This window comes from Pecten maximus, chromosome 11, assembly GCF_902652985.1.
Source record: "Pecten maximus chromosome 11, xPecMax1.1, whole genome shotgun sequence".
NCBI classification, from domain to species: Eukaryota; Metazoa; Mollusca; class Bivalvia; order Pectinida; family Pectinidae; genus Pecten; species Pecten maximus.
Genome location: NC_047025.1, coordinates 24363567 through 24507745, shown reverse-complemented (window position 1 = coordinate 24507745; position 144179 = coordinate 24363567). Strand labels below are relative to the sequence as shown.

The 144179-nt window shown below is 35.7% G+C and overlaps 7 protein-coding genes across 14 annotated transcripts; 2 read left to right on the top strand and 5 right to left on the bottom strand.

Annotated features, from left to right (window-relative positions):
• Nucleotides 1-23636: 23636 nt before the first annotated feature.
• Nucleotides 23637-34920, top strand: LOC117337200. 6 transcript variants are annotated; one of them, XM_033898051.1, is made up of 3 exons: nt 23637-23712; nt 27575-27984; nt 29176-34920. In XM_033898051.1, exons 2-3 carry the CDS (start codon nt 27616-27618, stop codon nt 30796-30798), a joined length of 1992 nt encoding a protein of 663 aa, XP_033753942.1. In that variant the 5' UTR covers nt 23637-23712; nt 27575-27615; the 3' UTR covers nt 30799-34920. The 6 variants fall into 6 exon arrangements, with proteins under 6 accessions (XP_033753942.1, XP_033753944.1, XP_033753946.1 ...); XM_033898053.1 differs by having other exon boundaries at nt 23640-23712; nt 27578-27984; XM_033898055.1 differs by lacking the exon at nt 23637-23712 and adding an exon at nt 24350-24499 and having other exon boundaries at nt 27578-27984.
• Nucleotides 34921-38543: 3623 nt separating this feature from the next.
• On the bottom strand, nt 38544-49261 carry LOC117337477 (alpha-L-fucosidase-like). Its single transcript, XM_033898475.1, has 8 exons — nt 48882-49261; nt 48163-48269; nt 43477-43607; nt 42075-42208; nt 41684-41781; nt 41220-41352; nt 40876-41046; nt 38544-40306 (listed from the first exon to the last, which is right to left on the bottom strand). The coding sequence occupies exons 1-8, from the start codon at nt 49220-49222 to the stop codon at nt 40045-40047; spliced, it is 1377 nt and encodes a 458-aa protein (XP_033754366.1). The 5' UTR covers nt 49223-49261; the 3' UTR covers nt 38544-40044.
• A 4882-nt stretch (nt 49262-54143) lies between these two features.
• On the bottom strand, nt 54144-92923 carry LOC117337824 (ankyrin-3-like). Of its 2 annotated transcripts, none has more exons than XM_033898947.1 (16): nt 92801-92923; nt 69962-70017; nt 68673-68750; nt 68328-68426; nt 67021-67110; nt 65816-65914; nt 64733-64831; nt 64234-64317; nt 62367-62471; nt 61703-61831; nt 60852-60891; nt 60392-60471; nt 58074-58143; nt 55709-55956; nt 54980-55013; nt 54144-54726 (listed from the first exon to the last, which is right to left on the bottom strand). In XM_033898947.1, exons 2-16 carry the CDS (start codon nt 69980-69982, stop codon nt 54404-54406), a joined length of 1599 nt encoding a protein of 532 aa, XP_033754838.1. In that variant the 5' UTR covers nt 69983-70017; nt 92801-92923; the 3' UTR covers nt 54144-54403. The 2 variants fall into 2 exon arrangements, with proteins under 2 accessions (XP_033754838.1, XP_033754837.1); XM_033898946.1 differs by having other exon boundaries at nt 58074-58167; nt 92801-92921.
• Nucleotides 92924-96444: 3521 nt separating this feature from the next.
• On the top strand, nt 96445-104294 carry LOC117337989 (ATM interactor-like). 2 transcript variants are annotated; one of them, XM_033899149.1, is made up of 4 exons: nt 96445-96814; nt 97812-97940; nt 100807-101039; nt 101649-104294. In XM_033899149.1, exons 1-4 carry the CDS (start codon nt 96590-96592, stop codon nt 103630-103632), a joined length of 2571 nt encoding a protein of 856 aa, XP_033755040.1. In that variant the 5' UTR covers nt 96445-96589; the 3' UTR covers nt 103633-104294. The 2 variants fall into 2 exon arrangements, with proteins under 2 accessions (XP_033755040.1, XP_033755039.1); XM_033899148.1 differs by lacking the exon at nt 100807-101039 and adding an exon at nt 98256-98488.
• A 2230-nt stretch (nt 104295-106524) lies between these two features.
• On the bottom strand, nt 106525-120953 carry LOC117337479 ((Lyso)-N-acylphosphatidylethanolamine lipase-like). The gene is made up of 6 exons (XM_033898477.1): nt 120814-120953; nt 118988-119076; nt 113189-113731; nt 111040-111151; nt 110349-110535; nt 106525-108702 (listed from the first exon to the last, which is right to left on the bottom strand). Exons 1-6 carry the CDS (start codon nt 120888-120890, stop codon nt 108499-108501), a joined length of 1212 nt encoding a protein of 403 aa, XP_033754368.1. The 5' UTR covers nt 120891-120953; the 3' UTR covers nt 106525-108498.
• LOC117337478 lies at nt 113959-117773 on the bottom strand. Its single transcript, XM_033898476.1, has 4 exons — nt 116301-117773; nt 115164-115990; nt 114712-114860; nt 113959-114362 (listed from the first exon to the last, which is right to left on the bottom strand). Exons 1-4 carry the CDS (start codon nt 117526-117528, stop codon nt 114011-114013), a joined length of 2556 nt encoding a protein of 851 aa, XP_033754367.1. The 5' UTR covers nt 117529-117773; the 3' UTR covers nt 113959-114010.
• A 5231-nt stretch (nt 120954-126184) lies between the features above and the next one.
• LOC117337900 lies at nt 126185-136779 on the bottom strand. The gene is made up of 5 exons (XM_033899043.1): nt 136596-136779; nt 131283-131474; nt 130548-130692; nt 128773-128950; nt 126185-126963 (listed from the first exon to the last, which is right to left on the bottom strand). Exons 2-5 carry the CDS (start codon nt 131366-131368, stop codon nt 126317-126319), a joined length of 1056 nt encoding a protein of 351 aa, XP_033754934.1. The 5' UTR covers nt 131369-131474; nt 136596-136779; the 3' UTR covers nt 126185-126316.
• Between the last annotated feature and the right edge of the window lie 7400 nt (nt 136780-144179).

The following is a 144179-nucleotide window of genomic DNA, read 5'->3' as shown; positions in this document are numbered from 1 at the left end:
TGCATGACGCTGCAGAAGGGTCAATATATGGGACAAATTGGTTCTCGTGATTGTAATGTAAAACATTAATGTTCTAAGGAAGACTAATCTCCTCGGATTCAATAATAGAACCTAGAGTGACTGATGGAACTCAAAGGGTATAAGAAAACCTATCACTGGAGAAGAAGAATCCTATTGATGAAGAGTGCAACTCTGTAAAGGGATATGTGACGACATGGCAGACACTAGTGAGCAACTAATGGCCGTTTTGTGTAGTATGACTTTCAATAGCTATACGTATCTACGTGTATCCAGACATATGTATACTTAGACGACCGTACCCATACATCTTATTCTCAAGCAGCTGATATAAACCATAAATTGATATCAGGCATTTTTCAATGAAGAAAAAAAGAAAATATGAAACTTTTTGACCCACCAGACCTTAAATGTGGCACATGAAGATATATGAGGCATATTGTTGTCGGAGAACGTATATTGAAGTTTGTTATCGTAAACAGGATCAAAATAGGAAACTCCTAATAAGCGTTATAAAAGGAAGATGTGGAGCGATAAATAGCCAACAGAAGTTCTAAATGTTCACAGGGAAACATCGAATTATTAGTTTAATTCAATGGAAAATATAAACTTATAAAGGTAACGGTTATATTATGTACATATTGGTATTAAATCTCATTTCATCATAACCAATCCAAGAACTGTTATATGCTGAACCATGTCAGATATCTGTAAGATAGTCGGCTGGCAATTATATTGAGATAGACAAATATCATAGACATTTAAGATACCAAAGGAAGAACACATTTTTATATAAAAAATAATAATAAAAAAAAAACAGCGAAGAAGGAATTTTGCTGATACTGCAATATTAAGCTGAAACCATTTGCGTTTATATATGCGATACAAGTCTGAAACTCAGAACATTAGATTTCAAAGTCCTTGTACCACTGTTTCTCAAAAATTGACATAATTCAGGAAATACAACGCAGTGACCTGTACGTGATGTCTTAAATTGAAATATCTAAAATATTAAAAACAAAAAACAAAAAAAGCAAAAACAAATATCAGACCCTCTGCATAGTTTGCAATTCCTTATCCTAACAAGCGTTCACCTGTTAAATGATATAGTCTTCAGTGATACATTACTCTAGCGACACATGCAAAAACATTACACGGGTAAAGTAACAGTACATGTATAACAGGTCGATTATGTCTGGTGTTATTCCTGAATTAAAAGGTTTATCATACTTTTAAAATACCGACAAGAGAATATTAATTACTTTAGGATTTATTACTATTTCTTCTAATATTTTCATGCGCAAAATGTCTTCTTTGTAAAATCATAGGTCAAATAAAAGTCGAATACCCATTGAATACAAGTCATAGGTCTCTCGTGAGTTGAAGTCAACTGGTTGAAAACTTTTAACCTTATGTTGATATAATAATCTGATTGAGGATCCTTTGGATACCTTATTTTCTATTGCTGTATTTTATTTAGGAACACACTGAAGAAAATCAATTGGGAGGTTCTCCTCACAATAATGGCAGCTCTGTTTCTGTATGGAGATTTGATTGTATTCGGGTGTGGAGTCTGCCGTCCGACAGATGGTAACCAATTATTACACAATGTTTCACACTTGTGCAAACATGAAAGCTAACCTTATTGATTAAATAGACGCCCCCCAAAAAGAAATTTCTTTTCAGAATAGTATCTTTGTGGACATAAAAACTTTTGCTAATTTAAACGATATTCACAATAAAGTTTGCCTTTAAAAATCCGATTCATAATAGCATTACTTATTCATTCAAATTCATTTAATGATAAACTTTCAATACAAATATATAGTTTTGCTTTCATATTTGAAGCAAAACAATTGCGTTAGAATGCTTGTTAATACATATCAAAGTATCAAATAAGAGATAAAAAGCTTACGATATAAAACAAAATTGTCAATAACCTTTAATTTGAATTGTTAGTTTATTTAGATTGGGAAAATAATATCATTTTCTAGATAAGGTTAGAAAATAAAATTCTCATTACAAGTTTGGGAAAATTAACATGCATCATGGTCTTTCCTTTGTTGCATTTATGGCAAAGAATCATTCTGCCAGATGGCAAAGTGCACGAGGCAGGACTGCCTGTCTTCCATTTTGAGAATTTATCGTGATCTCAAATCTCTTGACTTTCCCGAAGCAGCTGTCGCCCGTAGAACCTTCATTCACTCGGTGACACCCAAGGACTGGCTGAGACAGACTATTTATCTCAACAGGCCTAACGCTTGAGAGCAGGGTCGCCCATAGCGCCTGGGAATCCCGTTAAAACTCTTGGATGGTACAGAGGCGTTAGAGCCACAAAAATGTAACAATGACAACATTACAAATGACCACTATTCATGTAGTGTTAGGAGTCTGTGGAATAATACAGGGACTCTTACGATAGGAAATGAGGGTAAACATAACTGTTAGAAAAGGCCCACATTTCAACATTAAATCACCAAAACGACCATTCAGATATCGCCATGATGTAAACATAGCATTACAACTAAAACTATACGCCAATGTATCCTGGACAGATTCAGGTTACCATATGATGGATATAAATGTCAGAAATCAATCAGTCTATTACAGTAATCATAATTGCAATATAATCCATACATACGCAGACACATACATTTCTCTTGTGAACAATTTGTAACTTAACATATTATTGTTTCAAATATAAACATTTAAGCTCTTTTTCATATTTCAAACATTGACTTTGACCATTAATAATGCTGTACTGACTTTGAAGGCACAAGTCAAACTAAAAATAAGTATGTTGATATTTATGCATGCTTTTGAAATGGAGATTCCATTTTAATCGCCTCACATTATCATGCAATGAGATATGACAGGTTAATTTGTTCTTCGAAGAGTGATATTTGCTATGTTACTAGTATTTCAAGGTCAAAATGAATAATATATTACGGGTGAATTAAGGTTGAATTACGATAATAACCTAATAAGTTTGCCATTAAATTGAATTATATTTTGTTGTTGTTTCTGCGGGGTTGTTTTGTTTAAAAAACATGGCACAGCGATTTAACAGTTGTCTCGTAAACGAGGTTACTGGGAAATGTAGACATCGCAAACATGCTAGACTTAGGTAGCAGGCCGGTCTAACATTCCATAAATTGAATAGGTGTTCGTCATGTCTGTTTGTGCTTGTCAAAAACACATAGAACAAACCATGGATAGGCTTCTGTGGCTATAAATCGCAATATACTTTGAAATTATCTTTGTTGTTTTCCTGTGGATTACACAAAATCTGGATTATTTTATAATATATTAATTGTTTCAATGTTTAACTTGAAACAATGATATCTATCTATCTATATATACGTCCGTATAAATGGCGCTTTGAAATTCTATCATTAAAAAGTGGGGACGGCAATGTTCCTATTGTACAACCTAAAAACGAATGATGCATCTGTCCTTGAAATTTATCATCCTGTATCATCCTATTTTCTCTTTTAGATCCAATATTGCTTTTATTTCATTATATCCTTCTTTTTTTTTTATTTTAACTACTTAAAAATGGGACCAATTTCTTCATCATACTATAACTGTGCCCGCTTCTTAATTCTAAATTGCAGCGCGAGTATCTTTTAGATTAAAAAGGTTCGTTTATATATGTTTTTTTTTTTATTCCATTCGTATATCTATAAACGCACCCGTATTCATTTTAATAATGAGTGCTAGACTAAAGACGACATATATATCTATGAAACGTGCATTTTTTGTCTTTTTGTGAATAATTCAGAGCGTATACAAATACATTTGTATGTATTATTTCTTTAAACAACGTATTTAGATATGGGTTTAGCTAATATAATCTTTTTAAAGAATAATTGCCATCGAAGTTGTTAATTAAGCCATGCTAATGACAGTAAAATACCACGAGAACGGCAAAGTGTTTGTTAGAATAATCCACGAATAGAAAAAGAAGAAGGATTCTTACCAACTATTAAACCATATAATGTCTACATGTCTTACACATACTTCATGTAGTTTATTCTAGTATATGCATATTCATCATCAATATATGTTAATTACTGCTACAAGATATACCATGAGGGTATACCCCATGTAATATTATTTTTCAGACAAATTGTAAGTTACAATATATTTTCCCTGCTATTTTCAAGGAATGTTCAAAATATAATCAGGGCTTATTTTGCTTCTTCAATAATTTCAAACATTTCGTATAACATTTTGAATAATCAGAAAAATCCAACTTTAAAGTGATTTTTCTCGCATTTGTATTCCGGGGATGATTGATAAATATCAAAATATTAGCGTATGAATAATGCATATTAGGAATTGTCAGTAAACCCTATATACTGTACATAATTCGCGACAAAACGTGCCTGTGAATCTTATTTACAAAAATGCTGTGAAATGTTTTGAAATTGTTTTTTTCTTGTTTCCTAAAAGAATAGCTGTGATATCTAATATAAGCGATTAGTCATGTGTTGTATTAGAAGTATACCCATGGTTTATATCTCAGCTATAGATAGGTCAATTTCCATTTTCCACATATTTTTACCATAGAATCATAGACATGAGTCTTAAAAAGACGAAACAGCCTCATTATTTAGTTTCATATTATTAGTTGCCATATATAATGTATCTATTCAAATATCTTATCTAAAGGTGCTCTCCATTCCCGGGTCTTTCGTACAGTCTTCTCCATGGTATTTGTAACTAGTAGAAAAACCGTTTCTTTTTCCTACAAAAGTTCGTTTATACTCCGCTCAGAATATCAGGGTTGTATACAACTAGTAAAGAGCCCTTCTATATATCAAGTCAGTGATTCTAACCTTAGATCTTCCTTTCTGTTATCGATTTCTCTAAAATATCCCCTGACACTGAAAGATCGTTGAATTGACTGAGACATGGGAAATACATTTGACTTCATTTAATTGCAGGTTACAGTAAACTGCGATTCTTCAGCGAGTAAATGTAATTCATTACCATGAGATGCAAAGAAAAAATGCATAGAATATCATACTGCATCATCAGCGAGTTCCATCAATATGGTTCTATTCCTAGCTTTAAGTTGACGTGACCCCCATAACAACATTTCTCTGACATACGTAACAGGTAGTTTTACGTGTTGAACCTAGTAATCTAACAGGTTGTATATTTCCCAGTACAACGTCAATCAATTTCACCGAGGAAACCTTGTCAGATTAATTGCTAGTGTGGTACCGCTGTGATCGAGTCCATTTCATCACGTGTTCCATGTCACTTACCCGTGACGTTCCTGAGATGGTGTTTTATCCCTGATCTCTGTCACGTATTGATTTTTCTTGCACGCGACCCGCACAGGTATACCAAGGTAATTCATCACAGAAGCCCTATCATTAAACAATTGCAAGTGCCCGCCACACTTTAACTCGTGCACTCAATCCGCTTTTAAGATCGTACAAATATCGAAAGCGGATGATGTGGTTTGCTTTGTTAACAAGAAATAGACATAGAGCCATGCGTGTGAAGTTTCACCTGATCAATATCATTAACAGAGAGTTACTACAAGTTGTTGTAGGACATCAACAGGTCGTAAATACCTGGGGAAAGTCGATATATACCTGTGTCACACTCTCGTACGTCGGTATGTCTGTTTACCATATCGATATGCCTACATATAATGTATTAAATGGATGGTATATCAGTATATTTACAGTATTTGTATATATTTTCATCAATACTCACCTGTGTAGTGTCAGTATATGCTTATTTCGTATTTTCTATCTGAATATTGGCATATACCTGTTGAACATTTATCAAATTATGCACCTTTGATGAGGTTAATATGGTTTATTACCAACCTTGTAGAATTGAATATTAACCTAGGGTGAATAATATTATTGGTGGATAAATTAAATGATAATATGAATACAAAACTTGTAATTCGTAGCGCCAATATGAGTTCCTATCCTGTGCTTTCATTCTTCAAATATTGATAAAGATTACTTCTCTGGGATAACGATATTCCTAAATATTAATATATAGGCCTTTACAAGTGTAATTATTCATAGTCATAGGGAACTTCGGAAGGGAAATATCATTCTTCCGTTGGAACTCATTTGAAATTTGGCAAGTGATGAATTGTGAAGTTGCAAATGATGTCTTTTCTCTTTCTGCACTGAACATATATTTAGCCTATTCTGTATATTCTATAATACCTGCATGGTCTCCACATTTTGACTTGCAGTAAACTGTAAACCAATGAGATATAGAAGGGCGAAACAGCAATTCATTATTCGGTAAATTCAGTGTATCTGTTACAATGCCCACGTATCAAATTGAATTGACATTTAGACATTTACGGTTTATGGTAACCCTTTACACTTGGTAAGACAAAGGTTTTCATATAATCGCCGAACTGGTCTTTGCACATAAGTACTGTACATCCAGCAAATACCGATTCTACAGCAAGGTAGTATGGAGTCTAGTTGTTGTAGAAAGTGGCCGAGGTGGTAGACGGTTTAGGAGGTGTGTCAACCATACTTTTCTGTATATACCAATTATCCGATACAGAAACCGGCGATACATGTTTCTATATTGAGATACCCATACTTAGTAAGTACAGCTTAGCAGGGATAACGTCTGATATGTTATGCAGCTATGATAGGATGATAAGATTGTCCTTCCACTTTTTCGGTTTGCTCTTCCTATCATTCATGGAGTTTTTGTTACGGAATTCAGAAATGGTAGTTTTTAAATGTGCAGTGGTCGGTGCTTACCAAGAGAATAAATAGATTTCACTGAAATTAATTAATTACCGTTAAAATATCAGACTGTTTGGTTGAATGGTACTTTTCATAACGTAAACTTTAAAAAGGACTTACTTTGCCCTTTAAAAGTTGAAATTAAAGTAATAATACCTGGTTAAAGTAGTCTCTCATGTTCCTTTCTGTTTCATGATCGTGTTTCTTTGTGGTAGATCCTTTTCAATGCTTCCTTTTCTCCCTAGAATTATTGATCTGGTACATGTTCTGACATTGAGCGCGTTTACCTATTTTTGATATACCGACTGATTGATACAAGTTTTAGAGATCTGTTTTTGTCCAACTGTAGCTTATTGATGGTATCATACTCGTTTATTTTTACTTTGGCGTTTGTTCCTGTGTATTGACAGTGCGGTGCAGATTTGATATGATTAAAGTTAATTTTCTTTGTTACTTTGACTTCTTTGTTTTTGTGTGTTCTGACTTTGGGATTGGTCGATTTTTAGTCAATACGGTAATTCCTTCTATTGTACCATACAAGATATTTTTATTATTGAAGCTTCTTTTTTTACAAGATATTTATACTTTAAGCACGATATGCTTCAACAAATGATATATTTCAGGAATGGAAATGACATTTGGATTTAAACTCTCTCATATCACGGATGTTATATATGATGACGTTTATTCTTTATTTATGGTTTATTAATCTTAAGAGTAAGATATACTTAATCTTATTTATCAAAAAGGATACTGCGATAATTTAATTGAATGGCTAATTGAAAATTTTAATTTTAAAGACAATGGCATCCGATAGGCCAATACATGACAAATGTTTCTTTACATATTCAGTGAGACTATAAATGACAAAACTATACAGCAGATACTTGAATGATATAACGTATGGTTATTTACAATGACTACTTTTGTACTTAAGTGCGTCAGTCAGGGTCTAAAAGCAACATACGAAATAATAATTTAACTCAACATCGCTAAAACAAGCGAAAAATAAAACAAATCAGATTTGCATGGAAAACCTTGAAACTGAAAGTACAAGAAAATAAGACCAGGCGTTCGAGATAAGTAAGCGTCTTCTTTCTTCTGCTTCATTGGCCTGCATCGATATACAAATCTAGGGCTAATTAAGGTTAAACCACTCAAATTGAGAACTACGGTTGTGATAGTATGACTTAAAGACATATCTATGAGCATCAGAAGTATAATATTTCAAAATGAGGTCATCGTTCTTGTGTTGTTAAGTTTTCCGTCAGCAGAGACTTGTGGCCAACTACACAATCTAAAAAAAACTCGCAAAATAGGGTATATCTTTTCTATTTGAGTCGATCAGGAACAAGGCCTGTCGAGAGTGGAATGGTACGTTCTCATTAGAATTGGTAGCACTACATCACTCATACTAGGCGCTGTGCTATGTTATATCCCTGTTGAAACGTGTAGGACTATTGGTCAGGATATAATCTTGTAACGAAAAAACATTTTCCTTGAATATGTTAAACGCTAGTTTGATTCCTGTTATTTAGTGATATAACAAACCCTAAGTTGATAGTGCAAAAAATAGCAATATCCTGACTAGGACGTTAAGTATAAAATATGTTCAATTACTATACAGATATAGTTTTTTTGACGTTATTGAACTGATTAAACCATGGATGAACCGTCACACTTCCATCTATATTTTCACTTCTGGTTAGACCCATGACGATTTCCCTAACCCCCTTTTAGATCTCCATGCTTTGCCCTCTGTCCTCACCAATTAATCCAAACAGAACATATCAGCTGTATAATGTGATTATATTCTTTATTCAGCATACAGTATATCACATATTAGAACCACTTAAATAAATCTTAAAATGTGTTATTTACCTCCATTTCTTTTCTACAATTCTCTACACATTGTTCATGTTTCCTTATTGTAGTGAGTAAAATCAGTATGAGTGAAGGTTCCACTTTTTAAAATGTATTCCTCACCAATCTTCACACATTGTTCTTGATTTTTATGTATTGCATTTAAATCAGTATGTGTGAAGACCCCACATTTTTCTTTGAATTAATGCGTGATGACAAAGGACTGAAAGCACGTTAGCGAATGGCTAGTCGACGGATAGGGTACGACGGCATTTATCATGGTAAGAGTACGGATGATCTAGGCTCGGGTCCTGCCCGTCACATAATTCAACTTCCAAGTCTATATACAGCATGTCACGGCGTACAGTTATGTCATGAATGTAACTCAAATTTTCAACTTGGTCTTCCATTTTCTTTAGATCTATAAATTACAGGGTCTTTTTTGTTGTTCTTGATAGTGATTAAGTTAAAGTTTTCAGTTCCAACTTATTTATATTTTTTATTGCGGCTTCTTAATGGCGGACGTTTTCTTAATTTATTTTTGTAGGTAGCCTCTGTTTGTATTTTTGTAACTATGGCTAATTGTTACAGTATCTTTGCTGTGGAATGGATACATCAATACGTTATAATTACGAGCAAAGAGGAACTTTTATGACCTGTCACGATCAACTTGTTATGTAATTTAAAACAATCAATTCTTTGTATTGCGTGTAACAAATACTTACCTCACTTTAATGTAATAATTGGCTGTTTTATGATTTTTTTATGCATCAAGTGCAATGAAAAGATAATGAAAATAGAATCAAGAAAGCAAATATGTAAAACAACTATATATATTTACATTTCCACTGTGTGTTCTCTGTATGAAGGTACTAACAAAATTAGCGTTCATTCCTAGGTGAACAATTAACCTGCCGCGTATGAATACATACAGTACATTGTTGACGGTGCCACGTAGAATGCAGAAGTGTGAATATAAAATCGCGTTTGATTACACATGAAATAATGTTTTATCAACTTTAAAACTTGTTAATAATTGTAAAATTGAAGACAACATTTCAATATTTTTCTTTCATGATGATCAAAATAATGAATTTGTGTGGAACTATATTTTGTGTACTTGTGTACTTGATTACCTTTCCCGCCAAATTGGAACTATCTGTTACGCTGTTACATCGATCATTCAGCTGTTTCGTCACTACGTATAACGAACGTAGAATACTGTTTCTTATGATTTTTTTCAAAGATTACGTTGAAAAATAGTTTTGAAATGTAAATATAAGAAATAATTGTTATTTTTTGTTGTTCACTGGTGTATGAACGGCATTTTTTGACAGATATTTCAACATGACGCGCTGACGCGCGTCATTTAAAATATCTGTCAAAAAATGCCGTTCATACACCAGTGAACAGCAAAAAATAACAATTATTTCTTAAATATACAATGAATCCGTCAGTCAACGAAATCAACAGTCGACAAGAAAAAGAAAAAGATATCCTCTAACGACAAAGATGAAGACTACTTACCAATACTGTACTTTCATTGGGTATATCTGGAAATCATAGGAAATACAACTGTGTGATGCATTGAGTAAAATAGAGAAATGCTACACAGATAAACGGATTAGCACTCTCTTTAATGAACACCTAGTGTAATTGATCAATTGTAAAGGTCGTTAGGTTCGACCACATTGAAATTTATGCCCAACAGGAGACTGAAAAACGAGCGACATGATAGATATATAGAGTGGGTTATTGACATTTACTTAAAAGTGTTTGCCACTTTTCTACACTTTGGAGACTTAGATTGAAAAACAATAGAATATATATATACCGAGGTGGTAGCATTATAACAAAACACATGTACTTAGTACATTTAATCGTAACCCCGTCATTCTTCGTCCCATTATCTAAGCCTCTGCTTAATCATGCAATGACCTACTTTATCTCTTTATCATTCATTGTTCTATATGATCATACAATGTTCTATTGTTTCATACAATGTTCTATTGTTTCATACCATGTCCTACTTTATCATCCGATATAAGACAATGTCTTACATCATCATGTAATACTTTACTTCACCAAATATTGTTCTTCTTTATTATACAATGACCAACTATATCAAACATTGTTCTACTTCATGTAGTTTTTGCACTTTATCAAAATTCTTCTCATACAATGTCCTACTTTATTAAGCAATTTCCTACTTTATCAGACAAAGATTTAGCTTATCATGTCATGAATTTTATCATACAATGACCAACTATAGTAAACATTGTTCTACTTCATGATGGATTTTGCACTTTATCAAAATTCTTCTCATACAATGTCCTACTTTATTAAGCAATTTCCTACTTTATCAGACAAAGATTTAGCTTATCATGTCATGAATTTTATAATACAATGACCAACTATAGTAAACATTGGGCTAATTCATGAGGCGAGGTCGGTATTTGCACTTGTGTACTGAAATAAGGGTTAACACATAAGGTAAAATATCTATGATATTCAAGGTCCTTAAACCATTCCTTTATTCCATCTATAGCATTTTTTGATTTTTTTTTGCAACTTGGGAATGCTGTAGATGGACTAAAAGAATGGTTTAAGGACCTTGAATATCATAGATATTTTACCTTATGTGTTATTTGTAAATGAATCCAATAATGGTACTATGCATTGTTTTTAATCAAAATGTTGCTTCTAAAGCCATTGTTAAAGAAACAGCATTATGAAGTTGCAAAATGTACATGTATACAACAAAATATCTTGTATATTGTGCGAACAATATGAATATATATATCTAGAATGCTTAACCGTCACACAAAAAAAAATCATATTAGTATCATAACATAGTAATTAAACCCCTTGGCCTGTATCACCCCTTCAGTACTTTGCATCACAGAGAAAGATATATCTTAAAATAGAGAGATGTTGGAGAAAATTATAACAATTAGGTGAAAGTTATATGAGCTATAACCGGTCTAAATATTTGACAGCTGTTTTCCCTTAAATTCAAAAGTTTCGATAAAGACAGTTGGCAAAATCCTTACTACTGACATCCGATAGAGAAGTCACCATTGTCATTTTAGAACTTTAGAACAATGTAAACAAAGAATTGATTTATGTTGTTGGTGCTGTTGACGCTTATTTCAGTACGTAAGTGCAAATAACTGTCTCCTTACATGAGGTCGCGGGATTGTGAGATCGCGATATCGCGAGGCGAGGCGCGAGATTGCGAGGAGATGAACCTCGCGACCTCGCCTCGCGACCTCGCCTCGTGATCTCGCAACCTCGCGACCTCGCCTCGCGATATCGCGATCTCGCGACCTCGACTTTTGGTCGAGTTTGCGAGGTCGCGGGATTACGAGGTGGCCCGAACCGGCCATCATAACAAACCCTAGCAAAATGGGGCCTCGCGTTGTCCTGCTGCAATAAAAGATGACGCTGATGGATAAGAGGGAAAACGTGTGGTCTAAACACCTGACCCCGCTATCTTACTGCTGTAAGATTACTATGGATAACCACGAATGGTGTTTTACGCCTTGAGATATACCTGATCATACCATAACAGACTCTCACCCGAATAGGTCGCTTTCAGTTACTCAAGCGTCAGAATATCGCTCACAACGACGTTGATAGACACGTTGTCGTCCATCTTAACTGTAAAGCGTAAAGCGAGAATCGAATCGTCAGTGAACAACACGCGTTCTCAATGGGCCAAACGAAACAGATTAGGTGATGTGCAGGCAGTCAATGTGTATGACGTTGGCATCGCCACTACTTAAGTGGCGGGCCAACAGAGGGACCTGTTCGGCTTAAATGAAACTCCATCTATCGATTTCTAACCGTTCTTGGACACATTTGCGGACATTTGACGTCCCGTCTCTGTCCCCGTCTGAAATCGGTTACGGAGGTGTGAGAGACGTCGCGACGAAATGCGCGGGCGTCGGCTCTTTCGACGGTCATCCAATCTCCCTGTGACTCTGAGAAGGCCAAATAACGTCATATTGTTGTAAATGTACACCATATTGTTGGGCTACATGACGTTGCGAACGCCCTTGCATTATCAGAGCAATGGTCCTAACCCTATTGACTTCACACAAACGCGGTAATTTGCTGTGCAATCGCTTCGAACAGAAATGTTGCGTTACCTGATCTGTACTGTTGCAATGTTCGATTTGTAATGATTTACCAGCACATATCGTGCAAGAGTATCCCGAAGCTAGTTCAGTGAAATTGAATCTAGACTACGTGTCTAATAGTTAGAAAAACCTAACTTGCGTTTCTATTTCCGCTGGTATACAATGCACTGCTTTATCATACAATGTACTGCTTTATCATACAATGTTCTGCTTTATCATACAATGTTCTGCTTTATCATACACTGTACTGCTTTATCAAACAATGTTCTGCTCTTTCGCTAAATATTCTAATTTATCACACAATGCACTTCCTTATCATTAAATATTCTACATGATCTTCTTTACCGTGTCATGTTCTATTTTATACTACCTACATTGTGCATAAAAAAACTCGCATGTTCAGTCTGTAGTACTTCTCTTAAAGGATCCGCATTAAATGCTAATAATGATCAACTTTAAGAAGATTCTTACGTTTTAAAAACAAAAGTAAAGCACTCAGAATGGTTATGAACCACCAATCTTATCAACTGAGGATGTAAAAGGAAGGGAAATGGTCGATGGAATACCAATATTATAAACTGATAAAAGGATAAACGTGATAGGGACGATGGACTACCAAGATTATACACTGAGGTAAGTGTGACGTGATAGGGACGATGGACTACCAATATTATATACTGAGGATGGGAGTGACGTGATAGGGACGATGGACTACCAATAGTATATACTGAGGATCGGGTGACGTGATAGGGACGATGGACTACCAATATTATATACTGAGGATGGGAGTGACGTGATAGGGACGATGGACTACCAATATTATATACTGAGGATGGGGGTGACGTGATAGGGACGATGGACTACCAATATTATATACTGAGGATGGGAGTGACGTGATAGGGACGATGGACTACCAATATTATATACTGAGGATGGGAGTGACGTGATAGGGACGATGGACTACCAATATTATATACTGAGGATCGGGTGACGTGATAGGGACGATGGACTACCAATATTATATACTGAGGATGGGAGTGACGTGATAGGGACGATGGACTACCAATATTATATACTGAGGATGGGATTAACGTGATAGGGACGATGGACTACCAATATTATATACTGAGGATGGGAGTGACGTGATAGGGACGATGGACTACCAATATTATATACTGAGGATGGGAGTGACGTGATAGGGACGATGGACTACCAATATTATATACTGAGGATGGGAGTGACGTGATAGGGACGATGGACTACCAATATTATATACTGAGGATGGGAGTGACGTGATAGGGACGATGGACTACCAATATTATATACTGAGGATGGGAGTGACGTGATAGGGACGATGGACTACCAATATTATATACTGAGGATGGGAGTGACGTGATAGGGACGATGGACTACCAATATTATATACTGAGGATGGGAGTGACGTGATAGGGACGATGGACTACCAATTTTATATACTGAGGATGGGAGTGACGTGATAGGGACGATGGACTACCAATATTATATACTGAGGATAGGGGTGACGTGATAGGGACGATGGACTACTAATAGTATATACTGAGGATCGGGTGACGTGATAGGGACGATGGACTACCAATATTATATACTGAGGATGGGAGTGACGTGATAGGGACGATGGACTACCAATATTATATACTGAGGATGGGGGTGACGTGATAGGGACGATGGACTACCAATATTATATACTGAGGATGGGGGTGACGTGATAGGGACGATGGACTACCAATATTATATACTGAGGATGGGGGTGACGTGATAGGGACGATGGACTACCAATATTATATACTGAGGATGGGGGTGACGTGATAGGGACGATGGACTACCAATATTATATACTGAGGATGGGGGTGACGTGATAGGGACGATGGACTACCAATATTATATACTGAGGATGGGGGTGACGTGATAGGGACGATGGACTACCAATATTATATACTGAGGATGGGGGTGACGTGATAGGGACGATGGACTACCAATATTATATACTGAGGATGGGGGTGACGTGACAGGGACGATGGACTACCAATAGTATATACTGAGGTAAGTGTGACGTTATAGTGATGTGGACTATTTATGTATAGGGGCGATGATGTGTGCACATTTAGGAAGGTTACTCTTATTATATATAATTCAAAAATATATTAATTTATATAATAAATAATTATGTAAATGTCAAAGGTATCGAAACTGAAGAAAATTTGTTTACATCAAAATAAAATTGCAGAAAACAATCAATGGTACAAATCCTCGAAACCTGGTCAGTTGTTAACCCGAGTTTCCTCTCTCCTCAGCACCAGACGTTAGACATTTTGACGTCTAGTGTAAGCACAAAAGGAAACTCGTGCTACAGCGAAGGTAGGACGCAACACCGTTGTTAGAAACCCTGTTGCACAAAAATACATATAATTGGATAGATAAATGATAAAAATAAAAAAAATTTAAATATAAAAATAATCGGTAAAAATATTCATCATTTATATATATACATTGTATATATTTATAAAACAAAACAATTGATGACGTTAAATAAAGTACAATTCCCAGAGCTGTAGTAGTGTTCCCGTTTATTGCCAGTCTAGCGCCTCAGTATTACGTGTTCTTTTTACGACCTGTCAGGACTTTTAAAGGCCACACGATGTAGGCTAGGTATAATTAGTCAGTATGGGGTTTTCACCGCATCCTTTATGTCCTCGAGGGTAGACTTAAAAACATTACACTTACCTGTCTATATTCCGGAAAACCTCCGCCTCTCGTGTATTTTATGTTTCTTTACGTAACTCCCAGTAAATGTATCAAATGAATGCATTGACATTAAAATCTGCTATACATACATCGGGACAGATTTTATTCTAAACTTTATTTATTGTTTGAAATACTCAGCAGCAGGATTGGTTACACGGGTCATAGGGAAATCTTATTGACTTTCGTCAAATGTTTACTGGGATAGTCATTGTCCTTGTGCAGTATCAATTTGGCCTGTTCAATGCTTGCTAGTAAGTCTTACTGTTTCGTTGTCATTTCCTCGATTCTCATTTTGAGAACGCGACATCAGTGGCATTTGACATTGATTTACACCTTGCTTTCGTCGATGAATTAGAAGACGCTTACTCTGCCGGAACACCTGGTCGTGATTTCTTGAAGGACTTATTCCTTTTTTGTTCATATCCTGGTTCTAATTTCATTAATTCTGATTATAATGATATTCTGTTTAAACCTCGATATTATCTGTTTTTATATAACAATAGATTACTAAAATCTTTAATCTCTTTCTGTACATGTATGTGTACCATAATCGCAGCCGCGGTCGTCTAACTATTGGTGAGATAACATATCCGAAGTGGCACTAACTTGTATGAATATTCAAAGGACTATGCTACTTGGTGGATTTGTTTTATTTAATATACCATCTGGAAACATTTATAGAGATCGTACAGAAGAGGTCCGTATTCCCAAATCAATAAGAAAAAATATAGGAGTGTGACTTACTGAAAAAGAGACATAATATTTTGAAAAAAGTATTAACCTAGTAACATTTTAAACAGATGCATACTAGGAATAATAAAGTATGGCAGTGATTGTACTGAAAAAAAAGAAGCAGACGGTTTTAGCGCAATGCTCATGCGCAAACCACAACGTCTCGGTCCATAATTGTGTTTCCAGGTCGGAATCTGATATTCTATATCGACATTGATATCATTCCTTGTGTGATGACCTAGTAATGTGTTTTTCTGATGTATTTATTACGCCAATTATTCAATACGAGATAAAATATATGGTTCGATTCTTTCACGAATAACTCGTTGTTCCTATTTTAGAACAAAAAACTGATAAAACACTTAGCTCATTAAGGGTAAACACATAAGAAATTATTGATATATTGAAAGTTTTGAAATTAGGTAAAGCCTCTGGTCACGATGGGATAAGCCACCATATGTTGAAACTTACTGCACAGTCAGTTGCAAAGCCGCTTGAATTTTTTTAACTTATCACTTTCCTCTGGTATCTATCCAAATATGTGGAAAATGGCCACTGTTATGCCATTGTTCAAAAAAGGTGATAGGCACTCTACGTCTAATTACAGACCAATATCTTTATTATCAACCGTAGGTAAAGTTTTCGAGCGTGTTATTTATAAACATATCCACAATTACTTTATTGAAAATTCTCTCTTCTACAAGTATCAATAAGGTTTTATGCCTGGTCACTCGACTGTTCATCAACTAATTGAAATAAATCACAATATCTGTTTAGCCCTTGAGGAGAAAAACACGTTTGCTGAGTATTTTGTGACATATCAAAAGCATTTGATCGTGTATGGCATAAGGGTTTGTTAATTAAATTATAGTCCTACGGTATATCAAGTTAATTCTTGACATGGTTAAGTAACTATCTTACAAACAGAAAACAAAGAGTATTCATATCCAATTCATTCTCAGATACTGGTAATATTAAGGCAGGAGTACCACAGGGCTCTATCCTTGGTCCCCTACTATTCCTGATTTATATAAATTATATTGCTGAAGTTATGCTTTCTGCTTCACGTCTTTTTGCTGATGATACCTCACTTATGAGTACATCTGCCTCTTGTAATGAAATTGAAATAAATATTAACCAGGACTTGGAATCATTAAGTTCTTGGGCAAAGAGATGGTTGGTATATTTTAACCCATGTAAAACACAAGTGATTTTTATTTCGAACTCTAACAATTTAGAAGAGGTCATTGAATTGGAATTTAAAAACGAGTTCTTAAACTTTAGTAATAGCCATAGACATTTGGGCGTCACTTTCAATTCGAAAGGTAAATGGAGTGACCATATTGAAATTACTTATACGTCTGTTCTTAAAAAGCTCAATGCTCTGAGAAAATTGAAATGCATGCTAAAACGTGATACATTAATAAGAATATATAAAACATTTATCTTACCGGTTTTGGAATATGCATGTGAATTATTGGATGGGTGTAATGTGTTAGAGTCAAATTTATAAGAAAAGGCCCAACGTGAAGCGGCACGTATTATAACTGGTTTACCTTCATATGCTAGTACCCATTCTTTATACTTTGAAACGGGTCTAGAGACACTTTCGGATAGACGTAATAGAAGAAAACTACAATTACTGTATAAGATGAAAAATAATCTAGCTCCAGATTTAAAAAAAAAATATTCTAGTGCCCCAATCTGTTTGTCAAAACACCCCTTATGCATTGAGAAATAGAAATAATTTTGTTATTCCTAACTATAGGCTTTTTAATACAAATTCATCCTTTTTACCTTCAACTCTTCCTCTATGGAACGAACTAGATCATACTATTAGATCTTCTCCTAGCTTGAGCATTTTCAAAAATGCTATTACACCAGATATAAATACATTAAAACCTCCCAGTTATTATGGTTTTGGTGATAGGAAAATTAATGTAATTCATACTAAGTTAAGGTATCAAAACAGTTCTCTCAAATATGACTTATTTCGTTTTAACCTGGTAGAAAATGCTGAATGTATTTGTGGTAACCCCTGTGGAAATGCCCTTCATTTTTTCTTTGAGTGTCCAAATTACGATATACAGAGGCAATTACTTTTTCTTAGTCTTCGAAATGTAGATATCGATGTAGCTATAAACTTACAGTCACTCCTATGTGGATATGTTCATCTGCAATTAGACACTAATTTAATCATATTCAGAAACGTGCACAAGTTTATAAAAACAAGCAATAGATTTTAAAATGCATTATATTTGTTTGTTCTGTACTTGTTGCCTTTTGAGTAGTTACAAAAATATTGAATCGGTGACCATTAGTCTTTATTTTGTCAAATATTGAAATTTTGTCTTTTTTTTGGATAGGGCGTTGATAAGTTGCAAAAACTTGTGCCCTATCCCTTTGTACGTTTTGACAATAAAATATGTTTGAATCAAACCGAAACATTTTGACGTTCATTCCACGAAACCGTCAATGCAACATATAAGTATTGAACAGTGGTTGTAATGTTGTTATAGTCGATATGGCAGCAAGATGTATGGTGGGCAAATGTAGCATGGGAACCTAACGGGTTCCCATGCCATTTGCCCACCATACATCTTGCTGCCATATCGACTATAACATCATTAAAACCACTGTTCATTGCTTAAATATTTACGTACAACGGGAGACAACTCTAATTACTTAGAAGCTCTGAGCACAACATCGGGTATTGTTTATAGGGATTGCTATATATTCTTAATGAAAGCGTGGTCATGGGATGTTGAACGTTATTTCTATTAATCATCATGTGGAATATTGTAAAAAAAATCATTTCATGTTCAATATCATTGCATTGTTCAATATTTACATTTGTCTGGCATTGTCACTATATAGTCTGTTTGAGAGCTCTGGCATCGATGTACGTTTAAATACCATCCATCATGCGCTACACTTATCAGCGTATTAATACAACACAAACCAGAACTACAATATCCAGGATGATTAAGTTTAACGACTAATTACTATTGTCTACATTATTTGTTATGAAAATATATGCCATTTGCCATATGTATCCGCCTATATCAATGTATTATGGATACCCGGTATGTATATACATATATTTACATTTTGGTGGCAAAGCCACGATATAAACTAAGTAAAAAGATTTGCAGTCTATGTGACCATATTTGACACCCAAAACGTGACATCAATCCATGCCGCGCATGAATATATTCACCCACCGGAACTTCTTAATTGTAACTAACGTAATCGTTTTTTATGTTAATAAAAAAGTATCAAAAAGACATTTTATACAATATTTATACACAAATAATAATAAAAAAAATGAACAGACTGTGTTTTTTTTCGTATTATTTCAATGCACTTTTTTGTTTGCCAATCTGCACGTGACAAATGAATTTTGAAAAAATAGGCTGTTCTATTTATACGTAATAGAAATTATTAACACATTTGTTTTGGTCGGCTTGTCCGCATATATAAAGGAAAACTATAAAAATAACGCCATCCTGAACTCATCGGGTATTGAATATTCAATACCCGATGAGTTCAGGATGGCGTTATTCTATAGTTGTCCTTTTTGTATGCGGACAAGCCGACCAAAACAAATGTGTTAATAATTTCTATTACGTATAATCTTCATACATCAATTTTAACGGACCTGTTGATGTTAATGCAGGCTTTAAAAGGCATCATCAAGATGACTCGCGCAAAACAAATATAAAACCAGTTGATACATAATGATTTTACACAGAGTAATGCCATTGTGTGACAAAGTCGTCAACTAATGTTGTTATGTCTAGGGGAGGGGGTTATATACATACGATATGTCTTTATCAACCCTGAATGTTTTCATTACTAGACCCTATGTACAATGTATATGTGTATATAAATTTACTTGGTCGATATGGCCCATGGGTAACATACGTGCCACAGGGACTGGCATGAATTCACAACCTACGGTTCATATGTACATTGTATTTTGTATTTTTTGACTACTTGTAGAATACATATATATGGACCGTGGGTTGGGAAGTCGTCTCAAGTCCTTCACACAATCAGGAGCCTTGGCACCGAAGATGCCCAGGGGCCTGATTGACCAAGTATATTTCTATATATTCATTATAATGTTATATACGGAATAACCCATATATACCAACAACCATGTATATAGGGGAATCCATAAAGTGGCGAGGAATAAGTAGAATTTCCAGACAATCATCTTTCTCAAAACACAAACGTGACTCAGCTTTCAAAACAATACTTTATGTACACAGGAGTTTTTTTTTCACCTGTATATAGCATTCGTGTTCCTGCCAACTAAAAGGCTAGTTTTCTAATCAGTTGTATCATTAGGATGTACCTGTTTGTTTTGGCTTTTTGTTTGCGTTGCGATTTGTGACGCTTTGATGGGAAATCATACATGTATTAGCATAGTAACACAGACAGCGAAGGAAGACAATTAATTTTATGACTCGTTCCCTGACCGGGCCTTGAACTTGCGATCTATTACCCGCAGCTTATGATTGTAATAAGAAGGAGAAATGAAAAACAAGAAATATCTTTAAAAACAGATAAACGGCATAGTTTTAATGCTGGTGGTTATTATTATTATTGCCTTTATTTCCTCCAAAATGAAGAGCATGACATAATAACAATGTTCAAAACACATATATGTTACAGAAAATGCATGTCAATATGATAAGGAGCAATGTACATAGATATGTATATATATATACTTGGTTAACATAAATGGTATGATTATTAGTTTAAGATTGAAAATGAGCAAAATTATAGATTATTTTGAAGAAACTAGATTTGAATATGATGATCATCGTACAGGTCAAGCATACACTTTATATGATATATTGTATCCAGCCTGAACTGTTCTAGTATATCTGTTTCCAATGGATAAGCCATAGGGCCTCCCAGTAAAATGTGAACTAATATATATTCTGACAATGAATGCAAATATGAAATAAATTCAATATCAGAAATAGATACGATTGCACACTACAGTTTGTCACGAATAGATTCTGTTAGTGAACATTTTAAAATTACATGGTTCACAATATCAGTATAAAAATATCCACAATAATGACATAAGGATTTTGAATTTAAGTTTCTAATGGAAACGATGATTTTGATAATATAACTTATATTGTCGAGACAGTTTGGGTAATGCAGTGCTAGTTTCCATAGATAGTGTGGATTTAGTGAGTCGTGCAGTAATGAAAATCTTGAAAAATCTGCATCCTCAGACATTCTTTGAGACCAAGCCACTGTTTCATAATTGGTAACAGATCTATAAACAATTTTCTTCCAATATTCTTGGTTAGGAAATGTACCATCATCTAGTAACAGTTTTAAGAACTCAAATAATTCATACTTTTTAAGTATTCTAACCATATCCGGTATATAACCATTTTGAACACATTCATTTGTTTCAAACAAAAAACATCTTAAAATGAAAATTTTACTGGTTAAATTACTTCTTTTCATTCTACACAACCTACCTAGAAACAAAAGTTTTTTGATACATGTATCTATGTATGCTTCAATAGATGTCCATCCAAGTAAGGAGGTACACATATCTGTTCTGGTTCTTTTATCAAGACCTTGAATTGATTTTACAATCAAACGTTGGGTTCTTTCTAACATTAATAGTTCAGTATAAATAAATTAACGAACTAATGGGTTTCAGCACGGATAACAAAATTATATCAGTTTGAATCATTTTTGGTGATAATAAGACTGCCTTTGAGTTAGAAATATAATTTTATTAATCTGTCATTTGAAAAGATACATCCACTTATTCAGCTTGCATTCAATCTTAACTTTGTTTCGTTTTTAACTGCATATCTGTATTTGGCATTAACCGCTACATTGACCAATCGCATACTTCATCATGACCAGTAACGCCACCTGTCACGTCATATCCGGGGTCAAAAGAATATTATACGGCTATGCCCAAATACCCTATCCGCGCCGGCTTGCGACCTCTCTTTTTAAGGCAAACTTCCTATCACGAGGCTAAATGGAAATTCCCACTAGTCTGAGCTAGTAAGGTAGGCTACTCCCCAATATTACACTACTCGATCCTAGCTCCTTCACGAAGTCTTCGCCCCGAAGACAATCTTAACCCAGGTTCTATAGCTCTAATAAAGCCTCTCAATCTCCTATAGCTTTCACTTGCAGTGGTCAACGGCACCAAATCTATTTAGGAAGGAGTGATGAAAAATGCCCTGCCCGTGCCGAGCTTTGAACTATTAAAGCGACCTCTTGCTCTCAACGCGAACATCCTACCACTATGCTGAAGGGAAATACTGCGCCACATCCTATTTCTTCATAAAAAAAATTAAATGGCTTCTTTCTGCATTTTCTTAAGTTTAGAAAATTTAAACAACACTTCAAAATATGTATTTCTTTTTAATATCCCCCCCCCCCCCCCCCCCCCCCCCCCCAAGTGTTTACATTACATAAAGATCCACACCCACATTTTCTATCACACACAAAATAATGAATATGGATGGGTACATGTATAATTGTCTTCATTGGCACATTACACCTCACTCATACACTAATCATCATTTTTTAAATAACTTATCAATTTGATAAAATACATCATCATCATCATCATCATCATAAGTATATTTCACATCATCACTTCAAAATAATTTTTTTTTTATTTCGTACAGTACTGAGAATTTTTATGTTGTTGCAAGATGTCACCACAATGAATCATGGGATACGTTTTCGTGTTTTTATAATCTGTTAGGTTTCATGGTCAAAAAAAGAATATATACCCGCATAAAAATAATGACGAGTCGAAAATGAGAGCGTCAATAATGCATAACAATTTAAATGTATTTAACAGTTGTATGTTAATTATTTTAAATTCATATTTCAGGATATTTTTTTTAAATATTCAAACATAAATTTTGGAATCCAAATTAATTCCATTTATAATCCAACTTAATGTATTGTAAATTTAAACATTTTCAATGGAAGTATTAAAGCATGATGTAAAATATTTACCATTCTTAGTGACAATAGTTGTTGATAGGACGGAAGCAAACCGAAAAAAAAATCGTGAATAATATTGAAAGCCGAGAAAGTATCATTACAGTGTAACGTAATTTTGAAGGCAACGCCGGTGTTTGGAATGCTAGATTTAATAATGTGACATTGTAATTAAGCTTTATTTTTACTTCGTACCATGTTGCCATCTAAATTTAATTACGCTTTATTACCAGGGAACTACAAGCGTTTGTCTGTAATGGGATTTTCTATTGTACTATAGTCCGGAATACGGCTTATTCTCTTATTACAATGTACTACACGCGGAAATCCCAACGGGGATTCCCCTTAGTATTTTTGGAATCCGTCTGCCATTTGCAGTGTTTCGTTCCTGGGTAGGTATTTTTTGAGTTTCTTGGTATTGTCATCATTTCATAAAATCATATCGCAATAATTCCATCCATTAACTTTATTATAATAACAACTTAAATGCTGTGTACCTACCAAACAGTGTGCTCCGTTCAGCCATGTACGATCACTTTTGTACAGGAAGTTTACAAGGACGTATAAAAAGTTCAAATATTGAACTGCGAAAATGAACCCAGAAGGGTTTTTACCACTTTAAACTTCCGTATTCATACTAAACACTTATACATTGTACAAACAGTAGCAACAATTGGAAATTAAAAGTCAAAATTTGGGGAAATAGTATCTGTACTAATGCGTAGCGTGTGTAAAGTAACATCGAAAATTAACTTGTTTTCATATCTATAGCTATAGGTGATCAACCGAACCTCGAACCTGTCATTCATGATCACGAGACTGTAGCCAAGCCCGTGTTTAGTAATCTATGTATTTCGTCTAAGACAGTAGCATATATCGATATAAAACCATATTTCTGTATGTATCGTTATATTTATAAATAATTAGTGTATATACTGTTCACCATCCCACATACTGGTGCGCAGTTTGACGCTATTAATAAACTACTTGTATACATGTGTAGAACGTAGATACCTAAATGCTGAATCATGACCCCCACTTTCTGCTAGGTGAAACTCCTAGTAGAATTTTATTTATATATATGGTGTAAGTTAGGTGTAAACTCTAACCTAATCACTATTGCTCGTTAGACTTTCAAACAGAACCGTTGGACCACCATCAGAGTTTCTTTAACTGGATGTACGTGTGTATAATATATAATATCCGTGTTCACAAATAGGATTGGCTTGTACTGAATGATATCTGTCATGATTGCCTTACATTGACTTACAGTATAGTTTAGCTATTTCTGGTTTTGTATAGTATATATCATAATTACATATATATTTTTTGTACATTAGTACCTCTGATGATAGGTAAAAATAAGTTACTAATATCGGCACTTTTTTCTACGTTTGTATACAATTATATGATTTCTATATCGCCTATTTCATTCAGCTTCAGAAAGGTGAGTAATAACGGAATCGGATCTTACCACAATCCTTGTTTGTTTGTTTGTTAGTTACTTAAATCCTAGTATATATTGAAGTTTTGTAACGATAAATATTTAACAAAATTAGAATAATAGTAGGTATAATTGATACTATCATTTGATAACCACTCGGATTTAATTGGCTGTGAAAATGTAGCGTAATTATAATAATTACCGAGGGGTTTTATGTGTAGTATCTCGATCCTGTTTGTCGGAACGAAGGAGACGGTAAGATAACTCGTTATAGAATCAAGTCCCCTTCTGAGTAACTTGAAAATGGCTTTACAGCAGGATTTACGATAGTGATGTAAACAGGATACCAAGAGCATCCATAATTGTCCTTGATTGGAGGTCTACTTATATTCATAATCTTGATAAGTGTAACAAGGTGATCTAGGATACTAAGGCGAGATGTCACACTTATATCACCTTTAAAACAAAGCTGGATTTAGAACAGTAATGAAACATGATAACGTCAGATGCTTGTTTCACTTTCGATAAAGATACAAAGATCAGATGATGTTATTACTTTCATACTTTGTTACAGAAAAGGTAGTGTCATTTTAATGATCTCATAAATTCCTACCGGCCAATCGACAGATACAGTTATCAGGACTAATAAATGGCGAGCCGAAAAGAGACAAAATAAATACAAACTTAATTTGAAATAATTAAGCTATGAAACTAAAAAACAATTGACATCAACGCTTATAATTAATTTTTGAAAATTGTTTTCTTATTTAAAACATGTTTTATGTACAATTTTTTCTGGTTTTATATGGGATTATTTTTCTCAAATCAATACGCAACGTCAATTGTCGTATTGTGACGTCACATTTTTCGCGCCATTCTCGGAATTTTGTTCATAGTGGTATGAAAGAAAAATCTCAACCAATCAGAAAGCCGCATTCTGCGTACAACCAATGGAAAATTAATTAAAACAAATGTTATAAATTGTTTCAGTATTGTATCCAACAATATTATAAAAGGGCATTTATACCAATCAGTGATTTTGTATTAAACAAAAACGAGAATGTCGTTATAGTCATAGGTTACTTGGAACTTTTTGATATTTATGTTTTCTGACGACGATTTCCTCTCTTTATAGAAGCGACGTTTTTTTTTTCATACTTCTTATTTAACTGTTTCATAATGTTTTCATCCATGATTTTACATCACTGCCATAGAAAGACGAAGTTTAGGTAGTAAGAGAGATCAGACGGTAGAGAACATTTACTGATAATTGAATTCTCCCTTAGGGCCCGTTTCCTTTCTCACAAGTGCTGTATCCTTAACTATAGGGCAAAGACATTGAAAACAATTGAAATGAAATGTTTAAGGGGATTATCGGGATAACACATTAACATGGTGATAAAGACATAGGTACATTTAATCATAAAGCAGTGCTAATTCGGTGTAGTTTTGAATGACAAATTTAATATTTTGTATAATAATGTAATTATTGTATATTTATTCCGAAGAAAGTCATCGAGATTTTCATAAAGAATGAGTTCAAATATCTAGGTAATTAAATAATCATGTAATTATTGTACATATATTCCGAAAAATTCATTAAGATTTTCATAAAAAATGAGTCAACATATCTAGATAATCATATACGGTATTCCAGTACTATGTGTTACAGTAATGTACAATTTTATTTGTTGCTGTCATTAAGTGCATTTAATTCAAAGTCCGTAAACTGTATAAACCGGTCGGATAACTGTACAAACCACCCATCCAACCGGTTTTTATACGCCCTCGCAACGGCCAGGGTTATATACCAGAACATTAAGTCTTAAGATGTGATGTATTTCTATGGCGTTACTGTGGCGGAAGACTAAACACAAATACGTGGTGCTACTTTATACATAGTTAATTTTTTTTTGTGGATTGCTAAATGTGTCTCTGAGGTCCGATGTAGACTCTGAGCAATATACTATTGTAGGTAAATATGTGGTAGAATTAATTAGATTTATATATTTTTTGAGTTTCAGAGTAACATGACAAACTTAACTTATTTAAACTTATCCTTTGTTGTACAGTCCCTGTTGAAATCCACTTAAATTGATGTCCTCTTTTTTCTTAGAAATCATTACGCCTTTTTATTCAGTCAATTAAAAGTGATATTACAAACGGCGTCGTCATTTTCCCCGCAATGGGGCCAATTGGCAATGCATGATGGTAATGTATCCTGTAGAATCAGGGGTCCTCCTCCGTGTCCATTGGTGTGGGGACGTGGGGAGACCAAATACAATGTATTCTGCTTTATTCATTGCAAGACTCTGTCCCCCTATATACTTAAAGCTTCTGTCCGCTGTATTTCCCTAGGTGTCCATCTTCATAAATTAATCTACAGCTGGTAAGACGTAAAATGTTTTTCTATATATGCAGGGGCAGATGACTGTTCCGGCAGTTTGCTGAGGTTACGAGTACATATGTGTTACTACATAACATAATTAAAGGATTCATGATGTCTCGGACAATACACGTACATCAGAAATCCCTGAAACTTTTGAATGGTAAAATACTCCAATGTATCGTTTTCCATTGATGCCATTGAACAAGACTTCAATTGCAATTAAGCCAACGGGACAAAGCTAGTACGAATCTTATTATTGTAGTTCTAACGGCACATTGGTTAAATGTTACATGTCAAAATTCTTTTTTACCCCTACCCTCAAAACGATTACTTTACTTTTTTTTTAGTAAAAGCTGTACAGATGAATAATGTAAGCTTTATTTTGACGATGGTAATACAGTGGTATGATTTTTTCTTTTAGCAGTGAGGGACTACATGATTATGGGACCCCTGCCATGAGAAATGCCCCAAGCGCACCCGCAAAGCTCATGGTACGGTTGGCCCCTAACACTCTCCTTCGTATTCGCCTGGTGCAAGATGGACATCAAGTCACAGGCCAAGGAATTGTATTCGGAACTCCGGTGTTCTGATAACGATGCGGAGAGTAACGATGAAAAACTGTGTCAGGCTAAGCAGTATATACAGCAGCATCTGTACCAGGCTAAACCTGGTGAGAGATTCCAGTTTGCAGAGTTTGCCTCCATCATCAGTGACAGTGCTGCCATGCCTTACTTCAGCCCAAATAAGGCGTCAACGGCATTCCAGAACCTGGAGATATACCTTATACTAATCCTTAACAGTCCGTGGAAGTCCGAGTACAAAACTCTCAGGGTAAGATATAGGTTCATAAGGATATATGATAACTACCTTTGGTAAGATATACGTTATAGAGGCAAGATGGTCTTCTAGAGCAAAGGGAATGTACACAAATTCCCAACCCTATCCATATAATATGGACTGGGTTGTGGATTTGTGAAAATAAAAGAAAGAAGATAAAGGTGCATGCTTCCAGTAAATTAGTCTAACTCGGAGTAAGATCGTTAGATGTTATCATTTACTAATATCAATAAAACATAGAAAATATTTTTAATGTTTATACTTGTTTGCAATACTTAACAGTTCTGTTCATTTCATAATATAAGAAAACATCATGTTTCAATAGAATGGTATTGAATAGCGTTATATTTAAGGTTAAAAGCCAGATATATATGCTTAAAGCAACAAAAGATTTTTTTCTCTCAAACATGCGTAGAATGAATAAAGAATTGGTTTAGTTTGTATCATTTGTGTCACGGTGCATGCGTGCGTATTTTCGGAGGCTGCAGTATGTTTGTATTCGTGTTCTTGTGATAGCACGGACCTGATGGATCTTTATAGTGCTACCTTATTGAAGCAGACTTTCTAAGACACCAAGCAGGAAACACCACCTGGTCACATTGTACTGACAACATGTGAACCAGTCGTCCCACCCCCAAAAGTGTTGAGCGCTTAGCAGATGTAGCATGTCTCTGTGAGGGGACATAACCAAAAGTCTTCCTCGCTTGGGTAAACGCTCAACCATAAACTAAAAGTGGGGCAATGTCAAGGGAGACGCTAGTACGAAGAACGTTTAGAAAGAAGAGAAACGATAGGATCCCAAGTTTAGTCACCCCTTAGGATTTTTTACGCTCAATTGAAGGGCAAGAAGAGAAACTTAAATTAGCACGGCTGCGAATGTAATGTTGTAAAACTTTTGATACCATTGCGAAACGTTGTAAATTCAACTTATATTAATCACTGTTGGTTTGTCCATATTAATCACTGTTGGTTTGTTCATATTAATCACTGTTGTTGGCCCAGATGTAATCACGGGAGAAGTCGCATTGTGGGAAGAAACTGAGAAAACCCACGTGGTTGGGCAGGTGACCCCATATCGATTCACTTCAGATAGGACATTTAGTAACCACTTAAATTAGTGCCATCACTGCAAATTTGAGACATTCATTATGATTTGGCTTTTATTGCTATGCTTTATACTTTCAGAAATACTCCGGGTTTTTTCAAAGCAAAATAGAAGCTCATCTGCAGAATGCAACATCTATTTTCAAACTTGTTGGATATTCGGAAACAAAAGATGGAATATTAACTTTAGTTAGACGTATAAACAAAGACATAGTTCTGGCAGTAGCATTCGAGTGCTTAGTGGCGGCAGAGGAATGCGTTATAATCAATGCCGCTCATCAGTCAGGCGATCCAGGAATCAGTTACGCTCATATTGTTCGAGTCAGATCCAGCCATTCGGGTAACGTTGAACAATTAGCCAATCTCGTGCGAAAAGATTTACCGTACAACTCCGATCATATGGTGAAGGACCGTCGAGGAGAACCCGACATGCATACTGATACACCGACACCGGGTAACGTGAAACTGCACATACCAGATAAAACTGTACATAGCAGTGGTAACATACCCTACGCCGACGAAGACACGGCAGAACGTCCCGACTTGCGGGAGGCAACATTTGAGGAACACTGTATGGCCAGCCTTCGTCTTCTCCAGGAAGATGTTGCTATCCCCAAGCTTAAACCTCACCATGTAACAAAAGGTGGATCGGATGAATGGTCGTTTGTCCGGGATGGTCTTCAGAACAAATTCGGAGAGGACTATTTTAAAGGCCCTAGAGGAGATGTACTTAAAGGTGATGAACTAATTGACCCAGAGGTGGCTGAAAAAGACTTGCGACCAGTTATGCAGCCGCCCCGGCCCCATGGGCCAAGTAACCGAGACTCTGGATACCCGGATAGCTACGCGCCTCCTATATACTATCCACCAACTGCAGATACCGGATACGAGTCTCAGTTGGCGTCCAAAGTAGCTGCCTCATCTACGTTATACGCTAAGGTGGTGCCCCCCAGTGACCTTACACATGGGCCGCCAGGACATTATACACGGTCACGTGACATGTCAAGGGGGAATGAAGCAACTTACTTGCACCCTGTGTCCGGCGAGGATGTACACAATATTGGAGTCCGAAATATGACGCCACTTCCGCACACACAAGGATCGATATATCCAGAACTACCAAGTGAAATAATACAGGGAAACCGGACACATCCACAGCTTTTGACCAGAGAGCCTAGCCACATTCCATCCAGTGGCAGGAAAACTTTCCCGACATCTCCTCCCCGAACCCCGGATAATGCAACGAATAAGAGACATTTATCTAAAAGTCTTTCTTTGAAATCTCCGACGGAAGCAACATCAAGGCAATCAAATTTTAATGCAAGACCTCTTCCAAACCACCCTTCTGTTGTAATGAAGGACTTTGTGACAGAGCAAAACTATAACACCGCACCCCCATACGGAACCAGTCGTTCAGCTCCAATTGCACGTCGAGACGCAGCGGCCGTGCTTCAGCCTCGCTTTCAAAGGCAGTTAAGTTCAGAGCGGACGATCGGCTGGGGATGTCAATTCTGCACGTTGATGAATTCAAGCGAAGTTCAGGTGTGCTCCAGTTGTGGCAAGTCCAGGTCTTCAAATACGAGTAGCGATATCGGTATCACAACAAAGAAATGTTCAGTATGTACTTACAATAATTCTCCTGGTGCATCTCGTTGCAGTATTTGTGATTCTGATCAACTATATGGCGTGCAGTCTGCAGTTTAGGTTTTCCCATTCTCAGAATTAACTCTTTATTATTTCATGCAGATATCATCGTCCCGTCCGTCTGTGACATATGTAACCGTAACCGTGTTGTGTGATTAGTACCTTATTTACTTCTTAATGTAAATCTCAAAGCGGTTTGCTTTTTCAAAACGATTGCATCTACATCACAAAGCTCACAACTGGAGTATTAAATATACAGTTTCGACGGAACAAGTTCAAAATGCTTTCAAATCCATTTACTTACTAGGTGCTTATGTTATAAGGCGACATCAGAGATGGTACAGATATAATTATTTTGCTTCTTAAACAGGAAATTATGCTGAAGATTATTTAGGGAATATGTAGGATGTATAGTGTACACAGTGATTAGTGATGTTTAAGACGTGTATTCACTATATACCTTGTACTAGAGATTGTCCAGCGTGTTTGTCTTGCTCATGTCTTTATTATGAATTCGCCAGAAACAACTTAACGCACTGACGTTTAATGTGCTTGTGATGCGATAATGGGCTGTTTGCGATGTCTTAAACAAGCTGAACGTAAACACGCGCGTACGAAGTTGGATTCATAATTGCTTAATGAAGCATTTACAATGTAGCGTGGTACATTATTAAAACTCAGCTGCAAATAAATTGTAATGTATGGAATAAAAATCAAGTCATTTACGATAACGTAAGATATGAAACAAAATTGCCAGTCCTGTGTTGATTAATCAAATAACCTCGATCTTCGATCCTTAAAATCTTAACATCCTTATGCATTCTATGTCTAAATTACTGAGAATTTGAAAAAAAAAAAATCCAAAAAGTAATACGTTTGTAATCAGACCTCCGTTCAGATTTGTGACTTATGGTTATCTATTAGTTGGTACGATAAATGATAGATTAATCGTAAGGGAATGGTAATTCCTCATTATCACATACCACAACTACATTTTATTATAAGATCGAGCATAACTTGAAGTTAATATGTCGGTATTAAACGAAATAAAAATATCGGTAAGTCGGTCTATCAGAAAGTGAGTTCCCATTCAAATATAACCAAAATCTATCAGACAGTGGGTTCCTATTGAAATATAACCAAAATCTATTGGACAGTGAGTTCCCATTCAAATATAACCAAAATCTATCAGACAGCGAGTTCCCATTGAAATATAACCAAAATCTATCGGACAGTGAGTTCCCATTCAAATATAACCAAAATCTATCGGACAGTGAGTTCCTATTCAAATATAACCAAAATCTATTAGACAGTGAGTTCCCATTCAAATATAACCAAAATATATCAGACAGCGAGTTCTCATTCAAATATAACCAAAATCTATCAGACAGCGAGTTGCCATTCAAATACCAGGTATAACCAAAATCTATTCAGTGTCTCTGTAAACTTTCTGTTCAGTCTCTTGATAAATTCAGCCACTTTGTGAGAACGAGAAAAAAAGATCAAATCTGATTTTAGCAACCTGTTATGAAGTGAAGTTATATTGTAACATTGCTATTCCTTCTCTCTCGGTGACAAGCTCATATCTGTGCAGTTTGTGATAATGGTACATAAAATGATGATATCTGTTAAGCCGCATTACACTTTAGTTAATTACGGAAGCGAAGCGTCTTGATCGGAACCCTGAAATGTGAAGCCTTAGAGACCTGATATGGAAAAATTACCGCAGACCTGCTCATATCTCTCCTATGGTTGAACAGAAAAACGTTGACATTTTCATCCTTCAAACCTGCAAGGTTTTCTAACACTCATTGCAATTTTGCCTCTAAGTCGATATGTAAAGCTTTCTTTGTCCATCCCCCACTTTTCAAAACTATTGTTTTTTTTCTTTTTCGTTTTAGATAGACATTCACATGTAGAATTATAATTACTTTCGATTTATAATCGTTATTCATGCATATATATTTTACTTAATAAAAATAAATTATTGAAAGCTAGGCTTATGCTATTTCGTCGTTATGTTGTTTAAACTAGACTACATTTGATCGGTATCTGAAAAAAGCCTTAGATCGTTAAGATCATAGACATGGATAATTAAATTGTACCTTGGGTAGTGACAATTAAAACATTCGGACAAACTAGCAGTTATGAACAGCTAGAATGGTTTAGCTGAAATGAGTATCGTATCATGAGCCGTTGTGAAAAATAAGTTATTAGAGACTCGCTCGATTTGTCTAAAAATAATGAAATACTTAAATAGCATCAACCTAATAAAAAAATAATTAGAAAATTAGAACTTTACACAAATAATTATTGAATATTATTCATGCAAAATAAAGCCGACGATATTTAATGATAGCTGATGGCATACTTTAACGAAAACGGGATAAAACACGTCTCGCTACAAATTCGTTTATTCATGATAATATATGCTGTTGTTAATGCTGATACGTCAAATCAAAATACAAGTAATGTCGCACTATCTTAATGATGAAAGGGCTATGATAAGGAAAACGCAGGAAAAGTAACAAGCATCGAGCATGATGAAATCGTATAGTACCCTGAATATTTCCAAATTATGTCATGAAGACCGTCTACATAGTTTCAAACAACCTAAACCTGAAATACTAAGTTTTGTCCATCAGGAATAGGCATCTATCTTGAATGTCTGGATATGGGGAACAAGTCATTGAACAATAGTTTGGGGAAGCTGAGATATTACTATCGAGAAATGGAAAGATTTGAAGAAATCGAAATCGTCCTTTATTCATGTCAGCGAAACTTTGGTTCCGCTAGCTTTTTATGGGTTGTTTGGTATTTTGGGGATGGGGTGATTGTCTATACCAACTAACAGGAAGTGAAAATATATAGTTTCCGGCCTCTCACTACATGCAGATCTGTTTCAACCGCAGTTACTGACCCCAATCAATGTATTTATACTGTTCTTTAGTATCTCTCTCCTTTATCTTGTAATAATATATGTATTTACCTAATTAAGCCAAAGGTTGATCTCCCCCAGGGTCCCCTGAGTTATTAAAATCAGTACGTACAAAAATATAAACATATTAAGATTGATGATACTTATATAGATAGAAAAAAAAACTTTAAGCACTTGAAAATGCAAAAGCATGACTTTAAGAACAACATAATGTATATTTATATATATTCAAATAAACCAAATTATCGCAGAAAGCACAAGATATCCTGCTTACAGATGTTAAGTTAAATGGCCAGAGCCTCATACATACATGCTAATATAGCAAAAATATAAAAATATACAGAATACATTCTGATGTGGCATACTTAAATTGGCTATGTTATATAAAAATATGAATCAGATAAGTGGGTAATAGCTTTCTTTCTAAATATAGTAAAAGACGATGACGTTCTCAGTTCATTAAGTATTTGATTCCAAATCTAACAACTAGATATAATGAAATGATTTGAATAAAACTTCGGTATATATATAAAGATTCTGATCTGACTCGCGGGTAGTTCTGGTATTGACACTTAACAAGATTTAGTCTAGAGAACAAGTAATTTGGAACCAGTCCATTCACACATTTAAAAGCATGTAATTATTTTCTGTACTTGATCTATAAATCTGCAGCCATCCATGTTAGCTGTCGAAACATGTCTTGTATGTATGTAATAATATATGCAATAGCAATATATATTCACAGTCTGCATTTTGCAATTAACTCTAACATTGCTCGAGTCTACATACATGCCATACCTCCGGAAGGGATACAAATTCTCCCTTCAACTCGAATATTTTATCCTGGCTATTCATAATAGCCCATTTTCCTTATTTCATAATTTCCTCTCTTGGATTTTCGTTTACAAATCCAAGACGATTTTTTTGCGAAATTTAGCAGATATGATATGGAACAATCATGTGATCAGACAGTCAAAATTGAGAACATTTCCCTTGAAGCCCTTGCTAGTATAGTAGTCTATGTCGCTAGAATATCAAGAAATAGCATGGTTAAATATTGTTTGTTATCGAGAGTTAATCAAATTACTCTTGGCTTGATATTTAGAAAGAAGCTTTGTTTACAATCTGTGACAGATCCACCAAAACTTCCTTATTATGAAACTTACAGAGACGACAGTATATTAGTTTAGGTTTATACGTAAGATTTTCTAAAGTAGTATGTCACAGAAACTATGGAAGCGTGTGAAAAACTTCAGGCTGGTAATGTATAATCCAAGACAACACAACATTTGATGTCAAAGAACTTGTTTGCATGCTTTAATCAACTTAAACATGTTTGCATGCTTTAATAAACATAAACATTATCCATGAATTTAATTCAATACAATGGAATTCATTCCTTTGAGATGTTTCGCTGTTTCAATGCAGTTTAAATGATAATAGGAACTACTTATTCTGTAAAATGCATGTATTTTGATAATTAAGGTGAAAATTCGATTATTGATTATAGACAATATGTCTAATAGCTCTCTGGCCATAACACCAAATTGTAAATACTTAATCTCAAACCATGACATTTCTCAGGGATTTTGGCCTTTTGAAAAATCAGTGAATGACTCTACTTTGTTTGTTGGTTTTTGTTAGCTCACCTGGTCCGAAGGACCAAGGTGAGCCTATGCCATACCATAGCGTCCGTCGTCCGTCGTCCGTCGTCCGTCCGTCGTCTGTCGTCCGTCCGTCCGTCCGTCCGTCAACAATTGACTTCTTCATAACCACATATCAGAATTTGACCAAATTTGGTCAGAAGCATCCCTATGGGGTGGGGACTCAAAATTGTACAAGTGGTGGTGCTGACCCCCCAGGGGTCTGAGGGGCGGGACCAAAAGGGGTCAATTTGACTCTATTAATATAAACGACTTCTTCTCTGAAACCGAGCGGTGGATATCGCTCATATTTGCCTGGTAGCATCACAGTTGGGTGAGGATTCAAAATTGTACAAATGATGTGACTGACCCCAGGGGGCTGAGGGGTGGGGCCAAAAGGGGTCAATTTGGCTAAATTGATATGAACAACTTCTCTGAAACAGCTCATGTTTGACTGGTAGCATCCTTTTGGGAAGGGATTCAAAATTTGATAAAGGAAAGAACTGACCCCCGGGGTGCGCCAAAAGTCAATTTCATTACATGGATTAATGCATTTTTTGGCATAAAAACCTCAAGTTCCCATATAAAATGCCTATGAAATACTGACATAGCAATACCATTGACAAATATACTTAATCGTCATTCTTGATTCATATCTCATGAAATCCAGGTGAGCGATACAGGCCCTCTGGGCCTCTTGTTTAACGTCCTATTAACAGCCAGGGTCATTTAGGTTTTGGAGGTGGAGGAAAGCCGGAGTACCCGGAGAAAAACCACCGGCCAACGGTCAGTACCTGGCAACTGCCCCACGTAGGTTTCGAACTCGCAACCCAGAGGTGGAGGGCTAGTGATAAAGTGTCGGGACACCTTAACCACTTGGCCACCGCAGCCCCAAAATGACTATACAAGATCTATGTAAGAGAATACTCTTATGAAAAGAAAAAAGTCAGTATTTAGAGGTTCACAGTTAGGTACCCATGGTAATACCAATAGGTTAATTGACTCATTAAGATACTGATCAGGAATTAAATCATACTCGATCTCAGTGCTATATATGATTCATCGTGTCTTTAACGTGTTTTTCACGCAATAAAATCTTGTAAAGTTTTGGCCCATGGCTTGGTCGCCCCAACCCCTTTTCAATATCTCATGGCAATAAGAGTATGGAATGGACTTTTTGAATGGGTAATGTAGTAAATTGAGTAGAAAAAAAGAAAAAAAAATCTATTTCTTTTTCAAAAGTTGGCATTGAAGAGTGAACAAAAGTGCGGGTTTCTTCACATTCCATTTATCTACGTACGTTCGTAGTATAATGCGTCTCCACAGCTGCAACCCTGTTTTAAAATCAGTCAAATTTGATAAAGACGTGGGTGAGCAACTAGTTGAAGCAGCATTAAAACAGGTTCTTTTCAAGTTTAGGAAACCATTACCAACATAATAAATCCGTATCTTCATATTCAACTGGCTGACTAGCACGGAAGCATGATAACCAATTACTTTACTTTGTCTTTGGAAAACAAAGGATAACGTCAATGTGCTATGCAAGCAGGAAAATGTAGGTATGTCTGCAGCAGACAAATATGTAGTCCTTGATGAAAAAACTGTAAAACTGAACGTTCGTTCTTTAAGGATGATGGATTTAACACACTTCGATAGTGAATCCAATTTTACAATGTACCATGCTTATCGTAATGATCTTGCGGTTTTGAAGACTCTCTAAACATAATGATTTTATAGTTTTGAAGATTCTCTGAACATAGTAATGATATTATGCAACGTAGTTTTGAAGATTCTCTGAACATAGTGATGATCTTATACAACGTTGTTTTGAAGATACTCTGAACATAGTAATGATCTTGTACCGTGAAACTTCGGAGATTATCTGAACAAAGTAATGATTTGATACAATGTAGTTTAGGAGATACTTTGAATATAGTAATGATCTTATTCAATGTAGTTTAGGAGATACCTTGAACATAGTAATGATCTTGTACCGTGAAACTTCGGAGATTCTCTGAACAAAGTGATGATTTTATACAATGTAGTTTAGGAGATAATTTGAACATAGTAATGATCTTATACCATGTAGTTTTGAAGATTCTCACAACATAGTAATGATCTTATACAATGTAATTTTTAAGAATCTCTGAACATAGATATTATCTTATAGTTTGGAAGGTTGGGGACGAAACAATTCAACAATCTTTTGACCTGGTTCTCCTCGTGTATACGGACCTGCAGAAGGACTCGTGGAAGAAGGGAAATGTAGTAGATATTGTTCGCCTGTTCAATATCTAATCTAATTATTGCAATTGCGGTTTTGGTACAAATATATATACCGAACTTAGGACTGGTTTATGTTTGAGCATTTAATACCTTTTAGATCGAGGTAATTATTCAGTAAAACTGTTGTATTTTTATTTCTAGTATACACCATCAGACAGTGAGCTGTTAAACCTGCCCTCATGGTCCGTGTTCCCGTTCTTGTCCATAAATAATTTCTTAAACTTGACAGTTGAAGTTTAGCTTTGCTATTTCTAACTCACAGAAAGGTCTAAGGTCTCCTATGTAGTTTTGCCTGGTTATCGAATCATTAATATCGAGAAAAGATCAGCCTTTCATAGAACAATGAAGGAGATTTATGCCGTACTTACCATATAACCTAGATATTTGTACACTTTGGACGGTTTTGGAACACAACTTCTTGGGATGTTTAAAGTCTATAAGTATTGATTTGAATATTTTTTTTTAAATACTCATTTTCCAGTTAGATTGACGTTGCAAACCCCATTCTGCACAATGTATTGTGTAAAACAATTGTCTGGAGATTTCTACACCATATAGTCTTAATTAATATACTGCCTCGATCACACCTACACATGTACCATAATTATACCCTTTGGACCTTCTAGTGCTCTTGCTGATGTTAGGATACACTGGAATTATGCTATTTTGATATCATGCCTTTTTTCTGATGTCGGGTTATACTGGAATTATGCTATTGTTATATGATCTTGAAATAAAAACCATTTCGGAGATAATCTCAACATGAGGTTGTCATGCGTCAATTAAATTCGTTTTTTTATCTCATTTTAATGAAAGTATGCATCAGTTCTGGATCATATTCTCACAGCTTGGATGTCTAGTTTGAGAATACGTATTGATAGATAAAATTAGCCTTGTTTCGTATTGGCTTAAATTGACAACTAACAACTCAATACACATTAGATGATAATCATTGGTTATTTTAATTTGTAACGTGTTAACATAATATGATAAAATGAAGTGAAAGCTGATGTCGGTTACGCTTAGGTCACTGTGGAGACATATGTCATCACTTTCAGCACACTACATTTTTTGCAATCAAAGCAAGAGATCTGATATTTTTTCTTTGAAAATAATATACCCTTGCATGCTTTGATTCAAACATATTAAATGTAATAGATATGAATGGATCTGGCAAGTTTTATTTTACATTACATGTAAAAAGGCATTCACAGTATATGCACAAATTATATAAATGCACAGATTATATATATGCACAAATTATAAAGTTGCAGAAATAATATAGTTGCAAAAATTGACAAATATATAGATGATTTTGAATGGTTTCCCGTGTAATATAACATATTTCACGAGTATGACAGAATATCGATATTTTCGCGAGTGCGAAGAATAGCGCCATTTTGAATGGACTGATCAACACAATTTAAGCGTTTTCTGCTCTTATCGGAGAAAGTATGCATGAATAGCTATCGTCAAGTTAGTATTTCGTCAAAAACTAGTCTGAATATTTCAGAAATACAGAAAAATGACCAATTTATCTATATTCGCTTCGATTGGAAAAATCGGCAAGTTTCAATGTGGTGAATACAAAGGTTCGTCTGATTGGCCAAAAACGAAAAACTTATATTTTCACTGCAAAACTTATATTTTCACTGCAAAATCCTATATCATCACTGCAAAATCTTATATTTTCACTGCTCATCGCTGCAGTGAAAATATAAGTTTTATTCGTTTTGATAAATTTCTCTATTTAACTGGCAAAAATGCAATAAAATAAAATATTGGTTTATATTATATAGAACAACTTTTTCTTCGATAGCTGTACAGCAAAGAACTTTGTCACCTTTCATCTAAGCCATTCGATAGATTAGATATTCCTCTAAACATTGCTTAAATAATTTATTTTTAACGATAGGTTTCTATTATCAAAGAATTGTAAATTAGAGTCGGTAACAATTTCCAGATTTAGATATCAACAATGAAAGACGATACCATCTAAGGGTGATGGTACAGGTTAATGAGATAGGCATTCTGTTCATTCAAACAGGTCCAATCATGTTATTTTAGAACATCAAAATTTGATTACAAGCATGATTATAATGATTCCAGCTGTAATTGTTGCGAGTATCTAAGTACTGTTAAGAATTAAAACAAAGCACTGCTGAGATACATAATGGGACTACATGATACTTTACTATTGAGAACAGTTTTTTTTTCATTCATCTCGAGCTATTCGCTGCTGCGCTTCAACAATCTGTCGGAGGTCAATATTTATTGACCGAATGATATGTATACATGTGTTTCTCTATTGTCCAATATTTTATAAGGGTGCCAAATTGTCAGTCTTAATGTCACAAGAACGTGATATATGGAGTATTGCCAGACGCTAGTAGGTGTAAGGGATTTCATTTCACTCAAGTTTCACGTATTTCATGAGAGTCAGTTTCCAAGGCCTGACAACCTGAAAACCCACGCCCACTTGCAAACCATTGTGCTTATTGAAACTGGTGGTATTGTAATCACCATCCCAGTTTTGACGTCCGGTTTTGCTTTCCAGCTTAGTTTTGCTGGGTATCCAATCAGTTCTACTTTAGTTGCCGGGGTAACGACTGGAGAACCAAGAACCAATTGGTCATTTTTTGGCCAGTTCAAAACAATCGCATATACCATTGTTTGATTGGTTGATTTCCGGGATGTGTACCTGTGGAAAGCAAAGCAGGGTATAAGTCCAACTACCGACTTTATTTTGTGGTATGATATTTTAATACATGAACAGTTTCACTTTTTGAACTGCAATAAGAAACAGAATAAACTTTTTCTCGAATATAATTACACGAAATACATAATACAACACAAGCAATTTACTAGATTTCGCTTGTCACGTGATATTTGCCTGTTGATTGTCCCGGACGTGACAGCGGTATGTGATAGGCCTTACTTATTGTGACATTAGTATTGCACATGAATTTGAACGTAACGGTCCTGTCTGCTGACAGGAGGCTTAATAGACACCGGATGTCACGGTGTTGCTGGCCAGTTTTATGACCAGATACTTGATATGTCGTAACCGTTCGCCAAATAGTTTACTTACCTGATACCGGATGTGACGTAGAAGTCTGTCTGACAGGTGACTTACTAGACACTGGATATGACGTTGAAATCTGTCTGACAGGTGACGTACTAGAAACTGGACGTAACGTTAATGTCTACCCGACATGTGACTTACTAGACACCGGAAGTGATTTTGTCATCTGCCTGCAAGTGACTTACCAGACACCGGATGTGACGGTGTCGTTCTGGTGTGCCCATGGCACACTGGAATAGATCGCCTCTCCGTTGAGGTCAAGCCAGCTTCCCAACTCTCGGAGACGTTCTTCAAAAACCGGAATGATCCGTCCGTCGTGTGTTGGTCCAACATTGATAAGCAGGTTTCCCCCACAACTGTAAGAAAAGTAAGACATTGATCGAATCGTTGAACTGTATAGACGATGTGAACCCCACCTCCCTTCATTAGTACAATGTATTTTAGATAGGACACTTTACTCTCTCACTTATTTTTAGTTTGTTCTATCACCTCGGTATCCACCACTCCTCTGGTATATATGCGTCCGTACCTGATTGTTTCCGCCAGGGTTTTTAGAAGTTCCTCTATGGACATGTAGTCAGCATAAGTAGCAGGACGCCGGAAGCCCCACGAGCCCTTATCTAGGGTCATACAGTTTTCCCACTTGTGCTTCTGAAGGACACCTTCAAGGTTTTAAAATGATATAAAACCGAATGGCTCAAACACATTGAGCGTATCAATATTGAAAATTGAATGACGAAAACTTTTGTCCATAAAACATAACAAAGCATTCCTTTGGCTAATCACTTTCTAGCTAAATACTGATCCTGAATATCAAATAATTTCTGGAAGAGGAATTGATATCAGCTCAAGCTTGTTTTCAATCACAAATCTTTTCATAAAATAATCGAAGACAATACTATTTAGACAAAACAAATTCGAAAGTAAAATAAGAAAAATATTATTATTCTGTTATGATTTTAGTAGCCATGCTTTACAGAACGTGAAACTTACGTGGGTTGTACCTGTCGTCACAATTCCAGTAGCCGCCATGTTTACAGGGCGTATTCTTTCCCCACCTGTCATTGACCACCACGGTGTCCTTAACTGGGCTGCCAATAGAAAAACTCTCCATACCACATCACGTACTGATATATATAATAAAAAGCTGTTCTCCAATTGTTACAATTTTTCTGTTATAAATATGAGAACGATTCAGTCTGTGATTTAACGAATATTTGTTATTTGTTTAGAGGAACAAATCCATTGATCATGGGTTTTCAACAAGATTCCATATTCATTAATTGACATGGCTGTCTTAAACACTCCAGTGACAATAATAGTAGCCTGAAGGCGTTGTCAAATTAGCCTTTTGGACAGATAATGCTTATAACCAACGTCCTACCTGCTATTGTAAAGCCATGCCAGAAAGCTTGTAGAGTTCCAGTATGTATCATCAACCTCCCATGCTCCATCTGACCAGATCAAATCCGGTTTGTAACTGTTGACAAGTTCGTAGAGCTCCGGCATGGTCTTCGTCTGTAAACAATGGAACAATCAACTTCCTTTTTTTAATGAACAAATATCAAGAAAATCGTGATCAAATTATAATTGAAAAACATTTATTGGATAACATAACAAATAAATACAATGCACTGTATTTTTATTAATTTTCTTTTTATTAATTTTTAAAAAAATATTAAAAGTACAGTATTGGTGAAATTTATAAACGGGATATTTAAGCCTAGAAATAACGAACTTTTGAATATCATGCCAATGAAAGAGACCGATATTATAATCGCATTTGCATACACGTGACCTTGATCTCAGTGCATTCTAGGAGATATTTACATACAGAAGAAAATAAATATGGTGGACTTCAGCGAGGGCAACAACTACGTGGTTAATTTTAAAATGTCGAAGTTTTAATGCAATAAGAAAATAAAAACAAAATGAGCATTTCAGTTGTATCCTTCTTTTTGGAGATGTTAACATTTTTGGGCATCCTCGCCTCTAACTGCGATCGTCTGTGTTTTTGTTTTCGGCGCATCCGCAATTAGTGTTTCATTCAATATGGAGGCGGAGTGAAATGGATTTTTTTCCGTGAGCAGTTAATTACTTTTATTTTTTAATTCTAAAGATAAATAAGAAGATGACAATTTCCAAGGGTGGTAATAGTGTCAAGTATGTAACTTTAATTTATTGCTGAAGAAAAGTAATACGAGTCTATTCGTGTTTTTAAGTGGTAAAAATACTATTTGTCGGAGGTGTAGCACCTATAATGAGAAGTAATGCTTACTGATGACTAACATAACTTTTTTTTTCGATTTCTATATAGGTTTTTGTAATTTTGCAAAATGTACAGTCACTTGGTCTAATAGGACCCTGTTAAACCTTTTAAACTCACCTCGACCTGTCAGTTAATCGCTTTTTAATCACATTGCTCAGCCTCTCAAAGACTTTGAAATTTTGAACCTCTCAAAGTATATTTTATACTCTAAAATGTTCGGTTTCAAATTCTTCAAGGTCATTATCATTTGCCCCAAGAATTCTCCCTATTCAATACTCAGAATTCGTCTACTAATTTTTCACTGGTTCCATTCACTCCGATACCTACCATTGATACTGTCCCTAGTGTTCAGGAACCTGTCACTTATTAAATTTTGATAAGTTTGTAGGAATAGGAATGGCAAAGGCAACTTTTTACGATCGACAGTGTAATGGATGGTTTCTATGGACTGGTTTTGGCGCGTCGGCGTTTGATTGCGAAACGGCATTGATCGCAAATCACCTTATATCGGTATTACCTTGACGAATTTCTGAGTTGAGTAATTGTTAGCCTTGTCTTGTAGGTACAGTGGGTTATAGAACTCGTACAGAGAATGATACACTCCAAACTTCATGTCCTTCTGTTTCCTTACAGCTGCAGCAAGGTCTCCTACAGTTAACAAATACATATTAGTATATCTAGACTTTCCTTGCATACTACGAGAAATTATTACAAGTATGATTTAAACATCAGTGTACTTCAGATTATATGTGGAAACAAAATCCGTTCTAGATTTCGACAGTTTTTGCTCAAAACTGATGATTCCTGTAGGATGTCCCTACCACCAGTGGCGATTTCTAGATGGACGAAACAGCTGTATGATGTCCCTATCATCAATAGGGATTTCTAGAAAGACGAAACAGCTGCAAGATGTCCCTCTCATCAGGGGCGATGTCTGGAAAGACGAAACAGCTGTGTGTTGTCCCTATCATCAATGTCGATTTCTAGAAAGACAAAACAGCTGTATGACGCCCATATCATCAATGGCTATTTCTAGAAAGACGAAACAGCTGTATGATGTCCCTATCATCAGTGGCGATTCCTAGAAGGATGAAACAGCTGTATGATGTCCCTATCATCAGTGGCGATTTCTGGAAAGACGACACAGCTGTATTATGTCCCTATCATCAGTGGCGATTTCTGGAAAGACGAAACAGCTGTATGATGTCCCTATAATCAGTGGAGATTTCAAGAAAGACGAAACAGCTGTATGATGTCCCTATCATCAGTGGCGATTCCTAGAAGGATGAAACAGCTGTACGATGTCCATATCATCAATGGCGATTTCTAGAAAGACGAAACAGCTGTATGATGTCCCTATCATCAGGGGCGATTTTTAGAAAGACGAAACAGCTGTATGATGTCCCTATCATCAATAGGGATTTCTAGAAAGACGAAACAGCTGCAAGATGTCCCTCTCATCAGGGGCGATGTCTGGAAAGACGAAACAGCTGTGTGTTGTCCCTATCATCAATGTCGATTTCTAGAAAGACAAAACAGCTGTATGACGCCCATATCATCAATGGCGATTTCTAGAAAGACGAAACAGCTGTATGATGTCCCTATCATCAGTGGCGATTCCTAGAAGGATAAAACAGCTGTATGATGTCCCTATCATCAGGGGCGATTTCTGGAAAGACGAAACAGCTGTATGATGTCCCTATCATCAGTGGCGATTTCTAGAAGGACAAAACAGCTGTATCATGTCCCTCATCAGGGGCGATTTCTGGAAAGACGAAACAGCTGTATGATGTCCCTATCATCAGTGGCGATTCCTAGAAGGATGAAACAGCTGTACGATGTCCATATCATCAATGGCGATTTCTAGAAAGACGAAACAGCTGTATGATGTCCCTATCATCAGTGGCGATTTCTAGAAGGACAAAACAGCGGTATCATGTCCCTCATCAGGGGCGATTTCTGGAAAGACGAAACAGCTGTATGATGTCCATATCATCAATGGCGATTCCTAGAAGGATGAAACAGCTGTATGATGTCCCTATCATCAGTGGCGATTTCAAGAAAGACGAAACAGCTGTATGATGTCCCTATCATCAATGGCGATTTCTAGAAAGACGAAACAGCTGTATGATGTCCCTTTCATCAGTGGCGATTTCTAGAAGGACAAAACAGCCGTATCATGTCCCTATCATCAGGGGCGATTTCTGGAAAGACGAAACAGCTGTATGATGTCCCTATCATCAGTGGCGATTTCTAGAAGGACAAAACAGCTGTATCATGTCCCTCATCAGGGGCGATTTCTGGAAAGACGAAACAGCTGTATGATGTCCCTATCATCAGTGGCGATTCCTAGAAGGATGAAACAGCTGTACGATGTCCATATCATCAATGGCGATTTCTAGAAAGACGAAACAGCTGTATGATGTCCCTATCATCAGTGGCGATTTCAAGAAAGACGAAACAGCTGTATGATGTCCCTATCATCAATGGCGATTTCTAGAAAGACGAAACAGCTGTATGATGTCCCTTTCATCAGTGGCGATTTCTAGAAGGACAAAACAGCCGTATCATGTCCCTATCATCAGGGGCGATTTCTGGAAAGACGAAACAGCTGTATGATGTCCCTATCATCAGTGGCGATTTCTAGAAGGACAAAACAGCTGTATCATGTCCCTCATCAGGGGCGATTTCTGGAAAGACGAAACAGCTGTATGATGTCCCTATCATCAGTGGCGATTCCTAGAAGGATGAAACAGCTGTACGATGTCCATATCATCAATGGCGATTTCTAGAAAGACGAAACAGCTGTATGATGTCCCTATCATCAGTGGCGATTTCAAGAAAGACGAAACAGCTGTATGATGTCCATATCATCAATGGCGATTTCTAGAAAGACGAAACAGCTGTATGATGTCCCTATCATCAGTGGCGATTTCTAGAAGGACAAAACAGCCGTATCATGTCCCTATCATCAGGGGCGATTTCTGGAAAGACGAAACAGCTGTATGATGTCCCTATCATCAGTGGCGATTTCTAGAAGGACGAAACAGCTGTATCATGTCCCTCATCAGGGGCGATTTCAAGAAAGACGAAACAGCTGTATGATGTCCATATCATCAATGGCGATTTCTAGAAAGACGAAACAGCTGTATGATGTCCCTATCATCAGTGGCGATTTCTAGAAGGACAAAACAGCCGTATCATGTCCCTCATCAGGGGCGATTTCTGGAAAGACGAAACAGCTGTATGATGTCCTATCATCAGTGGCGATTTCTAGAAGGACAAAACAGCTGTATCATGTCCCTCATCAGGGACGATTTCTGGAAAGACGAAACAGCTGTATGATGTCCCTATCATCAGAGGGCGATTTCTAGAAAGACAAAACAGCTGTATGATGTCCCTATCATCAATAGAGATTTCTAGAAAGACGAAACAGCTGCAAGATGTCCCTCTCATCAGGGGCGATTTCTGGAAAGACGAAGCAGCTGTATGTTGTCCTTATCATCAATGGCGATTTCTAGAAAGAGGAAACAGCTGTATGATGTCCCTATCATCAGTTGCGATTCCTAGAAGGATGAAACAGCTCTATGATGTTCCTAACACCACTGACGAGTCCTAGATGGACGAAAGAGCTGTATGCCTTATTTTTATGTTCATTATCCGAAAAGCACTGTTGTTTAATTACTATTTCAAGTGACTATAATGTTTCAAATTACTAGAGGGAAAATATATGAAACGTGATATTTTCCAAGATTTTATTACTAAAATTAAAAGTTACTGCAACAATTCTTGGTTGATATCTAAAAAATAAAAAAAAATGTAAACAGAGCGTTGATGTATAAAGTGGACGGTATAGGCTCGTGTATCTTTATCATGGGTAAATTTAATTATTTATAATTCGAACACTCCGTTTACTGAAAGAGAATCTAAGCTAAAATTCGCTTTAAAAGGATCAATCACGTGTTGTGTTTGTACTATACAATGGGTTACTTAGAATTATCACGGTAGATACATGTTTGCTAACGAAGTTCAAACGGGGATATCGAAGTATTACCGCTAATCTGCAAGATAATATTGGTGGCCAGGTGACTTTGATAACATCAATATTAAAACCGAAGCAGCTCAAATGGATTTTAATTTTGAGGATTGAGGGAACAGTAATGGACGAAAGCTATACACCAATACGTCTCTATCACATTAACATCCCAATCAAAATGCAGTATATATACACAATAACATGTTTTTTGTAGATGATAAACACACACATTGTACATCGACTTGGGTATCAAGCATCACACAAATTACCTTTAATATTCTCTAGTCGTGTTTGGATTTACAATTTGTTCTAAAATATAAAGTGGGTGGTTTTCTCTTACTTCGCATGGCCTTTCATTGTTTTCAAACGGTTGTACATTTGTATACACGACGTGACTTTTTATTACTTTAAACTGTTGGTACATGTGAGTTCCCTTTAATCCTGGTGTATTCTAATGCCGGAAGTTGTTTTTTCGAGGGGCTTTCTATATGCCAAAGAACGGATGTCCTGTATATTTTAAAAATTCCCCGTCAATGACGTTTATAGTCCTCCACAAAGTCCAGATATACCAGAAATGAACTGCAATCTCGTTTACGGGAGTTAAAGTGTCTATAGGTGTCCCCATTGCCTCTTTCCTTTCAATGACGTCACCTAGCCAGTTCTGCTAAGGCCGTTAACAGATTGGTAATCGTACTGTTTACGTTTATTGAATCAAGGTATCAAATATCTCTATATAAGCTATTAAATATGAAAAACTAAACCTACATACCATTTACTTGTGTTCTATTATAATAAGCTAAGAATGTTAAAGTTAAAACGTATGATATAAGAATACGTGACGGTGTTACATTAAAGAAGTCAATGTACAAACCATCACGTTCCGTCGGTCTGTTTTATTCGTAAAGGAATTGAATGGGAATTGTACGGATCAGCCAATTATTATTCATACTTACAAATACGTCTGCCATGATAACCTTGACGACCTTTCAGTTCATAAAAGAACCAATTGTGGAGATATAAAAGGACGAGTACAGCATCATACAGTGTTATCCGCCAACCTTGGCTAGGTGAGTAGTCTTACTGGGGCGTTTACTAAAATTGTTATTATGTCATGTGACCTTGTCGTAATGTAAGGTATCACTTCGGTTACCTGTGAGGGAATCTTACCTGTAAGATCACGGTTAGGACCTACGTCCATGGAATTCCAGTTCCAGGAATATTTGGAAGGCCAGTTAGTAAAACCATCGTGGTGCTTCGTCACCAGAACAACGTACCTACAAGGGACATGTATGTGATATATTAGTACACGATACACCTATCTTTTGTTTTCTTTCGATACTATCCTAGTAACAAACCGTCTTGTAAAAAATATTTGTTGTACAAAAATGATATTGAGTAATGATATCTACGGCCGCAGGAGCAAACTCTTAGTGTTATATGTATTTTTATTACATTATGATTCGATCGTACATATCAAGGCTTTTATACAGTGTCACACAACAGGGCTACGATTGAATTTAGTTACTTTGTAGTACAGATTACAAATATATATGCATTTTTTCACGTAAGTTATTATCCGTGTCTTTACTTGTATATCAACAAAATGTTTTTAAACAGTATTTCGTCCTTGGAATATAAAACTGACAGATATTACATTAAAACTCCGAGTCGCATGAATAATTATACGTAAAATTCTATTCAACAAGCTGTACTAGGCATCGTATTGTAAATAATGTAAGGAGGTCGAGGAGGGGAATTGGATGCTAGGATATTTTAAAATGTAAATTTGTAAAATCAAATATTTTCCACAACTGTAATCCAAACTTCCTGATATATCATGCAAATATAAAAACATATAATATGCATAGATCTAAAAATAGACTTACTTGGCCCCGGAAGCTTTAAAGATTTCCGCCCATTTATCCGGATTATAGAACTCCGCTGTAAACTGTGCTGCGAAATCGGGATAAGTGAAGTTCGGGGGATAGTTTTCAGACATAAACTTCACAATAGCTGGATCCTTAAAGCTTTTCCATGCGTACCATATAAAAGCTCCGGAAAAGCTAGGTACAGAAAACACTCCCCAATGGATAAAAATCCCTATCTTGGACTGGTCAAACCATTCAGGCAATGGTCGGGAATCTAGTGAGTCCCAATTAGGCGAATAGCCGGAACACAAGTTAACAAAACAAATGGTGACGAGCAGAAGAGGCGACAAAGCAGCCATGTTTGTTTACCTTCTCCCATACACCAGCGTTTAACTATGACGCATGGTCACATTACCACCAACTGTATACCTGGCCGCGGTCGATCGAACACGGGGAGTTGTTGTAAATATTTAATGTCAGGTGCTCGTATTTCTATAAATATATCACACTTTCGATCAATTCAGGCGCGTAGCTGTCATGTTAGCAAATAAGCGCCTGCTTGCACATCATTTTTTCAAAAAAGATGCATCTTAATTAAGAAATGTTATCAATTTTTACATGTATGATAAAACATTTACTTATCCGGATACTTTTGTCGTATCTTGTATTGAGATAGTCCAAATAAATGTACAACCAAATGGCACCAAGTGAAGCTAATATGTATTGTTTTGGGATGCCGCCTGAGCCCCCTAGAACGCTTGCATGGTCTGGTTGCCAGTACTTACACATCAAATACTGTCCAGTAACGCCCCTGCCATGTTCAGCCGGTAAATTAAAAGCAAGACCCAGCCCAGGTATCTTTAATTTGGAAATCCACAAACTGAAAAGATGTTAATTGAGATATGATCCAGTAGAGTCAGGTACACCGAGAACAGGGATTTACAACCGAGTATTGAAATGTTACACAAACCGAACAAAGGACATGATGTATAATCGTATACATCGTGGACATAAACACCAGGCAAGTTAAACAGAAATAGTTAAAAGTGATATCGTTATCTTATTTAACAATTGATGCCTCAGTTTATTTCATGTTTTTAGATGTTTCTATAAGATGGGTGGTATGTTTTGTATTTTAAGGGCCAGCAGTGTATACTTTGTCGGCACTGTAGTATCTCTAACATATCCTTATTCGTTGCTACCGGAAAACAAGCCATTAAATTTCGGCATATGTATTTATTTAAACGTCTTGGATTATATTATAAAATCATTGTGGACTTGCAATGTATTATGGTGTAAAATATTATTGAGGGAAAACAGCATAATCAGCATGTTCAGTGACAAGCTTTACAAACTTCTACAATCTATCGGATATGTGGATCAGTGTCTGAAGATTGATAATTGGTGTCATAACCAAAGATAATGAAATTATATTTGCTTGATCAAATATACAAACAACACGGGCCCACGAGGGCCTTATCAGGTATCTGGGGTTTGATATATATTCTAATTGTTTTCATTTCAAACTGAGACTTAACACATCTCAGTCTCGTGACTAGAGCCAGGTGTGTTCGTTTGAACAAACTTGGTATAGTAGTCCTTCATCCAAGCATGCTACAGGTCTCAAATATCAGATCGCAGAGTTTACTGAAAAGTCGTTTAAGATTTCGGCTACACCCTGTTATTTTGAAAGTAGGTCAAGGTCATTCATTTGAACAAATTTTGAAGTTCTTCATCCTAGCATGCCATTATGACACTGGGCATCTGTATGATCTTAAAATGAATGCCAAGGTCATCCATTTGAACAAAGTTGGTGGCCCTTCATCCAACCAAGCTATTGGTCCAATATCAGGACACCAGGGCCTCTTAGTTATTGAGAAGTCGAAAATGTAAATTGTCTACGACGGACGACTCGGCCCACGACGCACGAGGACGGACAAATGCCAATTCCAATAAGGCCACTTGAAATTTCATATTACATGAATAGAATTAAAAATCTCTGCCTACTCAGCATGTAACAGCATGTGCATTAAACTGATCAATCATCAAAAATCTACCCTTACATGTACATGTATTTGGAAAACAACACAACAGAAATAAATACAAAACGTTTTAGATTAAAAAATATTTTATTTGCTAAAAGTTAATATTTTAGTCTAGTGAATCAACAAGGATTTCCGATACACAGTAAGGTTCTAAACCTATATATCAAATACATATTTCTTCAGTTATCTGAATAATGAAATGTTAAAAAATGCCATCGTTTAATTATCATTTTATCATTGTATATGGAACATATTGATACAAGAATAATCAACATAACAATTGTGATTTCCTGTGTTATCAAATATTCAACACGTAAAAGAAAGGGGTGCCTATTTGGATCATTCTGCAGCCCCTCAGTGATAAGGGAGATACAGCTGAATATGTTATACTATGCAAAATATAAGGTTTTTCGTGGGCTCATAGACGTTTAAAGGGTTGAAAGTTGGGGTAGGGATGAGGGTATTGTAACATGAAAATGTTATTGCTAAATATAAATTACGTTCTTTATGTGGTTCACAAGCATTGAATCTGTTTTGGGGATTGTTAATTGATCTTTTTCATAATTTCATTTGACATTGGAATGTACAAAACGTAAAAAGAAGGTCACCATGGCATACAGCTGTCAAAGTGATGAATGAAAAACCATGCTAACGAAATAAGATTAATTAAGCATTCTGAGATGGGATTCTGGTAATGTTGACTTAATTTAATTTTGGAAATTATGCATTTGACCTTAAAGTATCTTAGCGCAAAAAATACCATTATCACTGAGGAGCGGGACCGAGAAATAAGAAACTTGTCATAAACAGAAAAAAATAATGATAAAAAAGAAAAGAAAACGTTAACGAATAATGAGGTAGTAACAATGATATGTATACTTAACTAATGTCAACATTTACGAGGGCTGATTGATATGTTGTGAGCGTCATATTGAAGGATTTGAATTTTGCCAGACACTCTTATAGAACTCCTTTTCTTGGCTGTTCAGAAAGTCATCCGCTGCATGTATTACGTCATCATAGGACTAAAAGTAGATGCCTGAAATAGCTGTGTTCAGTTTTGGAAATAGATGAAAGTCTGATGGAGCGAGATCAGGTGAATAAGGCGGATGTTCAATCGATTTAAAGCAACAATCGTGAATGACAGCCATGGCAATGACACAATCGTGAATTGCAAAAGTCGCTTGTCTTGTTTATTTAAGAGTGCGACCTCGTCGATGTAAACTAAGCAAATGTACCTTGGGTACACGGCTCTATATAGTCAGAGAATAGTAGGTCTTAAAAAGAACATCTTTCAGTACATACATCAATACCAGGCTCACAGCATATCAGTCACCCCTCGTTCATGTATCTGATGTACACATTCCGTTGAATATGATATACATTTCACATGTTTTGTAGTATAGCGGCATTTCAGCCTGATTATATTGACATCTTTGTTCTCATTTTAGTTGTGTAGTCATGGTTTACGCAAGTCTTTATTCTGTAGTGATAACATTTGAAAAAAAAAACTAAAAAAGAAAAAACAATCAATACAAAAGGATGTAATAAACAATTTTCACATTGCACTGTTGGTGGCATGAAGTTCTGTAAAATTCATTAAAACAGCAAATATTGCCCTAAAATATAGTCTGCCTTTATAAAAAGGTCTCAACATGCCATTTATTTCTCGTTCAGTTGTATTCACAACACGTTTCATAATTCCGTCCGAAACAATGTAATGAATCTACATAAATAAAGAAAAAAACATCAAATTATGTACGTTGGATTTAAATGACCACCAACATAAAACCTATTCTTTTGATTTGACAGTTCTCGTTTATCAGGTTTATATGATATCTCCATTAGTAAATCTATAATAAAATGACCTCAGCATATTAAGAGATTAATTCAAATTTCAGACACAGCGTTAAACCAAATGGATTGCCAAATATCACGTGATAATCTGAGTTCATCAGCCGAACGCTTGACTACTGTACTACCCTGTAACAAAACCGTGAAAATAATTGAGGCAATTTTTAAACCCCTTACATCTATATCCGTCAATATGGGACCAAGCATACTTTGATTAACGATGACACCAGAATCTGCAAGACGTAAGGACGTATGGACATGCGTAACAATTATTCAATCTATCTATTCTCTCAGAATACTAAATATATGAATTATATAACTGTCTGCAATAACCTTGGCATCCTGTTTGTGTAAATGTACAATGCAACAACCTAATCAGAAAGTACTTACATGAAATTATTATCTATGCTTAAAAATAATTACATAAACAAGACAAAAGAAAAAATAAATTAGCACCAAAGAAGGAATACAAAAGAACACAGGAATTGAAATCTAGCAGTATGGCAGAATAAAACGGATTTATTCTGGATATATTTATCGAAATGAATGTCCAAAGACAAATTAAGTATAATGCAGGCCTACTGCATACATTTAAAACGAACACGAACATAATAAATAATGAAATTAACGGCAAGACAACGTTACTTTAACGCGACATAAATCGTCGAGTGTCAATGCACAATGAAAGCATATTAATGACGCACTGTAAAGACGGATTTGGATAACGTAAGAACATGTTAATAAGTTTGATTTCGGCTCCAACTTCTGTTTAAGGCACGCACTATATCCAAGGCGACATAGGAAGTGACGTAACTTCGCTGTCGTTTATTTTTTTAATTTACACCTATATACCGGATTGCATGTTGCTTTATCATCAATAGTTGGCATTCTGGCATAACGCTCCTCCGACTTCTTCATTACAATGTATTAGAGGGTATTAAAAAGCGATGATATTGCTTTCGTAAGATACAAATATACCGTATAGCGGAAATTTTAGCGGGGCTTTAATTTGGCGGGTCCGTATATAGATCGTCAAAATTTAACTCGTCAAATTTTAACACCGCCAATTAAAAAGACGCGAAAATTTCAATTTCGCCAATAGATTCCGTTCCGACCCTCATTTACCTTTGATAACTCCGAGAGTAACGAGGAGTGCGTAACGTTGGTTGTTGCCTGGCAACTGTCGGCCAAAATGCCGACAACTACTTAAAGCAATACAAGTAAAACATATACCGCATTATAATTTTTTGTGAAAACAAAGCCATCTACCCATACCATTCAGTGAACTGATGTTAACACTTTCCCTGTATATTCATTGTTAAACTTACCTGTACGTCTACACATCGTACAATAGATGGCCATGGCAATATCATACAGTTCCTTTAACAACCGACACTAATTAATATAAGCGATATAGTTAAAAAAAAGTCTTTGCAAAAATATTTCTATTGCACCACCCAGTCCTCCAGAACCAGCCAGTCACCGTACAGACAAGGTCAAGGCCAAAGGAAAAAATATCGGCCTTACAGTACGAATTCCGGTTGCTTTCCTTTTTCCATATATTATGTACGCAAGTTTGAGTGGTCAGATTTTGAGACATTAATATGACAACCTTAGATGAGTGTACAACTTAACATCATGCTATCTATATCTTATCGGAGAGTAATGTTCAGACTGTACAAGTAGCTCCATCGCTTTATGGTAGTCGAGTCCAATGTTAGCCATGGCCCGTACTACGTCAGCACAAGTTTTCTTAGGAAATCTTTCTTTCGTCTTGCGTAGAGTCTGGTGACACCTTTCTGCTAGGAGATCCATCCTTAGGGCATGGATCTCATCCATAGCCTCAGAAGAAACTCCCAGCTCTATTCCTAACAAGTAGTATTCCTTCCTAGCTAGTGTTGTCAGTACAGTGATCAGACGTAGATTCTCTATTCTAATCTTGGTCAGCTGCAGGTTTTCTATCTCTGTCAAACAAAGGGGGAACAATACATAATTGGATCACTTGATCCGCGTATACATCAACCGAGTTCTACCGAGTTGTACGAGAATATCATATGTATTAAGAAGCGTGATGATAAATGTATCTGTTAAAAATGAAGCTTTACCATTTCCTCTTAACAGAACAGAAAGTAAAACTGATGTGTGTTTTTATGAAGTTATACATTATGTTACAATACATGACCATATGGTATTTACATTAAAACAATAAACATTTACCTTTCTCCATGGAAATCCTCTCCCGGTGCGACATCTGCAACAAACACGTTATACTATACGTTTGGGATAAATTAACGTTTACTCACAGGCATTCCACTGACAGGATTACTTGCACGTGCAATGAGCAAGCCAATTCCAACAATTTTCAACAAAAAGTCCAGAAGGCCTGTATCGCTCACCTTGATATTTCAGTTGTTATGGCAAAACACTCTGCATTTCTTCATCAGATGTATTTCAAAGAAATTGCTATATTACCTCAATTGGACCCCACCCTTTTGGCCCCCGGTGGCCAGACCAACCTTTAATACCATTTTTAACCCCCCTGCTTTACACCAAATTGGGACAAAATCCTGGTATTCCTACAAATGAGGTCTTCGAAGAATTTTCTATATTTCCTACTGGCATGAGCCCCACCTATCAAGATCCTGGAGGGCCTTACCCACAATTTTTACAACATTCATACTCACAATTTGTTCTTTTTTTATTCACCACCTAGGGAAGGTTCTAGTCAAATTAAGATAATTTTTTCCAGGGAAAAACGTGAGACCCCAGAGTGGTGAAATTCACAAATTTGGTAAAACACCTTAAGAGTCTTCCAGCTGTGAAGAGTATTTGATTCTATTTTATTTAGGTCTTTAAAAAAATCTTTGACATTTCTGTGGGAAACAACTCTTGTAAACTCATGGCATGAAATCGCTAAGTATCGCGGTAGGTAGAATTCCTATGTACCTGATTTAAATGAGGCTTTGTGAGGGCTATTTTCTTCTTGAAATTTTCAAGTGTCATCTTCCTGTTCCTATAGCGTGCGATTTTCAGTAGTTGAAAATATTCGTTCCGGCAATTCCCCCTCTCATTTTCTGCGGTGCATTCCTTCAGTGTCCACGGCACCATCCTTCTCAGTTTTTTGGCTTGTTTTCGTTCTAAAGCTAGAGCTATTCGTCCCATCTCCTTGTCTGAAATGTCTTCCAAGCAACGTTCTGAAAAAATATTTATTTTAAAAACAAAATCAATTAATTGCGTTATGATACATAATCCTGAGGCTATTGTTATCAGAATGTGAAATGTGACAGTATCTCTGAAATATCTAAAATATCTACATTAGTATAATAATACCAGTAAGTAAAATAATAAGCATTCAGAGTATTGGCCCCGCTAACTTGCACAGTGTAATAATCTATACAGACGATGCCTTTAGAAGTTAATTAAGGAAAATGAAAAGTTTATAATTAATTTTTAACAAATTTTACTATACATTGTAATACCATAAGTATTTTATGAAAATAATAATGGTGTGCATGACCCAACAACCTTGAAACTCGAACTTGTCCTAGGTATATGGTCCATTGTAATTTTGCGAAGTTTGATAATAATAAATCAAGGAATGGAGCTGAGGGCCGACATTTACACTCTAAAAACAGTGGCCATGACTTATCCAAGATAGTATGTACTGTATGGTCCTTTGTATTTTGTTTTAAAGAAATCTCCCAAGGAATGAAGCCGCTAAAACGCTGCTAATCTTTTGTGTTACTACATACATATGTACACAGAGGAACATTCTGTTCCCCCAGTTTCAACGATCGGGGACTAAAATCTATAAAGAAGATGACAAGTGAGTCCTTTACGATAACATAGTTGTAGTCATAGAGTCACTCACTATACTGTTGATCCACCAAAAAGTTAACGGTATGTCTATGTCGAAGGTCTATTGCCAAACTTGAACAAATTGAAGACAAAGCGGATAGATAAAAACTTTGGGGAAAAAATATAAGATAATTTTGGTTTACTGATTGGCCTGAAGAAGAGCTGATTTGGTAGAATCTAGGGAATCATTTGAAGCGGCGATTGTTTTGGAAAAGAATAAGGATTTTCTAGTGTGTGTTCTACATGATGGAATTTGATATGAATAAGAGTTGGAATTATAAGAGAAACTTTCAGTGGAATAAGTGAGGTTTTCTTTATGGCCATTAGGTCATGCTTGATTTTGAAACATGATGCAAGCCTTGTGTCTTTTCTTATATTTGCTAAAGAGCTCCACTCTAGAATGTTTATCATATCTCTAACGCTAGAGCTGAAATTTGTTAGAGACATAACACTTTTCTATTTTCTATCTTGTTTATGCCATTTTACAATTGTGGATCCCAGACAGAACAAGCATAATTTAAGGTTGGTCTTACCAAGGAAAAGTATTCTTGCGTTTTGACTTTTTTTGGAATCTATTTTGGTGTTTCTGCTTTTGCACAGATATCATTAATATGGGCTTCCCACTTGATATTTCATTAGAGAGCTACTGCCAAGTATTTCGCTTCGGTTATATGATTGAGTTCCTTTCCATGTAGTTGATCAGATTGGTTTGGTTTGGGTTATTTTGTTTAACGTCCTATTAACAGCTAAGGTCATTTAAGGACTGCCTCCCGTGCGTGCGACATGCATGCGTGTGGTGAGTGCGTATGTGTTTTGAGAGGCTGCGGTATGTTCGTGTTAAGTCTCCTTGTGATAGGCCCGAACTTTTGCCGATTTATAGTGCGATCTCGCTGAAGCATACTGCCGAAAACACCCTGCAGGACACCCCACCCGGTCACATTATATTGACAACGGGCGAACCAGTCGTCCCACTCCTAATATGCTGAGCGCTAAGCAGGAGTAGCAATTACCATTTTTAAAGACTCTGTTATGTCTCAACCAGGGGACAGAACCAAAAGCCTTCCTGCCAGGGGCGAACGCTCAACTAAAGGCCAAAAGTGAGGCAGTGTCAAAGGAGACGTCAGGAAGAAGACAGTTGTTAAGAAAGAAGAGAAAAGATAGGATTCCAAATTCAGTCGCCTCTTACGATCATACAATGGGGGCATCAGGTACAATTCTTACGCTCTACCTGCAGGGCAGCGTTTATAAGAGATCTGCACTATTGATTAGCTTAGTTTTAGTTGATAAAACCAACAAAGTGAATATATAACTCTGCCTGTGACGCTTTGTCTTTTATATCGGCTATACATACAACAACATTAAGCTCATTGTTTAAAGAAATACTTCCTGAATGTGAATGATATGAGTAGCGTGACCAGTAAAGGATATAAATAAGAATTGTTGTGTTGTTTACCTTTGTTTGTCTCGCACTGCTTATAACTCGCTGTTTGATGGTTCGATTTCATTTTATGTTCCGGGCGAGTCTTATTATGCCTTTTAGTTGTATTCTGTAAGTTTAATTTGTAGAGGATTAAAAAATATTCTCAAATTGTATGATTAAACATAACATAATGGTATAAACATGGAGTATTTGAATATAGACACGTCTCTACACAATGAATTAAGTGTCCTATTACAGTGGTACAGAGTAGATGCCGAAATTTTCCAGGTAAAATTGCCATGCTATAATTAATGTAAATACTAACATATTTCATCATCAGTGTAGATAGTTAATTCTATTTGGTCAGATTTATCATAAATGCAACTAAAATTAACACTAAAAACTTCAATAGAATTCACTATCAGCTGTCGATATATATATATAGGGTCGCGGACGATATTCGCGATTGGAAAGTATATCGCGAAATTGAATACCCTACGATTGTTTACTGCGGAGTGTTTACAATGCATGGTTCTGTGATATTTATTACCCTTAAAATCAGGTCCAAGTGGAACAAGCGCGAAATATTAGCCCCGTGACTTTTTAAATCTAAACTGTAATTTGATGCTTCAGAGTTTTGTTAACCTTTGTGTCTTTTGTACATCCCATTTGTGCAACCTAAAATAGCATATAAAACTAATCTTAAATCTAAAACACTGTTAGGACTGGATAATGTTGTTGGCCAAGTGGCTGCGATTACTCCGTAATTCCCCGACAGTCAGTGAGATTGTATGTATATAAATTTACCTATGTATCGCCGAGAGTCAGTGAGTTTGTATATAAACTTACCTATGTATCGCCAATAGTCAGTGATTTTGTATATAAACTTACCTATGTATCGCCGACAGTCATTGAGTGTGTATATAAACTTATCTATGTATCACCGACAGTCATTGAGTGTGTATATTAACTTATCTATGTATCCCCGATATTCACTGAGATTGTTTAGTAAATCATATATTTATCACCGATAGTCAGTGATATTGTATAGTAAATCATATATTTATCACCGATATTCAGTGAGATTGTATATTAAATCATATATTTATCCCCGATATTCAGTGATATTGTATATTAAATCATATATTTATCCCGGATATTCAGTGAGATTGTATAGTAAATCATATATTTATCACCGATAGTCAGTGATATTGTATAGTAAATCATATATTTATCTCCGATAGTCAGTGATATTGTATAGTAAATCATATATTTATCACCGATATTCAGTGATATTGTATAGTAAATCATATATTTATCCCGGATATTCAGTGATATTGTATAGTAAATCATATATTTATCCCCGATATTCAGTGATATTGTATAGTAAATCATATATTTATCCCCGATATTCAGTGATATTGTATAGTAAATCATATATTTATCCCCGATATTCAGTGATATTGTATATCAACTTATCTATGTATCCCCGATATTCAGTGATATTGTATAGTAAATCATATATTTATCACCGATATTCAGTGATATTGTATAGTAAATCATATATTTATCACCGATATTCAGTGATATTGTATAGTAAATCATATATTTATCACCGATATTCAGTGATATTGTATAGTAAATCATATATCTATCCCGGATATTCAGTGATATTGTATAGTAAATCATATATTTATCACCGATATTCAGTGATATTGTATAGTAAATCATATATTTATCACCAATAGTCAGTGATATTGTATAGTAAATCATATATTTATCCCGGATATTCAGTGATATTGTATAGTAAATCATATATTTATCCCGGATATTCAGTGATATTGTATAGTAAATCATATATTTATCACCGATATTCAGTGATATTGTATATCATCTTATCTATGTATCCCCGATATTCACTGAGATTGTTTAGTAAATCATATATTTATCCCGGATACTCAGTGATAATGTATAGTAAATCATATATCTTTCCCCGATATTCAGTGATATTGTATAGTAAATCATATATCTATCCCCGATATTCAGTGATATTGTATAGTAAATCATATATTTATCCCCGATATTCAGTGATATTGTATAGTAAATCATATATCTATCCCCGATATTCAGTGATATTGTATAGTAAATCATATATCTATCCCCGATATTCAGTGATATTGTATAGTAAATCATATATTTATCACCGATATTCAGTGATATTGTATAGTAAAAGAATATATTTATCCCCGATATTCAGTGATATTGTATAGTAAATCATATAATTATCACCGATATTCAGTGATATTGTATATTAACCTATCTATTTATTCTTGATTGGTTATTGCTACTACCTTTTGACATGATTTTTTCAATGCCCTTTGTGTCCCAATTTTTTCGTCAGTTTCTTTCCTCTCGCCCATGTCAACAACAACTGTGGATTAAAATGATAAGCATGTTTCAGGGGAAATAATATAGACGAGATTAAAGATATATCGTCGGTACTTTTACGTGTATGATAATGGAGACCTAAAATATATCGTTCATATATTATCATTAGCAAGTCAAATGTGTGTCAATAAACGCAAATATCACTTTTGCTACCGTACGTCCACTATACATGTAGATCATCTTTTGAAACTTCGCCTTCAGTAGTTGTCGACTGTTAAGTAAATATTTAAAGTGTCGTCAACTTTATGTCTTAAATATGAACCAAATCGTTTACATTTTGGTAAATATATATCGATAACATTGATCCTTAATATCAAATGTCCTTTTATAATATTGCATACAAAAATAATATATTTTTTTTACCTGTGAGAGTATTTGTGTCTTTCTTATTTCCAATCTTATTCTGAAACATTGTAATGGGCAAAATGCAAACAAAATAATTAATGTCCACCGGAAAAGGTTGACTACATGCATTACGTTGAGTAATTTCCGTTTTCTTTAATGAGGGTAAATGTAGGTACAAAGCTTTTTTTCAGCGAGGACAATGCTTACGTGAGAGTCAATATAGTAAAAGGGCTTACCAGATATACATACATACAGTGGAGTTCTACTGTGAGGACAATGTCCACGTGAGTGTGAATATAATTAGAGCTTACCAGATGTACATGTAATAAATTTCTACAATGAGGACACTGTTCACGTGAGGGTGAACATAGTTAAAGAGCTTACTAGATATACATGTAGTAGAGTCCTACTGTGTGGACAATGAACACGTGAGGGTGAATACAATTAACGCTTACTAGATATACATGTAGTAGAGTTATACTGTGTGGACAATGAACACGTGAGGGTGAATACAGTTAACGCTTACTAGATATACATGTAGTAGAGTTATACTGTGATGACAATCTAACGCATAATGGATACTGATATCTCCAATATTGAATGAATAAATCGCTTGAAGAATTTCCAAAATAAAACTTACATTAACTTATTGTATATAGTAGACTATTTTCATGTAGACTTGTAATCATACTATGACCATTTTTTAAATGTTCTATTGCAGTAGTATAATTCGTGTAATAAATCACCGATTGGTTTTTTTCATAAATTAAATGTACATTCCATTGTGAATTATATGAATGGTCAATCTCAATGACATCTAGCTTACTATATAACATTTCACTCATTTTATGAACGAAGAAATAACTAACTTTGTGATTGTTCAAATCAGACACATGTTCTGGATCAAACGTCATCTCGGCTTCCCTCAGCAATTCGAGTGCAGTCTTATCATGTTGCCATGTTTGTGGCTCTGCGAGATCTCTCGGTGTTTTACCATCCTGTTATATAGAGTGCAGATTTACTGTAATGAAGTCTTAACGTAAAAAGTAAAAAAAAACATTTAAAAAATCAACAACAACATCTAGATACAAAATTAAACCCTGCATGGAAGTTCTCTAATTTTTGCATCCATCTTGATAGCGATCTGGCGATTGTATGCTTTTTTAACGTTTGCTTTTTTAACGTTAAGTTACTACTTTGAAGAAGGTATACACAAACTGGTCGTACTTTCTGGAGAGTAATAAAAATGTGATATATAAATCCATTCTATTATATTGTTGTTTTTTCACGAAACAATGAGGTCGCAATTTGTATAATTTGTGTATATGTAAAATAAATAACGTAGTGACACAGATATTAAAAAAGTGGTGGTAACTTGTAGTTATCATCTCTATCGTCAACCTTAGTTAGTAATTCAGATACGTTTCTGTTTTTTTTTTTTTTTTTTGAGACACAAAGGTTAAGAATTCACACAAGCTAATAAGTTAGAGGGAGGTTAAATTAGCAAACATTCACTGATCTAAAGGTGTTTACTTTGTTCTTTATTGTCGGATCAGCCCCCAGGTCCAGCAAGGTCTTGATAAGTTGTTCGTCGTAATCACGAGAAGCACAGTGAAGTGGCGTGTTTCCATGGTCTCCCTGAAATATTGAAGTAGGAATATAATCATAGTTTCAAATTTAGCAGCAACTTAAAATTTTGATGGAGAATGTGATAATATGTCTTAAGCATGATTCTGTTATGCTTTGTAATGATTATACGTTTTGATTGTCTCCCTTGGTTTGTTTATGTAACACATTATAAAATATTTTGCCTTAGAATACCAAACGAAAATGATATTCATTTTGTATCTACGCTCCGGCAAACTTTAGTCTGGCGCGTAGGAATACATTGTTGACGATGAGAAGGGTCGGGACCTGATCACACACGCACTTTACTCTATTTTGTTTTTAATTTTGTCAATGTATGGTTGATAAACTATGATGCAACTCAAAACAATATGGGAATAGAAGCTGTATATGTCAAAAATATCTCGCTGAAATTGAATATTTCCTGGAGCTCACAGCCTTTCCAGCCAAATTAGAATCAGCTGTTTTGCTTTGCTATTCCATCAATTGTCGGGCGTCCATCAGCGCGTATAACGTCAAATTAATGCTGATTCTTGTTGTTTTTTTAAAGTAGCGAAATAAAAAAATTAGAAAGTAGATATAAGAAACATTTTTTTCTTTTGTTGTTGTTGTTTACTGGTATGTAAGCTGCATACTTTTTACAGATAGTTCAACGTGACGATTTAAAATATCTGTAAAACGCAGTATAAACTCCATTAAACAACAGAAAAAGATAAAGTAAATCTGACGTTTTAAAAATGAACGTTGAATGTTTTTGTTGAAATTCGCTTTTGATCTTATATCACCTTGATTTTTGTTAAGCAGGTAGGTCCTATCAAAAATGGAAGAGACGTTTTCAGTTTGTTAAAAGCATTACAGTGCATGTTCCTGGCAAAATATCATGTAGAATATTTAAATCAAAACTTAAAACAGTTTGTGACACATACATGTTTCTATATATGCATCAGATGTAAAAACATATAACGCCAAAACGTATTTTCTTCTAATTTGATATTAGACTTTTATAACACGACTACATCGAATTAGCAATATACAGTGAAAATTGGTAATTATTGGAGGCCTATGGGCATTTACGGTTATCTGTTTTAAAACCTTGTACTACTGTAGTGTATACACATACTCAGTTGCATGTATAGTGATACTTTTGGTCAGGGTGGTCATCCTGGATTTCGGATCGACCCTAAAAGTCAGAACACTTGATGAGATCCATCTCATGATCATTTCAGTTAAGTTTGAGCTGAATCCCACAGTTGAAACCTGAGAAAAAGTTCAAAATGTTTTATCCTGAATTACAGACAGACTCGAAAAATAACAACATGAGGTCAGGACAATATCAAGACCATTGTAGTAAAAGCTTGGGCTGAATCCCACCGATGGAAATGTAAAAATAGGTGTTGTTCAGGAAAATCATGATTACGCCATCATGTTACAATATGGCCGTCGTGACTGTCATGTTAAAGAGTTTACGAGGCAAACAAAAATAAATAAATAAATAAAAACTTAGTCGGCTTCCCATCCTTAACATTTCCACCAATTTTCAGATCATTTTTTTTTAATTTTAGTTTTTTTTGAAATGGCGGTAAGTGCGGCCATCGTGGATTTTTGACCGACCCGAACAATACATACACTGGGTCTGAACAATCTAAGGATCATGTCACGCAATTTGAGGTGGTTTAGCTTGAAAAGAAGTTTGGAATGTGGAAATTTAGTGCTCGGAGCACGATGACGGACGGGTAACATGAAAAAAGGTGATATGCAGTATTACTAGACCTACCTTATTGTCGATATCCAGGCCTCTGGACGCCAGCATTTTTATGATGTTGGACTCACGGGCCGCATGCAGTGGTGATTGGCCAATCTGAGATAAAATAATCACAGCAAACGTTTCATGAATGTAAAATACATGTGTTATTTGTACATTGAACTTACATGTATACATTAAATCAATATAAATAGCAAATAACAAAACATTTTCTCATCTATCATTTAATTAATGCAAGAACGGTAAGTACAGTATCATTTTCACTTGTCAAAAACGGTCCCTGTCTAATCCAGATACATGCTTGCTCACATGTTGATATTGAGGACCACCCAGAACATGTTAACAGTTGTAAATTACTAAATGTTTATATTGTTTTCATATGTTATCATATGGTGACATCCCGTTTATACAGATCAATACATTTACCACAAATATTCCTTTTCAAGTATATAATTTATTCATGTGAAGTTTAAGTAAATAATTGTGCACGTAACACAGCTAGTATACTCACAGCGTCTTTTGCGTCCACGTTAGCGTTGAATTCCAAGAGAGTATTAACCATTTGTTTGTCACCATTCTTGCAGGCGACAAACAGCGGAGTATCTGACCTCTGGAAATAGATAGAATAATGATTCATTTGTACGGCATTATACCAAAACTTGCAAAACAACAGACGAATTTGTAATTTTGCAGTAATATGTAACTTATTTAAGTTATCTCACACTTAACAATGATTGTAACTGAAGACCAATAAACTAACAGAATAATTGAAATTTCATGTCTATGCAAAAAGTATTAATACTTAAATAGAAAAAAAGAAAAGGAAGATATCCAACAGCTCCAACACAAACGAATAAATTCATGACGCCCAGGGACCTTATTAACGGTCACCGGAGTTCTGGTCCATAAAAAAATTGGTGAGTGTTTGCTTTTCAACAAATATTAAACACATTTGACCTTGAAAGTAGGTAAAGGTCACTCATTTGAACAAACATGATGGCCATTTATCCTGCATTCTACTGTCCCAATAACATAACCTTGGTCCTTTTTGTTACTGAGCAAGAAATCGTTTAAATATTTCAACGCATTGATCAAACTTCGTAGTCTTTTATTCAAGAATGCTGCTCTCCTACTTTCCTAATATCATTACCGTGAGTATTTAAAGACATTTAAAGATTTTAAAACATTTGACCCCTGTGACCTCGACAGGAGGTCAAGTTCATTCATTTAAATCATCTTCTTAGCCTTTTATCCAAGTATGCTTCTGTCCAAATATCATGACCATGGGCCTTTTGGTTATTTAGAAGAAGACATTTAAAGATTTTAAAACATTTGACACATGTTACCATAAAAGAGGGTCAATGTCATTCATTTAAACACACTTGGTAGCCCATTATCCAAGCATACCACTGGTCTAATGTCAAAATCATGAGTCTCTTATTGAGAAGGCGGCTAAAATGTAAATTGTTAACAGTCGGACGTCGGATGATTGCGATAGGTCACTTGAGACGTCGTCTCAGGTAACCTAAAACGTCGATACAAATTATGGCTGAATGTGTCACGTTCAATATGCCAATATGTCATAAGCACTCACTATGTCTTTACACTTTGTCGAAGCCCCTCTTTGTAAAAGCAAAATTGCGATGGCGACATGGCCGCGATCAACGGCTTCGTGGAGAGGTGTCCTATATTCCTGTCAAAGAATGATGACATGTTGCATTATATGCCTAATCATTACCACAAAACAATTAATTGATAAATCTGATAATGAATTAGATTCTCATTACAAAAGAGCAATTAATTAGATTTTATTAACATATTAATTTGATTCCTATTCCCATAAAAAATTATGAATGCATTGATCTACCAATTAATTTTTATCTTTTTTACTACTTTATTACCATAGAACAATAAATCAATTTGATTCAGCAACAAAGTCTATTTAGAAACCAGTTTTGATATTTCCAATGATCTTCATGATTAGTCAAAGTGAATTTTCAGATATAAAGCTGTTCACTTGTGTGTATTTACAATGTCTCTTTACTTTGTTACAAGTTAACATCGAACACTTGAAAATAATAGTTCATAAGATATATCATTAAATACGTATATCGCTAAGCAAGACAGTAATGTAGGACTGAACAATAAATCAATTTGATTCAGCAACAAAGTCTATTTAGAAACCAGTTTTGATATTTCCAATGATCTTCAGGATTAGTCAAAGTGAATTTTCAGATATAAAGCTGTTCACTTGTGTGTATTTACAATGTCTCTTTACTTTGTTACAAGTTAACATCGAACACTTGAAAATAATAGTTCATAAGATATATCATTAAATACGTCTATCGCTAAGCAAGACAGTAATGTAGGACTACATTGTGTATCTTGTTAAGATTTCGAAATGCCGCCTGATGCCGCCTGATGCCGCCTCTTATATTCGTTAATAATTTTAATAACTTCCGTCTGTTTTTTAAACAGATGTGGTTCAAGGATAGGCTTTATGAAATTCACTGCAGTATACAGGACTTTTAAACCCGTACTTTGTATCGGCCTTAAACGGACATATATATGGCTGATTTGTAAACAAAGTAACGGCAGGTAAGGACAAGGAAGTTAACGGGAAAATATGTCGTGTTTTCTGAGCAGATGGGCTTTGTGATCACGACCCTTTGATTTCCACTACATTGACAGAACACTGAGAAGGTTTATAACATGACTGGATATGTGTATATTTAAACAAATTTGTGAGTGATACGAGGTTGATATGGTGCGAATCATTAGTATCAAAAAGAGCATTACCTTAGTCTGCTCGCGAATATTAAAGTCATGATCCAGGAGATGCCGTGTGATTGCCAGGTAACCTCTCTGGCAGGCAATATGAAGACATGTCTGTAAAGCATTAATTGTGATAGTAGTAAAACTGAGAAAGGGGCCAATTAATGTAATAAGGACTATGTCACACTTAAAGTTATTCAGATTTCTGTAAAATTGAGAATACATTTCTAGTAACATCAGATTAAATATGTAGAGGACATTGTATGTCGATATGTAGTTTATCAAACCAGTTAAATAAAGCGTGTGGCTTATAAATTTGATTTATCGAGTTTCATACATTTCATATTTCATAGCCACGAGTAGAAAATTGTGTACATCACATTAGTTGTAGTGAAAGAAGCTATCAGATGTATTTTTATATATGACAGGCGAGTTTCTCTGTAGAGACAATAATGCAACGTCACAGATTCATTGTGACGTCATAAAGTAAGTTATAATTGGTACACTATGATAGGTATAAGTTATAAATTATGTAGATTAATTAGTTTATATATAGTTCACTGTTTAATCTACACATATATAACACCATAATTACATAATTAAACAAAAATAAAACTAGGTCACACTGAAGCAACAGTGACATATTTATTGCAAACTTCTGATGTTATTTGTTTTATTTCAGATTATATTAGACATAGCCGAAAGGAAATATCCATGAAAAAGTTTATATATACAGCTCTCTTCAATTAGATATGAATTAGCCTCAGTATATTTCATGACCCCTATCGTCCGAATGTATATAGACTTGCTGTATGCATATCATACGGTACGTATCTTTTCACCAATCGTGTTGTAATACTTCATATATTGTACATAAAATAACTTATTCTTCCTAATTACACTGTACAAGTACATTTTCAACAAAGGTAAGGAAGCTCTATTGCTGAGATGAGATTCATAAAATATTCAAGATAAATAATTAGTTAGAAGTAGTACAACATTTCTCCCGAAAATGTCTCCTTCGCGTATTATTTTGTGATGAATGTGGTAGTTATGGAACAAATTTTAAAAAGCAGTCGTGGAAATATCCCCAGAGCGTATAGTTTACTTTTCGAACTGCGAAATTAACCCCTCGCGGAAACAACCCACTTTTACAGTATATAGTAAATGTCCTCATAGTACTGTGAACGAACACCATTGTGACGACAATTTACATTTTTATCAACCCGTCTGTCAATATCTGAAATTGTGAACTAGCTAGATAAGAGGGACACCTATAATACATTACTGCTAGATGATATAAAGGGCCGACGGACTGTTAAAGGACTCACCACTTTATTACAGCTATTTGGGTGACATTTGTACCCTAACTTCAGGAGTTTGATAACCTTCTGTTCGTCTTTGTTTTCCACAGCATGACACAGTGCTTCCTAGTAAGCAAGGAATGAAGGATATAAATTGTACCAAACTGACAAAGCAATATACAGCAATGCTTCATCTTATATATATTTATTTTAATAGTACATCGTATATGGTATAGTATAAGTTAGGAATTTTACATATTTTATCTTAAATATCCTAAATTTGTGTATTTCTATGTTTGGTTACTTAAATTAATACAGAAAACATGAATCATACAAGTTAATTCGAATCACGTGCTGTATTGTAAACCTTACCTGCGTATCTCCGGTAACTGGTAATAGATCAACGCCGGTTAGAGTCTTATCACCATCCGAGTTTGCATTTTCTTTTTTCTGTATCAATAAAAACAAAAACATCACACGCGTAAACAAACTCGTTAACGTATGCACGTACATCATCATGGCATTTAAAAAACTACATGAATGTTTTGGCTTATGATTGAGAATGAATTATACCTAATTAGATATAAACACCATAAAAGGATATAATTGTGGAAAATTGACATCGCGAAATTAAAAAGAAAACATTTGTTATCAATTGTTAACGAAGCATCACAAATGATACTAATCCTTTCGCATCAAAAACAAATCATTATTGCAAATCATGCTGATTGACAGAGCTATCGACTGTATCCAACTCCTATGGATGATATATAACATTAGATATTACATTTATCCTGCAATTTCCCCACAAGACGAATACATATCTTCTTACTGGAAATTATGTGATTGTTTTCTCGCAGAATGATGTACAAAAATGAACCTGTACAACATGATGGTTGTGAGTATCAGAACAATTGCATTATTGATGAATTCGGTAGAGCGAGGACGATATTGCAAATATGGACGTACTAGTGTTTACAATATCCCCTCGCTGACTGTTTAATTAAGAGAGACAAAGCATAGCATATAACTTAGACGAAACTTTAAAGATGATCTCTTTTCGTTCGATTAATATTTGAAATAAGCTAATAGGTAATAAACTAAATTCGCAAAACTATATAAATAACAAATCTGGTTAGCTTGACATAAAACATGTACATAAGGCTTTGTGCCTTTCGGGTCATCTTACATTATTTATTATTGTTGTACCATTTCAACTTAACCTTGGTGTGTATAGAAACCATCCTTAAACCTGCCTTTCGTTTCTATCAAATTATAGGGTACTATTAGATAACGTATTGTCCAAATTAAACAAAATATAATAAATCAATAAGCTTTACAACTTACCAAGCCATGTGTGATTTGGCTTCCTACAACTACAGCATAGCCACGATGGGCGTGGGCTTTAAGACAAATTTGGCAACTATCCCCCCCCCCCCCCCCCCCCCCCCCCCCCCCCCCCCCCCCCCCCCCCCTCCCCCCTCTTTTAATGTTTAGTGGCAAATTTTCAATAAATTACTTTATTACGATTTCCCTAACACCGATATGAAAAGATTAGTAATGCGTAGTTGGGAGTTAATGAGTAAAGCTAGAGTAAATATTCTAACAAAATAATAAAATAAATAAATTGAATATAGCTGCATAGATATATAGTAGTTTACCTTAGGGCGTCGTACTCCCATTATCCCATTGGTATGTCGTTATCTGGCCAATACACCTGAAACACAGGAAAAGGTGAATTAGATAACAGCTTCTGTAAGACACGGTGACACAGGAAAAGGTGAATAAGATAACACTTTCTGTAAGACACGGTAACACAGGGAAAGGTAAATAAGATAGCACCTTCTGTAAGACACGGTAACACCGGAAAAGGAGAATAAGATAATGACTTCTGTCGACAATATAAGATGTTAGACATGTCTTTATTACAGCAACAGTCGACAATATAAGATGTTAGACATGTCTAAACAACAGAAACATTCGACAATATCTGATGTAAGACATGTCTAAACAACAGAAACAGTCGACAATATAAGATGTTCGACAAGTCTAAACAACAGAAACATTCGACAATATCAGATGTAAGACATGGCTAAACAACAGAAACAGTCGACAATATAAGATGTTAGACATGTCTAAACAACAGAAACAGTCGACAATATAAGATGTTAGACATGTCTAAACAACAGAAACAGTCGACAATATAAGATGTTCGACATGTCTTTATTACAGAAACAGTCGACAATATGAGATGTTCGACATGTCTAAACAACAGAAACAGTCGACAATATAAGATGTTCGACATGTCTAAACAACAGAAACAGTCGACAATATAAGATGTTCGACAAGTCTTTATCACAGAAACAGTCGACAAAATAATTATGATGATTAGCATACCCGTTTAAACAGAGTTATCGAGACAATAGCATACACCTTCTTATAGAAATCGTCAAAAAAATGACGCAAAACATACCTTTCTAACAAATCCTGTAGATAAAATATAATGAGTAGCATAAGACGTCTTTTAACCGATCGTGTACGGTAGGACAATTGAGATGATTGGGTGAGTCGACAATAGGAGTTGGCTTCTAAATAGCTTACATGTACATATCATTTCAGGTAAAACCGATCGTGAACTGTTGTTCACGTGTACAGAGAATGATCGGTACGTGAATGTTCAGTGACCTTGGAAGTATCTGAGTATGCATTGCACGATATACATGATATGTACAATGATATCCAATTACAAGCAATTACGTTATCCATTAAAATAAATAAAAATCATCTGAGGTTTTAAAAATTCCAAAGAATAGATGCGAATGGTCGCTTATCTACAGTAACGCGATTTTTACCTGCGTCCGAGGATGGGTGTACATTTGCCTACAAGTAATTTATAAGAGTGTAGCTACTATATCAACGTCACAGCAACGTACTCGTAACTTTCACTAGAAGCCTGTCGAAATGCATGAGCAGATGATTTTTGGAACAAATTCATTCACGAGTATACATTTAAATTGCCAATTACAATGCTTACCATACTTCAACCCAACCCAATACATTTCTGAGATTCCCCTATTAATAATTACACAGAATATCGGTACTAATTTTAACTCAAAATTGATTAACGCATATAAAATACTATAAATAGACATGATACAAATCACACAATGATCAATTATATTGCTTACATCCTTGATTTCTATTATCATCGTTATATATACACGAGATATATTTGGGCGTGTTCTGTCTCTTAATTAATGATATGACATAGCATCATTAAACTGAATATAACCAATGCTTTCAAACAACATTGTCCAAGTAATGCCAGTATTATCAAATGGAACTTACAATGGATACAGTTTTCATGAATTACATGTGTGGACTTAAAAAAATTCAGAATAAAGGCGTAGCCACAAGACCAAATGAATATAGCGTAATGGATCGAGAAGGTACTTATTAACACATCTAATATATGTGTCCTTCAAGATGAATAAAGGTCAAAATCTATTTAAACACAATTGATAAACAGGGTGATCGGATGGCACAATTGAAAAACACTTTCGCCTTTGGTTCGATTCCCCGATCGGACGTGAAATAGTATTGGGTCACTTGCCCGATCACTTGGGTTTTCTCCGAGTACTCGGTTTCCCCCCACAGTCAGACCCCTCGCACGCTCGCATTTGGCCCACAAGTCTGATCAATATGAATTTTTATAATTTGTGTCGCAATTGTTGTAAGTTAAGGTTTGCATTTACATTTGTTATCCCAGTTGAAAGTGATCGATTACTGTGAGAGCAAACCGGAGTATCCGGAGAAAACACACCTTGTCGGAACATTATCCCAATTACATTTATACGTCCTTTTACGGGTTAATGGGTAATTCGTTACCATTGCGCCATCCGACCATATCACTATGACGCTGCAGTTTTGTTTTCTTTGTTGACAGATTGTAATTCATTTTTTCAAGTTTTCTTTAAGTCGGTCAAGGTAACAAATAACTGTGCTATCACAGCAATGCTATTTTTGTCACTGCAGGCCGTAATAGACTCCTGTGAACTTTTCAAAAATCATTTCCACAGGGATTAATTTTGTTCGACATTATTTTAGATAGTGTCAGCTGAAGTTGTGCTTTTTGATTCCTCAAATCGTTTGGTAATTTACATGTTTAACTGACCAACGTGACTTTGCCTATAATCGAAGGTCGTTTATATCAATGCAATCTGTAGAACTCTGAAAGCATTATCTTAATGACTGAAGCGGCGCATCCTTTCAAGCAATGACTACCATCCCAAACAGTCCCTGACTCGACAATTACATGATATATTTATATAAAAATAACAATAAGAATTGATGTGACAAATAACGAACAATAGAACAGACAGATGGTTTGTCTGAACACGGTCAATGGAATTCGAAAAACAGCTCACCTGAGCCAAACATCCCTAACCAATGAAATGCTATCATTTTGAGTATGAGGAGTGCCGCTGAAAGCGTCGATCATACGTTTTTTTACAAAGTTATATGATATAGTTCACAAACTCTTTGGATATTTTTTAATCAAAACTGATATATGATAGTGTAGGAAGTTCCGGGTTAACTTAATTGACAAAAAGGTCCCTTCAGTGAGAATATTTGTTTTGCTCTTAAATTTGCCTTTTGTAAGACTCGCTGAACTCTCCTACGTCAAAGGTATCGTTTAGTTACACTCAGAAATGACTCCATTATGTCAATATAAGCACTTAGAGTGGAGAGTATAATAGTGTTGATTATCAACTGGGTAAAATTGAAATTAAACAATAAACAAAGCAAAACAAAAACAGAATTGGCCAATGGGTAACTAATAACTACACTCATCATGTGCGACCATGGCAACCTTATGACATCCTTTTTAAAAACAAGATAGCAGCATTGTGTTTGCTATCCCTCAAAACCCCTACATACCAATTCACAGCTTATTTAGACAACCTCACAATCAGAAGTATCCACTATGTTTCTACAGTAACTGTTCGTTCTGGAAACGCATGATATAACTTATAGGCATCAAACGTTAATTGGCCAGGAGTTAATTAACTAATCTAAGAACTGATGAACTATTGGCAAAAAACCTTTGTAGACTGAACTGGTTATGGTTGCAACCAACATTTCCAATAAAAAGCACATCTAAACAAAGTCCCTAACATTCCTGTGTAGTTTCATTGAAGTTAGATACACATGTTTGGGGTAGTCCAGACAAGATATGGTTCATAATAGGGTTTGTTATCATGGCAACCAAATGACGTCTACATCATGTATTGTTTTAGAACTAAAAAAAATAAGTTCTATTGTAGTTTCGACCCCTCCTCAAAACCTTTATACAACAGTTTTCAGCTTAATCGGGCAATATCTTATTTTTTACCAAAACGAAGCCTCTATTATGTCCATGGCAATTTGTCTGTTAAAACCTGATGTCTCAACGTATAGGCATTAATAAATGACGCAATTTGACCAAGATTGAACGAAATCTATTTCACTTAGTGGCTAGTACTGTAAGGTTTGGTACATTTAGTGGCTAGTTCTGTAATACATCCGTGACCTTTGACCTTTGACACCATAATCTCTGAAGTTTGTAAGAATTGTGGCTTACATCCAGGCCTAACATACTCCCATGCACATATGTATACAAAATACTAAAAGTTTCCAAGATAATTATCTATTACCACAAAGACTAATTCACTAAGTGTCATCATGGGCCGAAACAGGTCAAAGGTCGTAACTCCGGTAAAACTTGATGGCATTCACGGTTATTATAAATTCACTCTTTTAAAAGTGAATATCACTTCCTCAAATGACTTATAGGTTATCCATTACGTAAAATGATCCATAACCTTTAAAGTGTTATCAGCTGTAAATTATTTGATACTGATGTATGTCTTATCACGAAGGAAGTTTAACTTGTACTTCACGAACCGTAATACAATATCAGCTCAAATACCAGCAGGTGTAGTCTGTTCATAACGATTGCTTATTTTAAATAATAATACCAGAGTTAAAAATAATACGGCAATAACGAACCTTAACGTAACAGTCTCTGTAAATATAATATACACATAATTACAATATAAACATGTATTCATACACGATTCTTATTACTGATACATGGCCATGTACAGACATTCAGTGTATCGATGTATTTGTAAATACATTCGATAAAGCCATTTCTAAAATACGGAGGATATATTTGTGGGTCTGGATGACAGCGGGCGGGGGTGATCCTCACTTGTAACGTGTTACCTGTCTATACAGGTAACTCTCATGCATTTAATTAGTAGTATAGTTTATACTAGTATATCATCTTAATATATCGATACAATTTGCTAGGTGCACATATTTTATACAAATTATACACTATATAGGTATGTAATTATCGTTTTTACCAAAACTATTGTATCCATAAGGCATAGTATAGTTTACACATCTGGTACACATAAATGATCGATTTGGTTTTGAAATCATTCATCCCTTCTTCACTGATTTGGTAGGTTATATTCCCCCCAATCAATATATGTAATATCTCAAAATCTGGAAGCGAGTGTAAACAGCATACCATTATATTAATTATACAACACAAGACGTCTTTATAAAGAAACACACATTTATGACATAATTCCATTGTTTTTAAGCTACAAATTGTAACAACTATTTCCATCATGTATTGTAAATAGTCTCTGTAGCGCTAACCTCCAGACCATAAGATATTAGGTTTTAGTTGGTTATGTATTTCTCGAAACCTTGTATCGTTATCAACTTTCATAAATCCGTTTTGTGTTCCTCATATTTCATAACAGAATTATATAGTGTAGTTTTCCAATCATTTTTCATTCGAAAGATTCCTTTTTCAGCAAAGTTTTCTAGATTTTGATGCAGCAAATACCTTTTTAATATCAAAATGACTATGTCAAGGAGGAATTCGTTCTGGTACGGTCTACTTAGACGAAACAAATGACCTTGGTAATGATATTAGATTCATTCTACACAATCTACCTAAAAATAATAATAATCTCCTAATGTCTATATATGCCTCAATAGAGGTCAAACCAGGTGAAGATGTCTGTTCTGGCTCCTTTTTGGAATCCTTGATTGAGAAATAAAATGTGCTCTTTCTAGCATTATTATATTATTTTCTTTTTTATTGTGATTACCAAAGCTTCCATCCGTATGAGGCGAATAGACAAACTTTAATTTCAATAAGCTTCACTGCTGTTAAAGGATTGAGAGCACAAGGATGTGCACCAGAAAGGACAAGGGACATTATACCCGATCCGAACGTATTACATACTCGAGCAAGGGACATTGTACCCGATCTTAACTTATAACATGCTTATGTTCTCCTCTCAAAATATATCTATTTGGAGTTTGGTAAAATACCAACATATGAAATGCCGTCAGTCTGTAACATAATACAATTGTGTAGATAAAGCTCATTATATATAGTACTAGTTCTACTATTTTGGTTTGTGAAAGTTACAAATTTTGCTTTTTACAGTAGAGAATGAAAACCGTCTTTTTAAAACTATAATTCTCACGTATTGATACCATTTTCTTAAGACTTTTTGGACCGGTATTCCCCAGACAAATGTCGTCTGCCTGTGTAGGGATATTAACATTTAAATAAAAAAATGACTGCGCCTAAGCCAGAATTTGCTATCTCATTTTATTATTCATTAATAAATACTGAATACATTTTGGCAGACAAGGCCCCTCCTTGTATAATAATATCAATACGTACCCTATCTGTTCTTCATGAAAGATTAATGAATCAATTTTATACTACAATAGATAAGCAGTAGGCTAATTTGATATTTAATCATCATTGTTGCATCTTCACAATAAAATTTGGGTCTCTTTACACAAGTCAAGGTACAAGTCATGGTCCACGGAATGATTATACAAGCTTCCCATACAAAGTGACCGAGAAATCTCCAACCCGAGGGTGATATTCCTTGTTGTCCGAATCTCCACCGAGTGTTAGAAAAACAAGAATATCGCCCCGATAATTTTTAATAAAGAGAGAAAGATTGTTTGTATCTGAGATTTAAAAACTGTTGTCACCCACTCGTATACTCCATATACGTAGGTTTAAATATAACCTAGTTTAAACTAAGTCAGTCGGTCATTATCAGTCATATATCAGCCAACAATGGTGAATATTAATGTCTAGACAGTAAGTAATGACACGTGTATACGGCTAGGTGTACAAAAATGGAAATGTCCATGATTCATTTTTAACTGCTGGGCTGATGAATTCTACGTCAGTGTGATAACAGAAACCAAATAGTGTAATGAGGAATAACTCTTTATAACGTAAATTTGAATATTTTATTTTAGGAAAGCTGGTAACAATTGCAACTTCAATACTACTGTTAGGAAGACAGTCACTTTCAATTATTACAATTATGATACAATTTATAAAATAATTTCATGTACTATGGTCGCGACAGGTACCACGTATCGTTTTAAGTCCGATAGGGGGATTAATACCGGTCCAAGTGTTATTTACAGTTTTCTGTCATGTATGAAAATAACATTTTTAAAAATGTATGTCTGATTATGGTTCGTCCAAACATCGCCAGTCCCACAATCAGCGGAAAAAAATGTTTAAAATAATCATCAATGGAAATATCACTTAAATCAGTTCAGCTGGTTTATAAATAATAGCCCGAGTTCCCTCTGACCCTGGCACCAGACTTAGACATTCGACCAGATTTATTTCTAATGTAGGGCCAGAGTGCACTGCTATATGAATTCTTGACCGAGTTTCCACTGGCCCTGACGCCAGACTTGGACATTCTGACAGATTTATGTCTGGTGTATGACCAGAGCGCACTACAATATGAAAACTATCCCGAGTTTCATCTAGCCCTAACACCAGATTTGGATATCATGACAGATAGATGTTACCAGGCATAATTATATCTGTCAAAATGCCTAAGTCTGGTGTCAGGGCCACAGGAAAATCGGGTTATGAATTGTGATGGTTGGCAAATAATCAAGTTTTCCTTAACCTATCTCGCCGATCTCCCATCCTGATTTTTGTACACGTCTTAAACGTATACAAAATGTATATAGTAGACGACACACCATTGTAATTTGCAATAGTTTTCAGTGTGTACATATGTATTACCTATGGTGTATATAGCTACGGGGATGCTTACGAGTTTCAGAATGACACCTTAATTATATTAAAAGTATTACAATTAGCACTTAATTTTGATCTAAAAATGTTTTTTTGATAATTACATGTACAAGTAATTATCAAGGACACATACAAATGCTACAAAAATTACTTAACATTAAAAAATCGCATGTATGTTATTTCCCGGTTTGTAATGCTATTTAGGCCGTCTGTGATACAATGTACCAATTTTCCATGGGATATTTTTTGAGCAGATTGCCTCAGAAATTTTATAATTAATTTGTCCGCAATGACGTAATTATTATTAATTATTATTATCATTACTATAGAAATACGCATACAACAAGCACTGATTTGTTCGGACCAAGAGTCTATAACGGGCCAAACAATCATTATTATTTGTTATATCAGAAAACAAGGTACGACGATAATAAGTCAGTGTTCTGGAATTTATTGTCGTCAATAACTGATAAGAATGTTGGTGTTTCATGTACTTAAGCCCTCGTGTAAAATATACATCGCTTGATATAAATAAACATACGTACATACGATATGCACTTTGTAATACAATGCATATATATAAATAGATCAGAGTAATCTAGTATATGGGGCACTGGGGCAAGATAAGATACTTTTATTTCTTTAAAACATCTTAACAAATGAATAAACATTTGGAATATCATAGTAAAATACACATATTTATCTTGTAATTACCATATTAAGTGAATCTTAAATGATATTGTTCCCGTATTCAAATTTATTAAATGTAGACGCTCGTATCAGTACGAGTTATATGCGGATCTAAATGAGTCAACACTTACGTCAATTTGAGTAATCTTTATATTATATTTATATCAAACCGGATATATCTTTCACGTGAAGTTTTTTTTAACATAGGCGTGGTCCTTCGAATACATGTTCCCCATTTGACGACACTCGCTAGATGACCACTATAGGAATATATTTCTAAAAAATTATCACACAATGAAGATATATTATTTTCTCTTTACGACGACTAGCTATTGATACTGATCCAAACAATTCCCATCACTATTGTTAGCGCCTTGTCTCAACTAACCTCGGGTATGATCATCAGACTCGATAGAGGCATGTTAAGGATTTTAAGGAGAGGTAGAAAAATGACTTCAGAATGAATAAACAGGATATAATAATTAACGAAATATTTACTAGATCTCCCTCCACAATAAGCTCTTCTCTGTTGTGAATTTAAAGCGTGTAATATCAAATTACCGATGGAATACGGTAGATGGACAACATTCCCAGGGAAAATACAATTTGTAACCTTTGATATTGGAAACGAGTTTTATAATTTATTTAATTGCAGTGATCTACAAATATTAACAAATAAGATCTTTTTTTTCAAATCTTGATAATACAGGCGGTCGTTACAGCAGGTTTTACTGTATCATGAAAGACCCAGTGATTGTAAATTCAATATCATAACTCATTTTGTAGTAGATGACGAATGGGTAACATTTATGAAGTTCGTAAAGCAAATAAGTAATTGACTTAACTCTATATACGTAGTGCCCTTGCTTATAAAATGTATATATGTATGTCCTGTGTGTTATTTATAGACTATACTTTTATGAGAATACAATAATTGTCATTATCATTAAAAATAAAGTCTTTAACTACATATGAACCTTAGAAGTAAATGTTGCAAATCTGTTTTTATCCCAAAATCATAACTCAAGAAATACCTTTAAAATGTAGCATAACACTAAAGGATATCACATTTTACTTCTCGGAAATATGATAACTTTAAAATTAAAATTTGTGTAATACCTGACCTGCTCTGAATTTATAATCAATACATAATGTCATAATTTATATATAACGATACACGATTGTTTCTGTCGAAAAAAACACATAACGTCCGAATCGACAGCACGTCTTTACTTTATCAAATTACACTGTAAGTTAAGAATTTTCGCTTCTTCGTAATTTTCACTCGCATTTACAGTTATCTTACACTCATGACTTGGTCATTTGAAATTACATTACAATTAATTATAAGCACGTGGCGTATCAAATCATTTAATTCGTTTGATAAATACAGATACAGTCCAGGTTTAATTTTGCTTTTAATTTTATCACTTTTAGACTTCCAGTTGGTTAGATCGACACTTTCCAAAAGAAAAGAAAAAAAAACTAATTATAATAAAAAAAATGTTGATCTAATACTTTCAAACATGTACATTTTATAATATAAATATGCACAACCACTTTCACTCCAGTCTCTGTTTCTGAAGGAAAAGGCGAGTGTCAATGTTTCTGTATTTCCTGGGTCGGGGTCCAGCGCAACGTTGAAGTCTAGTTATCTCATTAGTAGCCTGGCTGTATGTCCTTGAATGTCCGTATAATTGTGAAGATGTTAGGATGTGTATGGTGTACAATCTTTTTGAGTTTCCCGTGCCAGGCTTCTAAGTGGTTGGTCGTCCTTCAGGTCCGTCGTGGTCGTAGTGGTTCCCAACTGTTTCCACCTCTATCCACCGGTCAACAACGTAGTCTGTGAATGGCGTAACGTCAATGTGTAGGTCAGCTTCCTGGATGTCCTCTTACGTCTTCTACTTGGTGTAGTGGTACAAGTGGCAATACAGGTGATCGGCGAACCAGTCTCCTATAGTGTCGTCGTTGCATTGGGTGAAATGGAAAAGCATCCCTTGATGTTGGTCCCCGGGAAGACGGTGAAGAGTCTGTCCCGATGTTGATGGTGTACATCTGTCTCATAACCTATTCCTAATAAAGTTAAAGTCTAACTGAGTATAAGCCAAAGATGGTAATAACGGTATGAGTGCAAACAGTGGAATGATAAGTCCTGATGATAATTTTGAAGTTTATATAGATACATACATGTACATGTAGCTTCGGTTTTAATATCCAAGTGTCACACCATCCGTAGCCTGGGTTACATTAACACAGCTCATCATTTTTACTGATCTCAGTAAAGTGAGCGGTTTTTACTTAACAACATCATTATCTTCAGTTATCAGATATCAGGTATCAGAGAGGCGTTCAAATGAGAAAAAAGAACATTTTGATTATAACTTGTATTAAGGAAAAAAGCAAAGTATTTGATATAATTTTAAGTTTGATGAAATTGATAGAATTATCAAAAGGTATTGTATGATATCAATTTCATTGAATTATTAATAAATATTAATTTCAATGAATTATCAATTAATATCAATTTCAACGAATCATTTATAAATACTAATTTGATATTATTGATATTTAATAATTTGATCATTATTAAATTGTTTAAATAAGTATTGACAATTATCATGTGCATAGTTAATTCCAATATATTGTATTTTTGTGCAGTATATTCATTGAATATTGACATTTGATTTTTATGAGAAATTCAATGAAAATTACAGGTAACATACACAGGTAAAACACAGGTAACAAAAGTGACTTCACCAGAACAGACTATAATTACTGTACAAACATAGCCAGTAGGGTGTTATTTCAAAATGTAGGCGTTCAGGGAATCAGCCGCTGCACACTACTACTCCTTGAACTTTTACAGTAGCAAGCTGTGCAAATCTATTTAAAGTTACGAGAGGTCAAGATTCGAGTCCGCACTCATTCTTACGGCCTATCAGTACATATATATATATATATATAGCCATGTTACTCATACAGGTATGCTGTAAATGTTACACCATGCTATTGTGACCAATTGGGACAGTGAAGTCACCCATAGGCCTAGTTTTTATATCGATAATGAGGTCGACATGACGTCGTTCCAGAATGACTATCTTTAGTTTAGGGTTGAGGAAGTACCATCTACCGCACCCTTGCCCGAACACTCTAAAGCTGGGAATTTAAGCCTGTCATATCAAAATTTATACCTCATAGGAATATTTAAAATTATTTCATACCGGTCTAAGCGTTCAGTCTCTCAGTAAAAAAAAATATTATCTAAGTTAAATAATTGTAATATATGTGGATCAATGCTTACCTCGAGTGTTAAACAATGTCTGAGAGTCAGCGATACTGTACGATTAATGAACACAACATGTTGTAGTCTAGTTACATTGACACGACAGAGCTACCGGATATATGTTGTATAATAAATAATAATGTGACACAAGCCCGGATCGTGTTTACTTGTTTAGTTCTAAAGTGGAGTGCTTTGTTTTTGTTTTTGTTTAACGTCCTATTAACAGCCAGGGTCATTTAAGGACGTGCCAGGTTTTAAAGGTGGAGGAAAGCCGGAGTACCCGGAGAAAAACCACCGGCCTACGGTCAGTACCTGGCAACTGCCCCACGTAGGTTTCGAACCCGCAACCCAGAGGTGGAGGGCTAGTGTTAAAGTGTCGGGACACCTTAACCACTCGGCCACCGCGGCCCCGCAGTGGAGTGCGAGTCTCACTGATTTTCGAGGGTCCTTGACATAAAAGATACCCGTATAATAGATCCTTCAGACGTCTGCTTACGCAAACATCCGTAAATAGCTAACAAACGGATGGGGAACATTTGTTTTAACATAAAAAAGTCCTTCTCCATAAAATGAGGACATAGATTGAAAGTAGTATATAAGTGGTCACAATAACAACATTTTATATGTACATGTACATGTTTTTTTATTTTTAGAGAAATAGATAGAGATAAGTACATGTGGTATGATAATATTTTCAGTGGTTGAGTATCATTTTCTAAAACCAGATTGTGCTCGAGATATACTGCTATATTTGTTTAACAATACTTAGTTTTTTGTTTGTTTTTTTGTTTTTTTTTTGTTTTTTTAGTTTACATGTATTTATTTATATATATTTTAATCTAATATTGTCATTATAAATAGTAATATATATATTTAGTGCTTTGAATTTAGAAAACAGCTTCTGATTTTTATTTGTTTTTATATATATATATTGTAATCTGATATTGTTACTATTAATAATAAAATATATAGTTAGGCATAGTGCTTTGAAAATTTGATTTTTTATTTATATATTATATATATAAATATCGTCATTTCATTTTTATTACTAGTAAAATCATCTATATGATAGTGCTTTGTATTAGAAAACTATATATCTGATTTATTTACCTGAGTTGATCCCTTTTTTTTTTTTTACCTGAGTTGGTATTCCATATTGAAACAGGCTATAACTAAACTTCAAAGAACGTCCTACAATAACACCTCCCTTGGTCTTCACCAGAGTTGGTGTTCGGGGAATGAGCCGTATGAACTACAAACATAAAAATCTATATGGTCTGTGGACAAATTTAATTGAAATAATTTTATTTTAACCTTTTGTTTAATTTCATATTTATTTCTTACGACCGTCAGTTCGGAAGATTTCGTTTCCTATCAAATATTTTTACATGTTGCAAAATACAAATGATCCAATACTTTTTCTTCCAGTAACAATTTAATATAATACAACTTCAATTTACTGACAGGCAGTATAATTATCCGACATAAAATACGACTAGTGTTCATTGAAAAGATAATTCATGAAATAAGTATGTCGGTAAACACTTAAACTACTGTAATATTGGTGTGCAGTTGGATGGTGAACGCCTATAACGTTTTTTTAAGGAGGCATACATTTTTAATTTTTTAAGGCTATAAAAAATTGTCCTCATCCGAAAAAGGGGGGGGGGGGGGGGGGGGGGGGGTCCTCATACCGGTCTACGCGTTCAGTCTCTCAGTAAAAAAATTATTATCTAAGTTAAATAATTGTAATATATGTGGATCAATGCTTACCTCGAGTGTTAAACAATGTCTGAGAGTCAGCGATACCGTACGATTAATGAACACAACATGTTGTAGTCTAGTTACAATGACACGACAGAGCTACCGGATATATGATGTATAATAAATAATAATGAGACACAAGCCCGGATCGTGTTGACTTGTTTAGTTCTAAAGTGGAGTGCTTTGTTTTTGTTTTTGTTTTTTGTTTAACGTCCTATTAACAGCCAGGGTCATTTAAGGATGTGCCAGGTTTTAAAGGTGGAGGAAAGCCGGAGTACCCGGAGAAAAACCACCGGCCTACGGTCAGTACCTGGCAACTGCCCCACGTAGGTTTCGAACCCGCAACCCAGAGGTGGAGGGCTAGTGTTAAAGTGTCGGGACACCTTAACCACTCGGCCACCGCAACCCCGCAGTGGAGTGCGAGTCTCACTGATTTTCGAGGGTCCTTGACATAAAAGATACCCGTATAATAGATCCTTCAGACGTCTGCTTACGCAAACATCCGTAAATAGTTAACAAACGGATGGGGAACATTTGTTTTAACATAAAAAAGTCCTTCTCACAAAATAAAGACATAGATTGACAAGTAGTAAATTATTGGTCACAATAACAACATTTTATATCTACATGCATGAACTACAAACATAATAAGAGGCCCATGGGCCTTAACGGTGACCTGAGATTTGAAATATTTCAGTTAATTTAATTGACCCTTTTTGAGCCCACCCATCAGCCCCTAGGGGTCAGTCAGGACCAACATGTGCATACCATCAAACTGCCATCCAATGCTGATAATGTTAACCAAATTATAATGAATTCCAATAGAAATCACAGAAATAATAGTCAAAAATGAAATCTCCCTATATTAACTATAGTAAATTTTACCCCCTCCCCAGGGGCCGTGAGACCCAAGGGTCAGGAAATTCACAATTTTGGTAAAGCACCTTAAGACCCTTCAATCTATGAAGAGTATTTGATTCCATCATATCTGAGATTAGAGAAGAAGATTTTTGAAGTTTTAGTCAATTTGACCCTTTTTAGACCCGACCAACAGCCCCTGGGGTCAGTCAGTGCCAACATGTGTATACCATCAAACTGCCATCGCAAGCTGATAATATTAACCAAATTAGAATGAATTCCAATAGAAATCCAACAAAAAATAGTCAAAAATATGATTTCCCTATATAAACTATAGTAAATTTTACCCCCTCCCCAGGGGCCGTGAGACCCAAGGGTCAGGAAATTCACAATTTTGGTAAAGCACCTTAAGACCCTTCAATCTATGAAGAGTATTTGATTCCATCATATCTGATATTAGAGAAGAAGATTTTTGAAGTTTTAGTCAATTTGACCCTTTTTAGACCCGACCATTAGCCCCTGGGGTCAGTCAGTGCCAACATGTGTATACCATCAAACTGCCATCACAAGCTGATAATATTAACCAAATTAGAATGAATTCCAATAGAAATCCAACAAAAAATAGTCAAAAATATGATTTCCCTATATAAACTATAGTAAAGTGTACCCCCTCCCCAGGGGCAAACGTGAGCCCCCAGGGTCAGGAAATTCACAATTTTGGTCAGTCAGGGCCAACATGTGCATACCATCAATCTGTTATCCCATACTGATAATGTTAACTAAGTTAGAATGAATTCCAATAGAAATCCAACAAATTATAGTCAAAAATGTGATTTCCCTATATAAACTATAGTAAAGTTTACCCCCTCCCCAGGGGCAAACCCGAGACCCAAGGGTCATGAAATTCACAATATTTGGTAAAGCACCTTAAGACCCTTCCATCTATGAAGAGTGTTTTATTCCACCATATCTGAGAGTAGAGAAGAAGATTTTTGAAGTTTTAGTCAATTTGACCCTTTTTAGCCCCGCCCCTCAGGCCCCTTGGGGGTGGGGACTATATAATTCACAATTTTGGTTGACCTTCAGCCATAAAAGCTTCCTGCCAAATTTCATTGAATTTGGTTTAGGTGTTTTGGAGAAGAAGTCGAAAATGTAAATTGTTTACGGACGCACGACGGACGAAGGACGACGCACGATGGACGACGCACGACGACGGACAAAAAGGGATTAGAATAGGTCACTTGAGACTTTGTCTCAGGTGACCTAAAAATCTATATGGTCTGTGGAAAAATTTAATTGAAATAATTTTATTGTAACCCTTTGTTTAATTTCATATTTATTTCTTACGACAGTCAGTTCGGAAGATTTCATTTCCTATCAAATATTTTTACATGTTGCAAAAAACAAAAGATCCAATTATTTTTCTTCCAGTAACAATTGAATATCATAAAACTTCGATTTACTGACAGGCAGTACAATTACCCGACATAAAATACGACTAGTGCATGTTCATTGAAAAGATAATTCATGAAATAAGTATGTCGGTAAACACTTAAACTACTGTAATATTGGTGTGCAGTTGGATGGCGAACGCCTATAACGTTGTTTTTTTTAAAGGATGCATACATTTTGCCATTTACAGAACAATTACAAACTTACGTGTTCAATAGTGAATCAAAGGTTCAGTAATTATGGCGATCAATGACGTAACAAACACTGTAAACTTTCGCGTAAAAAGTACAGGGCCCGGTTGTTCAAAAGGTGATTAAAATCTTGATAAAATCATTTCTGGAAAAACTTATTTGACAAAATGTTCTAAAACTATAACACCTACCAGTCTCTGCTGATTTGGAAGAATATACATACATATGATTTGAAGTAAATGAGAAATGAGATTTTCACTAATCAAGTGATTAAGCTAATCATCTTTTGAACAACTGGGCCGAGGTCATCATCGCAATTTGATCATTATTTTCCTGATTTCCTTCTTCGATGAAGATGATTTTACAGCAGTATATCGAATTTGACCCTGGTGTTCCACAGGGGCTTGGCACGATTTTCCAAATGATGGTCCATACATATATGTAGTATAGTGTCCAAATGATGGTCCATACATATATGTAGTATAGTGTCCACTATAATACATATATGTATGGACCATCATTTGGAAAATCGTGCCAAGCCCCTGTATATATGGACCATCATTTGGAAAATCGTGCCAAACCCCTGTGTGGTGTTCTATAGGTGTTGGTGACGAGTATCTTTATACAGTTGTTTTTAATTATGAATGAGTGGGTCTAAAAGGTTTAGTTTCTCTATGTTATGCTCGTGTGTTCTCAAATGTAAGTAAGTTTGTTGAAAGACTTGAACAAAATCTAAAGAGTGTATGGGTTCTATGTAGGGGGGATTTTTAATGTTTATCCATATCAGCCTTATTAGGTCATATCATTTTATCCCTAGAGGTCCGACACTCCATTCACAACACGGTTCCCCTTTAAAGGGACATTCCCTCGTTTGAATACAGTTTATGGCGTCAAAATGGAACTTAATGAAAAAGATGTGTTTTCCCAAGTAGTAAAAGTTATCATCTTTACATTAATATGACAGTTTACTCGCAAGGGTAAGCGAAGTTCTTCAAGTATAAAGTTCTGAAAAACCTTACTTTGACACGAAGTACTAGTATCACTAATTACCGCAAAGACGGACGGTTTTTGTGTACGATTGGTCATTTTTCTGTACATTTCGGCGTTAATTTCATTACTAGTAGGCACAAACACTCATGTAATCATTGTTCGCACATACATATATTTCATCAATAGAAATGCCACTTTAAGCAAAGACACTCTAGGTCAAGTTATTATGGAAAGAAGAATTTATAAGATCTATCCCTTTTGGGTCCTGCTTTTGATCCCCTTGTGGAACAAACTCAAGTTTACATGTTTCCCCTCAACTACATAATTGTATATAAAATTCCGTCCGAAATGTTTGAATGTGGACTGTTGGCCAGACGACGGAGGCCGCGAAAATCATATTAAAACTGATGTAATACATCGCTATACAGTTATTAGCGCTTGAACGTCAGTATAAATCGATATTGATAGATTCTTCACAGAAAAACAAAACTAATTTTCAAAGTTATTATTTTAAAATATCTGAAACCAACCTTAACAGTATCTGTGATGTTATTTCGGGTTCCTCTCGCCCAAACACCAGACGCTAGACATTTCGACTGACAGACGTCTGCTTGTGGGACAGAGGAAATGCGCGCGGGCTTATATGATGCAATACAAACATGTCTGCTACATTAAGATTGCATGAAACGTTTGGCTGAGTTGATATTTGATGATATATATACATAATGTACTTACTAAATGTTATGTTGACTGAGAAGCATACACATTGGGATTCTCAACTTGACAATTAATTAATGCTATTTGTCTGATGAGCTAACGCTAGCATTGTACGTGGTAGCTCTATGTATAGGCAGAGACTTGTGACATACATCTGGTATAGGTGACAGTATAGTATCTACAATATAACACTTCATTCGCGCCAATGGTGTCATAACAAATACAAGATTCGAAATGAAACATCAATATATCTGCAAACTTACCTGATACGAGGAAACCTTTTGGAGACAATGCTCAAAAAACTAACTCCAAGTCAACAGCAGAGCGTGGACTTCACACAACACAGCGTCAGTATATGTACTCCGTGTACTCGCACGTCTATAATACTTACTGCTATATATAGGGTACATATTTTACTTGGTTTGTGAGCCTAGTAATCATTGTACTTGTAGTGGAATGTATGGGCTGTCTGCCAATTTTCAAGAACACTTCGACATGAAACAAAATTTTCCGTTTCGTCAAAGTGCATGTTCATCACATAATTAGTCATACCAGGCTATAATTGTTCGACACACGCCACTGGGAACCGATGATCAGTTAGACAACAGCGGGTATGCTAAACCAGGCCTTGTGTATTAAAGAGCGTCATAAAAGGTGCATCATAAATAACAATTTTTACATTTTGCATTTTGTGTCTGAATATGAAAAAGATTGTTGAAATTTAAACTAATTTAAATTTTGGGACCTGTCCCTCATCAGCTCACCAGCTCAAAATTACATATGTTTACTTTCTTTGTTTATATTAGACTTAATATTCTGCCCTTGACAAAATTTATAGAAGTATGTTTCACCTAGATAGATTATCAGAACAAAATCTAGCTTTCTTCTTTCCTTGAGACATTTCAAACATTGCTAAGCTTTACGACATTTCATTTCTATTAACACTATGAAGTTATGTGATATTTGTGAAATAGTCAAACACCAACACGTACCACCGATATTTATAGGTTAGTAATCACTGTGCTTTTTCTTTAATTGACTTGTATTGCAATGTGTTACTCAGGTTATATAGCTGATACCTAGTCTTATAATTTAAGACTTCGAAGGTTCATATCGTGATTGTTTACGTTTATTATCGGATATTTAAACATTTTAGTTATTTGAGGTTCGAAAAATAAGAAAAAATGTCAAATATCCGATAATAAACGTAAAAATATATCATAAGACTAAACTGATACAGTTCGGTATTGATATTTATTACAACCCTTGATGTACCCAACCATCCATCCGGACCACTGGCACTCGCCCCGCCTGTTAATGCACCGATTAGACGATCTTTATTACGTGTATTGACAGCAGGTAGACATATTCCCTCAGAACCCCGTGTACCGATTACATTATATTTTGAAACACTTCCATAACTTGACGACCGTCTCTCACGCAAAGACATTGTGTGTCAGAGTATCGCTCGTTATTGCGAAACAACATTTTCTACAACTAAACTCCAGATGTCGCTGTCAGAGGTTACACTGTCATACCATACAACTATTCACAGGAAGTATATTTTTCATTACATAACTTATTTTACATAGTATTTCAAGCAGCCTTTGAGGGAAACTATTTCCCCGGCATCTGAAAACATTAACAATACTAAATGACCTCCTGGCACGTTATTTCCGCATGACGTCAGGATCCAGCATAAAATCTTACTGGAAGTATTCTATTTCATTCCTCGCCTGACTTGGGACACTAAGTATAGGGAATTCTTTTAAAAATTACAAAAATATGAAAATTATACAGATAACTAGGGCATCTGAATATATATACTATAATCATTGGCGGTTAAGCTAGATATATATCTGATAAACAGTCTCGCGCTAACTGTTCCGGGGTGCGTGGTTCGACGCTCCCTACTCGTGTCAGTAAAGTTAGTGTTTCTAGGGAAGCTAAGAAACGGATTGGTACGTGGTGTCGTGGTTGTATTCATGGGCAATACACTTTACCATGATCGTTTTAGCCGGTCCTCCCGCATGTTGTTAAGTGAAGTTTTCACCAACTACTACAAGGAGACCCCGCCTCAAAATATACATGATTGTTCACGGAGCGATGAACACAGCAAGTAAACAATCAAGAATAGCTGCTAAATGCTAATTAATCTGAAATTATAACAGGTATTTGAAAAAAAACAAAACATTCTCGTCCTCAATCATCTATCGAGCTATCACGATTAACTGTACCGCGGGAAAATACTGCTACTGGAGTTGATCGATGGTGTTTGTGGCTATGTATTGTTATCTTAATTAGTTACTCTTGTCGCGCTTTATATGACGCGCTTCAAGTTGGGTCGATACGGCCACACTTTAACGGTATTCATTGACAAATCGACTAGACTTCTCACAGATGTGAAAGTGATTTGGTTATAGTATTGAACAGTTTCAATGGTGTGTGTAACAGGAGAGGGAAAATGGAACGACCAGGCCGGGACTCGAACATGGGACCCTCGAACTCGAGGCGGACGCTCTAACCATTTCAGCTACTGTACCTATCCTGCGTTAAGTCAAGATCACTTCCGCTACAAGTGTAATGAAATGAGTTTTGGTGTTTTGGATATTTACATTGTATGTCCAGCTAGATTCCTGTATAAAACTGTGGTCGTGTCAAGCTTCGAGAATGCAGTGTATGCTATAGTGTTCCGTTATAAATCCGCAATTTATCCATGATTTTAGAGCAAAAACAGAACAAAATAATGTACTCTAATTTTTCTCTGATCTGTAATATCGGGTAATTTAATACATGGAATCACAGCATCAATATCAATATATGTGTGTACATACATGTATTGACCGGGGATTGGGAATCTTGCCAAGTCCCTGTGCATATATGTATGGACGTACATCATGCACACAATATAATGGATGGTAACCGTTATGACTATCATCACAGGTGTCTGACTCGTTTTATAAAATAATAAAATATAAGAGTACATATACTCTTATATGTTATTATTTTATAATTAATTTTCAATTGTACGCAGAATGCGGCTTTCTGATTGGTTGAGTTTTTGTTTATACCACTATAATTAATTTTTCTTTGTTTTCATGGTAAAAACTCAAATGTGATTGGTCGAAAAATTCTTTTCATTCTTCTATAATTAATTTTTCTTTATTTTCAAGGTAAATACTCAAATGTGATTGGTCGAAAAAAATTCTTTTCATTCTTCTATGATTAATTTTTCTTTGTTTTCATGGTAAATACTCAAATGTGATTGGTCGAAAAATTCTTTTCATTCTTCTAAGAAAGAAATTCCGAGAATGGCGCGAAAAATGTGACGTCACAATACGACAATTGACGTTGCTTATTGATTTGAGAAAAATAATCCCATTTAAAACCAGTAAAATTGTGCATAAAACATGTTTTAAATTAGAAAATCATTTTCAAAAATTAATTATAAGCGTTGATGTCAATTATTTTTTAGTTTCCTCGGGGTATGAAACAAATTTTGTTTGCAAATTTCTGTAAGAATCCGCCCGGATTCATACAGTTTGCAAACAAAATTTGTTTCATACCCCGATGAAAATTGAGCATAAAACATGTTTTAAATTAGAAAATCATTTTCGAAAATCAATCATAAACGTTGATGTCAATTATGTTTTAGTTTCATCGGGGTATTAAAAAAACAATTGTTTGCAAACTTCTGTAAGAATCCGCGTCATAGTTTGCAAACATTTTTTTTTTTTCATACGTCCCCGATGAAACTAAAAAACAAGAGGCCCATGGGGCCTGTATCGCTCACCTGGTTGGATTAGACTAAATGTCAAATTAATGTTCATGTTCAATTCGTTTTATTTGTAAATCTCAAACAATGCTATACATTATGTATATGGTTATAGTGTGGGGATTCCAACTGCTTTAAAGAAATAATAAAGTCCAGACTCTCTAAAGTCTGAAATATCTCAAGAACTGGGAGTTTTTAGAACATGCATTCATCACTTTATGACTAGTAGAGATTTAGATGAATTACGTTTATTTCCCCTATTGGGCCCCGTCCCTTTGGCCCCCTCGGGGTTCAGAGTCACAATTAATGCAAAATCCGTTCCACTTCCCCTAAGGATGATTCTGACCAAATTGGGTTCAAATCCATTCATAACTTTATGACTAGTAGAGATTTAAAGGAATTACCTCTATTTCCCCTATAGAGCCCCGCCCCTTTGGACCCTCGGGGGTCAAAGTCACCATTTATGCAAAATCTGTTCCCCTCCCCCCAGGATCATAACTTGATGACAAATAGCGATTTAAAGGAATTAACTATATTTCCCCTACGGGGCCCTGCTCCTTGGGACCCTCGGGGTCAGAGCCACCATTTTGACAAAATCTGACCCCCCTTCTCCCAAGGGTGTTTCTGACCAAATTGGGTTCAAATCCATTCATAACTTTATGACTAGTATCGATTTAATTGCCTCTATATTTCCCCTATCGGGCCCGCCCCTTTGGCCCCATGGGGGTCAGAGTCACCATTTATGCAAGATCTGATCCCTTTCCGCCAAGGATGTTTCTGACCAAATTTGGTAAAAATCCAATAAGGGCTTTTTGACTAGTAGCGATTTGAAGCAAATGTCGACGGACGGACGGACGGATGGACGACGGACGCCGCACATGACATAAGCTCACCGGACCTTTGGTCCAGGTGATGGATTTAAACAAAAATTAAACCAGCATCCATGTACATGCAGTTACAGGAGTCAGGCACCTGTGCTATCATATGCAAATTAATTCAATCCATAGCACGTATATATATATAACTATATATATATATTTAAATTATTACAAGCAAAATAACATTCGACTTTGCGTTTAAAAAACCACGTCGTACACATGTACACGTGCCTCACATTACACACTCACACGTGGCGGCTATTTATAGAGCTGATGTCACCCGTGAAATATCCGGGTGCGGTGTAGCTAAGCATTTTAAATCAAAATAGATAAATCAAGCAGATAAATTTATGAATAATCCACCATGCACTTCATGTAAATATACTGTTCTGTATAAACATCACTCTATCCGTGATTCATATTAATAATGTTATCATACAGTATTATACTACCAGTAACGTGAACTCTACAACCATGGCATCTGCTATTAGGTTATTGAGCAAACACGTGAATGAAAACTTAATTACAATGTTTAAAACTTTCCTTATAACACTGTTACACATTGTTTGATTTCTTTTTAAATGTAAATCAGTGATCTACATATGATCATGAGTGACAAATTGTCCGGATCAAGGCTCAATGTTGTCGCTATATTCCACTTTTACACACACAAAAATGCATAATCATAAATGCTAATCATAAATGCTAATAATAAATAAATTATACTTACGTTCTCGTTGAATATGCTGCCGTAAATCCTTCACGTGGAAATGGAAGCGTTATGATAGAGAAGTATTATGCTGACTTTTCCAGGTCACACACTGAGTGGAAATTTTCCATTCATAACAGGGGAGGTTAATTCAATATTTACGCTAGACCACAAGAATGTGTCTGTATGGGTCGTTAACAGACCTCGACTCATGCCATGCTATACTCACTGTTCAGTCTTGCATCTCGGGTGTTGATTCGATAATGTATATCCATGTAATATTCCACGAGGGTAGGTCGTTGTTGATCTTATGTATAGTACAATTACAACATATAAAAATTCCTTACGGTTTGCTTGCATTGCTTATATATCTAGTGCTAGCTTGAACAGTTCTGTATTGAAAAGATACAAAACTGGGATATATCATTTTAGTAAAGCTTGACTTTTGATTTAGCGCGTGCATGCCTAAAAAAAAAAAAAAATAAGGATTTTGACCGCGTAAACGGTAGTATGACCGTAGTTGGCCTGGTAGTTGGCAACGAACATTTCCTATTTAAATAGTTGAGCGCGTTAGCGCTCCATAGGATATGTTCGTTGATTACCGTATACGCAGTCAAAATGAGGTACAATCCTTATATTTACATCAAACAAATCGTTTAATACAGTACGAATTAAAAAATATGGTATGTCGCGACGTTGGTAACTACGACAGTCGAAGTTGCTAAGATAATATATAATTCCAATAAATCTACGTAAACACGCTGTACTTGACAGCAATAGTAATCTGAGACGGAAATTGTGGATTGTGAATTCAGCCATTTGTTGTTGACTAACCTCGTGGATAAGTTAAATATGCGCCAATTTCCGCAATATTCAGTTTGGGGTTTTTTTACGAAAAAGAACCCACTTGACGTTGGCCTTTTGTGCAGAGATCATCGAGTAACAAAAGAAAACGTTAAAAGATATGTTGCGTTGATCAGTCCTTTCAAAATGGCATTGTCTAGTTGACGTTCTGGTAACGTCACAAATAGACGACGTCATAATTATATGTTACCGATTCCTGCGCTTATTAACCGCTGAGCCTGCGTATATGCTAATTTATTCGCAGTCAGAGATTACTTAGATGAAGAAGAAAGATATATGTAATTATTGTCTTGTGTCACTGCATGTGATTTTGCCACAGAACTTTGAAATTTTGCTGCATGAGATTTATGTTTTGAGCACTGCGCAGGAGTTTAGCATGGATTCCCAACTCATATAATGGATCTTGTGTTGGGAATTCGTCCTCGCTGTGGCATGTATGCAATTCTTGTTTCTCGCTATTTTCAAATATGTGATATTTTTGCTTGTGTGTAAGATATGATACGTTAATATAAGAGCTGATGCTGCATTTATAGATTAGTTGATTTACATGTATAATGACAGTAGTAATTGACACTTGCAACAAAGAACATAGTAAACCAATACACACGATATGAGTACCACGATGGATACATGTATATGTAAATATGTCATACAATGTTAAACTGTACGTGTGCTATAATACGCAAAAGTGTCAAACGATACATCAACAAATACTCAAGAGGAAACATTTGACCTTAATTGCAAATTTTGTTTTTGTCATATAATGTGCTTTTCTAATGATTAAACCGAAGTGTAAAATGTTTCATTTAACATTGATGTCAATTATTCAGTCAACATACGGCCGTGCTACATAATGACAGAGACCTATATACTAAATAAAGACAAACAAAAAGGCAAGGAAACTTTGTGTGCAGGCCCGTCTTCCTAAGTTCGAATGACTTCAAAAGTTACCAGATAAGTATATTGGGGAAAATAGGATAACATTATGTAGAATTAAATAAGATTTCTGATCTGATGATAGAAGTTATAGATGTACTTTTTATCTTGTAGATTCGTTATAAGGCAACAGTCAAACAAATGTAATTCAGTCTCCAATAATGCAGATTTAGCAAAGCTTGTAGGCTACTTGGGATATACTAAACCTGCCCCTTGCAATTTCAATGATATGTTCATACAATCTAAAGCCAGAGAAGAGCCTTCTCACTCGGAACACCTCGGCCGATTCTCTACGGTCTACCGTAGAGAATCGGCCGAGGTGTTCCGAGTGGAGCCTTCTTAGATATAACTATTTCTCTGGTAATGCAAGTTATTTATCTTCGCGGTTTATATATATATATATATATATAGATAATCCAATGACATCCGTTAATCACGGTTATAAATGACGTTGTTTTAATTTGTTTGCGTCATTATGTCATCTAGATTTATTGTAGGTCTCAAACAACTATTTCAGCCAATCAGCTGGTGTTTCGCTTGATCCAACTCCCTCAAGAAAATGGTGTCTTCTCACTTAGCCATCATTCTGAATTTTGAGGTATACAGGTAAGGTATTTTGTTGGCCAAGTGAGACTAGGAGTGAAATGTAGAACAATAGGAGATAATTACAGGTAAGGCTATAGACTGCTTCATAAAACTTCAAACTTTAATGATGATGTCATCGTCATCGTCATCTATTTCTATTGCGTTATTTCTTATTTATTTCAACGTACAGCAGAGGGTAAATAATTCAAATCGTTTAGTTTCAGGACTGACATTATATAGAAATTTTTGGTATTATCTCATTCACATCACCTCATCAATGGTATGTAGTTGGAATAGCACAAACTTCTTCACGGCAGCCTTGCTTTACCTCATTAAGAAACGCATCAGCTGCTAATTTGATAGAATTGTATAAGTACTGGTATGCAGGGAATGGATTTCATTTGATTTCGTTTCCAAATTGGTTATTTTGTAAAATATATATATATATATATGTACACACAGATTAAAGTAATAGTGAAACAGTGATTAAAGACAATTGTACTTAATACATCTCTTATTAAAATCACAATTTAAACTTGAAACTTAATAGACCACTTAATAGATACATAATATACATGTATGTAGATTAAATAAAATTGGATATAGTTTAAGTATTTACCGCAAACATCTAAGCTTTATTATAAATAGCCTAAATAAATTCATTCAAATCTTTATTATATAAGTCATATTCAACTTGACTTTTTCATATTTTCTTTCATGAAAAGTAAGAACAGACTATAGCTGAAACTCACTCAGGTGTAAAGTTTGACATGTTGGCCAGGTAATACAGGTAAATTTCAAATGTTGGCTAAGTGAGAATGAACCAAGAAAATGTGTTTCTTAGGTTTGTACAGTAGCCATTCCCTGAGTGAATAACACACGAAGTGGGTACTTTCTATATACGACAATATAGAGTAGGGTCTTGAGATTTTCAAAATCTGATATATATATTCCTAGTATGAATAGAAAGATGTAGGATTCCAGGTGTAAAAAGGCGGGAATGTCCCAGGTGGGGGTTCCTCTGTTCACTGTAAATATCAGGGTTACTGTCTTCCAAGTACTGAAGTGCTCTTATATGATATCAAATCTATCCAATAACATCATTTTTCTGGAAGGGAAATCTTCAAACTTTAATTTGATATAAATTTCACAACATTTTAACGCCAAATAAGCTATTTAGGGGATGGAGTCATTGGTGATAACATATAGTGAAATAATTAGTTGTGTGAGACCTGTAGCCGATCCTAAGGGGAGATAGCTTTGTTAGTAACTTCCGCTTCCGCTTTTAACTGGCCAAAACAAATTTGGTAGCTGAATGGGTTTACTGTCTTAGTATGACACGCGAGTGTTGAACATTACACGTTTTCGCTACATAGATCATGAAAATCATAGTCTCTAAGGGATGACACCAGTAAAAGTGTCAGGATGGCGGCTGAGACTGTTCATGATACCAATCAAGACCTGAGTGAACCAACCAAACTTGCAATGACGCTTGATGAGAGTAGGGGTGTCTGGATCGTATGTCCTCCTGAAGGAGCATTCGGAGATGTCCAGTGTAATGTACCCTGTCCCATAGAGAACTGTGGTCAGATCCTACCTACTACCAGCTGTCTGCGTATGCACATCCGGAAAACACATGGGATTGAACAGGTTGAAATCATAGTTAATGCCCAATGTAATGAATATTCAATATTTTTCTGAGATTAGTCAACGCGTGGTCCTCAGATGAATGATAATGTTTACACGATTTTTTAGGATAAAGGACAAACTCAAATGGTTGAGTGAAATTGTCTCTGGGAGTTGGCATATTGGAGATTAAACCCAACATTTTTTATTTTGTTTTTAAAAGATAAAACAACACGAATTTAAGGTAGTTTGTAGCTACTAGCTAGCTAGGACGAACTTGAATGAGTCTGGATCCTGTACTAGAAATGCTGGTAATGGGTTCTAATCAATGACGGTACAAGGGATATCGATGAAAGAAATTAAGAAAGATTTTTGTTAGAGAATATATTTGATTATGACTGTGCCTCTTGTTCTATCACTTGATGTCATGTATAGAGTTGGATCAGTAGCCACCCTACATGTATGTTGTCATATATGTGTAGGCTGTGTGTGTCCGGCATACCAGTAGGTTCAACAGGTAATGCCATCTCATCCTATACAATGACAACTGCTAGCAGTTTATTTATTTTGTTCAACCCACTTAATTGTTGACGGCACATATACAGGGATTTGAAATTCTGATCACATTGAAATGAGATTTAGTCGTTTATAGTAATGATACCCTAATTATTAATACATTTAATTGAGATAAAGTTGTTTATAGTAATAATACCCAAATTGTTAATATGAAATATACCCCAATTCAGTTTCCTGTCAGAATTTCAAACACAAGTGATAACAGATCTTAACAAGCATCCCTAGGTCTGTCTACAATTTTGAAAGTGGTCTGTAGTAATTACTACATACATGTATATATACATGTTTATTTTCTTGTATTACCACTGACATATTGAGAAATCCCCATTTCTTTCGTTTATATATAACAATATCCATTCCCTACTATATTCAAAAGCACACTAATGCTTTCATTTTGCTGCACAAATGGTGACAGTAGCAAGGTTTCATTGTTTCTGTTGTGCAGAAAAGCAGTTCCACAAAAAATGGAGGCAAGAATGCTGACTTTCCTACAGAGTATCACTGCCCAATGACTTCATGCCCGTATAACATTTCCTCACCAAGACACTTTTCCTCCATGAAGCTGCTCAGACAGGTAAAGTCATGCTTTGTTATGCTAAATCTTAGACGATACTTCATTGTACATTGTACCAGTGTTGTTTGTATATCATGCAATTGGGTCTTTTGAAAGATCATAATATAAATTGTCCAATATAGCATGTACTAGTACTGGCTGGGATTAATGTGATCAATTTTGTAGATTGATGTCATCTTCTCTTATAGTACTGTACTACATATTTTTAGTGCATAAAAGAGCAGGTCACTTTTAAAATTTTGAAGAAAAATTGACTTTACCAAAGACAACAGAATTGCTTATGCATGAATTTATGAAATTATTTCCTGTTTACAGCACTTCAATAAGGTCCATGCCGAGAAAAAGTACAAGTGTGGCAAATGTGATGCTGCGTTTGGCTTGAACAGAGATAAAGAGCGCCATGAGGTCAGATGTGGCATCGTCTACAAGTGTGGGACCTGTCAATGTCCTTACACCACACGTGAAGCGATGCTCACACACTGTCAAAGGAAGTCACATGACATACCAGCTGAGATTATCAAGGCAAGAGAGGACCACTTAGCAGCACAGTAAGTATGATATCATATTTGCATTTACATAAACATGTAAGACATATATGTGAAGTAGTTTTTAGGTTAATACATACTTCTGAAAAATGGTACTTACCTGGTGTACTTTCCTTTGCGTCTTATATTATGTTTAAATACAGCTTTTCTGTTGTCGTTCATTAGTGAGCTTATGTCATGGCGTAGCGTCCGTCGTCCGTCAACATTTGCTTCAAATCACTACAAGTCAAAAAGCTCTAATTGGATTTTATCCGAATTCGGCCAGAGAAATCCTTGGCAGAAGGGGATCAGATTTTGCATAAATGGTGACTCTGGCCCCTAAGGGGCCAGAGTGGTGGGGCCCAATAGGGGAAATTGAGGCAAGCCCTTTAAATCGCTACAAGTCATAAAGTTATGAATGAATTTGAACCCAATTTAGTCAGGACCATCCTTGGGGGAAGCGGAACAGATTTTGGATAAATTGTGACTCTGACCCCGGAGGGGCAAATGGGGCGGGGCCCAGTAGGGGAAATTGAGGTAATGCCTTTAAATCGCTAATTGTCATAAAGTTATGAATGGATTTAATCAGGAACATCCTTGGGGGAAGGGGAACAGATTTTTCATAAATGGTGACTCTGACCCCCAAGGGGCCAAAGGGGCGGGGCCCAATAGGGGAAAAGAGGTAATTCCTTTAAATCACTACTAGTCATAAGTTATGAATGGATTTGAACTTAATTTGGTCAGAAACATCCTTGGCAGAAGGGGATAAGATTTTGCATAAATGGTGACTCTGATCCCCAAGGGGCCAAAGGGGCGGGGCCCAATAGGGTAAATAGAGGTAATGCCTTTAAATCGCTCATTGTCATAAAGTTATGAATGGATTTGATCAGGAAGATCCTTGGGGGAAGGGGAACAGATTTTGCATAAATGGTGACTCTGACCCCCAAGGGGCCAAAGGGGCAGGGCCCAATAGGGGAAAAGAGGTAATTCCTTTAAATCACTACTAGTCATAAGTTATGAATGGATTTGAACTTAATTTGGTCAGAAACATCCTTGGCAGAAGGGGATAAGATTTTGCATAAATGGTGACTCTGACCCCCAAGGGGCCAAATGGGCGGGGCCCAATAGGGTAAATAGAGGTAATGCCTTTAAATCGCTAATTGTCATAAAGTTATGAATGGATTTGATCAGAAACATCCTTGGGGGAAGGGGAACAGATTTTGCATAAATGGTGACTCTGACCCCCTAGGGGCCAAAGGGGCGGGGCCCAATAGGGGAAAAAGAGGTAATTCCTTTAAATCGCTACTTGTCATAAAGTTATGAATGGATTTGAACCCAATTTAGTCAAAAAAACATCCTTGGGGGAAGGGGAACAGATTTGCATCAATGGTGACTCTGACCCCTGAGGGGCTGAAGGGGCGGGGCCCAATAGGGGAAATAGAGGTAATGCCTTTAAATCGCTACTAGTCATAAGTTATGAATGGATTTGAATTCTCAGACAGGTAACAGTGTTTTTTTCAGGTAATTTTTTCAACAGCCTATGCCTTTTCAATTGGGAAAATAATTGCGGTGTTTGGTGAATTTGGGAAAATAGCAAATAATGACAAAATACTTAAATAAGTCAAAACACTTCATTTATTGGCTTTTCTAGTCTGCTTCATGATATGAAGAGTCAGTAGCAAGCCTCCTGGGTTATTACTTACACTACAAAACAAACGAAGTTTTCTTGTTTTCATCTTGGTGTTTGTCTACGGACTCTCTTATACCGTTTATACGACTAATTGAGGCCAACTTGCCTATCGCAGAAGTAAATTTGTCAATCTACTGTTCATGTGTATGATGATCAACTATCGTACCATAATATTCACATATTGTAGGAATGAAATACAATACAGATAACCAGATAGAAATTCAATACAATTTTTTTTTTAAATTGGGAAAAATGATGTTTCAAAATTGGGAAAATACAACTTTTTTTGGCAAGGGGAAACAGCCTTAAGTCGGCTGTAGATCTGGCCAAAAAAAATCACTGGGTAAAGTCATGCTTTGTTATGCTAAATCTTAGACGATACTTCATTGTACATTTACCAGTGTTGTTTGTATATCATGCAATTGGGTATTTTGAAAGATCATAATATAAATTGTCCAATATAGCATGTACTAGTACTGGCTGGGATTAATGTGATCAATTTTGTAGATTGATGTCCTCTTCTCTTATAGTACTACATATTTTTAGTGCATAAAAGAGCAGGTCACTTTTAAAATTTTTAAGAAAAATTGACTTTACCAAAGACAACAGAATTGCTTATGCATGAATTTATGAAATTATTTCCTGTTTACAGCACTTCAATAAGGTCCATGCCGAGAAAAAATACAAGTGTGGCAAATGTGATGCTGCGTTTGGCTTGAACAGAGATAAAGAGCGCCATGAGGTCAGATGTGGCATCGTCTACAAGTGTGGGACCTGTCAATGTCCTTACACCACACGTGAAGCGATGCTCACACACTGTCAACGGAAGTCACATGACATACCAGCTGAGATTATCAAGGCAAGAGAGGACCACTTAGCAGCACAGTAAGTATGATGTCATATTGGCATTTACATAAACATGTAAGACATATTCGAAATAGTTTCAGGTTAATATATACGTAGTAAAAAATGGTACTTACCTGGTATACCCTCCTTTGCATCTTATATTATGTTTAAGTACAGCTTTTCTGTTGTCGTTCATTTTAATTAAGCTTTGGGTATTCTCTTTACTTTTGAATTAAGCCTTTTAAAACTTTTTGGGGCTTCTAAGGTTAAGTACAACTAATTCTCTGCAGCACAGTAGCCTGCCACAGTACTCTTTTATTTTATCCCCTTCAGTTATTGACTCATGTCTTCCAGTCCAAGTTAGACGTATAGTAGTTGTATATCATCAAGAAGTGTAATAAAAGATATGAATTAAATTTTGTTTGTATAAATGATTATTTAATGCTAAACAATAAACATTTTACACACTAGGACCTTGAGTACAAAGTTAATCAAAACTTATTGAATTAAGTACTAGTGTGTTGAAAATGCCAGTAATTCACATTATTGCTAATATGAAATTATTCAAGTTGATACCAACCAATTGTATTGATCAGCTATATTATTGGCTAACAAATGGTGAAGCAAATTTCTATCTTATCTTTACAGAAAAGCAAAGAAGTTAAAAAAACGACAGTTGGAGAATCAACTGCCAAATATGAATCCTTTCGGAGGACAACCGCCTCCTAAAGTCATCCTGGTCAACATCCAACCGGCACCAGGTCTCCCAACCAAACCTTCAGCACTTGGCAAAGTTACACACCACAAACCCATTCTGTGTAAGCCCACTCCAAACATTAACCTGATCCCATTAACAACTGTCACTGTGACTCTTGACAATGTCAAGGTAAACCAGGAGAAAGTAAAGGAAAAACATAATGTTGACATTCAGAACATTTCACAAGGCAGTATAGATAATTCTGGTGATGGGCAGAGTAATGAGAATAGTGATGCAAACAGTAGTCAGACCCAGATAGCCAACACACAGACTCAAGCTCTGGTAATGGAGACTGGCATGCAGACCAATGTTACAATTCCGCACCGGAAGACAATGGATAATCAGCGCAATGCTGCACAGACACAGACAACAGGTGATCTCATATTACAGGCTGCAATGGCAACTGCAAATATTCCAATTCATAAGTTGTCTGTTGGGACACAGATGACCCCAAGGTCAAAGGTCAGGGCTCTTCAAAAAGGCAGTGTATGTTCCATTGAAACACAGACAGTGAACGATCAGGCAACTGCAAGAAAACGGCGACGGCGTAAAGGACCAATCCTAGGGGCACCTTTGAGAATAGACTCAACTTCCCAGACATCAGCAGGCAGGCCCTTTACCTTTGTTACCATGACAAATGACTCAACATGTCAGGTCGAGAGTGTCGGCATGATGAGCACGTGTGTACAGACAAACAGAATGGTAGATAATATATGTCAGACTCTGGCAACGCCCCTACAAGATGTCTGCCATGAGGATTTATTGCAGTACTCATCAGCTGCACAACAAATCAAAATGGGTAAAAACAAAAATGCTTCAAAGAACAGAAATCAGTTTATATCTTCCAAATCAGTGGCATCTATGATCACAGATGTTGGAACGAGTGATTCAAGTAGACATCATGCCAATCAGGCTTATTCCAAACGACCGAGAGCTACAGGTAACCAACAAAGGAAAACAGCCTCTACAGGGACAAATTGTTTGGCCATGACAGTACCACATCAACATTGTAGTGATATGACTGCTACTTCAGAAGTAAGTCCGAGAATCCCATTGAATACAGGCAGTATTATGAGCCAGGGTACTTCCACAGATCTGGACCTAGGAGATGAGTTCCAGAACTTTCTAATTTCAACATGTAGAGATATATCGGTTGGAACAGATGTTGATGAGATGCAATCTTCCACTGATAGTGACCTAGTTTATACAAAACGCTTGCCTTCATCAACTTTCAGTGACTTTGTAGAGGCTTCAACCCAAGTTATGGATACCATCAATAAAACATCAGTTTCAACAGAATTTAACATTACATCAACAAATGTGTTTTGTGGACAGAGTGAAAAGGGTCAGGATGTCGGTTCAATGACCTCTGACCTTCAGCAGAACATCAGTGATTTTGTCTCTCTGACCGACTCACAAGTGCAGACTCTGACCTCAGCATCAGATCTGGACTCGCTGTTACGGTCAACTCAGACCAATACTGAGGCTCCCGAAACACTCATGGACATGCACACCCAGACCATCAATGACTTTGATGTGTTTGACTTGTTGATGAACAATATGGAGACCCAAACTACTGATGACCTTGACTTGGACAATTTCAGCTTCACTGACATACAGACGCAGACCATGTTTGATCTCCAACCAGTAGAAGATCCGCTGTTGATAGTTGGGGAAGACACACAGTCCTCAGCCACACAAACCACTACGGGTACACCAAACCAAAGCGAGGCTACCCAAACCCCCCAACTGGGCTCTGCATGTCTCACTGACACACAGACACAAACTCCACTCCCAGGTCTCTTCTCCTTGACCAATACTCACACACAGACTACCCTGGATGATCTGGCTAACATCTTTGCCCAGTTTGATTAAATGAGGCTAGAATCTTTTTATATATCATAAATTTTGCTATTGGCTTTTGATTTTGATTTTGAGTACATGTATTTTGAGTTATTGTTATATATATATATATATTTATAACCAGGAAAGCTCATCAAATACATGTACACATTTGAAAATATGAATTTTACATTTTACTTCTGTTCTTCCCCAAAAATATACATTAGAATAATACTTGCCAGATAGTTATGGTATATGCATACCCTAAATATGTGAACAGTGGTTTGAACTAGAAGTCTAATTTTACAATGATCATTATGATGTGCCATATTTCAAGTTTACAATCTTACAGAGGTTGTTTCTGTATCAGTTAAATAGAATCTCCTAATTGACAGAAGTAATTCCATTCCTATGTAACAAGTGGCTATACATAAGCAGTATATAAGTGAACTGAAAACGTTTTTACTTTAATGTAGCTGATACAAGTATTGAGTTCAAATTAAGTATTACTTGTACCTTGCATGCAGCTTAAAAGTTTTCCAAAACTAGAGCTTGCAAAACTCGCCAACATTTCAGAGTTATGTCCCTTTGTATCCATACTTTTTTTAGGTAACCTGAGACAAAGTCTCAAGTGACCTATTCTAATCGCCTTTTGTCCTTTGTCGTCCATCGTCCGTCAGTAAACAATTTACATTTTTAACTTCTTCTCCAAAACCGCCGAACCAAATTGAATGAAATTTGACAGGAAGCTTCCATGGCCAAAGGTCAACCAAAATTGTGAATTATATGGTCCCAACCCCCCAGGGGCCTGAAGGCGAGGCCAATAAGGGTCAAATTGACTAAAAATTTCAAAAATCTTCTTCTCAACTTCCAGGTATGTAGAATCAAATACTCTTCACAGATAGAAAAGTCTTAAGGTGCTTTACCAAAATTGTGAATTTCATGACCCTGGGGTCTCGCGTTTGCCCCTGGGGAGGGGGTAAACTTTACTATAGTTTATATAGGAAAATCACATTTTTGATTATCATTTGTTTCATTTCCCTTGGAATTCATTCTAACTTAGTTTATATTATCAGCATGGGATGACAGTTTAATGGTATGGACATGTTGGCCTTGACCGACCCCCAGGGGCTGATGGGTGGGGCCAAAAAGGGTCAAATTGACTAAAATTTCAAAAATCTTCTGCTCAACTTCCAGATGTGGTAGAATCAAATACTCTTCATAGATAGAAAGGTCTTAAGGTGCTTTACCAAAATTGTGAGTTTCATGACCCTGGGATCTCATGTTTGCCCCTGGGGAGGGGGCCAACTTTACTATAGTTCATATAGGAAATCACATTTTTGACTATCATTTGTTTCATTTCTATTGGAATTCATTCTAACTTGGTTAATATTATCAGCATGGGATGACAGTTTGTTAGTATGCACATGTTGGCCCTGACTGACCCCAAGGGGCTGATGGGCGGGGCCAAAAACGGGTCAAATTAGCTGAAAATTCAGAAATCTTCATCTCAAGACCCATATAAGATAGAATCAATTACTTTTGATAGATGGAAGGGTCTGAAGGTGCCTTAATAAAACTTTTGTGGCCCTTGGGTCTCATATTTGCCCCTTTGGAGGAGGTACCCTTTTCTGTTGTTTATATAAGGAAATCACATTTTTGACTATCATTTGTGTCATTTCTATTGAAATTAGCACTTTTGGAAGGCAGTTTGCTGGCATGTAGTTATTGGCCCCCAGGGACTGGTGGGCAGGGGTCAAAAATAGTCAAATTTGCAGAAATATTTCAAAACTCAGGTGACCGTTAAGGCCCATGAGCCTCTTATTTTTATTAAGTTTAGTTGCAATATTAGTCAAAAGTAGTTGATTGGTCTCAAGTTTGGGTTCTATTGGCATAAACTATATGTTTCTTAATTCAGTTTAGAACCTCTAAAATTCTAAAAATGCACTGGATGTTTCTATATGGTTAGGACTCGATTTACATACACATGTATTCCATTAAAGTATCAGTATACTTTACATCTTGACCTCATTGTTCGCTTTCATCTCATGTTTGTTTTGTATATTTTGTTCCAAGCTATATACCACCTATCTTTGTGCTAACATGTGTAACTTTTCCATCCAACAATAAACTCATCTAGCTCTAGCATTATCAAAAAAGACCATTTTACATCCGTTACAGAAATAAAAGAAAATTCAAATTCATAAATTGTGCCAGAACAAGATGTTTTATTTCATTTGATACATTTTACAATCTTGTTTTTATGTGAAATGCCTCTTTTCAAAACCAATATGCAGGCCTTGGCCAGTGATCTGATCCTATTTAATGGTCAATATAATGATTTATAAGTTGATAGGAACAAACATCATCCTTCTCTGATCGTAGATGTAGAAATGCTCTTCTTGTTACATGTATTTATTAGTATATAATTGTTCATTTTGTTAAATATGATTATGATATTATCAATACTATCAGGACATTTTCTAGACAAGATTACATATTAATTAAATTATTGTACATTGTGATAGTCATCCTTTTGTTCAACTTTACTTTTTAAATTGTATTATTAATTTATAGATAGATTTGTTATAATTAAATTATACATTTTAAAAGTTGTGCTGTGTTTTGTTATCTAATTGTAACAAGCCTGTTTAAATTATATGAATGTAAAACTGAAACCTTTGATTTTCGGACTGGATTGCAATTTCAATAGCTTAATTTGAAAAAAAAATGTCAATGTTAACAACAGATCATAAATTACATATACCGTATATATTGCAGAGCTATTTCAAGTGCAAATATTTTTGAAGAAAAATCCAGCAGGACCAATTGGTATTTCTTAGTGTCATCCAAACAATTTGTATTCATTGTCCACTGTCCAGACATTAATTATGTATCATTCTGATGAAATAAGAAAATCAACACTTAGTTTTAAAACATGTTTTAATATTGTGAATAAATTATATTACATAATCATTTCACAGATATGGCATAGCATTGTCAACTTATTAGTGCAGTACCCTGAGTTTCATCTAATACAGTGCTATATATATTCAAGGACATCCATTTGGGAAATCCCAGGTGTTCAAAATTTCAGAAAAGAACAGGCATCCTTTTGAAAAGTTGATGCTTTCAAAATTTGAAGCTGCTCTTTCTATGACTTGGTAAGATTTAAAAAAACTAGTAACAACAAGAGTATTTCTGATACAAAATTATATGTTTTAACTTTGGATCAAAAATTGAGTGTCTCCCTTCAAAGCGAGGGTTAATTGGCAAGTATGACCCATAGGGACTTGGACTGTGGGTTGGGAAATCGCACCTGTTCCTATGGTATTTGTAGTTTTCCAGATTGTATGATTTGTAAAGTTACTTGGTTTAATACACATATTCATCGGTTTCTAATAAATCCAAGGGTTCTGTTTCCCATATATCATCTCTGCACCCTTGTTATCTGCCATGGTAAAATGTAGGCACTGTATAAGTGATAAAAGTTATAAATGATCAAGTTTGTATTAAAAGTATATATGGAGACTGTAACAGAAGCTGATAAAAGTCAAAGAATCAGAGGCTACCATTAAAGTAAAATTGTTTTCTTAATGAATGTCATCAGTCAAGAAATTGTTTTTTTTTTCTGTTTTAAATGAATGGAATGGCAGGCATACCAATAACTTCGAATTGTTTGATTTCCAAGGGTGTCAAGATCTCTAAATTGAGAAAGGGGCCCTTGAATTTCGAAAACTTCCTGCATACAATACATGTTTATGTGCAACTTTGACAGTAGTAAGAATTAAAATTGTGTGCATATGCATTGATCAATGGTATTAATTCTTCAGGTAAGAAACCAGAAGTTAGAGTGTGTTATCCAAACACCACATACTGTACTCTTTAATTACAAACAGAAACACATATCTTTGTAGAAAAACAGTTCAAAAGTGGATGGACAATCTAAAATACAGATTAACAAAGTAGTACTCTGAAAGATCAACATTGAAACTAGTTTGGGCATTCATGGACAACCATTGGACAGGTGTAAAAAAAACCCACAAACAACGGACAATAACTGGGATTCAAATCAAGTTTTACAAGAATGAGATGCACTGCCATCTCAAGACATTATTCATGTGAAAATGTGGCAATTTTTATATTATGTGCTTGCAGCATACACATTTATAGGAAATAAAGGGCCATAACTCTACACCTGTCCTGATTCCAGTATACAACAACCATCATCATACAAAATTTAGCTGTTGCATTTGAACAAACATTGCCCATTTAAATTACATTTAGTATAAGTATTACCTGGTATATACATATACATTTTTGTATATCAAAGTACCGATATAGATCAGAGATCACAGGTCTGCAGGGCTAGTGAAGGTGACGGATCAGGATTATCATCACCTGGACATTGTATATTTTTGTAGCCTTCATATTAAATCTGCTAGCCCCTGATATCAGACTGGTCAGACTGCATGAACACACTCCTTTTAAACTATATTCAGACGCCCCTGGAACTCATAACTTGGTGACCATGTCAATGATGTATAGATACTGACACAAGTAATTCTTGTAAACATAAAATGCCTCTTGAATTTTAGTTGCATCTAGAACATCGTCGACATCACATCAAAAGGGATTTAACAGAAAGCCAGGCACCACTGGTATGGAAATTTGTTCATGAATATTCTATATGAAGTTGAAATTATGATACAGGTTTTAACTTGTGTTGGATTATACTACTGAAATATTCCAGGAAAAAAAATCACTTTGAATGTTTCATCCAGTTGAGGATTCTGCATTATCTTTCTTCTTGGTGTATAATTAAGGAAATGAGCAGATTTAAGATCAGGTATTGCTAAATGAAGGAAGATATACGCATAGCAATATAGTGCAATGTACCTATAGTGAACTAGGTATTGTATCTGGCTTGACTATGTCTACGTCTGGAGAACTTTCACTTGTAGTACGTCTTGGTTTGTACTTTGGACTGTTGGATTTTACAGGTAAGATACCTCTGTCTACCATATCGCAGATCTGTGCTACAAGAGTGTTGAACGGTGCTGGCTGGTCGGCATAAACATGGTGGCCTGCCCCCTTCACCACCTGTAATAATACCATTCTTCATATAACATTGTATTGCACAGTCTTTAGGAGTGAGGAAAGACCCCAGGGCTTATTTTTATGACAGGATATTGTTTATCTCTTGATGCCTAGCAATGCTATATACGGTTATGGGGTGGGGATCTCAATGGTTTTAAACATATAACAAATTAAAACAAGTAGCCGCAAAGCTTGGCATCACCCCCGCGCCCCGCAATTGTTATGAAAACCCAAATACATGTATATATCAAGCTCAAATTAAAAGTTATTAAGGAAACAGTAATTTGGTATTTTTGATTAAGTTTCCATGGTGACAGAAAAAATACCGAAAATGGAAGGTCCTCAAAAGCAAAAGGCACAACTAGGGCACTAGTCTGATATATACAGAAATTTTCAAGGAGCTGCGACAAACGGTTTTTGAGTTATAGCCCGGAAACAAAAGGAAACAGTAATTTGATATTTTTGACCAAGTTTCCATGGTGACAGAAAAAATACCGAAAATGGAAGGTCCACAATAGCAAAAGGCACAACTAGGGCACTAGTCTGATACATACAGAAAGTTTCAAGGAGCTGCGTTGAATGGTTATCGAGTTATAGCCCGGAAACAGTAATTTGGTATTTTTGATTAAGTTTCCATGGTGACAGAAAAAAATATCGAAAATGGAAGGTCCCCAATAGCAAAAGGCACAACAAGGGCACTAGTCTAATATATACAGAAAGTTTCAAGGAGCTGCGTTGAACGGTTATTTAGTTATAGCCCGGGAAAGAATCGGACACACGGACGGCCGGAAAGACGGACGGACGGACGGACGGATGGAGCCAAATTTACAAAAAAACGGGTCTCTAGGGGTGAGGAAAGACCCCAAGGCCTACTTTTCCATCATTGTTTTGTTTATTTCTTGATGACCAAGAATGCTATATATGGTTATGGGGTGGGGATCTCGATGGTTTCAAAGATATAACAAAGTAACAAAGTCTTTAGGGGTGGGGAAAGACCTCAGGCCCCTGGGGGTAAGCCAAACTATTTGTACAATTTTGAATTCCTATTTCATAGTGATGCTACCTGGCAAAAATGACCAATGTCAACTTCTTGGTTCCAGAAGTCTTTTATATCAATAGACAAATTAACATTTTTTGCCCCCCCACCCCCCCACATTATTTGTACATTATTTGTACCATTTTAATCCCCACCCAATAGTGATGCTTCCAGACAAATATGAGCCATATCCATTGCTTGGTTTCAGAGAAGAAGTTGTTTATATCAACATAGCCAAATTCACCCCATTTGGCCCCACCCCAGAGGCCCCCAGGGGGTCAGCCCCATCATTTGTACAATTTTGATTCCCCTACCCATAGGGATGCTTCTGACTAAATTTGTTCAAATTCTGATCAGTGGTTATGAAGAAGAAGTCAATTGTTGACGGACGGACGGACAACGGACGCCACAGTGGCATAAGCTCACTTGCCCTTTGGGCAGGTGAGGTAATAATTAAGGTAAAACTATTAGTACAAAATACAAGAATATCACGGGACCATTACTAGAGTCTACAGCCACTTGCATTATAATTTGCCTGAGAAAATCTCAATACTACCATTTATATAAGAAGGATTTGTTATGAAATGTCTTACCTCAGATCTGATATGCTTACCTGTACATCTACATAGCTTGTGTTCCGTAGGTACTTCACAAGGTTTCCAGTGTTGCTGTCCATCCACGACTTGGCTCCGTAGATCATCGTGATGGGAATATCATTCGAGATATCTGTCACTCTGTGTATCATAGGTCGCTTTGCCCAGCCAATTCCCTGTGTCATCGTTTTGAAGGCTGTCTCCCCACTTAGTACATATAATCAATGTTAGTTACAGTCTTCATGTTATTAAAGCCATCATCAAATAAATAATTATTTAATTTTCCCCAAAGGCATTAATTATAGCACATATTAAAATATGCAAGAAATTCTTTCTACAGGGAATTCATTATTAATCCACCACTTTTACTTCAAATAAATTTTCCTTTGTAAAAATAAAAATTTCCACAAAGGGAGATAATCAGAATACTACTATATGGTCATATACATATATGTATACAAATTAGTTTAGGCTATATCACAATACTTATATAATGAGAGAAAGTGCAGACCTTTTATCCTATGCATTTATTCTGCCAATTAACCTCTAATGTTGCTTTAATTAGTTGCCTAATTTGGCATTTACTACTGTTTATTTGACAGCTAGTAATACGCTAATTCTCATCTATATTTTTAATTGGTAGATTGGTCAATATAGAAGTTGTCAATCACACATTAAGCACTAGAGATATGATCAAAGTTGGTGACTTACCTGGGTGTTTGTGCATTACAATGGTAAATATAATCAAATATCGTGTCATCTTCATCCTCCTCAGAAAACCTCAATTTTAAATCGGGTCGAAAGTTCCGAACAAGACTTTTACCTGAAAGAGAATACCAATACATATCATTACTTGTTAAGGTTAGCTTTGTATTGAATATAATTACGATACTGTCTGCTATCATCAAATATATAATCAAAGCAATTAGTCAAAAATCTTTGAATAATGTACAAATGGAGAGCGAAATGTTTGGTTTGTGAAAACAGTGACAAATGGTTGAAATATGAAAACAATATTTGTTCATATAGGTAACCCTATACAATTTTTACCAAGAAACTAACTAGCTTAAGCTTGAAACCATGAAAGAAATTATCCTGGACTATTTGAATTCATAAATGCAGCATAAAGCATGCATCTATTAAAGCTTAAAGAGGCTTGCCCGCAGAGAGATCAGAAAAATTGGCTAATAGAAAAAGATTTTTTACACATGACAGATTGTTGGAATTGTTGAGTTTTTCATTTTATTTTCCTTATAAAACGCTGAAAAGTGATATTAAAACCTCATTTTTTAATATTATTTATTTAATCGCAACCCGCAATAAGTCCCCGCTATAAAGTGGAGTCTAATTTGATTGACACATCAAAGAAACAAGCACGTGCACAGTGCCGCACAGTGATAACTTCAAAGGCAGCGGCGATTTACAAAGAAGATTTGCCGTTATATTCCATACATTTCCCTCTCAGGTTGAGTTTTAAAACGTCTTTTAAATACATATTCTGTAATTGTTTTCAAGAAATAAAGTCGGAAAGCCTCTAATTTTGTCACATAGAAACGTGTACTGAAGTTTATTTAGTGATCGGAGATGTGCCGTTTACCGGTCCGTCTGCGGGTAAGCCTCTTTAATTTTATTTGTCAAAAACTTACACAAAGGGGGTCTTCAGAGAGCCCTAAACAAAATTACTATGACATACATCTAGGACTTACCCATCAGCATATCTACACATATGATGTACATCTAGGACTTACCCATATGCCCAGCTTCATGTATGATGTACATCAAGGACTCGCACATAGGCCCAGCTACATGTATGGTATGATGTACATCAAGGACTTACCCATAGGACCAGCTACATGTATGATGTACATCAAGGACTTACCCATAGGACCAGCTACATGTACGATGTACATCTAGGACTTACCCATAGGACCAGCTACATGTACGATGTACATCTAGGACTTACCCATAGGACCAGCTACATGTATGGTATGATGTACATCTAGGACTTACCCATAGGCCCAGCTTCATGTATGATGTACATCAAGGACTTACCCATAGGACCAGTTACATGTATGATGTACATCAAGGACTCACACATAGGACCAGCTACATGTATGGTATGATGTACATCTAGGACTTACCCATAGGACCAGTTACATGTATGATGTACATCAAGGACTCACACATAGGCCCAGCTACATGTATGGTATGATGTACATCTAGGACTTACCCATAGGCCCAGCTACATGTATGATGTACATCAAGGACTTACCCATAGGACCAGTTACATGTATGATGTACATCAAGGACTTACCCATAGGACCAGCTACATGTATGGTATGATGTACATCTAGGACTTACCCATAGGCCCAGCTACATGTATGATGTACATCAAGGACTTACTCATAGGACTAGTTACATGTATGATGTACATCAAGGACTTACCCATAGGACCAGCTACATGTATGATGTACATCAAGGACTTACCCATAGGACCAGTTACATGTATGATGTACATCAAGGACTTACCCATAGGACCAGCTACATGTATGGTATGATGTACATCTAGGACTTACCCATAGGCCCAGCTACATGTATGCATCAAGGACTTACCCATAGGACCAGCTACATGTATGATGTACATCAAGGATTTACCCATAGGACCAGTTACATGTATGATGTACATCAAGGACTTACCCATAGGACCAGCTACATGTATGCATCAAGGACTTACCCATAGGACCAGCTACATGTATGATGTACATCAAGGACTCACCCATAGGACCAGTTACATGTATAATGTACATCAAGGACTCACCCATAGGACCAGCTACATGTATGATGTACATCTAGGACTCACCCATAGGACCAGCTACACGTATGGCAGCCAGTGGATTAAATGGAGACATAACTGCTACAGAAAGTTTTATCCAGAAAGGCAGTTTCCTTCTCTGATGTTCAGGAGGTTGTTCAGGAAAACCCCAGGGGTCAACAAGCACCAAATGTTTAACACTTTCTGGATATTTGATGGCAAAGGAAGAAGCTATATAACCGCCAAAACTATGTCCTAATAATATGAAGTTATCCAATTTCATTTCTTTTCGCCATTCCTCTACTGAATCCACAAATTGCATTTCTGCCATGGCTGCATTTTTGCTGAAGCTCGGCCTGGCACTTTGACCAAACCCCAGCACATCAAATGCATATACGGGTGCATTCTTTGCTAAAGAGTTCAAGTTTTGAGCCCAGAGTCCTATTCCTCCGCCAAAACCATGCACAAGGACAATGGGTGTGACAGGAGTCTTGCCTGTCCTCCCTGCGTCTTCGTTCACGGAAATTGTCCAGATCCTGTGCTGGGTCCGTGGTAGTATGACAAACCTCCTGTTAATAGCATGCTTCACACCTGTAAAAATGGTTTCATATATATATATGTAACCTGATAGAAATAAACATCTGTATACATTGGTGAAATGGAAATCTTAGAAGCTATTATTAGGTATGCAGGGACTTTCCTGGGTATTTTGGGAATCGCCAAAAATCATCAAATTGGGAAAATTACGTCGTAAAAGGGGGTAATTGGGAAAATTTGTAAAACTTTCTGTATTACAAAATAAACAACTTTAACACCAATTAATACTGTTTTGATGTTTTAATCACTGATATTACACTTGTACAATGTACTTTACAGGGACAAGTGCCGATCTTTTGCAAGTTTGAAGTTTTGAACAAGTTGTTCTAATTCATATTCCGTCAGGGTACTGGCTCCCTCTATGTTAATGCGCATTATTGCATTAATTGACTTGCAACTCAATCTGCTGCGCATTGGGGTTTTTAGCAAAGCCATTTGGCTAAAGCTCCTCTCCACTGAGGCCGTTGATGCTGGAATAATGTTCACCAGGTACAGAAGCTTGCACATCATTGGAAAAGATTCTTGGAGTACAGGATCCCCAGAGACTTTTAAAAACATTGACAGCAGATTGTTAACCTGGTCACCCTCATTACTATTGGAAGGCTGTGGATTTCTGGCTTTCATTCTGTAAAAAAATTATTTCATGATTTTTGCAAAAATTCTGCAATGTGCAATACATGTATGATTATGGATCATGTCAATGAACAAATGATTTAATTAAATTAATTTTATATTAGCCTATACAAAATATTTTTGAAGTGATGTAGCAAATACAGAACTACTTTATTTCAGATTAATAAACCTTTAGTGAAGATCAGGTTCATAGTCTTTATTAATCAAACTCAGCAGTAAAGTCTTTGGTAGTTCAGGAAATTTATTATCATATGAAGAGTTATTGTAATGAAATGATGTTGATTATACTTAATTATTAATCTTTTTTATTTTTTTAACTTTCCTATTCGATTAGTACTGACCTTTTCATGATTTTGATTTGATGCTTGAAGGCACAGTATTCAGCTTCAGTTGCATCTGGATCAAGATCCCTCTCACATCTTGTCACATGACCTTGGAAAATGTCCTCTCCAGGTTCCCCATAGTGTCCACAAAGTACAGTCAATGCCTCCTAAGGTAAAAAAAACTTAAGTCAATAAACAGAAAATGTCTAGGATGAGTCGAGGTAACTGCGTTTAATTATGATTAACATTTTAATACTTGTCAAAACAGCTGTGAATGTCTGACTTATTGTTAATGATTATATTAATAATGAATCAAAAACTATCATTGAAGGATCAGTTATTGTATTTAAATTGAACAAGGACTGTGTTGGTCTCCAATAAATAAAGATTTAAAAAATCAACAAGTTCAATTCTTTCTAATTCTAGAGCATAACTGGAGTGAATATAGGCCTACTTGATATTTATAGTACCTTTCCATGGTTTTGAAGATCAACAGCACTGGCATTGGCTTCGATCATACTAGGATCCAGAGCCTTCCGAAAAGCATCAAACACAGGGTGCATGTAGAAAGCATCATTGATTTCTCCAATCAAACTGTCTATAAATGGAACAGCAACATCTTTAATAAATGCTTTGATGTCAAGGTTCTCAAGGTGACCTCTGTGACGCCTTTGCAGATCAGTTCTTTCATTGATGATGAGAAGCAACTCTGAAAGACGACTGACATATAACTGATCCCCAATCTGATTGTTCTCTTGAAATTCAAGATAAGTCTCTTTAATGACTTCCAGGTCAGTTACTGTTGCTTTCACTTTCTCTTCCACATTGCACAGTACAACATCTGTTTTCTGGAGGTAGAGGCTGAGATGGTTCAGTGGTTTCAACACATCACTCAACACGCAGATCATGGCAACAACATTTTTCTGTACAAGAATAGATCTCAATCCAAATACCTCTGGTTCACGTTTTTGTTGGTATATTTGGTCCAGAGCATCAAGCACCGACTCGTACCTCTCAATAAACCTTACGCATGCTTTGCCATGTGACAACCACCTAGTTGTAGCAGCCCTGATCAACATCAACTTGTCCATGCCATATACAACTTGAACATCTTGCAGCACAGCAAACCTTTGCGGGGAGTACTTGAACAATTTCCATATCGCAAGTAAAGCCTCATCTACCTCAACAAGTAAAGGAAATGTTTTCATCAAATGTTTAAGGCAGAGGGCAAGGCGATGACAGCGACAGTTGATGTACAGGCTCTTTGGTGCATAGTTCCTAAATCGTCTTTGAAGACCTACAAAATTGGAAATGAAATGTTTCAGATATGTAGAAAAATATTGATAAATGAGCATGTATACTATTTAACAATATTTACAATATAATTTAAATAATCAATTAATATTTCAACACAGTCATAGTGACAGAGTGAATCCCACTGTAACTAATAATAATAAATTATTAACTTGATCATGGAGACAGTTTGAGGATATAGGCAGTAATCTTAAAAGTGCTCATCTTTGACTTAATCTAATGTTGTTGTTTTTATTTCTCTTTCTCATGTTATTATTTTTACAAGTTCATTTTTTATTGAATAGTATACTTACCAGTACGAATGCCACTCATCGAGTTGGTGCCATCAAAGGCAACAAACCGACATTTTTCAATGGGTATCCCTTTTGCTATGAGAAAACCGTGGAGGACATCCATCAGGGTGGCACTGTCTGTCTTTTGAACTTCAACCAAACCCATGAAGTGGTCTGTGAAATTGGAGTGACTTTCATGGTACCAGCGGCAAAACACAGATAATTGTGTTTTGTTGGCCTCGTCGGTGCTCTCATCAGCTAGCAAACTGTAAAATGGGGCTTTGCGTAGAGAGTCCAGTAGGCTTTGCTCAATGTTCTCCCCTATTAATTCAATTAATTCTGTGGCAGTTTTAACTGATAGGTAAGTAGCCTGTGGTGGTGCGATTTCAATATGCCTGGCAATATCCTCTACACCTAAACTTGCAACAAATCTCACAAAATCTTCAAAATTTGTTTGGGCCCATTTCTTCCTGATGATAAAGTATATTGATTGAAACAGTTTTTTCAACACACTTGCATTCCTTTCTTTTTCAGCTTTAAGATCAGACTCATTTTTCATTGACAACTGTTCCAGTACAGACATTTTTTGTTTCAAACCAATTTTCACTTTCACTTCTGCATTTATTTTGGATGCCTTCAGATGTGGGGTACTGTTTGCATGCTTATCTAATAATCGAGATGGATGTGTACCCAATGTCTCAAGGCCTGGGGAGATAAATGGAGACGTAACACTTATCACACTCATAGAGCTTGAATCTGAACAGTTACTGCCATATGTTAATTCACACAACTTACAAAGGTATCCTTTTTCCGAGGTGTGGTAAAGCCAAGGATAGTTGACAGTATATCTGTTCATGTCAAATCGCCGCCGATCTATGTTACTGTGAGCTGGCTTAAAATCAATCTCGGCCCGTGTCTCCCTGAGTTGAACTTTCTTTTGAAGTGGCGTGGTAGTCGTGGAGGCAACCATAGCGACTGGAGTCTGTACAGCTACTTCCACTGAAACTGTTTCACTTTGTTTGCAGATATTTGCGCCGTCGCTATCGCCAGTAACGGATTTTATTTCATCACACAATTTGTTAATGTTATTATCACCGACGTCAGTCGGTTTGCACTCTGTCTCGTCATTACTTGGTGCATCGACACTAACATCAAGTTTTTGTCGTTTTGAAAAAAACGCTGATATAAGCGTCGAACTTGGCTTATTTTTCGGAACCTTCCTCACATAATACTTCCCGTTGTGAGACATTTTGTTTCTAGCGGATACATCATTTGAACGCTTGTAAATAACAATACTATGTTCCTTTCTTATTCAAACGCTCAAGCGATACAGATTTCGGTGATTTATAACAAACAAAACGAAAGTAATAAAATCCGGATTTGAGAAAATCGGCAGCAAGATTGGGATTTTTTTTTTCCGGATTGGGAATTTTTATTGTTTTTTCTAATTGGGAACGGTGCCGATATTCGGTACCATTTATATAGGCAGGAAAGTCCCTGGTATGTATTAAGGTATACAGTCAAACCTGTCTATAAAGGACACCAAAGGGACAGATCAAAAGTGTCCTTTATAGACAGGTGTCCTTCATACAGAGGTTAATTATATAGTAAATTGGAAGGAGTGGGTCTGATGAGCCTTTCCTTTATAGACAAGTGTCCTGTATATAGAGGTGTCCCTTACAACAGGTTTAATTCTAAATATCAGCTTCTCTTTCAGTATGCAATAGTCTACCATCCCATGAGGTATGTTCCCAACTTTTCAAAATATAAATGTTAAGGATTTCAATAAAATAATGTTTGAGCAGATTTTGAACACAGGCTTTCTGATTTTACACAGCTGACTTATATCATCTAGATACTTGTAGAAACCTTTTGGCATATAAAATCCATAACCCAATGAGCTATTTCAAAGACAATGTAATGAATAAATGTACGTGTACAGTATGGTAGCCTGGCCATAGGTGATTTTTGTTTTGTTAAGCAAATAACTCCTGTATCATGATATGCATAAAAAATGAATGTGTACTACAATTTGTGTATATATTCATTTATATCAAGAAGTATAAACAGGCTTCATATTTATTAGAAAAAAAAATTCCGGATTATAAATTTCCCGATTTTCCAAAAGTGTGTTTATACTGGAATTTTAGTTTTGCCTACAGCAAAAAATAATACCTCAAAGACAAGTTAAGTTAGCATAAAAACTTAATGATGAACATATATGTCAAAACAAGATTATATAACTCTGTCTATGGGATAGAGATATCTAATTTCAAATATGTTTCAGAAAAAAAACTGTGTGGAGAATTGTGTCATTTTGGGTCAAATATCATAATATTTTGCAATGTTTAAGGTTTTTTGAAGTGTTTACCATGCATATGGTATTCACAGTTTTCACAGGTCTGAAAAACATAGAAAAAAGTAAGTTTACTTATATTTATCCTTCACAGCTGTATTAACTATTAAAATTGCAAATGTTGCATAGATTATAGTATAGGTAATATGTAGGGTTTACTACATGACTATATGTTTACATACATGTATATCTAAAACATGTGCCTTATTTTTCAGAATTGGGCATTTTTGACTGTATACTGCTACACCTATACAGTGAGCCAAATGACTAAACGTGTACAACTTATTGTAACTGTACTGTGTACATGCATATGTCTATGAGACACAATTGTAATCGTTAAAATTATACTTACACTGCAAAAGTTTATTTTCTGCTTGAGCAAGCTGAGCCATTGAAGTTGGTTTCCATGATATCCAATTACTTGGTACAAACCATCCTAGCCTGAAATACAGGTAAAAATTGAAGTTTTAGGTATGTAATTGTTTTAATGTCTCTATAAAGTTATATAGGATGAATCATATGATGATTAGGCACTTTTAAAGGGCTTCATTCCTTTAAAATTTTGGGGTCAGAACAAATAATTGGGTTGGTATTATGAAATTTAAAATACTTTGAATTTATTTTCTTTATGACAAGTTAAATTGTCAAATTTTTCAAGGCATTTTTGAGCATCTGGGCAGAGGTTCCGATACAAATGAAAAAAACTATGTCTTTCCTAAGCATATTGAGTTGATCAGGTTCAGAGAAAACCCCTTGAATCTCCCACCTGTGTCAGAATTGTCAGAACATACAAGGTATAAGTTCCAAAAAAACCTATGAGGTAAATCTCTACCTTTGATGTCAGAGTTGAGGTTTAGCCCGAGTTTCCTCTGGCCCTAGCTGACACCATGTCTGGTGTTGGGCCAGAGCGCACTACTATATACCTTACATACATTTGCATATGGATAAATGAGATATTTATTTACACCAAAACATCCATTTAGTCCTAAATCAGAGTTATATATTCCGTCCGTATAGACCCTCACTTTACGCTACTCAAAATTTCGCACTGTTGACCCTTCATTGTGTAAGTGAAAGTGCACGACTAACCACCCGAATCGGAACGCAATGGACCGAAAAGACCAAATATCATTTATTGTGTTTTTCTTCTTACATAGTTTAAATACAGAAAACTAAGCTTATTATTTCCCAACACCTGTTTATATTTAATACAAGAATACATTATTTACAAATTATAAGCGGTTATATAGAAATAAATGTTGTATTTTTTTTTCTTTTCGTCGCAAACTGATTATGGTGATTAGGCCATACGCGACCTATACATATAGGCCTAAATATAATTAGCAATAATATTGGCTTCGAGTCAAGTGTGAAATTTTGACCAACATAAGGCAAGGGTCTATATGGACTGAATAATTTTAAAAAACACTTCAGATATGGGACTAAATGGGTGTAAATAAATATCTCATCTATCCATATTTGTAACTTAAGGTAGCTGGTGTTATATGTTATGTCTGATTTTATTGTGTTTGCACCAAAATCTTAGCGACAGATTTTATTGTGTTTGCACCAAAATCTTAGCGACACCAAACAGCGATGGAGAATTCCACTTTTTCATATATATAGTAGCGTGCTCTGGCCCTACACCAGACATACATGTATATGGTGTCAGGGCTAGAGGAAACTCGGGCTAGGTTGAGGTTTTGACAAAGCCCTAGACAGGCTCTGAATCCCTCCCACCCACACCAGGGGTTGAAGTATAAGCGTTAACCCTATCAACACAGTTAAATAGATGACCTGACATGACTGCCCCATACAGCAGGTTATGTCAACAAAGGTTAGAACGCCATGACCTACATTCCACAGGTATAATGAGTTGGACAAACATAGAACCAGTCTCAACTTTGACCTTCCCTGACTACCGTCCAGGGCCTACACCGCATCACTTAAATTAACGTGTTAGCTCAACCTTTAAGGCTTTATCGCTGAGATCTGACATCATCACCACAAGCCATGTCATGAAGCAAACACCCGACATCAACAGTACAAACAGTACTGTGCTATTTTTAGGCATTGTTTACATAATAAACTTGAAATCGTTGACAGTGGGATTTGGTTTGACCAAAGTTGGTTGTTAGTGACATGTTGTTAGCGTTGTAATAACTGATTCATACTCACAGCAAACCGAGGGTGTGCATCAAAGCGTCTAAGTAAGATCGAAATACTGTCGCCAAGAACCTACAGGGCATGTTCATAGGACACACGACATCACAGCATATCGTGTCCTCTTTTCTCAACCACGCAAGATAATGCGGACTTCTTTCCTATTCATTACGTAGAGACCAAAGGAGTTCCGACTGAGTCAGTATAGCCTCATAAACCATACATAAACATCTTACTAATAATATAACCGTTGCATCAAAGGCGTTTACTAAATGAGTTAATTATATTTCACTGGGTGTCGCGATCGATGCTCAACAGGGACAAAACTTTTTTTCTGGTTAAACATTTTTTTTAATATATATGTATATATATTATTTCAATATTCTTTACTCATGTAATTTTGTTTTGCATTATTTCTATGAAAATAGCTACTCGGTAGCAATAATTCAACTTAATAGCTAGCAGAGACATGATATATAGTTAATAATATAGTGTTTCTATATATGTCTCTGCTACTAGGCGTGTTGTTGATTTATTAATTATTTGCCAGAATAGGAGTCCCCATAAAGCATAATATATATAGTTGTGAATTGGAACAAAGTCGCTGTTATCAGAAGGTGCCTATGTATGTTGCTCTAATGGATCACAACTAAACCAAGGATTTACATTACCACATTGTGTGTGTAATTATACTTAAATTAAAAAAAAAAAGTTCAACATCACATATATTTGTTCAACCAGAGACTTATATACTAAATTAATATAGGTCTCTGGTTCAACAGTTTCTTACCCGCACCTTTTTTCTCATGAATAGTGACTTGCAGTACCAAATTCAAATTCCATAGTAGAGTATATAACTCGCAATTTATATTAGCGTATTTATATAAATCACTAGGGATAACACCAAAACTATACAGGAAGCAATGGTTACTGATTTACTGACTTCAAATAAGTTTTGTTGCATTTCACTATAATGTTTCATCTTTTTTGCTCACCGTATCTCCCGTCTCATCTTCACTCATCAAAAGAAAACCAACAGGAAAATACTTTGGAAGCCATCTCCAATATTTGGACACGAGCGCGGCTGTGCATTCTTAATCAATTATCCTTACTGTGGTAGAAGTAGGATAATAATGTAACACAATTGAGGCTGAAATTTATTTCGGCATAGTCTGTTTCAATATGAAATACCAACTCAGGTTAAAAAATACGGTCAGCTCAGGTATATGAATCAGATATAGTTTTCTAAATTCAAAGCACTATCATATAGAATATTTTACTAGTAGTAATAAAATGAAAATATTATATAAATAAATATATATAACTTATGATAAATAAAAAATCTAATTTTCTGAAAAACGTAAAAAGTTAATCAATATGAAAAAAAAATATGAAGTCTAACTAATATTGCTGTACAGTGAAAAAGTATGAATTTAAGATTCCGTAAATGTTGATAATCAGATATATATTTATTCCGTAAATGTTGATACCATAAATGAAAAATGATATCAGGCTGATTTTGCTTAAATAATATAAAAGGAGGTAAATTAAACAATCGCATTAAAGTATTTTCTGAATATTTACACTGAATCTGAAAACAAGCACAATTTAAATCAATACGACACAAAATTTGACAAAATGTTAAAGTTTGATCAAACCATTTAGAGAAAATATGATTCAAAAGTATCCAACGATACAATTGTTTTACAATTCAAGATTCAGTAAGTACATACATTGTATGTAATTCAAATATCAAAGCAAATATGATGATTTTCCAAAGTGTGCTTCAGTTTCATACACTATTTCTTAAACAGTTTGGCTATCATTGATACGTTATACAATACAATAATATTTTATTAGCAGTTAATTATTTTCTGATCACCGAACAGGTGAGTTGATTTACCTGTGTTCTGATTTACCTGTGTTCTTACACTAAGGATATTTCTGTAACAGACTATAACTCCCTATCAACACACCTTAATCCCTATGTACACACCCCACCCTAACCAGAGTTGGTGTTCGGGGAAGACCCCCTTGTCGCATATCTTGTGTCTGAGCGAATAATAAAATATTGAAATCTTGAAAACCTTGGTTTTGATCGGTCATCAACTAAGCGATAATCGCATGGCCGATGATGACAGTCGGTTGGAAGATCGAGGTAACATACATGTAGGTGCAACATTGTATTACATTACCGGTACATTAATTAATTAATTGATTCATTATTTTTATTTCAATATAAAAAATTGCGACCAAGGGTTTAATTACGGAAGTGTAAAAAAAAAGGTTTAGCATGTACATGTATACGGTATGACAGTAGCATAATAATCATCGAAAACATACGGCCTCAAGGCGAGACCTAAAAGCAGGCAGGTAATACATGCTTTGATAAAACGCAGATTTCGTCCCCTTCTTTTAAAACAACCATTGTTTCACTGCAGCTCTCAGAGAATTTCATAGTATTAACACAAATTCCGTTAAATGTGAAGATAATATCACATGCAATATAAGTCTAATATTTCAGAAAATTAAAATTAAAATTGCTGTTTACACCAAATCCACATTGATCATATAATAATCATTTATAGTGATTCTAAGGTACCTTCAATACCCCAAATATCTTTGCCGGGGTATTCACCATCATTAGCTCCCATTGGTACAACAGGAGCCTGTGTCATTATCGAAATTATATCTGTAGAACCATTTAGATTGAAATTTGGACTTTACTGTCAGTAAACCATTCTTTTCATACTTAATGATTATCATTTTCATTGATAACCTCAATAAAGCTGATGACTTCATTTGTGAGAAATCGCCATGGCAGGTAGAATCACAAAAACTGTGAATATTATCGAAAGTACTTACATATGAATCAGCGAATCAATGGTCTATTCGAGTCGTCACCGGTATACACACCCACATTGTTAACTGCACACGTAGTGGGTATGTGACGTGTTCAGTGACGTCAACAACGTCACAAGAAACCTTCTGCAGAATTCATGTGTTATAAATATTGTATGAGGCCGTTTTAAAAATAACTTAAGGGAGTTAATTGATTTTGAATTTTCCATAGGAAAGCATTAAGTTAAGAAATATCACACAATCGCTTTGTAAAATCTTCTTCAATGTAGGTTTTGAATTGATATGTCTACTGCTTTTAATATAAGGTCGTACCCACATCCCGTTTCAACATTTACATTTACATGTTTTTATACGCTCTTCTTATCATATCACATTATGGTGGTCCGACCGTCTGTGAATGATTATCAGTCTATCAGACCTAAGAAAATGCAGTGGAACCACGACCCTGCAGTCATTAAACTTTAAATGTACCCCCTCCCCCCACCCACCCACCCCTCTCTCTCTCTCTGTCTCTGTCTCTGTCTCTCTCTCTCTCTCTCTCTCTCTCTCTCTCTCTCTCTCTCTCTCTCTCTCTCTCTCTCTCTCTCTCTCTCATATGAAAATACTATCTTTAATATGTCAATTATTATCTTTTCGTTTCTTTATCACATTTTTGGATATTTGTATATGCCATCATGTGACTATGTTATTGTTTATTATTTTGTTATTATAATGGGAGAAGTCGTTTATAAGATCGTAAATCTTGCTGACTAATCCTTTTGTCACTTTTGTACGTCAATAAAATATGTTTAAACTAAGGAGATGCAATTTGATCAAACTTTCTCTAGGTGTTTATGTACCGTAATTTAACTATCTAAGACGCGTTCGCATTTTGGACATCGGATTCCTACGTCAGGAACACAGCTTTCACTAAAGATAGAATTTTACTGGTTTGGTTTGGTTTGGTTTATTTTGTTTAACGTCCTATTAACAGCTAAGGTCATTTAAGGACGGCCTCCCGTGCGTGCGAAATGCATGCGTGTGGTGAGTGCGTATGTGTGCTTTGGGAGGCTGGGTATGTTTGTGTTAAGTCTCCTTGTGATAGGCCGGACCTTTTGCCGATTTATAATACTACCTCACTGAAGCATACTGACGAAGACACCCAACAGCACACCCCATCCGGTCACATTATGCTGAGAACGGGCGAACCAGTCGTCCCACACCAAATATGCTGAGCGCTAAGCAGCAGTAGCAACTACCATTTTTAAAGACTCTGGTATGTCTCGGCTAGGGGACAGAACCCAAAGCCTTCATCACAGGGGCGAACGCTCAACTAAAGGCCAAAAATGAGGCATTGTCAAGGGAGACATTAGGAAGAAGAAAGTTGTTCAGAGAGAAGAGAACAGATTAGATCCCAACTTTAGTCGCCTCCTACGATCATGCAATGGGGGCAGCAGGTACAATTCTTACACCCTACCTGCATTTTACTGGTCTCTGCTTCATAGCCTAGCCTACATATTTTACAAATCTAGATACATGTGTACAAAGCATGACAATTTTCATCAGAATTAAACAAGAATAGAGTACATCGCCAGTTTTATGGTCAAGATAACGAAGGCCTAATTGCGATTCTCTTGATTAGTAAATGTTTTGTTACAATAATTTAGATATGAAACAAAGTTGTTCGGGGTTGGACTAGAAGCCATGTGCTGAAAATACCACGAGGTCAAAGATCAAGGTAGCACAGATCAAAATGTTTGGTATTCATTTAATGGAATGATGCGGGAAACTGTATCGTATCAAACAAGTACCATGTTTCTGAATTGGTGATTGTCAAAGTCACAAAGTAGAATTGTGTAGGTCATGAGCAAATGAACCATTGGAAAACAACAGAACACCAACAATACCTTTGTTATATTATTGACGTTTTGTTATATAATATAATGTTTGTTGCAAAACCAGGCACGTCCTTAAATGACCCTTACTGTTAATAAGACGCTAAACAAAATAAACCAAATAAAAAGTTGTTATATAATCTTAATAGATGTGAGCCTAGTACTGACCCTTGCTGAACCTATGCTGCCCAAGGGTTTCCCTTGGGTAATATGTATAATTTAAGAAACAAGTATTTACGCTCAATTTTTGCCCCCCATGAAAATATTTAATAAATTTTATCTAATCTTTCATTTACTAACTTATACAGCGAGTTACTTTACGAATTTGGTATTCACGCAAAGCTCATGACGTTGACAATCCAGGGAAAATACAGAAACACATTTTTGGGGGAACAAAATTTGAGCGCAAAAAACGCGGAAACAAATGTTTAAATAAAAATAAATAAACACATTAGTTTACCAGTGATAACATGGGAAATGACATCTGTCATCTTTTTCCTGCCCTCCAATATATCAACAGTTACTCACTACATTTGAGCTAACTCAAGACATATATACGATTTTTACGACGACCAGAAAATTTACGACAGAAAGTTTACATGTTGTCCCCATGAAATACATTCTTGAAAACCATAATCAAAGCATGACAGTATGACTTCAATGACCATATATTTTCATCGTTTTATTAATACTTTACACATTTATCCCGATCTAGCACAGAGCATTGCGCATGCGTAGACAGAGAGTTCAAACATAATTAGCCGATAATGACGAAACCTAAACTATGACAGTTTCGATGCAGATTGCTCAGATACAGGAATCCGGAACTCTGGAGAGATTTCTAGTTCAACAACGGAGTCATCATGGTCCTCATCACTTATGTTACCGGTCTTTTCCTGGTCAGTGACCAAGTTAGAATGCTCAGAAAGTAGTCCCTCCCGCTCGCGCTGTTCCTCAGAAGACATGCTGACTGTCCGGACAGTTCCGGACAGGCTGCCCAAAATGTTGGGATGTGGCCTGTGTGTAAGTGAAGAGTGTGACCGATCAAAGGAGTCAATGAATTTTGTGATGTAAGAGGAACATCCTCGAGGGTCATGTTTACTCTGCTCATCTGGAGGATTCCAAAACTCAATCTGTGTCTTTGATAGAGGTTTGCTCTTGTTTAACCGTATTTCTTCCATCAGCCAATTTGTTAGTTCATCATCGAAGTAAGTCTGAAATAATCTTAAATATTTGTCTTTAGAGCGCACAAGTTTCATTTTGGCCACAGTGTTTGGATGGAGAAAGACTTTGATGGCTTTCCAGACACCTTGGAATACCGGGTTATGGTTGAGACAGATAACAAGTCCGAGGCGTTCCGGGTAATGGTTGGACATCACTTGAGTTACCCCGTAACCCAACTTCGGGTTACACGCTGTCAGTGTCATACCTATATTTATAAAGAGACAAGTATTAATCATGTAATAAAGCTGACGTAAAACCACTCAAAAATAATGCATTGAAACACACGCGCAAGAATTATTAATTTTCATAGAATTTGAAAGTACAACGTGTATCTTAATTTTAGTTTGTCTCTGAAAACGCCATGATATATGTACTGAAAGGGGAAAAAAAACAAAAAAATAACGTAATTACAAATTGCCTGGTTTACGTGAAATAAGAATATGTTATATAACTTAATAATGGTGTAATTGAAAGATAAGAGAACCACTCTCGTCTGAGAAAATTCATCCGTGTACGTTTGGTAACCTCGTTATACTATTATTAAATTATTACATTCTATAACATCTTTTTTATTTCCCATAGTAAACAAGACAATTTCGAATTGCATCTCTGTTTCCTTTCAGTATTAAGACAAGTCGTAGGCTTTAGAAATAGGCAAAACAGTGACATATAGAAAATGTTCAGTTATAATATCCTTACGTTTAGGGACGTTTGTGTTAATAGATACAGCTTACACTTCAACGCGTGGTCGTGTATGACGTGACTTCCTGCATGTGTATTTAAAAACACATTGAAGGCACTATCTTAATCCATTTCAGCGGTTACCCATACATTTACCAAGAATGCAAATGTTTAAAAAGGGGTTGATTCCTGACAATTCGCTATCGAATGGTTGATTACCAAATTACCCTAACTTACATACATGTATATAGATATAAAATGTATCATTCGGCCACCTAGTAATAACAGAGAGAGTAGTTTGACAGAAACCTTGAGCAGCCCAAGACTCAGATTTGTCCTGATTTAAGCTAAGTACAATGTGCCCCCAACATTAAATCTACAACGCTGTGACAGCCTGACAGCTGTTTGTTTGTTTATGTTATTTTATTTCCTGTGATTGTATGCAAACACTAACCCACACAGATTGTTTGTACACGTTTTATTTTGATTTCTCAGTCACGTAAAGGTATTGATTTTATTTGGCGTTGGGTCTGTGTTCTCCACCGCATCAACGAATACACAATATATTCAGTGGTGCGCACCTAGCGGTGCATATATAAATGTTTTCTGACTACCATCTAGGCCCGCTATTCTTTTGACAGAACACACGTTATACTCCTCACAACACAATACTTACCCAATATACTCATCTTCTTACCAAAGTAGCTGAAACAAATCGGATCTGAATTCAAACCTAAAATCTCCAAACACCAACCCTGATCGGCGCAGCATTCCCCCATGTGATCAATATGCTTGATTAACTACTGCCCGGCCACTGGAATAATTTCTTAAAACATCTGAATTAGGTGATAGTTTCTCGGTTTATGACAACCTTATGATGAATTGCGATCTTTGGGGAACCTTTGTTTATATACACAATTCATCGGTATGATTCTTAAGAGGTGACTAAATTCGAGATCTTCGTTACTTCTTAACGGTTTGTTTGCCTAATGGCTTCCTTGGAACTAATTTTCTTCCTAACCTTTGAGGTGAACGTTCGCTTAGATGAGAAAAGGTTCTGTTCCCAAGATCGTGGGATTCCAAAGCCACGAAAATAATAGTTTGTTCTTTAGGTTTGAAGCTCAGCACCGACAGAGGTGTACTGGGGAAACTCTCCCGTGTCAGAATATCGGATCGAGAGAAATGTTGCACCAATGTGTCTTCGGCATGGCATTTCAGTGGAACGATAATACAAAATGCTGCATACCCCTATACTGGCTATGAAACAATGCTAAAAGTTAGCCCAACCCTATCTTCATGATCTTCTATGAGCATGTAACCCCAAGTAAATCACCTGAACAGTCGATGATCCACACCCATGTACTGGTACCAATCCCCATGGTCCGTTTTGCGTTCTCTATGAGGTAGGTACAGTGAGTGACCGAGTCCTCCACGGTATTCTTGTGTGTGGACGCCTGAGCAAAGCTGGAGTAGATCACGGGCCGGCCGCTCTCGTCAAATCCCACTTGTCTCTGTATTTACAGATACCATAGTTCAATGTAAACCAAAACCCAACTTCCACATACTGCGATAAATATAGATATTGGGCTGGGATTTTCTTCCCAATCCTGTCATTGGAAGGGAAAGTTTCTGTATAACCACGGCCCAGTGTTTTATTCACCAAAGCTGGCGAACTACTTTCGAGTGACCTGGATATTTGTCTTCGTCAGTCACGTTTCAACATAAACAAAGCCGAGTAATGCATTTGTCGAATTTCTTATATTTCAATACATACGCAATTGTTAAACTACCGGAAACAAGTTTTGCGTTTACAATGTTTTCTGTAATAGAAGTGTAAAATTATGCTGGAACTATGCACTTAATAGATAATGAAGGAGTTACTAAATCTTCCATGTTAGAAAAAGTCCACACGTCGTATCTAGGCTTCATATACACGAGAAAAGCCTTTGTGACGTTTTGATGTGAAAAAAACTTATAAATAGTTTCCGGAAAAAATACAGTATTAACATTGTACAAAATAGGATTTTTCGTTGTTATAGTTGACTTTTATTTGTATTATTATATCAATGGTCGTTTCACCTCGGAACGATCAGTGAAGATAATGGCGAACTAGTATAACTTATATAGCAAAACCAAATTATTATCTAATTGTTTTGTAGAATGATGATGAACGGCAGGAATCATTCCTGAGATGGCGGTTAATCCGGATGATACTATTGTGAATACTGGTTCTTAACACAGAAAGTCTGCATGTAGTTAAAACGGCCAAAATACCTTATAGAACAAATTCAAATGTGACATATCAACATATATTTGAATACTTGACGGTGGCGAAAGTTCTCAACGTTATAGCTTTGGAGAACTGAACCAGATAATCAGAAACACAAGTATTCCGGGGACGTGTTCATAGCAATGCTTCTATCACCTTGGAGTGATTGGCATTACTTCAGATTTCCTCATGACGGTTTTATAAATAGTCTCTGGTCGTTAATCTGTTCATTACTTGTATGATCTAACCAACATGCCAAGCTCGCCGACTCCATAGCTATACAGATAGTAGTTACAGGTCAGCAATAAGGCCTTAACGTTGAACTCTACATTCAATCGCATCTAGAATACAGCGGAAATAATAAATAAGCTTCATGCTCCAAATTACGCCTTTGAGGTTGTTAACAAGGTTGCTCCGAAGACCAATAGGAAAACAGCGGAAGCCTAGTCTAGACCTCGACATCAGTGTATAATTAAGGCGATATACATTATGCAGTAATGTCGTCGAATTAGAAGAGTTAGTGGAGAGACTAAAGTGGCGTCATTGCTCATATAAGACTGTTCATCTGTTGAGTATGACTGGTGAATCGGACGCTTGGGACACTATTGGCAGATCAAGCTCTATTTTCAACAATTTACCTAAACATAAGGGTATGCATAATCTTAAAATGTTCCGTAGGGATACATTACAAAATTTTACCTTAGATGGTTTTTTTAATGCAATAATGTTTTCCTTTGGAAAATGTTAGGTAAATTCATCTTTGTAAGTTAAAGAATGTTGATGAACCCCTGGCCAGATGTAAACTAGAAATAATGTTAGCTGCCTGATGAAATATTTACCATTGAATGGTGCCCAGGCCGTTCATGACACCAGTGACAGTCCATATGAAGTGGTTTGGTACTTCTTCTGTGTTCAACTGTGGATTTCAATAGCATTTCTGCATCATCCACATTCCACTCACGAGCTTTTAGAAACCGCACTAATCTGAAAACGCATAGAGGGTAGAAGGAATACAAATACACTGGTAAAATGACTTCATGTCAAATTCAGGTCAATTTCAGAACAATTTAATGTCAAATTAAGGTCACTTTCAGGCAAATTTCTTGACATAAACTTGACATGAATGTTTTTCCAATGTGAAAGTAAGAAAGAATTCAGGTTAAATTCATGTCAATATCTTTTGCCTGTGTATTATTCAAGAGTATGTAAGGCATTGAGGATGACATAAATATTATGCTAAAATGAAGGTTGAGACTAAAATGAAATTCGCGTTAATAACAAAATTTGATGTGCTTTTCGTACACATTCAAAACTGACACAGGAAGAATTGTGTACGCTTGTTCAAACTTTTAGGGGTGAAGCCCTACCTATTCCATGTGCCCGATTTTAAGGACAAGCATATCACATTTTAACACAAAACTCAAATTATGGTTCAGATACTGCCAGCCTTGTATTTGATAACACTATCTTAAGTACGGAACGTATCTTTTATTCAGCTTTGAACTTGTTCTAATGTATACCAAAGGTAAACATAATTATATAATATGTGTACAAAGTAAATAGAATATACCTACGTCTGATCATTGTTGAAAAAGTCCTCCTCGTCCTCTAAGGGTGGAACTTCTGACATACGTAGTCGAAGCTCAGCTACCTTCTCCATAATGGGTACACCTTGTACAAGCACCCGGATGTACGGCGGGAGGGTACGTGTTAGTCTAACAGTTCCACTATAACAAACTCCGCATGTCGGTAACTCGATTGCTGATCTGAAAAATCGAAAGTTACATGCTACATAGGCAAACTCCAGACAGTACATGTATGTACATACACGAGACCTTTCCCGTAACACGTGTAAACATATGTCAGCGGCTGCTTGTTATAGATCCCCTTTGGGATGCTTACATGTCATAAAGCTATTGTTGTAAGGCTATGAATGCATCGACCAGACTATTGTTTCAGGTTCCGGGAAAAAAATCTTTTCCCATTTGCAGACAGAATAAAACTACATGAAAACGTCATGTTGTCACGTGATCAAATTGCGTACGACAGTTTGCATAGGAAACAACCGTATGCATTGCATATAGAGCTCAGGGACACCCACAAAATGCCAACCCTACAGTTTGTATATGATAAACCAATAAAACAAAAAATATACGGAAAGTGACTTTGGGAATAAATCTCCGTGAGCATAACATGTTTACCTTCACCCCTTTCCCATATCTATGGCTTTCATCCTATACCTAATCATTGTCAAAATTCATGTCTATATCTTGATGACCTTGTAAATACATCAAAATATATACAAAATGATGAGAACATGATTGTAGAAACATAAACGAACCAACAAAGCTGAAAGTGACTGAATAACTTCCCCTTGCATCCTTAGATAAAATCAATGAACTGCGCGTCACTTTCTGCACGTGTGTACAGTATTGCATATCGACTTTTCCCACTTTCAGTAGCGACTTGGTAATGATAAAACTTTCCATATACATCCAGGTGCGAACATTATAATGCGATAGAAAGAGCTTTTAAGATTGAAAGGAGTGCACCTTTACACACATTTGACACTATAGTCCCCAAAACAAAACAAAAAGAAAATACCGACATATTAACAAGACCATAATTCTAACTCGAAATCGATAAAACAGAGGCAAACTATCGTCAACATATTTCCAAACTTACCTGCAAATGGCCTATAACGCTTAACTGGATTTCAGAAGCTACTTCCGGTAAATTTTCGAAATTTGCTACGACAAAATACTAATGTGGCTTTAACACTTAACCTTAGTGCACCCATTCACATGATTGTGTAGTATGCCGAATTATCTGGTAGAACTATGATGGCTGATCGCAACCAGTCACTTCCGGTTGTTTTTATGTTCCAAAGTCACGTTACTATATGGTGTACATATACTATGGTCTGTAGATAGCGAAGTTCACGCAAAAGTGAATTAAACAAAATTGGTCACGATAACGTTTTTGGACCTTCATAAGACGTTGTCAAAAATCGATGGCTAAAAATATTTTGGTGATTTTAATCATTCCGAAACATTTTCTCGTGTTCGGTAATTATTCAGATATATAGCTGATTTCATTAATTATTGATGTATTGTACATTCATCAGATCAATAATTTCTATTTTACACTTAAGCATTTAGTACATTCCAATTATTTTGCAGGAAATCAACTCTATGGAACTAAGGTTTGTTTTCTAGTTCCAAAGAACACAATTATACACGTCTTTCGAAAATTCTTAAGATCTCCTTATTTATCATTTGATTGGTAAGTTATTAAATGTTGTAAATACTTGATCAGGCAAATAAAGGGTTGTTGTACTATTTATTTGATCAAACATACATATATTAGTATCATAAGACTATATTGTGTATTGATATTGAGTAAATCTAGGTTTGTATTTGGACGCCGTAATAGGTGTCATGTGTTGCTTCAGTGTACTAACACTACTGACTGATTTTAGCTTTGTATATCAAAATAATGTATAGAGCTTTGCATCCTCATAAGAGCTTTGGACATACTCAAATATTCAAATGTAAATTTATAATTCGTCAATGAAAGATATGAACATCAATATTTATAGACGCCCCATTCCTATTGTAAGATTAACACACTATCAATTGACCTACATGCGAACTATCCTGAGGGTTTCGATAACATTAACGTATATTACCGTGGGCCAATAGACAATATCAACAAATAAAAAAAACTCCATTTGTACAGAATGATCTATATCTAATACCCAAGGCGTTGTTTACACAACAACCAATTTTAGATTATCTGGATCAGTTACAGCACACAATGAAACTATGCTTACTTAAGGGATCATTATTTTCCTATAGCCACCTTACACGGGATGTAAATGGATATCAAATGTAGACCGGAAGTCCAGTTAATTGGATTTATCATACATACCGATACCATCCTAAGTATTACTACAAGAGGAACATGGTGTACTGATTTGTGTGGTGATATATAATTACATACAACATAGTGATATCTAATCAAAAATACTTCAGTGGGCTTTATATAACAATATTACACAAGATACAGGACATATATATCATATTTACCCTAGAAAATAGGTGATAAGTACAGGACGTCTGCGTGACAGAATATAATCATGGATACATCGCACGAATTGAAGTAAATAACAGATGACCATCAGTGTTGATATCTAACAATTCACATGACGTGTCATAAATTTGAGCCAACGTTCCACAGTCTCGGTCCAGACTTTAGTTTGTTTGTTCATTTTTGAAACAGTTGGTGCAGGAACAACTTTTTGTTTACATGTTCCAAGACAATCAATAGATACCATGAGAATATTACAGTTCTTGGATGGTTGTCCCCCGATATTCTGATTTCTTGTTATTCAATCTGCAGATATTGACACTTTAAGACAGCCTTTGTTCGTAAGACAACAGTTGCAAAGCATACAACCTGTCATGTATCCTAGCTGAAACTTTCAAGGAGGACAATTCTTTAACAATTGTCGCCTTTCTGACCTGATAATAGACTCGATATGTGTGAAATTCACATACTACAAGAAAACTAAGGGGCCTTTCAGATGTACTGAAATATTACAGACTATTGTTATATTAAGCAACGTTACTTCCTGAAACGTTGTTGCTTTGGGGATAGTTTTAGCTACACCGACACTGAAGTGGTTCTTGACAAGCTGTTAGGCACACAAACTGCTGTTACTATAATTCATAACGAATGGCTATAGAATATTGATATATTTTCTTCTTTTCAAACCACATTCATTTTCCTTGATACCGTTTCAATTTTATACCTGTAGTTGAACGTTCGCCTAATTAAGGATATGCTTTTCCACAAGCTGTGACATATCAAAGTAATTAATATTGTATTTTAGGATCCCTGGTTGACTCTATGCACTTGGAGGTTTTTACAAGAAAGTGCATCTTTCCCTTTCCGGTATCGATATAAAGGGCTAGGGCAGATGTCTTACAAATGTCATGCGAAGTGATTTTCCCCCATAAATTAGAATAACTTCTAAGTTGGCACCGTTCAAGTAGCAACTGTCCTTGTTGACGACATACTGTGCTGATGTTTAACTATGGAGGACAACCAACCAATAGGAATTTTCCTTTACCCAGACATTTATCATGCAATAATACTGATAATGAAACCAAACATTTTGATGGAACACTGGGATACCATTTCGTCATCTGTTTGGGAAAGCGACTAATATGCAATAAAGAAGCGGAAAATTAACATTAGGGGGATATAAATTATCCTAGTTACCACACAGCTTATATATATACATGTAGTATTAGATTTTCTCTGGTGGTTCATGATCAGTTGTGACGATAGAGGTAAGCGGCTGATAATGAGGAATCTGTAGTTTCCTTGAATTAATTTGTTCAGTGTGTATCAATCAACATTGGTTAGCCAATCTTTTGCTGTTTCATGACATCACATCATCAATATACTTGATGGTAAAACTGCACGATTTTCGTTATCTGTTCCGATAAGGTTTTCAATATAAAAAACATCACATTTGTAAGTGATTTTATTAATGTTAATTACCTCTCTATGATCAATTAACATCAAATGTTAATGAAAAGCAATAGACAGAAGTAAATATATCATAATAAATGCATAAAATTAAACGTATGCTTATTCAATACATATTTTGAAATGCCAGCCATTGTTTAATTAGAAATCTATATATATTATTTATCAATAAAACAATAATGGATGCTATGTTTAAGGGTATCTCTCCTTTACAGGGTTAAACTACATTGTATGCTTCCTTAATAAATTTACATTACATCAAAATCCGCTTCATATTATCAATTTGTGTATATCTATGTAGTAAATAAAAAAAGTTTCCTGATTTTTTTAGACAATGTAGTGTTGAACACGTCATCAAAATGCATGTATAAGTAAGGTATCATATCACTATATGTTGTTAATTGATCTATACGTATATACTGGTAGTTTTCAAATATTTCCTGAATTATTAGAACTAAAGTGTAATATCTATCGACATTTTAGTGTTGATCTCGATCGTCATGAAAATGTATATCAGTAAGGTAACATAACTCAGTAATTGTAACAAATTGTGTAAATTTGCATTTCATTATGTAGATTTGTATAATACTGCAGTGAGCGTCAAATTTATGTCGGTGAAGCAGTTGCAAATTACATTACTGAATCAAGATAATATGACTCACGTACACGTATATCAATAAAATACGTCTGTCCGTACTGTCATTATTACTTCACTGATAAAAAAACAAACATGACGAAATATATATAAATACATGCATCTTTAGTGATAATGTTTATCGAGGTAAAGGTCACTAGTTATATACGTAGTTTATATTTCATGTTGCTATTAGGAAATAATGTCGTTATGGCAACCGGTCATTAAGTAAAATTTTCTCTCGTCTGAACTTTTAATCTGCTTACTTTAGAAGGTCAACGGAAACATGGACAATCTGGGAGGGTCATTCTAGCTCCCCATGACAGCAATAAAAAAACTTTCCATATTTATAACATGACCGTGATTAAATATGACCGTGATGAGATTTATAAAGTCAACATAGCCACAAATACGATCTTAAATTGTATTTTGAGATAAGTGAGGGTGTTACTGTATGAACAGCTGTCTTTTCGATGACCGAGTTTCGATTAAAAACTTCTAAAGTAAAACATATTGTAAAAACAAGATGAAAAGGGGAACTTCCCTGTTATTTATCATGGCGCCTTATAAAACGTAAATAAAGAATGTAAATATTACTACTTGTCCTTAATTGATGTCCTGTTGTACTTGTTCTATATTTCCTCCATTTTATCACAGATATTCGTGTCTGTAGGTAAATATCTATACTCACCAGCCCGTGGTACCCAGTTGTCCCGTGGACAGTCTGTTTGTGTGTCCTTCAGTACTATCAGCCTTGGGAGCCGGCCAGTCAATACCAGCTGTCACAGGTAATTATATCGTCCTGTATATTCTACTGAATCAAATAACTACAGGATATACACATCATACATACGTGGTTAGCTATCACCAAATCAGTATACTCATGTACCTATGTTTTGTATGTGTTTGGATATGTTTACAAACATTTGTTTACTCTTAAAACCTGATTTCTGCATTTATTGGGTAATTACATGCTTAACTGAATAGCTATTCATATATAGGGCCCGATAGGATACACATAAGACGAAACGTTATGCATAGAAAATATGTAGGTGTATTTTATTTTACTTCAATATGTATTCATCTCATGAAACGCTTCGTAGATAGCATTTACGCTAAGTTCATATGTTTTACATATCATTTCGTATCTATTGCATACAAAACATGTCGAATATATCGCAAACGTGCATCATTGTGTATCATGATGGCGCCATGATTATATGACGTCACAGTTTCGCGATTGTGTCGTAGTGAATAAATATAAAAATATACCAGACATAGATGTATTTTTGCATGATTATAAGTAACTGGTATGTGATTTGAGATTGCGACTTTACCCGGATTTGACCTAGATTTATATGAAGCAGAAGCTTACTCTTTCGGAACAAATGGTCTTGTATTTTTCAGGAGTCTCCATACATATTTGTATTTTTGCTTATATTTGGTCCTCGTTTAATTGATTTTGAGTTTTAGTTATGGCGGCATTTTTTGTTGTTTTTGGATTGCACTCTAATTGACCTCGTTTTATGTAATGATTAATACGGCAAAAAAATCAAGGGATAACGCTAGAAATGGCATCCATTAACTATTATTACCCGCGTTTCTTATATTATGAAACAAGGATATCATTTCTTCTTAGATTTGGTATATTGAAGTTCATTTAAAACAATAACAATGAAATAACATAAAATACATCTGTAAATAAATAAATAAATGAAACATCTTGAAGTTCCACAAATCAAACAATGCTAACTTTTCACAGGGGTCTTAGAGACCTATCACCGATTCATTGCTTTGTGCCATAATGGTTGGTTACCTTGGTTATACATTTAACGCAAATCAACAAATGAACTAAGAAAGCAAATTGTCACAAAACATATGAAAATAGTCATTTATTTTAACGAAATAGGGAATTTGAACCATACACTCAATACGAAAAGATTCCGTGTAGCGCCGACAACAATAATCAATTAAGCATTTTGTAAAAATGTAAATTGTTTTGTGGTCAAATGACATTTTGCATGTCTTCCATATTCAGTCAATTCAATATTATTGATACAGACATCTTCATCAATTATTCTAACCCTTCCCAAAGATCAAAAGTTTTCATTTTTGCTTTGTTACGTGTCACCTCAATGAACGAAAAGTGGACATAACAGACCACCTTGTTACACTCCAAACCTAAATGTACAGACGTGCCTTTCCTAACATATACATGTAATCACATAAACCGACATGTGTAAGCCACGTCCTCAAATGACAATTACAGTTAATTATAATAAGGACGTTTGATACGATTTGTTACATAAGCGATAATGAATAAACAAATCTTATATCTTTAAAATTATACCCCATATACGGAAGTTTTATTGTCTTTTGATATAATTTCAAGTCTATAAATTCGATGTCCATGAATTGAAATATTATAATGAAGTTCCTATTTATAATATTGGGTATGACTCTAAACACCGAATACAGTACCGTTCTCACTTTACTCATCTTTCATCACAAACTGTAATATCCTTGGGCCTCGCGTATTTGTTCACATCATCCCACAGGGAAATCTTAACCATAAAGTTCGGATTCGCACTGATGGAAGTTAAGGTTGACTTCCCGGTTACTTTCCAGACCATAGGAAATCGTTAATGATCTTCTGGCGATAACACATACATGTATTCTATCTAAGCAGGAGTCTTCCTTTATCTGGCGTTTCCACGAGGGTGCGCTAGTGTCCTGGGTAAAAGTGAAAACAGTGTTTAGCATTCAGTTTCCAGTATATTGAAAACATTTCATTCCATAGTAACCATTATTCCATTGTTCGATAGACGTGAAAAAAATACTGGAGCACAACACAGTGTTCTCCGAAGCAAATTTGTCAAGCGGGCGACTGTCATACTTGACGGTACATATATCTTTATTCCTCATTCCTCAGAGTTCTGATCCCAAGCTCCAGAGAATCTCCTACTATGGCCAGAAGAGGAGGAACTACTTGAAGGTCATATCCGTGCCTGATGGCTACATTCTAGACACACTAGGAGCATTTTTCTGGAAGCGATGCTGATGCGTTGATTACAAGAGCCATCATGGATATTCTTGAGAAAAATGGCGATATCGTTGTTGATCGACGGTTTAGGGATGCTCTGACAGATTTCCAATCAAACTGTTTGACAACAAAGATGCCGTTTTATCTAATATCTGGGCAGACACAACATGACGACTTACAAGCTAATCTTGATAGATCCGTAACTATATTCAGATGGGTGGTGGAGTCATATCACGGACCATTTAAGTGTAGCAGGCGGGGAGGCCTGGCGAATGGGTGGTGCTTCCGTATAGTGGAATTTGACTTTGCGTTGTGTTTTTTTTGGTTGTATACTGTTTTCGCACCCATTCCTCGTTACTCCCTACTGCCATGTTCTTTTCCAATCCCGGCGGGACACGTTGGAACGTACAACCAGAAGATTGAAATAGATTTAATAATTTATTATAACAAAGGTAAAAGGTTCATAACAAAAGGTAAGGGGCTCTGGAGATGAACTAACATAGATAGAAAATATAAGTAAAATAATTCTTTCCTTGGGGAATTAACCCCTTAAAGCACTGAATGGACAACAAAATAACAATAACAAATAAAGTGTACTCAACAAACTAAACCCAAAAATCTACTTGAGTAGCCCTAAATAACAATAAAGATAACAGAATAAACTTAAATTATAGCAAAATGGGAAAAATAAGGAACATAACCCAAAGATATAATCAACAAAAACAAAGGAAGTAACTATCTTATTAAATCTGTCCAAAAATAGAGTAGTTATAAGTAACAATTTAACAGTGAGTATAATAAAACAATAACATAAATTCCTAAAAGAGACAAAACCCTAAAGAGATGATCAACAAACAAAGGGAAGTAACTCTTATTAAATCTGTATAAAAATAGAGTAACTATAAGTAATGACGTAATGGCGAATATAATGTAACAATAATATAAATTCCTAAACGTAACAATCCTTCTTCTATCTTTGGCCTATAAATTCCCTACCAAGTATAGTTCCAGTTGTATATTTGTGAGCATGACATCTCCCATTTTCCTTCATAAAGCTCCCAGCAAGTATCTGGACCATTACTAATGCCTATACGTGCCGTAAGAGTGCAGTAATAATATGACTACAATATATATATAATTTGAGATTAATACCATCTAAAGCTAAGTATAACAGCTGGGAAATATGAGGTAAAACCAATCGCACCCTCTACGTCTGGGGATAGCCTAAACCTACTTGCCACCCTCAGATCATTCCAACTAATGACAATACACGTAAGTCTGTACATCCCGCAGCACCACGTGACAAACAACGCGCTTGCTTCTTGGCGTCCAGACTTCGCTATTATCTAGCTGCCTTTATTATTAACTCGAGCAATGGACGGTATCATACCCATCCTTTACCGGTTAAGATATACACCAAAGTATTTTAAATCCTCACTGAACCAGCATTGTTACCCCTATATTCGCTGTAATATGCACGTGCCTAGGTTCTAACGTTACTCATGTACTTACTACGGACCGAGGTAATACAGCACTAATTCATAGTTGATAACTAACCCGTGTGTGACTGGGTCTAAATCTAAGTATTTATTTTTATTATTAAATTAACTTGGGAACTGTTTGAAGTTGAAGGTGGTATGGGGACATATGGCACCAGAGTGTCCCCGTTCCGGAGACTGCTGCCACTTACCAGGTTTAGTAGACTGGCTCACCAGTCCTGTCAGTCTGTCGGAAAACGCACGATGCCCGAAATTTATACCCCGCGCGCCATAGAGACGATGGCTGTCGCTGCTTGTTGCGACCTCGGTTCCTCCAATCACAGCCGACGTCTCATATCGTTGACAGTAGTGACCCGCAAAATGGCTGCCTATAGCGCTGTATTTGAACTACCAAGATGTAAACTGCCTCCGTACACTTAAAACGGTCCCCAAATCACCGTAAATTAATAGCGATACAAGTAAGTAAGTTTCACAGACATTAATCCTAACCCTGACAGGTCCTAGATTTGTACCTATTACATATAATTATCCGTAGCTGTACTTGACTAGGCTGGTTCCGTTACATAAGCAATGACTATTTTCAAAACACAACATGCCTTCAACTATTTCATTGATGCCAATCGAGGCGCTCGTTAGAATAGTAACAGCATGTATGTTAGAACATTAGAGCAAGACGCAAAGGATAAGGCACTGGCTGACAAAATGAAAGCGCGCCTTGGTGCTGACGACACCTAAGCTCAGCGTGTGGAAGATTAGCCTTATCTAACCAGAATGACCAAGTTAGTATTTGTCAAACTAAATGCGACTGCAGAAAATTGTGAGTATCCTGTCGCACATAGTAATTATCACTAGCAGCTGGCTACACCAGTGAGCCCCTCAGTGATGGTGTTGACAACGCGCTCTGGATCTGTCGGCACGCCGTACGGTGTCGGATCCACTCCAGGCAAAAGAACAGTAACAGTACAATGTTTGGATCCAGCATGACAGCTTCGGCACCATTAATCCCATAACGAATTATTATTGCAAGTGTCCTACTGAACAGAAAACCATCGGGGTATGTACCCATGTAGCCAGTATACAGCATTTGGAAACCAGTCGTGCCCTGCATCCAAAAGTAAAAAAGTTTTAGAAAACCTGAAGTAATGTATATATCGCTACCAACCGTCATCTTCCACGTATTAGGAATGTTCGACTTCGATAAGTAGAGCTACGAGGTTGACCAACACTGACATGGGTAACCAGATTTTAAGACGAGGAAGGACTATTGGAATCAGGTGGTTTGATGTGTAAATCAACATAATCTATTATGTATCAGAAAATGCATTCATTAGTTGTAAGAACATTTACTATTTATGGTTTTCAGGGAACGTGACAGCCATTTTGAAATCGGAAATTTCCCTTTTTGGGGGGGGGGGGGGGGGGGGGGGGGGGGGGGTAGTGTAGCTGCCAATCCCTGTGAACTGATATTTTTCCAGTTCACTTTACAATATTTCAATGCAAAAAGATTTCCACCTATGCTGTTTTTTAATTACATAGCGATTTTTCAATTGCTTTGCACAAAACAACTAATTACTATTTTGGGGCAATTGATTTTATAAAGTTTGAATATACAATGTATCTTTTAACACATTATTAAAAATTGACTGCAATACGAAGTTGTCTTTCTGACCCTCAGAACATTTCGCTTAATGTGAAAAAGCATGTTCTTACTCAAATTCTTGCTTTACATATATGATATATAACGTTATTATCAGCATGTTTATGTTTAGATTTTGTAAAAAAAAAAAAAAAAAAATGGGGAAAAGATGTAGTATTCCCCCAAACCATACATTTTATCATTTATTGCACAAACAGGGCGGTATGGTCTTGCGTATCCTCTTAGGCCATTTTGAAACCAGACCTACCTAAAAACTTTTACACTGTATCACCTTGTACGGCATTCATCAGTTTCTGTCTATCTATCCTGGACCTCTAGATGTAGATGAAGTGTTGTTGACAAGGAATCTCCAATTCCGTACCGAGCTTATCTAAATATATCTAATTGTTCCCTATCTGGCTAAACACCGATTACCGATTCGTGTATAAGCACAGAACAATGAAACCAGGCTAACTGTTCCACAACAGTACGTCATATCAAAGTCTTATTTAACAAATGTTGTATTTTATATTGGGAATGTATTGAGCCTGTCAGCACTGAAGAAATTTCTAGTAACGATACAACCCATCTGGGTCTTTTATCTTGGGCATTCATGAGTCTTATTGGTGTTTATTTCTATTTTTATTTTTTTCGCATTTAGACAAACATTTTCACTGCGGTAGGCTAAATTTAGTTTTCATACATTTCAGCTACTGTGACAACCTCAACAGCAATGAACGAGTATATGGATAATTCATCTACTACACTGATTACCTATTGTGCGTAAGACATAATCATTGACTCGAATCTGTCAAGTTTTATTGACACTTTCTGCGATTAGTCAGTCAGTATATAGTAGACGGTTATGACGACGGACACCATACCGTGAATGAATTATGCAATTACGGTACTCGTAAATACCAGGTAAAATATTTTGCTAGTAAATACAGTTCAACGGTATTCTGAACACTCATTTACTAAAATCCTTAAACAGGAATGTTTTACAATTGTAGCTTTTGATCTGTTTAATATAGAGAGCTGACGTTTTTGAACAGATTAGCATAAATTGCCGTCTACTTTCGTGGGGGCGTTACGCTCATGGCAATATAATTTCTAAGTTCTGTTGCTGGAGACAGATAAGACATACAGTTTAAGATAACTAGCTCAGCATGTCTTTGTTACGGTTATCAAACGATTATCATATTGACCACTGTCTGAGTAGTTATTCTTGACAAAGACAAATAGCCGTATTGATCACCAAGTTGAACAGCGATGTGTAGACATATTTAGGATTTGGAATACAAAATATGAATGACAGCCGTCATCCCATGTCCTACAACTTTATGCATTAATAATGTGATGGGGATACTTTAGAATGTTCATACATGTATTAACAAAACCTGCATATGGGGGCGAACTTTCAAATGAATTTTTTTCTCCTAAATACAGGCAGTAACTTTATCATGCATATGATTTGTTCTTAAAAACAGTAGAGGAGTACCGTTACTTCTCTTAGTTACGGTGTTTGTAGTACCTCTCAATGTTTCAGCTTACAGGAACACAGCACATGCCCGCGCTATATCTTAGTTAGTTTTTCCTTTGTCAACAGCTACATTTGTAATAGGAACACAACTCATGATTACGAGAGATGCAGAACTATGTCCTTGTTCGATATCATATTTTGCTTGTCCAATGCTCGTTGATATACCCGAGTTTACTAGTTTCATAGCTAGAGGTTTTATTCTGAAATCGAGACATTACATGTGCGCGGATTTCACTTAGATTTGGCAGATGTCGTCGAAGAAGTACAAATGATGTCCGTGTTGTAGTTTTGTTCTTCAACTGCTGTAGTTTGTGTTCCTTAAATTCACATTTATTTTTGCAAGTTGGTTAAATTTCTTTGATAGAAATGGTGTAGCCATGGAGTTTTCTCTTTTTTAATATTTTGTCTACATGAAAGTTCCCATACAATACCATTCTGGTTGAATTATTGAGTGGGACTTGGCAGTAGAAATAGCATAAAAGTAAATTAAAGCTGTATGTTATATGTATCGATTGCTGTTTATCCTACATCAGTCTTCATTTAAATATATTTCT

Excerpts from the sequence above, each read along its gene's own strand:
- LOC117337478 (XM_033898476.1), bottom strand. The coding sequence starts at position 117,528 with ATGTCTCACAACGGGAAGTATTATGTGAGGAAGGTTCCGAAAAATAAG. Across the intron at positions 115,991-116,300 it reads GATGAGTGGCATTCGTACTG|GTCTTCAAAGACGATTTAGG; the intron begins GTAAGTATACTA and ends CCAATTTTGTAG. Across the intron at positions 114,363-114,711 it reads CAAATCAAAATCATGAAAAG|AATGAAAGCCAGAAATCCAC; the intron begins GTCAGTACTAAT and ends ATTTTTTTACAG.
- LOC117337477 (XM_033898475.1), bottom strand. The coding sequence starts at position 49,222 with ATGGCTGCTTTGTCGCCTCTTCTGCTCGTCACCATTTGTTTTGTTAAC. Across the intron at positions 43,608-48,162 it reads TCCTAACCGTGATCTTACAG|GAGACCTTGCTGCAGCTGTA; the intron begins GTAAGATTCCCT and ends TGTTAACTGTAG. Across the intron at positions 41,782-42,074 it reads GCATGGCTTTACAATAGCAG|CCCAGTTAAGGACACCGTGG; the intron begins GTAGGACGTTGG and ends TTCTATTGGCAG.
- LOC117337479 (XM_033898477.1), bottom strand. The coding sequence starts at position 120,890 with ATGAACATGCCCTGTAGGTTCTTGGCGACAGTATTTCGATCTTACTTA. Across the intron at positions 119,077-120,813 it reads ATGCACACCCTCGGTTTGCT|GCTAGGATGGTTTGTACCAA; the intron begins GTGAGTATGAAT and ends CCTGTATTTCAG. Across the intron at positions 108,703-110,348 it reads CAAGCTATGTAGATGTACAG|GTGGTGAAGGGGGCAGGCCA; the intron begins GTAAGCATATCA and ends GTATTATTACAG.
- LOC117337824 (XM_033898946.1), bottom strand. The coding sequence starts at position 69,982 with ATGGGAGTACGACGCCCTAAG. Across the intron at positions 68,751-69,961 it reads TGGGAGTACGACGCCCTAAG|AAAAAAGAAAATGCAAACTC; the intron begins GTAAACTACTAT and ends TTATTGATACAG. Across the intron at positions 54,727-54,979 it reads GAGGATTTCCATGGAGAAAG|AGATAGAAAACCTGCAGCTG; the intron begins GTAAATGTTTAT and ends TTTGTTTGACAG.
- LOC117337989 (XM_033899149.1), top strand. The coding sequence starts at position 96,590 with ATGGCGGCTGAGACTGTTCATGATACCAATCAAGACCTGAGTGAACCA. Across the intron at positions 96,815-97,811 it reads AAACACATGGGATTGAACAG|AAAAGCAGTTCCACAAAAAA; the intron begins GTTGAAATCATA and ends TCTGTTGTGCAG. Across the intron at positions 97,941-100,806 it reads CCATGAAGCTGCTCAGACAG|CACTTCAATAAGGTCCATGC; the intron begins GTAAAGTCATGC and ends TCCTGTTTACAG.
- LOC117337200 (XM_033898051.1), top strand. The coding sequence starts at position 27,616 with ATGCCCCAAGCGCACCCGCAAAGCTCATGGTACGGTTGGCCCCTAACA. Across the intron at positions 27,985-29,175 it reads CCGAGTACAAAACTCTCAGG|AAATACTCCGGGTTTTTTCA; the intron begins GTAAGATATAGG and ends TTATACTTTCAG.
- LOC117337900 (XM_033899043.1), bottom strand. The coding sequence starts at position 131,368 with ATGGAGAAGGTAGCTGAGCTTCGACTACGTATGTCAGAAGTTCCACCC. Across the intron at positions 130,693-131,282 it reads TTTTTCAACAATGATCAGAC|ATTAGTGCGGTTTCTAAAAG; the intron begins GTAGGTATATTC and ends ATGCGTTTTCAG. Across the intron at positions 128,951-130,547 it reads GGCCTGGGCACCATTCAATG|AGACAAGTGGGATTTGACGA; the intron begins GTAAATATTTCA and ends CTGTAAATACAG.